The sequence below is a fragment of the Magallana gigas genome, chromosome 10, assembly GCF_963853765.1.
Source record: "Magallana gigas chromosome 10, xbMagGiga1.1, whole genome shotgun sequence".
Taxonomy (NCBI): domain Eukaryota; kingdom Metazoa; phylum Mollusca; class Bivalvia; order Ostreida; family Ostreidae; genus Magallana; species Magallana gigas.
In genome coordinates this window covers 14,188,680-14,297,290 of record NC_088862.1, presented here as the reverse complement: position 1 = coordinate 14,297,290, position 108,611 = coordinate 14,188,680, and the positions used below count along the sequence as shown (strand labels likewise).

Here is a 108,611-nt window from a genome sequence, read left to right as displayed (position 1 = left end):
CCACTTTTAAAAACGATGCTTCGTGCCTGAATTTGACCAGCCTCGGCAATATACAATACACAAGTCGAGCGACTGCGCCAAACATGGGCTGTATGTGCAACTTTACAAAAGTTAATTGCAAATTCGCAATGATTTATCTGAGTTTGATACATATATATACAGGCCTCGGCAATGTTCTATACCCGAGTGACTGTGCACACCATGGGATGTATATAAAATCATACAACTTTACAAATTTAAAGTTATTTACAAATTTGCAATCTTAAGTTTGATTGGCATTTGGAATTGCGTTCAGATTATTTTTTATTTCGAGTATGCATAGTATAGTACCGGGGAGGTGGTGTTGAACATCTGAAGCCTCGATTAGAATATCATATGCATGCATGTAAATATTAGAATCTAGTCTAGTCTCAGTAATTAAGATTAGCGAATATTTTTTCACATCATCAAATAATTCGATCAATATTGTCAAGTGATGTAAACAATTTGTTCAAAGTGACAAGTATACAGGATCTTTTACGCCCTATGTAATATAATGCTTTGAGTGAATGAACTGAATTAAAAAACTTCTGTACGTTGCTGTATATTATATTCAGACTTGAAAAACGACGGATATAGTATGCATGGTGGTCGATCTCTTACGCAAACCGTCATACTTTTTAAACAAATAATTAAAAAAAAATATATTTTCCACACTTGTTAGATAATTTGTTTTTATTGACCCGATCTCTTTTAGAATAACAGGCACGTGGGATCGTTTTTGAAAACAGTGTACCGGTGAGAAGAAGAGTGGGTCCTAATTAAAAATATTAACACCCCCCCCCCTCCCAAAAAAAGTCATAATCTAGTGAGAAGGGGGTGGTCGTATCTTAAAAGTTTAATATCTTGAGACTGGATGCTCGATAAATTAACCATTATATAGATCTTCTTTCAAATTTCTAATATGATTTTAGCGATTATTCTGTAAACTACATAATTTTATATCTATTAGCAGAGAAAGCATCTAAAATCTTAAGGTTTAAAATTTGAAAATTTCTCATTATCTTTATATACAGGCTATTCGTCTCAAGGAGGTTAATATAGCATAACATGACCATGACTATACAGCATTAAGTGGAATACGCAAAAATAAAATCATCACACAACAATGGTCAAAATAGTTTCTTTCCACCTGGATTAAATAAATTCTAACATGTCCAGAGAAAAGGACAAGTTCCAAGACGCCACATATGCATGACGTCATTGTATTTGCAATAACCATTGTGACGTCATTGCATTGTCTTCCCCTTTGCAGTGTAACAATTGTGACGTCATTGCATTGTCTCCATCTTTGTAGTATTGAGTTGTGTTTGTGTAGCTGTCTGTGATTTTTTTAAATAATCATGGCTCTCTTTGTTTTTAATTGGACAAAGAGAGGATACATCATGGCTGTGTTGTCTCTAGTCCTTCTGGTGCTTGCGGCCCAACACCGGGAATACTTCCTCTGGTGAGTTTCAGTATATTCGAATACAGCTCCTATATATAGCAGTGCATTACCGTGCCTTAGTTACGCTAGACTGACTATCTTGTATATACATGTACATGTAAGTTACCTGACTTTTACTATATATATCATATTTCTTATGAACAAACCTTGTATTCTTTCATAAAGCGAGGAAAAACAACTGAGCTCGTTTGAGAAGTTTTGCGTGTGGCTGGGTGTGATGGAAAAGCCCAAACCCTGCCCGGGAATAGAGGATATGTACTCCGTGAGTTCAGATATTAATTGCAGTATATGAACGGAACGTAATACATTTTATCTATATTTTTTTAATACATGTTCTGATGAAAAAACAGTTTTTATAAGTAAAAGTATAAATATTGTCCATTTAATTATGAATTTTATATCCCAAATAGCCTTGCCTTGATTTTAAGTCTAACAGGTATCATAATAGTATATGTACGTAAATTTTTGATCATCGATAGAAACCCGCGGCTAGTCTCGTGGCTTCCGCGAAACTGACCGTGTGCATGGGATTCCGACGATGAATATAAATATGATATGATTCCTTTATTTGACAGATGGCTATGGAAATGGGACAAGCTACTGCGGCTGTAGTAGCTAGCAGCTTCGTACCATTGGTCTTGAAGGGGACTTGCTCGCTTTTGGGATGGGGGATCAGGCTCATCAAAAGAATCCCCAAAGCCATTCAAGGAGGACTGCAGTCAGTCAAAGGAATCCCGCGGTTCTTGAAAGGAAGCTTGCCGTCTGCCAATGAAATCCCTCTAACCATCAAAGGCATCCCTAAATCTGCCAAAGAAAGCTTCCGGTTCATTAAAGGTATTTTTATTTTATTAGAGTTATATTAAAAGTTAATATATAGTAAATGCACCTTAGCAAGTCTAGCGCGCTTATACGAGAGGAGAGGAGTGCAGACGGGTCATAAAATCCTTGGCTAATGAAAATGATGCAAATGTAAATTTACATGTTGTAGACATTATACTTCTTTTGTATATTTCAAAGGTCAAATGCGGTTCGGAAGACGTTCTCTGAAAGCGTTCAAGAAAGATCCAACAAAATACAAGTATTTCTTGTGAGTACGATAATTAATTCTAAGTGTTATACAAACATCTTATTTTCATAGAACCGTGTCTGATACGTTAAATATGTACATGTACCGTTCAATTTATGTCTGTAGCTTCCGTAATGCTTACGGTCAGCGAAAACTCGTCATGATCATGAGAGAGGGGGATAAATTCAAGGAGATCTTTGTTCAGAATCCCCGAACAAAGAAAATGGAATGCGTCCTCTCCTATCCCAGGGAGTCCTGAAGTTCTGTTGGAAACAGCTAGATTTCTATCGTCACAGACCTTTGGAAGAAGCAAGATCGCGGCGAATTGAAATATTAATATTGAATTTGATACCAGTCTTTTTTTCGGAAGTTTTCAATCAAGTCTGAGGATTTTTTTTAAAGATATAATATTTTTTTTTATGAATTTATAAAATCTAATTTAAATTTGATAAAGACCGAAGTCACTTTAATACTAGTATACCGTTGAGCTTTTGGCTGTTTATTTAAACTGACTTAGACACGATTTGAGCTCAAATTTTTCAAAATTATTATTTTTTTCATATTTAATGTTTAGAATGGTCCACATGGGATGTTTTAATGCTTTGTCAAAATTTAAAAGTCAAACACCTATTACAAGCGAGTTACAGAAGTAAGCTAGAGTTCTTGAGTCCTGTTATTGTTTACGTTTATCTCGTTTGTCACAAGTTATTTTGTCAAAGAAATGGTCATTTCTTTACTGAACATATACATTACATGTAATTGTAAACAAATGTGACTCGAGCTTTGTTTACATAACAACCGAATTTCTTTCCTCTGTATCTCGCTTGTTACTTGACTTCTAGCATTCAAATCATTGTAAATCACTCAAAATACTCAAATTGTAACCATTTTATACATAAAATTAGAAATAGAATTTTCATTTCAAATCGTGTCTAGATCCCTTTACATCAAATACATGTATATTCTAAGTTTATTGTGCTAATGTTGTCTTTGATAGATTATAAATTCAATGTACGAAACGTATCTCTAAATGTTATATTATTTTATAATACAAATTGTCATTCATCATAACTATATTCATTCATATTGATACCGGTATAATAAATTTGATGATCAATATTATTTCTTTTTAATTCTCTTTTATTGTTGATCGAAGATATACTTAACCTAAAAACAAGTTCAAAACAAGCGTCAAATTGAAGATACATGTACAACGGTTTTGCACCAAGCCATAATTATATAGAATATTAATATTTCGTGCGCACATATGTAGGCATGTGCGTTAGAAAACAGTGGTGAGAGCATTTATTACAAGCCTTAATCAATATTTAAGTTTCCAAAATGATGACAACAAAATAAATAACGTTTCCCATTGTCGCAAACCACGTGACGGCCATATACACCGTCACTATGTACACATCTCTGCGGACCATGAAATGAATACGTATCGGTATTTCCTCAGTGATATCTACATTAATGTATATTTAAATTGATAGTTTTTTTAAAATCTAGATATAAATAAAAATACATCAGCCTACGGTTTTTCATTTTTTTTTTTTTTTTTTGCGAATTCATCAATATAATTAATTTAATAATCTTTTCAAATTGCAAAATTCATACAAATTATTTTTTTTATCCCGTACTGCGTTTTACAAAAGAACTTACGACAAAGTCGTAAATATTTTCAGTTTCATGGATTCGTCTTTACATGTGTGTAATAACAATCTACCAAAATTTATATAAAACCATTTATTTACAAATATTTTGATTTCCATTATTATATATTTAACATCCATTAGAATAAAGCATTGATCAGTACGTGTTTAATTATCATTCATTAATTTGGTCATAAGTCGCAAATTGTTATAGCCTTGACCTAACTGATACAATATGTCCTTGAGCTTGAAGCACGTCATATACATGATATATGACAATATATAACCATCAATATATAATCACCAAGTTACACATCATGTTGGAAAAATTATATTCCTACCCTAACGCCTTTTTTTTAAATTTACTCTGATAGCCTAGTATCGTATTTATCAACTTTTAAATTTATATATTCTTCACCTGGTACAACTAGCTAGGCTATACACACGGTACCACTACTCACCATGTTAAAAAAAATATAAATGTATCGTCGAAACACACAAATTGTTCCAGTCTTGATGAGGAACGTTTTTATTATTATTTTTTTTTTTGAAGAATAAAATATTGGGATTGTTTTGGTCACGAAGAAAAACCCCGAGCAATCAAAGGCTGATCAAGGTATTGTAACTTGGCAAAAGAACTACTTTTACAGTGCCCTTTGCATAAGAAAGTGACAGAACCAGTTTAGTTTGAAAACTGTGTCACGAGACTGTCATATGACGAGAAAAGAAGGCTACCGTCCGATAACAAGATGTTGGAAGTGGACTTCGTTATCTGTCTCACACTGATAACATTTGTAAAATCTGAAGTATGCCAGAAACTGAGTGCATGCTCGTGTAAAACGTCGGACGGGGTGGTGGATTTATCGGCTCTTCAGAGGTAAAAACCGAAAGTAAACGAAATATTTGTAAATACCAACTTTCAATACTGTTGTAAACATCGTAATCCGAGATTTCTCTGACTCTAACCCCCGCTTTTATATTGTACCCGCACGTCACAATATAAAAGCGGGGGTTAGAGTCAGAAGGAATCTAGGATCGTAGATCCAGTCAATGGTTTATACTTAGCACGTTTGGGATGCAATGAAAAATGTTTATTTCTACTTCAAAACCCCAGTTTTAATGTCATATTTTGTTATGTGTTTTTTCTTCTTTTACAGATAAATGCATATTTCAGCTGTTTGCATTGAACTAATTTTCTGACAACTAATTCTTAGATTTTGAATCTCAAACATTGAACAATTGAAATGTTTTTTTTTTGTTAGTTTTCCACTGAGTCTATCTATTCTCAGCAGTTTGCAAGGCAAACAAATATTACCAGTTCCAGGGGAATAAAATGCACACCCTTCATTTATGATACCTTAGGGGAATCCATAATCCCAGGGATCAATAGCGTATCTTACAGTTTCCATAGCTGAGCTTTAAATTTCAATTTATGGCATGCATACATGTATGTACTGTGTACAGAATTATTTTTAATATGCCCAATGTTTCTTTTTCCGCCATTCAAAACTTGCAAACTGTTTCGCCCGGCTGGCCCATCTTCTATTTAAGTCCAGACAAAGTTTTTGATAGATATACTCTTTCAAACTAACATAGCAATTTAAAATTGTTTTGAATTTGCCCGCTGACAACAAGGGCAAAAATAAGATGGGGTAAAATATTTCCCTGTATACTGTATATTTCATACCTGTCTATTTACATGTTAATTTAAGTTTTGAAGAGAAATTGTTACAGTCATAATCCGACTCATTTTAAGAATTATAATTTTTTTGACAGTTTTACAAATTACAAAGGTCCAAAGGGATTATACAATAATGATTGGAATCCATGTATTGCCAGACCATGTGGTTCCATGCCGAATACTGATGTGTCAGTAAGTTTTTGACCATGCATCATTTAAAGCAATGGATTGTATGTGATCTGCGATAAAATCTTGAGCTTAATTGAAAAAAATGTGTAAATGAATGTGATTTTTTTTTTCTTTGATCTACATGGGCAGATTGTATTTTTGGGGGTGAAATTACTCCATTTTTGATATGCAATACATGATGTACCATATACATTTAGCAGGCCTTGTTTTTTGTTTGTTTTTTTTTGGGGGGGGGGGGGGGTAAATACTGGCATGTACTAAAACATATATCCATATAAAATCTTTTTGTTGCCACTTAAGGACCCTTGATTAGCTAATAAAGAATTTTTTTGAATGTTGCATTTATGAAATGTAATAGAATATTAATTAGATGGTCATTGACAATCACACTTGTAAACTATGGTTTAGAAAAAATCTGTTTATTTTGGGTTTAACAGGTTTATTGCACAAAACTGGTTTAAATAAAAATTGAGGGATATAAATTTTTGTGTTGCAGAATACCCCGGCCCTTACACCCATTCAGAAAATTGAAATATACTGCTACCCCGAAGTGTCGATAATTTTTCAAGCAAATTAAAACAGTAGCAATTAATTTTAATGGCAGATATGTCAGACAGAAATCAAGACAGGACAGGCTTCGTCCTACATCAATGGATACCTAAAAACAGCTAGCTTTACTGGAGAAGTAGGGAAAAGTCTGGTTCTACACTACACTGGGGACAATGCCACTTTAACTTCTGGTGTTATTAAATTAAGGTAAGTCGGCTACATTAGGGGTAGAAAAGAATTTTAAGAAATATATTAAACATATTAAAAACAGAAGGAAAAAACTCAATTGTGGCCATGGATTTCTTGTTTTAAAAATTAAAGTTAATTTTCACATGATGTTAAAATACTGTGAGAGAGAGAGAGAGAGAGAGAGAGAGAGAGAGAGAGTTTTATAATTTAACAGGTCCAGAACAAAATTAAAAGTAATGCTACTTAACCTGGTATCAGTACATGTACAATGGAAATAAAAGTTTATTAAGGTAGTCCTATACTCGGCACTAAATGGGCTCAATCATTAAAAGCTTAGCTTTAAATGATAAATATACATTCTAGCAATACATATACAAAAGAAAATATGTATGTTTACATGCTAGTTTGTTTGTTATCACCTCTCAGACGGGTGTACCCCCTTGCGAAAATTGTTGACAATTATGAAATTTGCCTGACGTCCGTTTTTCCTCAAAATAACTACCAATTTTGGGAAAATTAGAACTAAACATACAAAATAGAGTATAAATATTTATTTAAGCCATATCTCATCAATAATTTTGCGCAAATTTTTGTAAGTAAGTACGCTCTATGGACCTGATGTATCAAAATAGAATACAAAAAATGCAATGCTAACATCGCTTTTGGTAATTTTTTTTACTTTTTATGGACTCAAACTTAAATTCATGGTGTTTATTCTATAGATTGACATCTTAGATAAAATATTTGGTAAAATAAATTATATGTTGACGGATTACTTTTCACGCTATAAGCTCTAAACCAAGTAGACTCTTACGAAAAAATCCGTAAAAATCACATTTTGCTACAGTTTTCTGCCTAGATCTGTCAACAATGTTAGATATCGTTTAAACATTAATTAATTCATGATTGATTAAATTCGAAATAGCTTCTGTCTCTAAATTTAAACCGGTTTTAGTAAAAGAAAACGAAAAATTCGGGGGGGGGGGGGGGTCAAAACAAAGAAGTTATAAGCATACCTGAGATCCTGGTTAATCAGAAACTTCGTTTTTCATTTTACTTTAACAGAATCGAGTTTCTCAACATTAATCATCTCTATCTCTCATAGAATACATATATTATCGTTCTAATTGCTTATTATTGCCATTGTTTACAATAGCGATGTAGAGCAAAATCAATACCGGGTATCAAAAACGCTTTGTAAAAGTCGAGCCAATATTGTAAAATCCGTATTATGACGTAGTGCGATACTCGGACTACTTTAACACTTAATATATAGCTCTCATATTAACTATTTATTTTATGAACTTCTTATTTTCCAGACAAAGTAGTATATCATTAATCTGTGTATCAGATAGTCCGTCTAATGACTTTACTGTCCAAGAGCAGAAAGGAGATGTTGATTATGTAAGTTCCATTAAGTTGTATAATGTATTACACTGCCCACATACTTTGTGTATATTGTGCAGTTATAGGAAAAAAATTCAAAACATTTTTTCCACAAAAACTTTCTTTTTATGCATATTCAAGTTTATATACTTAAACAATTATATAAAAATGCTTTCTTTGGTGATTCATGCGGGATATGAAGGTCCCATTTGACATTGAAGAAATATTACATACATTGCTCATGCAGGTTTTTTTTCTGCAGTGAATGCTACCTTCTTAACCCGCATCATTCTGCTAAGAAAGTATTTTATGGTTTATATTTACATCTTTCTTTTAATGAAGTAATAAAATACGTACAGTACGCGGTTTTTCTTAGATTGCTGAAGATTTTGAACTATCGATATACGTTGCATGTAGATTTCAGTCCTGTCATTTTCTACAGAGCTTTCTTTTAATAAATTAATAAAATACATACAGTACATGATTTTTCTTGGAATGCTGATGGTTTCGACCAATAGACACACAGCGTGTGTAGATTTTATCCTGTCATTTTCTACAGATATATCAATTACAATCAGTTTTTAGCCGGGATCTGCTGAAAGCAGAGTCCTGGCTATAGGCAGGCAAATCGCCAATGTTACTATAAATAGCACAAATAAACAAAAAACCAAATAGCGTCAAGGTAAAGTTTCCGCTATACTAAATAGTTACACAAAGAGCCACATTTTGTCAAAAGTGTTGGCATTTTGTTTCTGTTTTTTAAATTTCAAATGAATTGTCTATCTTTTTTAGTTTTCTTATTAATAACGTGTTTTTAAAACATAACTATGCATTTTGGACACATACAATGCGCATGAATTTCCATGAACTACTTTGCTGCGCGATGAAGAAACGGGGATTGAATATATAATGCTTGTTGCAAAATTCAAGGCAGCAACTGTTAAACTTTTTAACTTCTACTAGACAGACATATTTTTTGTTTATAGCCGCTTACAAAATTTGGTCGCTCTCTGATGCTTTGCCGACATTAAAAGCATGAGAGAGAGAGAGAGAGAGATTTTTAGTCTTTACTACCTTTACTACACAATATGCATAAAGACACACCAGGCACGTAGCATCGTTTTTGAAAGTGGGGGGGGCCAGACTCAGCAAAAAAAATCTTGACAAGCAAAAAAAAAAACAAAACAAAAAAAAACGACATTAGGTATTTCCCAAAATCTTCAAAATCCTAATCCGTGGTAATTCAATTGATAATTCAATTTTTTATGTGTAAATTTTAAAAAATTTGTTGCTGCGAGAAAAAGTGGGAGGGCCAGGCCCCCCCCCCCCCCCTGATGCTACGTACCTGCACACCAAAAGAGCACGGCTTTCAGTACTTCAGTACTTTGATTGTTAAAGTAGAGGGAATCATGCTTGATGGATGTAAATATATCATAATACCACTATGTTATGGAATGTCAGAAATTAATTATTTAATTAATTTTGCAACAAATTACTGGTTATTGATAAAAAATACTCAACAAATGTAAACAATTTTTATAAATTGGAGAATCTTTAAATTTCAATCATTCATATTGATTTAATTTAAAAAGTTGTTCATATTTGTATTAGGATTGATTTATTTAAATTTCTCTACTCTAAGTTGATCTTGCATTTGAACATTTGTAAACATTCTTTGATTTGTACCCCATGTACAGTGTACCAGTGATTTGGTGTGAGATAAATGAATATTCATTTCATCAAGATGAAAGAGTGTAATGATTGTTAATTCATTCAATCTAAAAAAAAACCCCACATTTTTCAATTATTTAATTAGGCGTCTGTTGAATGATTTGATTTACATTGCTTAGACTGTATTGAAAATTTCATTTTTTACATAAATACTTTCTGAATGAATTGAAATATTTATGGGGTTTGTTTTATGATTCTTTTTTTGTTTTAGATATTCACCTTACGAAGTCCGCACGCTTGTTTGGTTCCCAATCCTGGCCTCAGTGCTGGTTCCATCTTGCTCATTTTGTAAGTGGATTCTGCAGCACTTGTTATACAAATTTAAACACTTTTTTTCTCTATAGTTTTCTAATTGGTTGATTTTCTTCAATATTTTACACTCAGTAAGATTTTTCTTCACAACATTTTCTGCAATTTACCCAAGTGTCCTTTGTTTGACTTAACATACACACTAATTTATAAAATACTATTAAATTCCACAAATAAATTCCACAAATAAGTCTTTGAAATCTATTAAATACATGTACGTACTATTATGTACATACTATTATATACATGTACAAGGAAAATTCTATATGTGCATATGTATGTATGTTTTATACACAAGGACTTGTTTAGCTCGTATACACTGTATGATATAAAATTAATGTTTATTAATGTTTATTACATGAGAACTTGTGATCTTTCAGGTTTTTTGTAGCAGTTGTGGTCTATATAGTTGGAGGAATCTTGTTTCTACGATTTTATCGCGGAGCCAGTGGAGTAGAGATGATACCTAATTATGAATTCTGGAAAGGTTTTCCACTCCTTGTCAAGGTAAGAATATGGAAGATAAGAAGGAAAAATATTCTGTATATGTTTATCACATTTTTTGGCTTTAATTTTTCAGTTTAGTCTTTTTACCTAAAAGTTTATTACTGCTTTTATTAACCAATGAGATTATCTCACAATCATACTCAGGAAAGGTTTACTATTAACCTATAAAGTATTTACATATGGCTGTGAAAAAAGCAATTTCTTCTAAATAAATTCTAACTTAATGCATACATGTAGTTCTTGCATAGTATATATGAAAAACATGTTTGGTCAGAATGCCTGATGTTGAACATGATAAAAATAAAATGTTCCCAGCATTGTCAAATTTTCAAACAATGTCATAAAACATATGCAAAAACCAAATAAGAAAACCAAGCAAACTGAAATTTTTAAACCAAAAAGCTAAATGGCTTTAAAAATCATAACAGTCAATTTTGTTGTTGGTATGACTGTGTAAGTTATTATTTATAAAGACTTCTTTCATTGTTATGGTACATAATACTGTTGTTATAATACAAAATACTGTAAACATATTCAATTTTTGACAAGTGTTCTAGCTGTTAAGCATTTCTGGCCAAAATTTGCTTCTGCTGAATTGAGTACATTGCTAAATGTGCATAATATATATGTTTTAAAATAGATACATGTAGGTATATTCTGAAATGTGTAAATTCGATCATGAAATGTGTAATATGCTAACTTGTTGAAAAACAATTTCTGCCAAATCTTGTACATGCATGCTAATTATAATGCGTTCCAAGTAATTTCTCTCTAATTCTGTTTTAATTGTGTGTTTCTGTCTGTAACAGGATGGTATGGTGTTCACTTTCCGAGGATGCAAGTCCGACACGACCTACTCACAGATATGAGATACCCCTAAGGAAGATTTAACAGCTTCAGGGAGAAATCACCAACCTACCCTGAACCTTAATCACTGCCAGCAATTGTACCTTATAGTTGAACTATCTCTGTTTGTCTTCAGGAAGAGTGCATTACATTAAGGTTAAGTGACATCTTACAAAGAGAGATAACTCTCACTTGAATAGAATTACAGTACCTTTTTTTATCTTTTTCAATAAAAGATTAAGCTCTCTCCTCTTAAAATGTATTTGCCAGGCCTAAAATAATAAAAAATGAAATGGTACATCAATGCTATGCATCCATTTTATTTTAATTTTTATTTGAAAAGGGGAAGGGCTTTTTTTTTGGTTTTAGTAAGAAAATGAATACTGGTAGTCATAATTTAATGATTCCCCTTTTCCATATGCCTTTAAAATTCATCTTTGATGATGAAGTGGTGCTAAAGAAAGCAACAAATATTTTTCTGTTAAATACAAGGAGTTGATGAACCTTAAGAAAGTGTGTGAGTAGCTTATATGAGTGGCTTACGAAATTATTTATCATAAAAATGAAGAGATTGCATGTGATTAGTTAAGAGCATTAGAGGGTGATAACACACCTACATTTAATTAAAGTAAAGGTGATGTAATGTATGACGGTAAATTTTGATAAAGTAGTGATAGATTCATGTAGGCAAATGTACTTATTTGTACTACTTTAATACTACTTTTTAATACTAATAATTGATAGTGATTTGATGAATGTTATGATAATTTATACTATTATGTACATATGTATAACAGTAGAGCAATTCATTCTGAGAGACAAGAATGGGAATTAAGTTCAGATTGACTTTCAGCTCTTTATAAATGTCACAATATAGTTAATCATAAGATATAATTTTAATCACAGGTTTTTAATGAAGCTTTGCCATATTTATGTAAAATCTCATTACATTCCCAATTAATGAACAGCTGCTAGAATTTTTTATTTATTTTTGCTTGATGCCTGCATGTGTTACTTGAGCATGTATTATAACTTAAGGTACCTCACTACACCTATACTTATACTATTTAAGACACTACACCACAAGATAGCGATTTCAATGTTTTGCTAAATTGTTTGTATCAATTGATCTAGTTGTGTATTGTCATAGCTCAGTGGTTAAAGTATCAGGCTTGTGAACTGCAGATCATGAGTTTGAATCCGGCTTGGACTTTTCTTTATATTTACTGAATTAAATTTGTGAAAATGTAATATTTTATCCAAAATTGCACATTATTCGCCTATTTGTATTATTCTTATCCATCATGCTGTCTATCATAAAGTAACTGTCTGCTAATTTTAGAAACTTTTTCAAGGTGTAGTGAGCAACCTTAAGTTTCTGTTACTGTGTCATAAAAGTCATCGCATGTTTGTCAATTATTTTCAGATTTTCTTTTTAAAGATAGATTTGATAAAGATTTCTTTTTACATTCTTGTGTATAAATAAGGTTTGTTGTTGTACACATTGTGCATGAAGGATGTATTGATATCATGCAAGTGACTATGATAATTAAATGGTTTATTGTTTACCTAGGAGTATGAAAATGTTGAAACTGTATTAAAAAAAAATGCCAACCTGGCGGTTATAATCTCAATAGATAAGAATCTTCATGTTATTTTTCAAGTTGACAATCTCACAGATTTGTTTTTGTTCCTTGTATAATAAGTATTACTTTTTTTGTGTGTTAAATAGGAGTCTTCCATTGAAATTGTAAAGAAATACAATGATTTTTTTTCCAGTCTTAAAAATATATTACTCTGTCTTTCTTTGTGTTTGTCGTTCTTCTCTTAATTTAATTTTATTTGTATATGTTATGATAATAATGATTTTGCAGTTGAAGTAAAAACCTTATTATTGTTTCAGGTCTATTTTGTGTTTGTGATTCATCAGATCATCATTAACTGGTATATATTTACATTTACCGAGTATGATTCACTCTCCCTCTTACGGAAATTCATTGTAATTCATAGCTCTGTAGAAATTGACAAGGACTGAAATCTACACGCCTCGTATATCGATTGGTGGAAACCTTCATTAACTCATGCAAAATCACGAACTGTACGATTTATCATGACTTCAGACTAAAATTCCCATAGGAGAGGATTTGGCTGTTTCTTTTAGCAAACGCAATGTTGTAAACTGTAATTACTTTTTACAATCAATTTATTAATTTGTTAAACGAAAGATGTAAATATTGCAGATAAAATACATAACCCGCTAACGCGAATAATGATTTTTTTTCTCTGCAATGATCGTTACTTTCATATCCCACATGAATCACCAAGGAAAGCATTTTCTTGTTTAATAATACATGTATATACCCAGTATTTAATTCTGTTTTTTGTATGACCAATAAAAGCAGCATACATGTATGATCTCTCCCCTCCTCGTTAAGCCGTCAGGGTCCTGCTTTCAGTTGAAAAACACGAATAACACGGACACTCTGTCTGCTTCAAGCGGAAATATGCGTTATGATTATCATTGCATGTTTTATTTCAAAAGATGAGGTTTGTGGTTCGTGGCAATGTTTGCCATCAAAAATAACGGCCGAAATCAAAACAACAGTGTGATATTCTATATTTCACGTCCAAGAGTGCAGCAGCGACGCAAAGCTGTACACACGGCAGTCTTGATTCGGCCGAGAGTACTAGTTTGTAGTCGTACCCCCCCCCCCCCCCCCCCAAAAAAAAAAAAAAAAGTAAAAATGAATTGTGTGGCAAATACAAGTAATAGTTTTTCAAGGCAAATGATATTTATAAGAAAAAAATTGTTGTCATATCTATTTACTAAAATGTGTATGAATATTTCAATAAAACTTCAATAGTGAAGACAAAGCTCAATCTTTTGAACCAATTACTTTGTACCCGACACAGTATAGAAGGTTCAAACAATTGCATGATAGGTTAATTTTATAGATTGAAATGCCATTCATAGATAGGAATTTAAACAGTCTGAAATTAGAATATCATGTACAGAGAAATTTAAAAAATATGTTTGAAGGATAAATTTATCATGAAGTGAACTTATAAAAACATCATTACAAAGTTCAGATCCCATTGGCAGTTGTAAAGCGTTAAAATGTCAGCAAATGACAAATAAGCTATTTCAAAGCGGTTCTGTTCAGTATAGATTCTCTCTCTCTCTCTCTCTCTCTCTCTCTCTCTCTCTCTCTCTCTCTCTCTCTCTCTCTCTCTCCATCCATTACTCAAAGGATTTCAAAGGGCGCTTTATATTTTCTGAAGAAATGAACAATATGGTTTCCTAGCAACTTTTCATTATTGAAATAAATTATAAAAATTAGATTTGAAAGCGTTTGGGATTTGTAAAAAGTGACACACCATATAGTTTGTTCTGAATTATATCTTGCATTTGAGTGAATTATATTGTGAAATTCCCCAGCAGTGTGAGCACCCTTACAAAGGTTAATAAAAGTTTAAATGGCGAAGATATATTCCATGTATTTTTGATATGATACTTTACTGGTGATGTGAGTCAGTCAGAGAGAGAGAGAGAGAGAGAAGGCCGGTTCGATTTGCTCATTTACGTACCCAGAAGAGTCTTCCGCTTCAAGAAAACGTGTTCGTTTCATTAAAAATTACATCCGGTAGATCTTCTGCCTGTCAAAGAAAAGTTCTTTGAATAGTTTATCTCCTCTGCAATGACCGAGTGATTTTTATCCTATATTGCAATAATCATTTGAGTGTCCACATTGGGGTTTTAGAGTCGATTGCTCCAATCACACCTGCGGGTAAGTTTTTAATTTTAATTTAGCTCAGTTCCTTTTTTACAGTCTGCACATCATATTTGACCAAATCACAAGTTTTTGAAGAAAGTATAATGGAATCATCTAACACCTTTCTGTTGTGCGAATGGAACGCAAGCATCGGAACCGGGGGGGGGGGGGGGGGGGGGGTGATTGTCAAGATTTATGAAAGGTCTACCCTCCCCCCTCACTTTCCGACGCCACTGGTGGAATATCGATTCAGAAACATTACTTCAATTTAATTACATGCATATTGGTTGTTGAATAGCTTCAAATAATTTTTATAGGACATTATTGGTACTGTAACAGCAGATATGCAATTAACATTAGGTGCTCTGATGACTAGTCTTTTAAAGTTATTATATAGGATTTTAATTCAAATCAGATGAAGATAAGGCCGATTCATAATATGGCGTAAACTATTTTATTATCTTATTCCATATATTTTTCAAATAAGGAAATTCAATACAAAAAAGCAATAGCAAACACCATATTATGGTATTACTATGAATTAATAGGATGTAGTGTTAAAAAGAAAGCTCATTAAAAGTTCCTTAGTTACATAGAGTCATCGCAAGTTGCACATATATAGTGTAACAAATGAAAACTCCCCATCTGGCATGTCGAAATCTTCATCCTCAGTCATAGTAATTATTGCAGGGCAAACTATAGTTCGTTTCGACGTCCTATTGAATCGGAAACACAATGTTCGATTTAACAAGAAAAACCGTAAGTTAAAAGATGACATTTTCCTCTTTTAGAGTATTCAAATCCATCGTAAGGGTATTTTATATATACCCTAAGTTATAATGTACCTCATGTACCAATTTGATTGTATAGGAGTGAATATATTTAAAGTAAACTGGTTCATGATATATTCATTTATCATAATTTGAAACATAATTATATTAAATACCCATTGCGCGTGATATACGCATGCTTTAAGCAGTAATCCCGACATTAACCTTTGTCGACATTATAATGCCATTGATTTCGCTATAAATTCCCACACACTAGATTACTCATTTAAAACTTTGAGGATCGAAGCAACTGTATAGGAAAAAAACATGTCGGATAAAATCGTAACGTCATCGCAGGCGGACCTAGAAATGGAACAGAGGACATTGTCCCTGGTAAATGTTTTATTCATATTATTATATCTACACGTTTTAGTCTAGTAATTTTTTGTGATATTACAGTAATTTATGGGCTTTTTTGGCTTCTATTTTTTTCTCGATTTTATAATTGACCGTCGTGGTTGTTTTATACAACCCATGAAAATTCAAAAACTGTTGAAAATCAATGGTTCGGTATGGCCGAGTTTCACAGGATTTTTAAATCCATGGGAAAAGTTTATATTGATAGAAATTGTATTATTATTCTGCACAATAACTAATTCATAGTATTTATTTCATGTATTTAGAAAAAGTAGTCATGATACTGCATTTCATAGGATCTCCATTAATTTATGTAAGATTTCAAAATTGGCCTGATTCAATCGACAATGGAACCTTTTGTTGCGGATTCAGAAACTGTTATCATTCTGTTTACCTCATACCAGTCATGTGCATGATGTGTAACAAAGTACAATTTACAAACAGACTTTCCACTGTGGTTAATGTTTTAAAAGCTTATCTTCAAAGAAAAAAAAAATTGATGTCATGCTATAAGGGATATAAAGAGGAAACTGTATATGAAAACCGGACAATGAATTAACTATCATAAACTCTAAACAAAAAGCCCTTTCTAAAATTATAACATAAAAGAGCCACAGTACATGTATGTAATAATGTTAAGTGGGTTTGCACACTGCTCGCTAGAATACAATTGACTGAATAGCAACAATTATAAACTATCAAAACCCTTTATCAAACAAATCACAAATGGCGATCGTCATATATGCATTTATTTAAATAAATCATTTTAAGGAAGGATAGCCCTTTGAAAAGAGAGATAACTCTTATTGGTAAATTTCAATTATGAAAAAAGCGTCAAGTGAAAACAATCCTTTTTATTTTTTTATATACCTGTCATCTTTTTACCCCATACATTAGTGTGGCACTTGTATGTTGGAACTTATGGATTTCATTAATGATATAATATTACACTTTAGCTAAAGCATAATTTTTATGAATTTGAAAATATTAATGATAAACATGTAATTGACAAAGTGTTGTTCAACGGTATTTGATATATTTACTGTCTTAAATCTATCAATTGTCAGGTTATTATTCTCCAGATAACATCAATAGGCAGAGACTTCTTAAAGGCATCAATATTTTATTTTATTTTTGACATGGTACACATATGAATTGCTGTGTTTTTGCTTGCACATGTACGGTACGGTAATTCTCTATGGGGAAAAACTGTGATCAGTTCTAAATAAACAACGATAGCGTTTAATATTAAAAATGAAATTTAGAAATCACGATAAAACCACTTTCATGTAAAGCTTTCCACAGCATATAACCAGCGTTTGGTTTTTCAACGGATATATATGGTACACTGCATTGCACACACAAAATTAAAGCATGAAAGCAAATCACATGAAAGCAAACTATAATTATCATCCGTCGTTGTAAACCGCGCTGCACACTGAAAATGTTTGATACTCTACTCTTGCTATGACTAAACTATATGTAAAAATCGTTTGATTTATTTATATTCGTTGGTAAATGCTTATCTTTTAAAGGCATATTTAACGTTGATCACCAAAAATGACATGGTGTTATATTCAGAGAGAGAGAGAGAGAGAGAGAGAGAGAGAGAGAGAGAGAGACATAGCCATATCAAGCCTCATTTTAAGTTTTACAAAGGATACTATAGAAATTTGATATTTTATTTCATTTGCAGCTTAAATATATTGCTGCCAAGATGTGCAAGAAGGACCCTTTCCAGAGACCAACCGCCGAAAAAATTATTACCATGCTGACAGAAAAGGACGCGAAATCTGAAGACGGGAAAGGCAATGCATTGAGTAAAATATAATAAACAAAGAATTCGGACCATTGAAGAAACTGAGTTAATGAAATTAAAATTGTATATTCAGAATGACTTTTATCTCAAGTTTAAAAAAAAATTAAATTAACTCACTCAAGTGTATATATAATTACTGTTAACTCTCTCAAGTGTATAGAGAATTACTGTTAACTACATATATCTCAAGTGTATATAGAATTACTGTAAACTAAGTGTATCTCAAGTGTATATAGAATTACTGTAAACTAAGTGTATCTCAAGTGAATATAGAATTACGTACTGTAAACTAAGTGCATCTAAAGTGTATATAGAATTACTGTAAACTAAGTGTATCTCAAGTGTATATAGAATTACGTACTGTAAACTAAGTGCATCTAAAGTGTATATAGAATTACTGTAAACCAAGTGTATCTCAAGTGTATTTTAGAAATAACCACATTTTAAATGGCACATTTTCAAGTAGACGTTATTTAGTTAAACATTTGGGGGTAAGAATTTAATAATTAAGAATTCGAAATTATTTTTGCCAAAACTCTATTTTGATTTAATTCAATACACATAGCTGCTGTAAAAAAATCAAAATCAACAATAAAAATAATTCCTTTTATACTCAATAATAAATAGAAAACACGAATAATAAAGATAAAAATCCCGTAGAAATCAATGTCATTTTTTTCAGAAGTGACAGAATTCCAAATACCTAATGAACTCGCCATTCTCCGGAATATATTTAAGATTGATAAGGTTATCATGAAATGATATCAATTTTAAAAAATCTCGTTAATACACTCTATTCAATGATCAATAAAAAAGCTGATAAAACACAGAATAATGAAGAACAAGAAAAAAAAAACCCAGTAGAATTCAACATGTCCAAAGACTTAATAAGCTCGTCCTTCTCTTGCATACATATGTATAGATCAATAATAACGTTATCATAAAAGCGCTATGATATCCTCTCAATGCATGCTATGCCACTGCTCCGTGAAATTGAATGGCTTTAAAAGCAACTCAGTGAAAATGGGGGATTAAGCCAAAATCGCTACAATTTTATAGTCAAAGGAATTCAATAGCTTTCGAATTTATACGAATATATTTACATTCTACTGTGTTTTTCCATTAAATTCTGTGATCTTCAAATGCCTCTAAATGCAACAAGTAGTCAAAGGTCAAATTGACGAGTTTTATTATGACGTCACAAACGTTGAACGCTGTAAACTGCAACGTCACAAGCGAAAATCAAAGTTCACGCTTGTGGCTGTTACTGTGGCTCTTCCATTAATATTAACTTACCCTTAGGATAAGATAGGAATTTTAAGGTATGAATCACATTTGCAGACAAGGCAAGAAGTTAAAAAATGTAAATATAAGCATTAAATCATGATTTTTTGAAGTATACACTCTCATAACTGCAGCGGTGTGTGCATACAAATTTTCATAACGCGCTAACGCGCGTTACTCAATTTGTATGCACACACCGCTGCAGTTATGAGAGTGTATACTTCAAAAAATCATGATTCAATGCTATAGCATTTACTGAGTATTTTCTCTGTTTCTGAAGGAATACGATTCTAATTGTGTTGGTACTGTGACGGAAAAAACCGAATAACAATCCATTCTGTTTTAATTATTTTTTTTCGAATCTTTGAGTTTTTTTTAAAACATCTACGCATTATTTTGCAGTATAGAGTTTATCAAGCGACTACATTAGGGCACGTAGCATCTTTGAACAAAAACAATGAACGATACGGGCAGAAACGTTTCTCTTTGTTAAAAACCCTTTTTGTCAAAATCAATGCTCTAGCGAAAGTTCGTTAAAGTATAAGTAACTTCTCCTTTTTTGATAAATGACCAGCAGAGAATATATAAGTATTGTACTTTAATCTCTTGATACATATTTCCGATTATGTGCAATAATATTTCATATTAATATGACTTCTTACAGAAGCCCTTAAAAACAAAGCTAACACATTTTAGTATACACATGTTTTTTTTTTATTGGAATTGTAATGAATAATGAGAAAAAAGTGAAACATGACACAAATGGTGATTGTTTCCATAAGATTAATTCACATGTTCTTGACAAAAAAAACGGACAATATGTATCTATATATAACATGTAAGAATTGTCTATATATTATGTAGCATGATAATATGCTGCACTATGCTGCGATCTCTTATTTTATATTATTGGAGAAGACTTAGTCCAAGGGGAATGCAGTTTGAGACTTTAATCTGAAAAAAATATTAAAAGGAAATTAAATTATTTCTTTTATAAAATATAACTTTCAAAATCTTTTAAATGCCAAAAAAAAAAGATGAAATGATTATGAATTTATGAAAATAGGAAAAATATAATTCTAGAACTGAAGTTTAATATGCTGTATGCTCCTACCTTATCCATGTAACCTCTGAATGCATTATTGTCTGAACACCTTCCTAATGACGTCACAATGGGAGAAGGAATCAACCGTCCTGTACAGACACAAAATGAAGAACGACTTTAAAGAGGATGGATAGTCAACAAATTACCATTAGGATAGTCAACAAATTACCATTAGGATAGTCAACAAATTATCATTATAATAGTGAACAGATTACCATTAAGATCTACGTTTAAAGTTGAGATGTTTAAGAAATGAACTCAATGTCTACCCAAGTTATACTCGTATAACCTGGGTTGGGGCAATTTACGCTTTATAATCCGCGAAGCGGATTATAAAAAAGCGTAAATTGCTCCAACCCAGGTTATACGAGTATAACTTGGATAGATATTGAGTTCATTCCTTATAATTTAATTTTCTGGAATTTGCTGTACAAATTGAGTCCGTTTTACTTTTAAAAATGATATAAATCTGTTCAAAATTCATACGTAACGTCAAGTGAATTAGTACGTTGGTGCATTGTGACGTGTCTTGTGACGTGCAAACCAGGTTATACAAATTTAACTAAATTTTTCTATCCAATCAAATGCCGCGTTACAACCAGAATTAAATTATAATTATTTAGCCATTGAAAAAAAAATCAAGTATTTTAACTTAAGATTTGAATAGTTTTCTAAATCTTTATAAAGAACTTTATCTTTTGAAGATAATTGAAATACTCTGAAATGACCAAAACTCTTTCTTTTTAGGAAGATAAATAAAGTCTAAAAACGGTTACGATTATTTAGCACTCTTAAAAGCGTACATTTGTAAGTCATATAAAGAAGATTAATAAAGTCTGAAAATGGCCAAGACAATTCAGCACTCTTTAAAACGTACGTCATAAAAAAACAAACAGAACTTTCAACATTAGACCGTCCAATAGAGTTTCAAACGATCAACTATCAATGCTTACTTGACCTCTCTCCCAAACATAATGCCAAAAAATATTACTATCAGAACAGTAAACATAGGCAGCATTAATAAGTGACAATCAAAGATGTGATATGTCAATCTACGCGTAGTTTAAATTTCTGATGCTCTTGTTGGGTTTTTTAGCATCATTAATGCACTGTACCATGCTTTATTTCCATTTCAGACATTTTTCTGTATTCAAGAAGTTTTGTAGAAGAATTTCTTTACGAAATTCCCCCTCTTCCCTTTCAACCCCCCCCCCCCTCTCCAGCAATAGTGAACCAACTCAAGATCAATCATTTATGGAAACACGTTGTAAACCAAAATCCATGTATCCCAAAACCAGAGTACTCCCTGAACTTTAAACTTACCCATCAGAGGTTCTACGATGACCTCCCTCACGGGTGTACCGTTTATATCTGACGTCACAACGCCCTTAAGTTTATAGCCATCAAACGTTAGCTCCACCTTATTCCATTGGTTCGCCTAAACGAATTAAAGAAAAACATTTATAAGTACAATTATTTACGGAAATCGGAAGCATCTAATGTAAGGAATAGAAAATGCAATTATTATTCGATCATCTATTGGGTTTGGAACAGATTTGTATCAATGCCAATATGAAAAACAAAATATTTAAGATGGTTTATTGGACTGCTGATTGGTCGTAGCCTCCTTAAGGGAGATGTGTGACCATTTCGTACATATGATGATAAAATTGCAAACATTTCTTGAACTTGTATGTTTCTGTCCGATATATATATAAATTACAAATGGACAAGATGGCCGCACATCCCTTAAAGAAACACTAACTGAAATCCGTCAACGATCGTGAACTTACACTATACGGGACTCTAGAGATAACAGAATTAATAGCGACATCGTCTGTCTTTCCAATGAAAATGATCTCCTGTCTCCTCTTGTCCAGCAGTATCTCGACAGACGACGTCCGTTTACCCGGTACCCCAGGCACGGTGTAGGGAACGGTCAGGGCACCACAGTTCGAGAACAGCACTTGGTAGTCGCCGCCATCTTTCTCCAGGAAGTTGAAGGTGACGTAAATAGCCTCGATTTCATCGTTGATGAAACGCGGCGTAGATATTGACGACGTCTTTCCGTTGAACACTCCAACAGGTGTTTTGAGATTACCCGAGTCTGAGGTGTCGACGTCTATAATGTCGGTATATACGCCATGAGGGGAAATGTTACGGACGAATCCTCTACCGAATACCATTTGTAGCAGCATATGGCACTCTGCACACAGAATAAAGATGTATTAGAATACGAAATTAAACTCCATAAAACAATGATGTAGTTGAAAACAAATTATATCTAAAGGTAAGCTAGAAAAAAATGATATGGCTAGTTAGCTCTAAACTATCAGAGAGAGAGAGAGAGAGAGAGAGAGAGAGAGAGAGAGAGAGAGAGAGAGATGAATAAAGGAAAAACAATAGAAAGAGAGAAAGATATATATATTTCTACATTTCAATGTCCATTTTTACTTTTTTACTGTACGAGAGAAATATCAACTATACATTGCATTTCAATACCTTTGACAAGAGCAGATGTTTGTTTCTGAATGTGGGTGAGAGTAAAGGAATTCTCACAGACGCAGTCTCGCTCATTGAATACCGTTCCTGACGGACAGGAATGGGTGCTGCCGGAAGCGACGTTGTAGTATGTATTCGGTTTTCCGGACACGGCCCGAAGGAAACACTCCCCTCCTTGTGGCCTGACGGTTACTGAAGAATAGAACAAAAGTAGTTAAGTCAGATTTAATTTAAAGAAAAAAAATTCTCATATTTCTTTTTAGATGTAAATATGATCATTGATTGATGACGTAGAAAATCCTACATGTACAAATTTGTCTTTTAAAAAAAGATTAGGAAGCTAGCGCAGCTGGCTGTTAAAATCATTGAAATCGAGAAAACCATTATATACATTTAATTAAGAAGGTGAACAAAAATACTAGTTCTAAGTTAATGAATTACGCCGAAAACCCAAACCTTACTTCTGTGTACAAAACGTGTTTTAATAAAGCACAATGAAAAATTCCAATAGTAGCACAGTGAAATAGAGCTGTAACATGCGCACAGTCAAAGATGACTCACGTACAAATTAACTACAGCACGAGCGCATATTTCCCAGAATTCTTTTCATGTTTCTAAGCATGCGTAACTCCAGCAAAGAAAAACAACACAAAAAAAAAAAAAAAAAACAACAACAAAGAAACAAACAGAAACCAACGTAGATGGTAGCGCCCGAGGGCGCTAGCAATAATTTCTTATAGATTCATACCATTAGGTTTATCTAAAAAAAGAAATCATGGATTAAAGTGAATTTTTAATCAAAGTCCTGAACGGCCACATAGGCGTCGAGCTGACATTTCTTCTACACAAATTGCCATCAATCATATAAATTATATCAGAATATTAAGAGAAAATGAATTATGCTTTATGTAATTTTGTGCATTTCCCTACATGTTTGTTGCTTTAAAGAAAACCTACATGTACCATTTGAATTCCATTTCTATTTATCATAGTTTCATAATGAAGAACAATGTACAATTTTAAAATGTTTGATCCGTAATATAAATATCTTTTATAATCAAAATAGGATAAGACAATGACTCGTCACAAAAAGGGTGATTTGAATATATCTGTCATGATAATTTTCTGGCGGTTTTTTTTTCATATGCCCATAATAAATTGATGCCTTTAAGAAAATCTTGCAAACCGTAGCGTAGAATTATTAATAATTATATATTAATTACTACTCACTGAGTCTGATAGAAGGTTCACTGACAATGATTTGTCTCTCTCTACACCCTATATTACATCTACTGTCAGGCTGACACGACATGGTCCTGTGGTCATATTTGAATAAAGCATTGCAGCACATCGGCACAGAATTTCCTGTGTTGGAACATCGGTAGAAACTGCGACAGTTGTAGTCACTCGGGTAAGTGGATCGGGCAGGAAGCATGCGGCATGGATCTAAAGCATATTGAGGCGGAGCATGAAATATGAAACGATGAAGAATAAAATGAAACGAGACACACCATGCCTTGATTTAAAATTAATTGACACGAGGCATGAATTATAAACAGATGCACAGTATGAATTGTGAGTAATGTACGTGTGAATTTAAAAACGATTTTAAATTATTTACATTAAGAATGAAGAATCAAAAAAGAAACTGCAGTCATGTCATACATGTATTTTAAATAAATTGAAATGAGGCATATGTAATGAATGGATGGCTCTAGACAAAAGTGAGTCAAATCATGCATAAAGTTGAAAACCATTGACCCGGACACAGAACATGAAGCATAGATAAATGTTTTCGATGTAAAAAATTTCATATCATGCATATGGTTCAATAATACTGACACGTAGAATAAAGTATGTATTGATGTCGAAGTAGAAAAATGATCATATTATGTTTCGATTATTAAAAGTTATTTTCATGGAGCATACAACATTAAGCATAGATACATGTATATTAAGAGAATAGACTATTATCGATGTTGAATAAGAACAGGACTTATTATGCATTAATTTTAACATGTATCATAATGAAACAGACAACTCTAACCAAAATTGTAAATTTTTTGAAAGTGGTATTACAGTTTTTAATTTTTGTCTTTGAGTCATATGTCTATAATTTACATCTGTGACGCCTTACACATCTACGTAGAGCATGCAATATGAATGTTCCGATCTTATATATACATGGTCTTTAGTTTCTTTACGCATTAACAAGGGACATAGTTCCAATGAGTTTTCAAGTGATAATCTCTAGCAAGGGATTTTGTTCATTTTACCTTCTGCTTAGTTATAAATATTCATATTCTGACTTAGGGGGATGAGCGGTCATCTTGTGCATTTGAGGATAAGAATGTAAAAGTTTCTTGAACTGGCTTGTTTCTGCCCCAAAACTGACCAAAACTGTTGCCAAGAGATATAAAAGCAATAAATATAAAGTCCTAAATTCTTTTCCTCAAATGTACAAGATGGCCGCACACCCCCCTTAACCATAGTACAAACACTGGGTTTTACCACTATCACAAGGTGTTGTCCTGGCAGAAGTGCATCTTTGGGACTCCGGATTCCAGAAAGTTCCGAACGGACACATCATGGCGCGGCAGTTGCAGTCTTTACCGTCGACTTCACACATTAAGTAGTTCGTACAGTTGAGCTGGAGAGAGCACGAAGATGCCGTGGTTCCACATTGTGACACACAACCAATACTTTCTGATAAATAAAGCAAAATTTAAAAAAAAAAATAAAAATTGACCTACCTATAACTTAACGAAGAAGTCTTTCCATATTTGTTAATTATATCGAAACTTAATCAAACAATCAAAAAGACGATTCAACCAAGACATGGTATTATTAAACAAACTTGACCATCTTTTTTGTTTAGCAAAATCAGGTCAATGCCATTATCGTTTTCCTTTGACATTTAAGACATATTATATATGTGCCTAAATTCATGTAACACAAAACATCACTATAAACTACTATCATGTTACTTTTCCAAAATGCGAAAGATGATACTACTAAACTGAACTGTACAATTAAACTAGAACGAATCTTGTTGCTCCCGAATTTCCTTAAACTTTCTTCTATATATCGTCGTTTTCTGTTAAAATCACCTTATTGATAATAACTACCCATCTACCAGTAGTCGTGTTCAACGGTTTAATTTTGAAATCGGAGTTGAACTGACCTTGTTGAATCGGATTTGACATGTATAATCGTGAGAAATATCGGCGTCCGCCACTAATACAGGTATAGAAGCCAGCATCCTCTGGAAGCAAAGAGTTAAACACGATTCTGGAGTTGCCATTAGCAAATGAAACGCCCCTGGATCGTCGAGGATTAAAGACCTGGCCGTCTTTTAACCAGATAACCTCGAAGTTTGGATCTCGTGACTGAATTCCACAGCGAAGTTCGAACTTTCCGCCGAGTTGCATCAGGTAGAAATTACGAATGCTTCTAAAATCTGTGAAATATAACATGATAAGAATGAATTTGAATACTGTCAAGAAAACGAGTGCTCTCTATTTCAATACAAAAACCCTCACTATACACCTGAAACTAACTTGATGGCTTGACTGGTTAACACATAAAGCTTTACTCTGCAACTCTCACTGCCTCTCTGCAGAGTTTTGCGGCGACTAATATTCGCAATTTAAGATGTAGTTCATTTAAAGACTTACATGTACATACAAGATGCAGATTATGCCTGGTTCGCGGCAACAACATATTCGCGAAGGTTCTCGCTAACATTTCTCGTTCCCGCATAAAAGTTGGTATACAGTATATATGAGGTTCTTAAGAATAATTAATCAAAGTTTTCAACTGAGATATGGACAATGTACCTGATCCTGAGCCCCCAATAACTCTTATAGCAGTGCTATAGGACATGGATCCGTCCGCGTAACGACACGTGTAGTATCCAGCATCACTAGATCGAAGGGGGTTAAAACGAATGGTCCAGAGTCCGTTTCTAAAAGTCCTTCGATTGGTTGGATCATTTTGAAGTGGTTCTCCGTTCTTCGTCCATGTTATCGGTTTTCCTGTGTCTGGCAGTAAACATCGTAGATCGAATACCATTCCCAGTTGTGCGTTGGATATACGTAGAGCTGTTCCTATGGAGTCGGAGTCTGTGAAAAAGTAAACATATACATGAAATGTACATACATTGTATTGGTCTAAAATGAGTTATTTAAAGGGACTACATTCAAGAAATAAAATAATTCATGCAGGGTTATATTCATCCCGTGTTACTGTATGTTCGCCCTTCTACCCTTGCAAACGGTTTTGCTCCGTTTGAATTCGCCAAGGCACTTTTAGAAATAGAGACTCAAATCAACACAATGATTGAAACATTGATCTGAATTTGTCCGATTTTAAATGTGTACTCTGACAGGAATGTGCACCGGGGCGACAATAAAAGGGGTGAATATGTCCCTGTATACAGTTTGTAATTTTGAGTAACCTGTATATCCATCGAGATCCACGGCCAGCGACAAGGTGTAGGAAGCAGAATTGTCTAAAGCAACACATGTGTACCATCCTCTGTCATCGGGTGTTATTTCAGAAAATATCATTTTCCTGTTGCCATTTCTGTATGTTATTCTTCCAGAGGTATCTAATGGCATACGGCGGCCATTCTTCATCCAAACCACAGGAGTGGAAGGGTCAACGAAGTTTGGTAATGCACAGGTCAGCTCAAAGGCTCCAAGAACTCTGGGCCTGAATTGTTGTTGCCAAATATTCAACAACTGAGTGTCGCCAACTGAAATTGTGAAATATATTGAAATTGTACTGAGAGAATACCTGTGACTTTAAATTGTATTTTTCGATTTTTGTAAGAAAAACAAATGCCGCCAATCTTCCTTGGCCATCGAGGAAGTATCATGTTAGTTTTCTATTACGTTGAGAACAGAAGGAAATGAGATGAGTCTTACTAGATATATATATATATATATATATATATATATATATATATATATATATATATATATATATATATATATATATATAATAAACAATGAAAGCGCTTATGTTTTGCAGTTAGTGTTGCTTTTTTTCTTTCATTATATTTTTACCGGACACTGAGAAAATACTTTTGTGATTTGGAGATATATATATATATATATATATATATATATATATATATATATATATATATATATATATATATTGTAACAGTTACCTCTAGCTCCAGCCGCCATTACATTGAGAGCAGAAGTAAAGGAGGCGGAGTTGTCGATAGCCATACACGTGTAACGACCCGTGTCCACAGTTTGTACAGGAGAAAAGACGATACTTCTAGGGTTCACTTGAACTCTGTTTCGATCAGGCGAGACAAACGCCGCTCCGTTCTTTAGCCATATTATTGGAACTTCCTGCAGTGTTCGTGGGATTCCACACTCTAACGTAAACTGTTGGTTGATTCGGATGTTGTGTTGTTGTCTGTTAGCTAAAGCAAGAGCGTCGACTTCCTGTGCTATAAATAATTAAAACAAGTTTTTACGCGATGAAAATATTTTGAATTACTATGGAAGCATTACAATTCGTGTGGGCCAATTTTCGTGGATTGCGTGAATTTTACATGGTTGAGGGAACGTAGTTTCGTGTATTTTTTTATACTTACAAAAAGATGACTTAATAAACCTGTTTTATTAATTAACGGAAAATGTAAATTCATCGTTGAAAGGTACCCACAAATTACACCAAAATTGAGCCACCGTGAAATCTAATGATTTCACAGGAATTTAAATAGAATTTTATATTTATTTTATTACTTGTACTTATAAATGAACCCATATGATATGTTAAGTATACAACAACCTACATGTACTTAGCGTTAACACGACAGTGCCGAACATTTTTGTAAGAATACAATTAAACGATAACTTTTTCGCATCTTCTTTATCAGGTGTCGTAAACAGATTTTAATCTGGAAATATAAAAAAACCCGAAAAGTAAGCACATGTTGTCTTACCAGCACCAGCACCAGCTGCACCTGGTGCGATGATAATCTTTGATGCAAAAAGAGCCAAATTATCTCCTGCAATACAACTGTAAAGTCCAGCGTCCTCTTTCTTCAATGTTGCGAACTGCAGAACGCGGCCATTTTCCAAAAGGGACACACGACCTGTGTTTGGAATATCGTAGGCGGCACCGTTTTTGTACCACCTGATGGGAGCGTTATATTCCACAGTGGGCGGCAGATCACAGACTAGGATATAGCCAACTCCAGGTGGCCTTGTCTGGATTTTCGCATCTTCCCTGACATCCAGTGGAAGTTCTAGCATTGGCCTTTCATCCATAGCATCGGGTAACAGAAGAGTTGGCTTTTCATCTGTTGTGTCACTCAGCAGGAGATACTCTATAAAATTAAGAAAAAATAAACAAAATTGTGATGGTTGAAGAGTTTTTAAAACGTAGTAAAAGTATAAAAAGACATGATCTTTACCTTGTACACTTCTCGGCTTGACATCTACTAATGCATTGTATTCAGCATTTCCAGCTTTGCAAGAATAATGTCCTCCATCTTCCTCGGTTATCGACGGGAACACTAAAACCCGCTGGTTCCTTGCCCTTGGGAGTACATTATCGTCTTTTGTCCAGGTAATAGGTTGTCTCAAGGCGGAAGCGGATAGGTTGCAGTACAGTTCAAACATGTCCCCACTTCTTGGTCTGAAGTATCCCAGGTTGGAAGGAAGATTGAGGTTTTGGTTGTTCTGGCGGTCTGGAGGTCCCAGTGCCATGATATAATCTATGTAAGAAACGAAAACAAAATTGTCATCGATTTGCAATTATACTTTGGTAATTTTTAAATGGATAAAAGACAGACAACCTTTTTCTTTAGATTAAGTATTAAAAGGGATTTAAGACATGTCATTAAACATATGTTGGATTAGCTAATTTTTTTTTATAAATTGCTATGAGATTTGATGATAAATAAAATGCATGGTCATTTACACAAATCCTGCAAAAAATGACGTGTAAGGATTTCCATTTTCATTTATTTCTCTATGACTGATTAACTCACTGTAGACATCCTGTGGAACCACATCCACAGCCGAGAGATGAAGTATTCTTCCGTCCTGTGAAATGCAAGCATAGTTTCCACTGTCTTCCCTTAAGATGTTTCTAAAGATGACCTGTCTGTTTCCATTCGAGAATGAAAGTCGCCCCTGTCTGTCATCTAGTGGTCGACCATCCTTTATCCATAGCACAGACGACCCTGTACCTGGACACCGCAAGGTGAATGGTTTGGACTCTACGGGCCGGAAATACCCAGGCGATACCTCTACTTTGTAGTAATCTGTGAGAAATATAAAGTGATGAAGGGGTATTTTAACTCTTAGTATTTTAGTTTTATTAACTGTTCTCCTCATAATCTGCTTGTAGTTTTGATTTTCAAAGTCGTCAATGCACAGTGGAGCAAAATCATCTCCTGTTGGTCATTTTGTTTTTGTGGACTGGCCTTTTTAAAGGTTCAAGGAGATGCATTTTTGATGATTTACTCGTATACATTACACATATATACCGTGCTTCACAAAAACAATTAATTATATCAATTGATAAGAAGACATGAGAGTAGATATCGAAATAAAGTCAGACCAAACGATTTTAATGGTTCCACAGTTTTCTAATTATAAAAGGGTTGTGATAAAGTGAACTACCTGGATAGATTGGTTGGCTAACGATGACCTCTTGTGATACTTCATCTCCAGTTCTTTGTGAAATACAAGTATATACGCCGGCATCGGTTTCCCTTATTCGACCGAACGTTATACTTCGACCTTCAGCAGAGAATGTTATGTCTCTACCGACGGCAGGCAAAAACAGCTGATTGTCTTTATACCATGCCACTTCATCTAATGGATCTAACGTTGGAATGTTGCAGAAAAGTTGGAATCGACCTAAGGCAAAGGCTTGCGATGTAACTCTCTCCGCTAAATTTACCGTTACTGCAAAATGAAAAAAAAATTAGATTGAAGAAGAATCATACACTTAACCAGATATATGTACTTTAAAGGAGAATAGTAAATACTAGTATAGAAAATAGTGAATTATGAATAGTGAAGTTGAGTTACCTTTCCTATGACGAGGATTAATAGATAGTCTTGTTGAATAAGTTGATTCTCCATTGGCTGTTACGCAAGTATAAACTCCATTATCTGCGTCCGTCAATTCTCCAAACCGAATCAAACCTTGGTCATTGTTCACCATAACATTTGGACGCGGTGAAGCATATGGCACTCCATCCTTGAACCAGTAGATTCGGCTTCTTGTATCGGGAACATCGCAGACAAGTCTGTATTGTTCTCCGGGGGCGGCGTAACGAAGTTTCTCCTCTGGAGAACCAGGAAGAGACAGTCGAGGTTTATCTGGCATTCTGTTCGGTAATCGCAGACTCGGATTATTATCCGGACGATCACTTAAAAGTAAATACTCTGCAAAACAATTATAGATTTTGTGATTAGATAAAATGCAATATAGATAAGCAACGATCATTTACTTCTAATGTTACAATTACATTTGTACATGTACCTTGAACTGGTTGTGGTACAACATCGACTAGAACAGTATATGTTTGATCGTCAGATACACAGCGATACACCCCGGAATCAGCCTTGGTGATAGGATTGAACACAGGAGCTGAAATACTTCCTCTTCCAATTTGCTGTAACACCTGACCATCCTTTTCCCATACTATTGGCGCTCTCGGGTTAGAAATTCTGCAAACCAGTTCCTGCCTAGTTCCGGCTGGCACTCTTAGGTAATCTAAGTTTGCCGGTAACCTATCTCCTGGTCTCAAAGTTGACAGGTATTCTGGTGAAAAAAAAAATAACTAAAGTAATTTAACTGCAAAAGGAGATGATATCTGTCGGAATTAATTGTATAACCAATGTCTGAACATTGCGGATTCAATGTCAGTTGTTTCAGTTTATTTGAAGGGGAGGGGGTGTCTCTGGGAAATATAAGATTTTACCTGATATGTCTGCACGATGCTCATTAAAATAATTAATGTCACATACACAGAAATAATGGCTTATTTTTGTAAATGTTCTCCCTTGAGAATTAACTATTAACACTACTCAGTAAACATTGTTACTTGAACTTGTATGCAAATAGTCCGATTTATGGAAGTTTCATTACCCCTCTTATTTTAAAACGATTTAACAGTTTGTTTTAAAAAATACTGGTGAGACTTGTAATGTATATCATTATGGCTGTAAAAAATCTCAATAGCAAATTCGTGTTAAACATTAACTTTGAGTACAGGCTTTGTTTTTATAAACAACACTCTTTTCAACTTGTCAACAAAAAACCCCAACAACTAGTAAATTTTGAGGATTTCTTATTATAATGCGTGCAAAGGTCCGCACCTTTTCTGGAGCGAGTGTTTGCAAAAACCATCAAAACAGACTTGAATATATGCCTCGAAACCTTATGCTTGGATTCAAATATATTTTGTGTTTCTCCTTGTAATATTTGCTGTAAAACTATATAAGATAATTACGATATATCGGGAATGGTAAAACATCCACTGCTGCTGGATAAAATGTACTGAAGTCATCCGTTACACACATATAGAAACCACTGTCTCCAGGCATGACTGCATCAAAGTCAATTCTCCTATCGTTATCGTGCAATGAAATGGATGAAGCTGGTGGTACTCTAAGAATTCTTCCGTTCTTCAACCAGAAAACTCGTCCATTGTAGTTGGGAATATTACAATAAAGACTAAAAGGTTTTGTCTCAACTGGACGGTAGAAGTCTGGAGACACCTCCATCGTATAGTCACCTGTTATATACAAATTATATCCTTATTAAACAATTTACAATAAAGCTTAGCATATAATTAATTTATATTATATTAATTATTATGCTTGTCAATTTAGAAACATCTTTCTGTGATTCATAGTTAACCTCAAATCTAAAATTTTACCGAAGCATTTTATATTTCATTATTTAACTTCTATATGGAAAGTATTTCAATAAATTTGATTGATAATTAAGGTCTTCCGTTGGAAACGGAAGACCTTATTGTTTTTGCTTTGTTTCTTTTCCTCTATTATTATTATTATTATTATTTTTTTTTTCTGTCACGTTTTCTCAAAAACGCTTCAGCCGATTTTCGTGAAACTTTCAGATCTTACTCATGACAAAATTTGTAAGAAAATTACACGAGATTTTTTTGGTCGTCACTTCCGGTACCGAGATATTAAAGATTTTATGTTTTTGCTTGTTCACAATTTTTCTCAAAAAGTATTCAAGAGAGGACTTTCAAATTTTCAGAGAAGGTAGAGAGTGAACGGCCGCAGTGCCCTTCGCATATCCGAACGTCCGTCGTCACTTCCGGTCGTCACCGGAAGGAAATGAAAAACCTTAATTTTTTAATTTTTTGGATTTGAATTTTTTTTAGTTTTTCATTCGATAGAGACGCTCTCAAAACTTTAGAATATAAAATTCGTATTAAAATCAATCCACGCATTCTTGAGATTTTGGACTCCAAAGTTCTGAAGCGAGGGTCCGCGTAGCTCAGTCGTTAGAGTGGTGGACTTGTGCCCAGGCGACCCGGGTTCAGTCCCTGTGTGCCGAATCTTTATTCTCTCTCATTTGTGTTTTGATGAATGGGTTTATCTTTAAAATGATGGATTTGAATATTTTCAGTTTTATTTTTGTCATAAATATAAAAAGATAGCGGCTTTTTTTAGTACAAATATAGAGCTCTTTTCTGTCAGCAGCTCTCTATATTACGACGCTCGTCGCATCGCCGACATCAAAGACATGCCGCCGAAGTGCAGTTCGCCCGCATTAGAGTTCGCTTGGTCGCTTTGCCGGCATCAAAGAAATGCCGCCAACTCAATGACTGTATGCACACAACATTTAGCAATGGACCCAAGTTATTCTACTCGGCTTAAAAAGGAGGACTGCTTAGTATTTAATCCCATATATAGATACACACATGCATGTATACATGCGTTTATTGACAGAGGTTGCTTATATATTGATTTCCTGAACATTATAAAACGCTATGTAATCTCTCTCTCTCTCTCTCTCTCTCTCTCTCTCTCTCTCTCTCTCTCTCTCTCTCTCTCTCTCTCTCAAGTACAAATGTTTTAGCATTTGAATCAGAGCTAGTACAGGTAACGTGGAGTAAATTGGAAAGAAGCTAAATGTACATTGGCGTCCAAAAACTATACATATTTTATATCAAGTTACGGGATAATGTCTATGGATTCAAATAATTCGAGTTTCGATAGGCGTGCTTGACATGTACTGTAGAAAAAATTCTAACTCCCGAGCCCCTTACTCAATCCGAATGAAATTTTGTGTAAATGTACCTCGGACCCCATTCTTATTGTCTGCCAAATATGCAGCAGATTGAACAATTAAGAAGAAATTCCTGAGATCAAACGGCGAGTATAGCCTGTACGGGGACTTAAAATTTACACAGTACATGTAAGCTGCCGCGTAATATTTCTGTTGCGTGTATATTTCTTGTTTTCCGTTTAATATGTATCTACGATAGCGTGTGAACTACTTATGAATGTTAGAACTGTGGAAATTACTGTCATCAAATTTTTACCGAATAAATTTACGTGTTACTGATTTCGTTATTTCTACATTTATAAAGATGTTATCAATCCTGCTGAAATAAAACAGTCAAGCATAATAGTAGACGACACGAAAAAACGTTCTCAACACTGAAATACATGGGTAAAATGCATCAGTCATTGTTTTAGGATTTGCCCTAATTGTTGTTAACCGAATCCGAGATCCACACCTAAAAATTCTATTTTCGATTTATTTAAGACGAAAAATCAAGCTCGGGTCTTTTCACCCCCCCCCCCCTCCAGACACAAACACGCATCAATATTTCAAATGACCTCGCACTGTTACCAAACCTGAATAGTCAGACATCTTACACGTTGTTTTTCATCTCATACAAAAACTCAACTCCTCTCCCGGGCGGAAACTCCCAAAATTCAAAGACAAATTCGGGAATTATTTCGCGTCAGCAATGTTTTGAGACACCTGCAAAGGCTGTGTGTTCTAATCTCGCCAGAGCCAAGATTTGTTCTTTCTCTCTATTTCTTTCTCACCTTTTTGTCTAATTTTCTTACTAAAATGGGAATTATTTCGCGTCAGCAATGTTTTGAGACACCTGCAAAGGCTGTGTGTTCTAATCTCGCCAGAGCCAAGATTTGTTCTTTCTCTCTATTTCTTTCTCTCCTTTTTGTCTAATTTTCTAACTAAAATATTCAACATAAAAGGGTGTTTGACTGTAAAACAAGTTGAAAAACACTCTTTAATTAAGATTTAGACAAAAACAGTGTTTTATTATTAGGGTCTTCCGTCTTCAGCGGACGGAAGACCTCCTCGTTGCTCGCAACGAGATCGTGTCTAGTTTGATTTTGAATTCTTAATAGACTTTCACACATGGTTAGAATAAGAAACATATCTTGGGTTTTTTTTAACATCAAAAACAAAAAATGTGATTAAAGAGGATTTTCTCCAATAAAGCAGCAAGTATCTAATTTATCAAAAAAATTATGATGGAGTACAGTGTGTTCAATAAGCTCGACAATTCTATCTACTGTATTGTTAAAACTTTCCAATTGTAATTCTTTACAAAACTCTGCAAATTCCGACACAACAATAATTCATATATAAAAATATGCAGCTCTAAGAAAGATAACACAAACCTGGATATAAAGGTGGTCCGACCTCAACAATCTGTGATAATGTGGTACCAGACAATTCTGAGACACACGTGTAAAGGCCACTATCTTCAGGTTCAACTGGTAGGAAAGTGGCAATACGGCCAAGTGGGCCAAGCCTCACACGGTCACCCATGGGATTGAAGACTTGCTGGTCTTTCAACCACACTACCTGTTCACCAGGCTCGAGACCCGGAATGTCACACTTCATGATGAAAGTGGACTTTGCTGGTGGTTTTGACACTTCTCTTTCGGTGACTCCAACTTTCACGTGTTCTACAATTTCAAATGAAATGCAAAATAAATACCAAAACAGCGTAAAAGGCCAATAATGTTGTCTATTATACGAAAATTAAATCATTCTCTTATCATATGAATTTACATTAAGTATAAAATATATAAATATTTTTGTTCCATTAAATATAAGGAATATAAATATTTTTTTTTGGAATTGAACAATAATGCTTGAAAATCTGAATAAATTTGCAGCTGTGGATCTACAAGAGAAACTTACTATGCCCAGGACCACTTTGGACATCAAGATTAATTGTGTAGTGTTCACTGCCATCCGCGGTTACACATGTATAAGAGCCATAATCTTCGGGCATCACTGATTCAAACAAAATATCTTTATTTCCATCTTCAAATTTGATACTCTCTCTCGGTGGTGTGTAGAGTTCCTGTCCCTTCAACCAGAAAACAGTTGTGGATGGACTAATTCCTGGAATGTCACATGAAATCCTGAACGCTTGTGTGACAGTTGGTTGTAGATTACGTCGGGCAGCCGTGCGGCCATCCACAATGACATTTACCATATATTGATTTTTGTCAGGGTCAACACAAGCATAACGACCACTGTCTTCTGGCAACAGTGGATCAAAAATAACCTCTCGGACCCCATCGCCGACATTAAATGATACCCTGTCTTGCCTTGGCCGAAATACCTGTCCATCTTTAAGCCAAACTATCATTTTTCGGGAATTCATATCGTGAAGAGCACACTGTAAAACAAAAATACTCTTGCTCTGAGGGAACAACATGGTTGGGATTACTTTAATCCTCAGTGGGTATCTTTGACCATTAGCGGAAATACACTGATATTCTCCATCATTCCTTGGTGAAACTGGAGTAAACGTGATTGTTCGTCCATTATCAGAGAAAGTGGTGGTTCGAGAGTTAACACTCGGGAATGGCTGACCATTCTTGGTCCAGGTGACAGGGCCTCGTCCGGGCAACAGACACCGGACACTCAGTGGCCGACCTTCAGTTGGATTGAAGACTCTAGGAACAGGAATGAGCTCAGATGTATACTGATCACTTCCATCTTGGGAAGCACACGTGTAACGACCTTCATCAGACGGTGTAAGAGGGTCAAACACAATTGATCTATCCCTGAATGAAACATTTGGAGGGGCAGATCTTCTATCAAATGGTCTTCCATCTTTCATCCAAATTGGAGGGAACGTTTCACTCACTGACGACAGGACGCATTCCAAGGTAAATCTTTCTGCTATTGGAGCTCGGTGTTCAGTTGGAGCTAAGGGTACCGTAATTATTTCTAAAAGAATGTACTGCAGTCTTGAGAACAGTTATTTTGATAAAAGTAAAAATTAAAAGAATGTGCTTCAATTCATACTTCGATGAATGTAAATTAGAAACGATTGCTGAAATATTATCTATATATAAACACTTGCACTTAAATGGAGGCAACGCAATTAACTAATTAATAAGTAGCTTTTTTATCATTTACGAGCCCATCTTGTAGACAAAATGTTTCGGTAAAACAGCAAACAACAATGATGATTACATTGAAAATCTGCAAAGGATATGATTGTATGCTTTATATTATAAATATCATACATAAATTTAAAGGTTTGTTTACCATGGAGTTTTTCCTCAGCAGCATTCACAGTAGTTGTGTAGGAAGCTCGACTTGATCCATAGTTTGCTATACACATATATTCTCCGTTGTCTTGCTCTAATAATGATGTGAACAGAACTCCACGCTTGTTGTCTATAAATCTCACACGGTCATTGTTGGCATTGAAAGGTTGGCCATCTTTAAACCATGTGATTTGTGTGTTTGGACGTAAAGAAGTAATTCCACAGGTTAGAAGATATCGTCTTCGCAAGATTGGACGAGCTGGTGTGTTTTCTTCCGTACTCATATCTAAAAATGACAATAAGAGTATATTTTCCCCACATTCTCCTTTTGCGAGTATCTCGAAGAAGGATCATTCGTGTACAAAACTTCTTTCCCCCAATGTGTGTTTTCTAAAACATTGTAAATTTACGAATTTATCATTAATATTTCACCTCATTCTAGAGTTAAGCAAATAACATTTTTACGTTATGTTTAAATGTTAAAATTGAAGCTCTGCTCCTAAAAAATGTGGTTTTTAATCTTGTAAAATTTCGTATTGAACTTTTTGCGCAAAGCTAGGCTAACATTGTCTTTTAACCAATAATCAATCAGAATTTTTTTCACTGAAGAATTAGGACAGTCTCAATTTTTAATGCTACGTTTAAACTATGGATCTCCCTTAACTTGGTCTTGGGTGCCAAGGCATCAGAAAATGTATCTTTAGGATGCAGTGAATTTCACTTCATTTAAGATCCTAGCACAATTTTTCGATGTGTCTATCACAAATGTTCAGCTTTGATCACACTTATGTTGTTATAACTTTACAAGAAAAAAACCGTGTATATGGGATCGAAATGCCTTTGAAAGGTGGTCAACAGGGAATTATAGAAAACATAAAAACTGCTACTGTAAAAGAATATCATGAAAATAAAACAATGGTTCTTATACACCGGACTAATTACGATTTCTTTCATTTTCACGATCTTGACAATGGCAGGTGCGACCGGTTGGCAAGGGATGCTTACTCCTAGGTACCTGATTCCACCTCTTTGTTTTAGAGGTCTTTGTTGCTCTGCTTTGAATTTGTTATTCGCTATATTGATTTTTGAGATAGTTGACATTTTGTTATTGTCCTTTTTCTTTACATTCAAACAAAGATGCTTGAACGTCGAAATTTTGAGAAAATCAGACTTCGGCTTACCGTGGAAGATGACGTCGACTATGACGTTTTCTGCCTTTTGATTGTCACCCACAATGCAGGTGTAATGTCCACTGTCATCAGGCAGAATTGAAGAGAACACCAGTGAACTTGATCGTGGGAACACTCTTTGACCATCAGGTAGGAATGGCTGACCATTTCTCAACCATCTCACTGGTAACATTGGAGTATCTTCTGCCGCAGTGCAGTTGAGAATGAAGGGTTTCTTGACGATTGGGAAATACTTGTTGGAGAACCCTGAATCCAGGGAGAAAAATTTGATCGTCAATTGAATTTTAAAACGGCAAAACAAAAATACTCGAAAATGAAAGAAATAAAAAAAGTGCTTTGTTTTACTCATTAAATGATCGTTTATTTCCTCTTAGGATTGATGCATGCATATTTCAAAATTTTGCAAATGTAGTTCAGTAAAATTCTTTATTTTCATAACAGTACAATTAAAACAATTTCAACTACTAGATGTAAAACACTGTTACATCCCAAGTAAAGTACATTCATTATGAAATGAAAAAACCCCCTACGTAACTATTAATTCAAAATTATATCCTAGTACCTTGAGTGCCAGTAAACCGGAGAAGGGCGTCTCGGTCATTACTGCTCAAAGATATCCTTTTTTCCCAAGGTGTGTTTCCAATGTCTATGAAAAAGGAGACGACAATTTTTTTACCAATTTTAATCAATAGAATAAGAAAATAGGTATTTATTATGCAAGTTTTTTTTCCTGTAAATGAAACTTAATTGGTGATGACTTGTACATAATCTTCAAGAAAATATGTAAACATAAACCTGGTCTCTTGACAACGATCTCAGACGAAACCGACGCCAAGTTATCCCCAGCGATACATGTGTAGCGACCATTATCCCTTGGTGAAATGGAACTAAATCGAATGACATGGTTGTTTTCATGCAATGATACGGGTCTGTCGACGGGTACAATGAACGGTTGACCATTCTTGAGCCATCTGATTGGAACTCTGTTATCGCCAGATTTGAGGTCGCATCGAAGTTCGAATAGTTCAGACGAGGAAGGGTAATAGAAATGCTGAACAAGACCTAAAAACACCAAAACATCTATTTATATGTCTACAAGTCTACAGAATCAAAATTCGTATCAAAATAATAAAATACTGTTTACTGGGAAATATCAGCCCCCATTTTATTTTTGCTCCTCGATCTCGATCTCGATGTCAGTTGGCGAATTTAAGACTTGGCGAATTCCAATGTCTCATAGTTATTTTTCTTTAAGACAACTTTGTCTGGCGAGTTCAAGACGGAGCGGAACTGTTTGCAAATGAAGAAGGGCGAAACTTACACGAGGAGAATATAACTTTGTATACAGTATATCATCGATACATACTTCCTGTTCTTTCTGTTGGTGTTACTTGAGAAAATCTGTCATCTCGGACTCCTGGTGGCAAAGCTGAAAAAGTATAATAAGGTTTAGTAATTTTTTTTTTATTTACTAAACGGGAAAAAGACACACTTATTGTATGTTGCTTTAAGGTTCAGATCGAGGGGATAAAATCAATTTGAAAAAAAACCCCAAAAGAAATGTGCCTTTCAGAATATGTATGTGATATTAATTTGTATTGTTTGTGAATTTGAAAACTTTTTAATATACATTTCTGTTTTTTAAAAAGCTATGTACTGTAGATTCGTAATTAAAAGCCAGGAATTAATAATCCGCGTAAAACCGCGAGAAGCACCCCTCACGGATTTTAAAATCTCGCTTTTAATTTATAAGAGTTGAAAACTATATAACATATAAGAATAAAAATTCCACGTTCGCGAAGTCATATTCCCGCGATTTGATACAAAACAACGAGATCGCGAAAATAAGTACTCGCGTAAAATAAGGAATCTACAGTTATTGTATCAAGGAGACTTGATGGTCAACAGATTAATTATTAGACCTACGTTAGACTTTAAGATATAATTTGTTCAGTTATAAACTATTACTTAATAAAAAAAAATCCATAAATTTTACATTTTGAATTTGGATATTTTAATATATTTTTATATATAGAGCTCTTCTTTTAAAAGAGATCAAAACAGTTTGTCACGTCCATCGAGTCCTATTAAAGAAAACATCTTTATTGTAACTTACCATCTCCATTAACATATAACTGTGCCCTGATGGATTCTAACGTGTCAGGTCTCATACAGGAATAACTACCACTGTCCTCAGCAATAGCTGGCCGGAACACGATTGCATTGTTAACAATGCGCACGCGCCTAGAGTCCGGAATGAACCTTTGGTCACCTTTGTACCAGACAATTGGGGTGTTAGCGGTGATGCCTTTAATGTTACACGGAAGTGTGAAGTCCTGGGAAATTCGAGGATAAAAGAACTGTTCGATAATACCTGTAGAAAAACACAAACAAACATATATGAAGAGAACTTTCATTTCATAAACTTTTAAAAATTTTATGAATACATATTTCAGTTATATGCAGATCTGGCATATTGCTTTCGAGGTTAATGTGTGCCAAAAAAATATTACTACAAATGATTAACCCAATTTTTTGTTTATTGCTATTTTGCTTATAAATTAATACTATAAAAAATGTGATGCAGGCATATGATCTACCGAATTTATATATAAACATACTTTGAATGTAAAGATACATGTACATATATATTTTGCTGTAATTTCAAATGTAAGCTATACATTTGGATATATCAAAAAACCATTGGTGTGTGTTGAATTTGAATACAATAGAAATGCATAGGAAAAAGGATTTTACAATAGGAGGCAGGTTGGGAATAACTTGAAAGAAAGACAGAGTAAATATCAATTAAAGCAAATGCATTTGTTGAAAAGGACACTGCATCAATGACTGACAATAAGGAAAAAGGAAAACAGGATACAGTTATTAATGTTGGAAAAAAGTTTTAATAAAGCACAAAAGGATGGGTATCTACCACCAAGGGAGGGCACAACGAAACGCCCACCAGTGCCTGGTCCAGTGGGGAACCCAGTGGGCAAGGTACCACGGGGGTCAATCGGACCTGTAATAAAAAGAGAGAATGACAGAATGCAAATGCAATAAATATGACAAAACTCCAATAAGTTTAAACTTAAAAACAGACATAGCAATTTTTTTTAGCTTTAAATACGCTTTGCTAGATTATTTATTTTTCAATAAAATCTATTTTACTATCCATAAAGTAATTCTTTATATTCATATACAAGGAAACAACGGGATATATTATCGTGTATTATCTTGTATCATAATTAAACAATAAACCGTCACCCAAACACTGGTAAGTTTGTTAACACTACATAAAATCAATAAATTAGAAACTACAGATTATAACATATTGCAAACAGTAAGGTTAGTTTCTGCCGAAGACTTGTTGTTTTTCTAGACGTATAAAGTTAATAAAGATGGATTTCGAGAATATAACTCATACACAAATATACAACCATAAAAAATAAAAACTAGGTATTGTCACAATCTATATGAACTGGTAAAAACATGTACAAAGTTTTTGAATCGCAAGATAGGTAAACCACGATTTATTGTGGGTTATTATTAATATCTTCTGAATGTCCTTTTTTCCCATTTTAAATGAAATCATTTTCAACTCCTCTTATCCAATCAAACAATAGTATCCTTATGTACAACTGATATATCCTTATTCAAATCAAACAAAATTATACGCGCAATTGATAGACGAAGAAAACCACTCAGAACGCATCTTGCAATAACCCTAATGAAAATTTCCATCAAGGTATTATTACCCGTACGATCGGTAGGCACAGGGGGAATGTTCCTAGTATCCGGAAGTACAGGTGGTCTGCGAGACAACGGGTCAATCCTGTCCTCTGGATTCACTTGACTAAGAACTGTTCGTGCATCTAAGTACAAACCATATTAGGTACGTAATTTCAAGGTGTTCTAAAGCTACTCTCTGTTGTATATGTATTGTCAGAGTTCAATTCTGTTAATATATTATTAGATACATAAACTGACGAGAAAAGCAGAGAACAAATATGATAGGTTATATATAAATATGTGCATATATTTTTTAATGTTATTAAGAAAACGAATCTCGAGAGTTCCATCTCCCTTTCTCTTTTGCTCACTTTTTAGCAAGTTTTTTTAATGAAAATTATTATATGCCTGAAGTTTTGCTTTATTCGTCAATTATCAACTTTTGGTACAACCCTAACAGGAAATTGACCAAAAAAGTTATGAAAAATACCGTATTTTCACAACAACACCATAAAACAAATAATTCTCATAATGAAAATATATTAATTCCAATTCGAATACTGTGATATCATCTTGATTTGTTAAAAATTATGAAAAGGATAATTATAATTTGGTTTCATTTTAGATATCTAACACTGAATACTTAATAAAAATTCTAATTTTAAGAAAAATGATCGATAACAAATCAATCACGAATGGATGGTGACCCATCAGCGACCCAGTTAAAAAGTGATACCACAGTACCAAATTATTTCAATTAATAAATAGCTAGGGATCATGAGCATACTATCTTACAACATTTTTGGTATTTATATTAAGAAAATTTAAAAAAAAATAAGTGGTAGACGTAAATTAACACTTATCTTTCTAAAAAGTTTGGCTATGACTAATAACGTTATTAAATGGCCGTGGCCATTTTACACCATATCAGTCTCCTCTAAATGGAGAGCTTTGTATAAAGATTTAGAAAAATACTCAAGCTGAAATATTAAAGTTTGTCGTACTTAAATTTTTTAAGTAGATTTGATGGTAAATTGTTTTACCATTCAACCTCCTTATATGTTTTTAGGGTTTCAGTCAAAATATTGTTTATCATAAAAAGATTAAGATTTAAAAGATTTAAAAAATGATACAATTAAACATATATTAAATTTGTATTTACTTCATATATCACTTTCAGTTACCACATACATTTAACATGCATGCATTTAAGGTAGATTAAATTTAAAAATTGTTATCATCTGCGATACCTAGGCATAACAGTTATTGTAAGTGATTTGAAATAGTTCACTATTACTATTATACAGTCAAAGAGAGTAGAACATATAAATTTGAAAGAGGGAATTTTATTTTTTCTTACATAGAGTGTTAAGGAATAAAATTCATTTTCAAATATACTTTAAAGAACAATTTTTATATTTTATACAATTTATTGTCTATGTATTGTATATATGTCCTTATGATAGTCCACTGATGTTAAAATAGTAATACGATTTCAGACAAATTTTCAAAATACTCAGTAAAACAAAACTACCTATTTAGTTGAAATTCACATAAATCGTAGTTCAAAAGAAACTTGTGCTGAAATCCCTGTTAGTCATTTTAGTTTTGCCTTGCAACTTATCCTTACATAATCTGCATGATCCCTAACAAACGTTAACAAATAAAACTATTATTAATAGTATTGACATGCAAAGTGCAGTTAGTACCGAGACCTGGTTCTGAAGGCGTGTCAGGACCTTCGGTTAACAACGGGTCGTTAATTTGTCCGGGTATTTCCAAATTTGGAAGAGGATATCTACCTTCTTGAGTATCCGTAAATCCCGGTTCACTGCCTGTAAGAAACAAAATATGGTTGCATTTGAAAATTAGATGTTTATTTATTACTGGAACCATGTAATTTTCTATTCATTACGTGTGTTGTTGGCTTCTGATTGATTAGTCCTTGCTTTTCCACTTGATTGGTGAGTACTTTTTAAAATCATTACGTACTTGTATAAATTTAAAATGCTTTTGATTGATAAAAAATGTAAATCCTGATTGGAAAATTAAGTATTGATTACAAAATAAGTGACGGAATGCATACAAAGACATTTCCAATATATATTCACCTTTAGGATAGGGCGATATAGGAGTCTCTTGGTTCCGATCAAATGGATCTCTCGGTATTGGAGGAAGTGGGATAGGTGGCATAACACCAGATGGCGACACAGGTCTGTCACCCGGATTAGGAAGACGCCCTCTAGGATCAACAGGTGGCAAACGGTCGCCAGGACCAATCTGAGGAAAACCTTCCCTAGGCTCAACAGGTGGTAAATTGTCTCTAGAATCAAATGGACGTAAACTGCCCTCAGGGTCAACCTGTGGTAGGCTGATTCTTGGATCAATTTGTGGTAAACGTTCTCTAGGATCAATTGGTAAACGGTCCGTAGGATTAATCGGTTGTAGACTGTCTCTAGGATCAATTTCAGGTGCAATATCTGTTGGGCCAAATGGCTCATCAATCGGTGGCAAACGATCTCTTGGGCCAACCGGAGGCAACCTCTCTGGTGGGTCAATTTGAGGTAGTCTATCAGTTGGGTCTATTTGTGGTCTCACATCTCTTGCAGCAAATGGACCATCTCTCGGAGATGTTTGATCTCTGGGACCAGATGGTATCGGAACATCTTTAAAAAAAAAACGTATGGAAATAATCAATTTATTTAACATTTACATTAGAGTGCTTAAAGAAAAAAATTAAAAATGAGAAAAATAAATTTAATGTTAAGAAATCTTTAATTTCATTACCAGGTAAGGAGTCTGTAACATACAGACGAGTTGATGATGTGGCATCCCCATTTCCCAAAACGCAAGTGTATAAACCGGCATCAGTATTTGTAACAGACAAGTAGTTCAAATGTGGGATTTGTCTTGTCTGTGGTTCAGATATTAGCTGTCCATTATTATACCAGTAAACAGGAATATTGGGATCCGCGTTTAATGCCACGTCACATTTGATTAGAACGTCCGAGCCGGCTGGGGCAACCATGAACTTTGGACTGTCTTCCTCGGGTAATCTCAGAACTGGTGTCTGTCCACGATTTGGCAAAAGAATTGTAGGTGACTCGTCGTCAGTCTCACTTAACAGCAAGTATTCTGAAATGATAATAAATTAAAACAATGAAATGGATATTGGAATAAACATATCTAAACGCAAGCAAAATTTCGAAATGACATGAATTCAAAAATAAAACTATTAATATAAAAGTATAACAGAACTTTAAATATTTCTTTATTGTTTACGAGGTGCGAAAGGCAGTGATGTTCAATTAATTTCGTTTCACTATTACTTAATTTTGCATCCAATTTTAGAATTAAATTTGAATAAATTATCCGATTACAGTAGAAAAGTGGATATTAGTTAAAAATTGCTCACGAATAAAACTGGGTTTAAACACATTTTTTAAGGATATTTTTGCGTAATTCGCATATTTCATTATTACCTTGAACCTTTTCAGGCCGTACATCAACAATAGATACTCTTTCATTATTTCCAATTCGGCAAGAATAAACCCCTGCCTGGTTACGCAAAATCGAGGGAAACCCAAGCGTACGGCCACTGTTTCTGACAATAAGAAGGTCGGGTTTTGAAGCATCCAATGGACCACCATCTTTGGTCCATATCACTGGTTGTCTTAAATCTGCTCCTGGTATGTCGCAATTAAGATTAAACACAGAATTCGACTTGGGTCTATAATAGTCAATGTTCGCTCGTCTATCTTCTGGGTTCTTGTTTCTTTCACTCTGCACAAACTCTATATAATGAATAACACACATATTAATAGTTGTAATTTATCTTATATAACCACAACATGATATAAAATTTCTAAAAAGGAAAACCAAAACGAAATCAAAATTTGGTATCTTATTAAGAACTAGATTTTAAAGTCCTGTTTAGAGGAATATACTTTATGACTATAATGTACTTTTTTAAATACCGCCTTTACAATTTTAACAATGAAACTATTCTAAAGGATAAGCTTATTACCACTCTGCTTTTGTAACAATAAATAGTTGATACAGTAATCTAAAGCTGTTAGTTCAAACTTTAAAAATGTTTTTTTTAACATTTTATAAGTTAGTGAAGATATAAGTAACAAGGAAAATAATAAGCAAATTTGATTTATCCATTATTTCAATTGATTAAAAAATAAGGGGAGCGTAAAAAAGCGGGACATTAAATTTCCCTGTATAAAAGAATTTTGTTATATCTATATTTGCAAATATGCTTCCTTATATGAACCTATAGAAAAACAAAAATGTTCAATTCTATGTGAACTTTTTAATGACGTCACAATGATTATCGCTTGCGTTTATTGCTTGACGTTCGCATTCTTCTAAACGTAAAAACAACGTAATATCAATGATTCTGAACGATTTGTCTTTCTCAAACGTAAAATAATTAATAAACAGGAAAAAGTGTTAAAAAGTTCACCGGGAAATGAACTTGGTTGGTACGTGATCAAATCTTCTTAGAAGCCTTTTGGGCTTCAAAAGATTTGATCATGTGACCAACTAAAGACATATCCCAGGGAACTTTAATAATTGCTGTTTATTTCTTAATAGTATACAGATAGGGGCAAAAATACGCACCATATACATTAGTTGGAATCACATCAACTGCAGCTTCATAAACTGTTCTGCGATCTTCTGAAACACATGTATATACCCCGCTGTCCCGCCGTTTAACTGGGGACATTACAAGATCCATGTTTCTAGTCACTGGTGGGTTGGGGATGACCTTGCCATCCTTTAACCAGTAGACCATTCCTCCATTTCTGGGAACCTTACATTCCAGAAGAAAACTTGTTGTCTCTATGGGTCGGAAATGACCCGGGGAGATCTGTGGATCATTAGGGGAAATAGGTTCCGGGCCTGCTGGACCTTGATCAGGAAATCCCCTATCACGGTCGCCTATGGAACAGATTTCAGGCGTTTTTATTACAATTTTGTCACACATAATATCTAGAATCACATATTGGCTATGAAGGGTAAATCGTATAATATATAAATATATTGAATATTATTATAGTATTAATTATTCATTAGTAATTAACTAATATTTATATTGCGCTAACTGAAAAAATGTGATGAAAACCATTGCATGATTCTAAATGATAGAATATATATTATGCTAGATTGAATGTAAACTTATCGGTTAGTATATACTTCATTTTAAGATGCAGCAGAGAGTATTCAAAATGCTGATTATAAAATGATTTAAAGCAAAAACAAATATATGGATGATGTCATGTAGCTAAACAAATAACTTATATGTTGACTTTAAGTTTTATAATAATGAACAATAAATGGGTCTCTACAGTGTGGAGTGCAGGAAAATGGATTATTTTATTTCATTGTTATTTAAATTACATAAAAAGCCAAACGACTTAAACCATTAATATTAAAACGTAAGTTGATAGCAAAGTTGATACACATTAATTTGGTATTAGTTGATTACATTTATCTTCATGTGTAACACAAACAAAACGTTTTGAAAAACGATGCGAAGTAAAATACTACAGAAAAGAAGAGAATAAAATCGGACGTGTACCATAAATTTCGAAATATTACAAAGGATCGTGATTTGTTTTTAGATAAAAGTACCCTATTTATTTTTGAAACAGTAATACATAATTAAGTTTACTTAGCTACAGAAAATTATATCAAATTAAAAATATCTCACACGACACATTTCAATTTGCTAATTGGAGGAGATAAATAAGTAAATAAATGAAATATAAAAGAAATGAAGAAATGTTTTAATAAGCAGGGAATTTAAACCTATAAAGATCTCAAATATTATTCTATGAAATTTAAAAATGTGTATATTCCAACAGTTAGTGTAAACAAAACACAAATCCACAACCACACTTATATGAATAACAAGTAAGGGGCTGGTTGGTCAACGAAGTTCAAATAGAATCTGCCTTTAGCCATAACGTATCATATATTCGGCAATATATTATTTAGCAACGAAGAAATATCATATCTTTGGCGATATAGTACCGATTTTTAGCAACGAAGAAATCAAAATAATTCAATTTGTTTTTAAATTTGAATATTTTCCATTATCGTTACACGGAGCTCTTTATCCAAGGTACGGAGGTAAATATAGCCTAGAAATTGTCCGACCAATCAGCCCTGTTTAGACATATTTTTTACAAACCAAGGTAGGGAGGGGGTAAAGGAGGAAGCCTGCTGCCTGTGTAAAATAATTGCAATACAAAGGGATTATGCATTCAAGGTTTTTAAAAAGCAAGTATCATTGATATATGTATCTGGGAAACACAATGTGAAACACAATAAAAATTAAAACGTTTTGACTGTCATTTTCGAGTAGAAAGGGTTTTTTTTTTCTTCATAAATATGAATATTTAATGAACAAGTATATTGTAAGGAATATCATTATCTAGTGTAAATGTATAGGTAATATGAGACTGGGAATTAATGGAATAAAGCTAGGAGAAAAAGGGTACCAAGCTACACGTAATGGAGTATTTCTAAAATGCTTGCATAGAACGCCATCTTTAAAGCGTACTGTGTGATTTCAGAACCAGACTTTTCAAAAGTTTGTTTCATGATGTTTTCATGACAGACGTACATTATATACTTTTAAAAGTTAGAGTTAAAATGTTTAATCTCTCATTAATCAAAAACTTTGTTAGGTGTGAAGATATAACAAAGGAAAAAAAGCTAATAATTTTTTATAACAGGTACATGTATATAATAATTCAGGTATGCTTTATTTTATTTTCTTGTCATACATGTATATGAGCAACATATTACGCGCGCAATTATATATATAACCAAATTTTCAGCTTAATATTGAACAAGGCGGAAGAGAGTACATCTTCAATAGGAATTCAATATATATGATATACAGTAAAATCATTAGAATTCGTGGTGACTTTATTTTCGTGATATTCGTGGGTAGCCCCTTCCCACGAATTTACATTCTCAACGAAAACAAATGTTTAAAAAAAATTATCATTTTTTTAATGAAACTAAAAATTGACGCATCAACGAAATTACAATTACCCCACGAATAAGCAACAAGAGGCCCAGGGGCCACATCGCTCACCTGAGCAACAATTGCCTTATTCTGATCAAATTAGCATTACAGTATCAAAATATCTTGACAACTGAGTACAGTAGATCTTGCTAAAAAAAAATTGAAAATCTGCCAATTTTTATCCACCTCTTATTTTTTGGTAAATACCAAGCCCCTTTTGATGTTGTACCTCTAAGATTTTTCTCTATTCCTATATACCCCCCCCCCCCCCATTTCGTGGCCCCACTATTCTCTAGGTAATCATGGTTTCATCAAACTTAAATCAACCTTTAATCTCATAACCTGTGCTTTCACACTAAGTACTGAGTTTTGGACCAAAAACTTTCCCAGAATATATTTAAAGATTTTCTCTATATATTCCTATGTAAAAATTCAAACCGCCATCACGGTCCCGCCCTACCACTAGGGACTGTGATTTTGCAAACTTGAATTTACACTACCCGAGGATGCCTCTACACAAGTTTAAGCTTTTCTGGCCAAATAGTCTTTAAAAAGAAGATTTTGAAAGATTTTCTCTATATGTTCCTATGTAAAACTTGATCCCCCAATTGTGGCCCCACCCTACCCCCTGGGGACCATGATTTGAACAAACTTGAATCTACACTTCCTGAGAATGCTTCCATTTAAATTTGAGCTTTTCTGGCCAAATAGTTTTTGAGAAGAAGATTCTTAAAGATTTTCTCTATATATTCCTATGTAAAACTTGATCCCCCAATTGTGGCCCCACCCTACCCCCTGGGGACCATGATTTGAACAAACTTGAATCTACACTTCCTGAGAATGCTTCCATTTAAATTTGAGCTTTTCTGGCCTAATAGTTTTTGAGAAGAAGATTTTTCAAGATTTTCTCCATTTATTCCTATGTATAACTTGATCCCCCAATTGTGGCCCCACCCTACCCCCGGGAACCATGATTTGAACAAACTTGAATCTACACTACCTGAGGATGCTCCCATTTTAGTTTGAGCTTTTCTGGCCTGATAGTTTTTGAGAAGAAGATTTTAAAAGATTTTCTCTATATATTCCTATGTAAAACTTGATCCCCCTCTTGTGGCCCCTCCCTACCCCCGGGGACCATGATTTGAACAAACGTGAATCTGCACTACCTGAGGATGCCTCCACACAAGTTTAAGCTTTCTCGGCTGAATAGTTTTTGAGAAGAAGATTTTTGAAAAATACCAACAAATTTTTAATAATTCTCAATTATCTCCCCTTTAATAAGGGCGTGGCACTTCATTTGAACAAACTTGAATCCCCTTCACCTAGTGGTGCTTTATGCCAAATTTGGTTGAAATCTGTCCAGTGGTTCTTGAGAAGAAGATGAAAATGTGAAAAGTTAACAACGACGACGACGACAACGACAACGACGACAACGACAGACAACGGACAAATTGTGATCAGAAAAGCTCACTTGAGCCTTTGGCTCAGGTGAGCTAAAAAAGCCTTAATTCATGAAACATTGTCCGACGAATTGACATGATTTCACTGTAAAATTACACAAGTAATTCTAAATATAATCAAATTTTCGGTTTATATTGCACAGGGCGGGAATAGAGTACATTTTCTATAGGAACACGATGTATGTGATATATGAAAAAAATACCTGGAAGAGGAAGAGAACCGGGAGTTGATGGAATACGTGGATCTATGGATGGTGGTCTTCGCGGGACCTCGGGTATCATTGGTCCTGTCTGGTCTATTGTAAAGTAAAAATATCAATAAATATGGCATTAAAGATGTGAGAAATGTATCAATTACATCCAATGCAATGACATAACAGGTAAATCTATACCTCTTATTAAGATTTAAAGAAAATTCCAGACAAAACCCACAATTCTTTTTCATGTACACAACAATTGAAATAGAGAATGTAGTATCAATTGTCATACTTTTGTCAAAACGTTTGCTTTTTTTTTTGGGGGGGGGGTCTTTTTGTGGCTTCAATTATGTAACATTGTATCACTAGTTGTATTGCATTTACCATTTACCTTAAAAACATACTACATGACAAGATCACATCTATGATGTAAAGACATCTTGCTAAAAATAACATTTTTGAACGTATCATAAAGATGTTTAATGTGACAGTATTAAAGAGTTATGGGAAAATATGCTATGGACCCAAATTGCATTCTTGGCAGCGATCAGTATGTAAAAGATGTTAGAAGGGGGTTATTTCTCGTCAAAATATTTCTCAATACCTGATGGTTCTGTGACAAATAACCTAGTCGATGAAGTTGCTTCACCGTCTCCTAAAACACAGGTAAACAACGCAGCATCGGACGGCAAAACGTCCTCGATTAGCAATTCATCGTTTCTAATTTGTACTCTTGGCGACATTGCAATAAGTTCTGTGTTTTTGAACCAGAATATGGGTGCATTCGCGTTCGTATTGAACCCTGAATCACACTTTATGACAGCAATAGTTCCTCGTTCAGCCATTTTAATCTTTGGAGAATTTTCAGAGTTTGGTAGCGTCAAAGACGGTAGTTGCTCTCCTTCTGGTAGGAGGGCATTTGGAGTATTGTCGTCCTTTCCACTCAGCAGGAGATATTCTAGGAATAAAAAGGAAGCAACCGAGATCTTTTACTAATGTTACAATATGTAACATATACTGTGGAATTATCATTGTTCGTGGGGGACTAATGTTCGTGTCTTTTGTTGGTAACCTTTGCCCTCGAATTTACATCACTACGAATTTATAAAACATGAATTTGTTTAATATTTATTAAAACTATTGCGAACTTGCTACCAATGAAAGTACGAACCCACGAAACTGAAAGATTTTGCCTACCGACGAACATTGACCAGCACGAATAAAAAATAATTCCACATTATTTGTGTAGTGAATGAATCATATTGCCATCTTAATGATTTATATTATAATAGCCATCCATTTCATAAAAGCACTATATGAAATATGTTTGTCATATCCATAAACTCTTATCTAAAGAATTTTTTCAGCCAATTATAGTTTTAAAGATTTAAGATATTGAAAAATCTAATTTGTAATATGAATGTTTGAACTAAAATCCTGATTTTAATTTCAACTTTAAAGTAGAAAAAGTCCTTATTAGACAAATGTACCTTGAACGCTCTGAGGTCTCACGTCTACAATATCTGTTCTCTCTTCAGGTCCAACTCGACAAGAATACACACCAGAGTGGGGCAGAAGCATTGACCTAAATACCAGCACCCGGCCATTATCACGAGGCTGGGGAGCTCTTGGGCTCGGATTGGACAAATTGATTCGTTGACCATCCTTGAACCACTCAATTGGATATTGGTAATCTGCACCAGGAATGTCACACTCAAGCTGGAAGGGGGTTTCTGTCATTGGTCTGTGGTAGTTCAGCATTGGAACCCTCAATTCTGGTTTCTTGTTTTTTTCACTCAGAAGGAAAGCTATTTTAAATAAAAATGGAAGATGCTGTTCATTAGCTTTCATTGGCGACGACTTTGTTTCGCGATTTAACAGAAATACCTTGTTTGCGATTTCTACAATTTGCAATTAAGCCTTAGTGACACTTTAGTTGACATCCTTACAGCAAAAACTAATTTGTGACGAAAAATATTTGCAACGACGAGGCAATCGGGTATCTCGCTAATATTTCTCGCACGCAAATAAAAATGGGTGAACAGTTACATTTTGCAAAAGATAATTTAATTATATTTGCGAACAATTTTTTAAAGTTCAAATACAATTTCTTTTAAAAAGTATCAAACCGGAATGCAAATGTAAGATGAATGTAAGATGAAAAAAACAGATTCAAATTACAGTGATTTGAAAGAGGTATTTATATGAAAAAGGATTTGAACAAATCCTCCAATTTATTCATTATTTGTTCACAACTTGTAAGATACATAAATTGTTTGGATAACAAGTTTCAAAACTTTAAAATCTACACACTATAAAAATGGTCTATACTGTATATCGATCGGTTTTTCAGAAAATATTGACATTCAACTTTATAAAATATTTTTTTCTATTATCTCCTATTTTTAAAGAAAAAAAACTGTGTCACGTTTTGCACTAGGTTCAAACTACGATGTTAAAAGTTTTGATTGACTGAACATTTGTTATTGATTTAAGAGAGAAAGAAAAAAATGGAAAATAAAATGTATCAGAGAAATACAGATACACAGACTGAAGTAGAGACTGAAAAATGAACAATTTAAGCAAAAGTAGATGATAGAATTACATTATCATGGAACACAAGTAACCTTATAAATTCAAATATAATTCAATCATGCAAACGAAATCAATACCAAATGATTATAATTAAAATAAATTTCATCAGAGTTTAACAAAAGCTTAACAATATCTTAAAAAATTAACGTTCTTACTATTGATATCATCAGGCAGAACATCAACAGCAGCATTGTAGGTTTGGCTGCGATCATCCGAAATACAAGTGTATTGCCCACCGTCCGACATACGAACGGATCCAAAGATCAAGTTTCCATTCATGTCTTGAGGCAATTCATTACCAAGAGATCTACCATCTTTCATCCATATAACTTTTCCCGTTGTTCTTGAAATGGCGCACTCTAGATTGAATCTGGTTCTTTCCACGGGTCGGAAGTGTCCTGGTGAAATTTCAACACTACTGGGATCTACTGAAATTATTAGCGAAAGATGAATATTTTTATAAGCTATATTATATGAAATATAATTCAGGAAGATATCTGTATATAAAAAAAAACCCAGCCCTAACACCATTTACTAATCATTATAAAATTAAAAGAAATATCTAAAACCTATAAAATGTATGTTGTCTTTTGCAAAGTTAGACAAGTGCTTTTATAACAAAAGGGAATCAACTAACAGAATAAAAGACATATTATGATTCTATCAGTATTCCTTGAATATTAATTTTCGGGGATTTCTTTGTTGATTTGATTGACAAAACTAAATGTTCATTTTGAGTGCAATAACGAATAACATATTGTATTCAGCGTTTTGATCTAGAGCTCATTGGCAACGAGTTAACGTATCCCTAAAACTGGGATGTTCACATCTTCCACGAAAACTGATGCTAACAAAAATTACTGAAACCACAATATGACATTCTGATGGGAAAGTATACCTGGCCGGGTATCAACAATAGGTGGAATACCAGGTCCCTGGGGTATTCTAGGATCTTCTGGTACCATTGGTCCACTTGTGTCTGTTGCAGAATAAACTAACACGTGAACATGACTGTTGTATGAAGTGTATAGAGCAAAAAAATTCTAAATATACATCTCCCAAAAAAAAACCTAACAAATAATGATAAAAAAAAAATGAATTAGAAAGAACGTGTTTTTTATGGTTCAGCAAAAGAAACTAATATATGTATGGCTAATATGACAATCGCTATAAAGAATTTTTAATACACTTATTTGCTTGACTTAGCAGGTAATGGTCTTATGGTATTGTATATTGATTATAACTATGAAAATTTGCACTATCCAACTTATATCAGTTTTTCATGATTAATTAGAAAACGAATGTGTTAATAAATAATTTACATGTAATAAATAACTTTATAACTTGATAGGCCGTTTTGAAATTGAGCTTGCAAACATATTAAGAGAAAAAAGAAATGCTTGGAAATATAGCTTTGATTTCTTGCAAAATCTAAAATGAAGCATTTTCCAAACAAAAAAGTAATGCTTAAATTTCAAACCAGAAAATAAAATAATATATATATCAACATTTTTATTAGATATTAAAGTTGATAATAGTTCGAAATCTATCGAAGGTGTTTCCTGGAGTTTAGGCTTAATGAAGAAAAAAGTTTAAAATATAATGAACAGTACATTCTGAAACTAATGTTTGAGATGATCTTTCATCGGAATTAAAAAAATATTTGTGTAGGCTCATATCTCGAAAAATAGTCTTATTTCTCAATCAAAAGAGTTTGTATTTACCTGATGGTTCGGTGACAAACAATCTGGTTGATGAAGTTGCTTCACCGTCTCCTACAACACAGGTATACAACGCAGCATCGGACGGCATGACGTTGCTCAACAACAGTTCATCGTTCCTAAGTTGTATTCTTTGCGACGGCGCAATGAGGTCTTTGTTTTTGAACCAGAATATGGGTGCATTAGGATCTAGGTTATACCCTGTTTCACATTTGATAACAGCCATAGTTCCTCGTTCAGCCATTTTAATCTTTGGAGAATTTTCAGAGTTTGGTAGCGTCAAAGACGGTAGTTGCTCTCCTTCTGGGAGAAGGGCATTTGGAGTATCGTCGTCCTTTCCACTCAGCAGAAGATACTCTAAAAAAGTGATTAATGAATTTTTAAGTGCAAACTGAAAAGAGAACATAATATTTAAACAACATTAACAGTTGGATAAAATTATAATTATTTGAAAGTATCAAAATTCCGTGAGTGCCGAATTGCATACGTACAAAATAATAAGTTCACTGCAACAAATAAGTATTAGAAATATCTATACTGATATACAGTGTATAAAAAAGAAAATATTTGTGTTTTATGCGAAACTGCAAGAGATGAAGAACATAACGATTGAAATACCTTGAACGCTCTCAGGTCTCACATCTACAATATCTGTTCTCTCTTCAGGTCCAACTTGACAAGAATACACCCCTGAGTGGGACAAAAGCATGGACCTAAATACCAGCGCCCGGCCATTATCACGAGGTTGGGGAGCTCTTGGGCTCGGATTGGACAAATTGATTCGTTCACCGTCCTTGAACCACACAATTGGATATTGGTAATCTGCACCAGGAATGTCACACTCAAGCTGGAATGGAGTTTCTGTCATTGGTCTGTGGTAGTTTAGCATTGGGACTCTCAATTCTGGTTTCTTGTTTTTTTCACTCAGAAGGAAAGCTAGTTAAAATAATTAAATAAAGATTATCATCATTACCAGCAAAGCCATCTTGTTGGATCCTCCTTTCAAGACCTTCGTTGAAATTGTATTTAAATTCCCTATCATTGTTTTTGTTTTACTACACGAATTTTATTCAACGAATTGTGTCAAAATATGAATTTTAAATCACCTCGAGGGATTCAGAGGTATGGAAATGTATAAAGGCAATACAAGGACGTTAAAGAAATTGATATAAAAGAAGGAATAAGGAAGTGATATTTACATGTAACCTCGTTTAGGATTTTCTTCTAAAGACAAATAAATAAGATGTTTTTTTTCGTTTTATGGTTGCAATTGCTGTAAAAAGTTTAACCTATTCCTAAAAATAAGAATCATTTTTTCTTTGATATCTCTTATAAAAAAATAAATCACAAAATTTTTTATCATTTGTTAAAAGCAGTCTACAAACTTTTAATGCTTACAAAGCAAAATATTAAATAGAACAGCCAGACAAAAAAATGTACATCGTTACGGATCGTATCTGAAAAAAAAAATCAAACAACTACGCTGCTTTTTAAAAACATATCAAATAAGTTAGATATGTACTATACTATCTAGCATTTAGTATACTGGTGAATCATTTTTTGTGGATATATAGCCAACATTTTTCTGGTGGGGGGAGGGGGGCGGCGTAATTTTGTTGGGAGCAAGTTGCAATAATTTTAATAAATATTAAACAAATGCTTGTATATTCGTTCGTAGGGATGTAAAATCGAGGGCAAAGGTTACCAACGAAATCCATGAACATTAGTTACCCACGAACATTGATGATTCTAGATCTAAAGTATGCTAGTGTTCTTACTATTGATATCATCAGGCAGAACATCAACAGCAGCATTGTAGGTTTGGCTGCGATCATCCGAAATACAAGTGTATTGCCCACCGTCCGACATACGAACGGTTCCAAAGATCAAATTCCCATTCATATCTCGAGGCTGCTCGCTGCTGAGAGATTTGCCATCTTTCATCCATATAACTTTTCCCGTTGTTCTTGAAATGGCACACTCCAGAATGAATCTGGTTCTTTCTACAGGTCGGAAGTGCCCTGGTGAAATTTCAACATCTCGGGGATCCACTAAAGAGACAACAATAAAGGTATTTAGAGTAAAATTTCACTAATATTATTAGAAAATATTGTAATTTTTTTCTCATTCCTATCTCCCTTTACCCAAAAACTGCTTCTTCCACTACGAAATTGTGTCAAAATTAATACCAATTTTCTAAAAAGCTAATAGCTGTTTGTGACACTGCATGTACATTATTACTTTTTTTTCAACATATTAGCAAATATTACCAATGAACAATACGATTATTCATCTTTTGCACAAAGCAGTAATGAAACCATAGGAAAGTATTTTGATTATCTGAAATTCTGGCAATTATATAATAAAATTAACATTTTTGTCGAGACGAACGGTAAAAAGATAAGTCTTAAATTTTCTACTACCTTGTGTAATCGGCGACGTGGGAACTGCAGGTCTTTGAACTTGCGGTATCGGGCCAGGTCCTGGTCTGGGTTGAGGGCCCAAACCGCCAACTATGTTGTTAAAAATAGAGTTTTCTTGAGATATTTATTGTTCTATCGAATATTTATATCTTGTGTTTTACATCATTAATTCGTGTAATTTAACAGTTATGGAAGAGAAAAACACCTTATTTTATATGGATGATGTCAAACTTATATATCGTGCAACTATATATCATGTTTTCAAAGACATTTTAAAACATCAATACAGCTATAATAATTCTTAAATCTGCATAATTTGTTTTTATGAAAAGGAATTGATTCAAGACTGAACAGGTGTACCAATTTCGTAATGAGGAATGGTGCATTAAAGTAGATCGCATTTAAAATATAATTATTTTTTTAAATTTCTTATGTGACGCTTTAACCAACATGATCTAACCAGTCAGACGAGTTGTGACAATGTGAGATATGACACGATTTTATTAACTTATTTAAAAAAACATTACGTCACACAACGGATTTAGAACCGTATTCAGTAGGTATCATGTAGACTTAAAATAAAAAGTTTCACAATGCAATTATGTAAAATAGCAATATGCCAATAGGCCTAAAAGAGACGGCGCATCTTATCAAGTTATCGAGTTCGGTATTTTTGTACAACTCATGAATGTATAAACTTTCAGAAAATTACAAAGTTCTCCATGGAATAAATCTAATTCTTTCATTAAAATTAATAATTACGTATAACCTATCACATATTTATATCGGGGTTCAGCCTTATTTACTATTACGCATGCGTATGTACTGCAAACAATACACATGTAGGGCTCGCGAAGATGCTCCTGGACTTCTTTGTTGATAAAAATATGTTTTATTTCTACTTCTCTCAGGTAATAATTGTTCAAAGTTTTTAAATAACCACAGTTATTATTTTGTTAGCATGTATTTTTCGTGTTTATCATAGGAGTTGCTACAACCTAAATTCATTTGTGTAAATGAGGCGCCTAGAGGGGTTATTTGACATATTAATGTCAGTTCATTTTTAAATGAACCGAAATTGGTAAACCATTTACAAATTATCGAGTAAGTGACGATGTGTTCCGTTTAGAGAGTCCCTTTAACCTCGTATATCATGATCACCGTAGTCGAACAAAGATCTTGTAGCACGTGTCAATTATTGTCAATCAAAGCCCACGTTGTACGAAAAAACGATATAATATTATTCCGGTTTGTACGACCCTTTAATTTTCGGAAGCTTATAATTACGTTAATTAGGTGTGTGAAAGAGATTTGTGTATTTCAACTATTACAATCAACGTTATTTCTTATTTCCTAACGATACAATGGGTAAATCTGAAGTTATTCACACATGTGTTTTCAGCTGTACTGTCTCTTTTACGGTCACCTGAGTAGCATATAACCCATACACAAACTTGTCGAGGAGTCTCATATATTTATTAAATTGGGTTTCATTCTTGAGTAGAGAAATTATAAATTTGTGATGACGACCCCCTCCCTGCCTGAAATCTTTCAAAAGAACTATGAAACCTATAGTTTTGGCGAAAAAATTAAAGGGGCATGGTCACGATTTTGGTCAAATTTCATTTTTCTGTTTTACTATTTACAGTGCTTCAGGAATGCATTTCTAATGATCAAATGAAATATGAGAGTCAGTCATTGAGTAAAAAGCAAGATGCAGGGCTCACAGTTCTATGTCATGTAAACAAGGCTCGTGCCCTGTTTTTGTTTACATAGGTTCAATATACCAGTTAAAAAAATTTTCAAGCTGATTTGTCTATCTTCTTATTCATTCTAAGCATAAATAAACAGTTCCTAACGGTTAACACATTCATTTTAGGTCTAAAACTGGAAATTTCACTTCAACATTCAAAATGTAAACAAAAGCTTTGTTTGCATAGCAAAGAATTGTAAGCTCTGTAACTCGCTTATAACTCAACGGATGCAGTCAAATTTTGGTTGCCTATTAAAAATGCCTTACTGAAGCATTGTGGATATTGAAATCGAAAAAATAATTGTTGACCAAAATCATGACATTCCCCTTTAAAGATCTGCCCTGGGGGCCATAAAACTTACACGAGCTCACTTTTGATCTCAGTCTCACTTTTCCACTATATGTTCCTTTTGTAAAAGTGAGACTGAGATCAAAAGTGAGCTCGTCTAACTTTTATGGCCCCAGGGCCTGGTCTACAAAATCATGAATTCAGTTTTCCTCTCAGGTGTGTGGGAGTAAAGAAGATAATTTTTAAACATTATATGCATTCACACCAGTCCTATACATCCATTTTAGCCCTGCCCTAGAGTTAAACCCCATACTCCAGGGGACATGAAATTTAAAATTTTAATACAGGACTTCCTGGATAACATAATTATGAAGTTATTTTTCATACAGATGTGTGAGAATAGAGAAGAAGATTTTTAAACATTATATTCATTAACACTATATTTCCATATTGCCCCCCCCCCCCCCATGTCCTGAACCATTGACCCAAGGGCCATGAATTTCACAATTTAGGTAGAGGAGTAAGTGGACATCATAATCATGCATTTAGTTTTTAAGAAATATATATGGGAGTAGAGAAGAATATTTTCTAAGATTTAATACATTTTTACTTTATGGCTATATTGGCCCCACCCTAAAGCCCGAAGCCCTGACCCAGGGGCCATAAATTTCACAATTGTAATAGAGGGTTTCATGGAATTATCATAATCATGCATTTAGTTTTTAACAAATATACATGGAAGTAGAGAAGAAAATTCTCTAAGATTTAATACATTTTACTATATAACCATATTGCCCCCCCCCCCCCCCCTAGAGCCAGAACCCCTGACCCAGGGACCGTAAATTTCACAATTTTGGTAGAAAGCTTTAAGGACATCATCACCATGCAAACAGTTTTGTCCTCAGATGTGTGGGAGTAGAAAAATAGATTTTTTTTAACAATTTGGCTTTTTTTGCATATTTGGCTCCACTTGTGGTAGAGCCACGAATTTCACAATTACCATACCATTACCTTACCATAGATATGCCACACAGCAAAATTGGTAACAATTAGCCCTGTAGTTTTTAAGAAGTTAAAAATGTAAAATTGTTAACGCACGACGACAAACGAGAACAGATAGCAATAAGTCACCTTAGTTTTCTCAGATGACCGAAAAATGTCTCGAAATAACAAAACAATAGATGAAAGTAGATATAGTCAGAACATAAATTATGAAAAATTTCACAAATTAAAGAACCATACCACAACGCAAAACAATGACAATATTGACAATATTCACAAATCACAAAACTATACAACGACATCATTAGTAGTGGCATAGGCATAAGACGTGACGTTAAAAGACCAAGAAGTATATGCAAACAAGATCAAGCTCTATAATCAAACGTTTGAAACAATACGGGAAAAACCTTATTTCGTTTGTTCTCCTTATTTTGATATGAACAATGAAAGAAGCAGACAAACATTAATGCAATTTTCAACTAAAAGAGAGCAAACATCCCACAGACATCTACACTTCAACAGTCCAACAGAGAATCTTAACAAGATACATTCATGTTAGAAACAGAATACGACCAAAGACAAGAATCAGTTACATGTACTTGGCGAGAACATATCGTGATACAAACCAATAGGAGGTGGCGGAGGTGGCATTCTAAAGGAATCTATTTTTAAAATGAAACAGAAGAGTCATGCTCTGCTAATGGCATCCGAACGTGTTACTATCCAATGAAACATTATGTCAAGAAATATAGTTCAGTAAATCAAAGACGTATTAAATAAAAGTTAATGTTTATAGTAATTGTCGCAATACGTTACCAAAGTCATCTACAGGCGTTGGCACTGTAAATAAGATAATACAGAATACAACTTTACGTCAAATAGGATATAATCAATTTCAATTCGATTTTCATTATATAAATCATATTGATAAAATGAAAAAAAGCATATGAATTTCTAGAAAACATACCGACTGGAGTTCCAATTGGTTGGCCAGTACCTGTTTACATAGAATATAAAAATTAATGAGTATACTTATTTTCATTCATAAAAAGGGTTCTTGGTACATTATTAACTTTTGTCTTGCTCTGAATATTCTTTGCCAAAATGTTTCCAATTTTCGAGGACTTTGTTGTCTGGTGGAATAGATCCACGACTTCATCGTTACTTGAAGTGCAATGTCTAATAACCGATTGTACTGTTGAATCATATAGGCCATGCATTTAATTATTCGTAACACTCAGTTTCGCTATATGCATGCAATTGATACCAACGAATATCAATCAAACCAACGTATAGGAAGACTGTACCAGGAGTTAACGGAACTGATGGTCTAACGGGTGTAAACACAAATGCCTTCGGCTCTTCTTCCATCAGGTCTACACAAAAAGATTGAACAAACTGATCACAAAACAAAAACTTCGAAGTATCCACGCTATTTACAAATATGTTTTGACCATAAGCCTAATGTCTGCGAAGAAACGTATGTTTTTATTATTTTTATGTTTGATGTTGTATTCAATATATAATTTGCAATATTATAATTTAGTGTTAGTATATTATTATGCATTCATTCAAAAAAACCATTATAGTTTGATGCTTCAAAATTGAACTTGAACGACATTTCTTTACAACCTATCAATTAAGGACAAGAAAACATTATCTAATATAAATGTTTGTACCTCTTGGCAAAACGTTAAGGTCAGCAGCATACGTTGAACCTAGATCGTTATTTTTCACACAATAATAGGAGCCTCGGTCTGCCAATCGGACAGGCTTGAACTCTATAGCACCTCTAACAATCTTATTGTCTGAACTCCGTACTGGATCGCCATTTTTGTACCATGATATCGTATCCTCTGCCCTGATATTAGGGAGTTTACATGTAAGTGTATAAGCATTGCCTTCTCTGGTTTCTAGTTGTTCTGGATCCTGGTTTCCTATCACACTTGGATCCGCCGGAACTTTAAACAAATAAATTCAGGTCAGTCATCCTTTCAAGAATTACGAAAAAGGACTGAACAAGTCTATTAACAGATATTGCCTCATACATTTTGATTTGCGATATGCTTTCATCCTTCAATTACTAACCTGTGTCAAGAAGGATTGTTGTGGCCGTTTGGAGATTGTTATTCACTGTACATGTGTATTTTCCTCTATCAGTAGGCCTAATCGTTCGGAAAACTAGGTTGTTTTCCATCTGGGCTGGTGCTCCGGGTCGGTTTAACTGCAGTGGGACTTCATTTTTGTACCATGATATTTGGTCGTTTGGCCGCCAAGGAGTATCACATTCGAGTACGTATGGCTCACCCTCCTTGGCTGTTACAGTAACTGGTGAACGTTCTATAAAAACCCCATATGACATATAAGATTTAACTTTTTGGCACAAAATTACTTGAAATGCAGCCTCAGTTTTGATTTTATTTGTTTTTAACTTCAAGTAAAGTGTTACCTCTATAATGCTAGTATTTTCATGAGGAGAAAAAAGGTTTACTTTTATATACAAAAAAACCCCCTAGTTTTGATTTTGAAGCAGGTTTCAAATAATTATAGTTGGCTAAAATGAAAAATGATACCTGATTGTCCGTGCTCAAGCAATATATGTAAATCATAACGATCGATTTATAAAGTTTTTAACTACATAAAAAGTCACCTGGAGACAGCATATCTATTCTTGGAGATGGGAAAGTGTCTATCGCTTGTGGCTTCTTACCACCTGTAATAATATATTTTTTCAAAGAACTGTAAAAAGTACGGTCTTCTCTTAATTTATTTAATGTTTTTGTTCCTTTAAATTGCAAAGTTAAATGACCGCGAACTTCTACATTTGTGCAACCCCTTAAAATGATATCTGGTATAGAATTTGTAAATGAAAAGATCTTAAAGTTCGCTCAGCACCCAATGGGATTCTGCTCTTTACATCACATTAATTGCTAACTAATTCCGTTTTTCTTTTTAAATTCTAATAGATATAAAAACAAATGAAAAGGCCCCATTAAAAAAAACAAAAAAACAAAAAACAAAACATACGCTTATTATGATTGGGTAATGATTTCTGTTAGATGTATGTAGTTTTTGAATGATATTGTGCATACGTTGTCGATAAAAATACGTTACATGCATACCATAGTTTAAAACAGTAAAGATAATTCAAATATAAGTATTTAAGACTTGTGATTAACTCATACAAGAATGTATGATAGGCATATTATGAGTTTAAGCATGATAACTGCAAAACCTCCTTACCAACACGTAATAGAAAACAACACATAATCCCTACACAAGCAATGAGAGCAAATATGCAAATGTTTGATTTGAATTGAGTAAAGTAAAGACGCTGTCTAACACATTGATTAGACATAAACATGTTAGCAAGCCATAATATGATATAAGTAATGGCAAAACGATCATATGATGGTATGATGCAATCAGTATACAAACCCATGGATTGTGGAACAGGAGGAGGAAGAGGAAGAGGGAGACCAGACGGTGAGGAACGAGGAAATGTATAGGGAGGAAAGCCTACGATATGTCAAAGTAAATACAGCTAACATGATAAAAGCATAGAATGGAATAAATAAGAAAACACCAAAGTTGTCTTGTAGATCTATCGAGATGAACAGTATACCTGGCTGTCGTGGTGAACCATCGGGTAATACACCTGGTATTCTAGGTGTACCATCAGGATTTACACTAGGTAGTCGTGGTGTACCATCAGGATTTACAGTGGGAAGTCTGGGAGTACCATCAGGGTTTACAATTGGAAGTCTTTGTGTACCATCAGGATTTACACTGGGTAGTCGTGGTGTACCATCAGGGTTTACATCTGGAAGTCTGGGTGTACCATCAGGGTTAACATCTAAAAGTCTTGGTGTTCCATCAGGGTACAAGTCCGGTTGTCGTGGTGTACCATCCGGAAGTCTTGGTGTTCCATCAGGGTACAAGTCCGGTTGTCGAGGTGTACCATCTGGAAGTCTTGGTGTCCCATCAGGGTACAAGTCCGGTTGCCGTGGTGTCCCATCAGGGTACAAGTTCGGTTGTCGTGGTGTCCCATCAGGGTACAAGTCCGGTTGTCGCGGTGTACCATCAGGGTTTACATCTGGACGTCTTGGTGTACCATCAGGGTACATGTCCGGTTGTCGTGGTGTACCATCTGGAAGTCTAGGTGAACCATCAGGGAACAAGTCCGGTTGTCGCGGTGTACCATCAGGGTTAACATCTGGAAGTCTTGGTGTACCATCAGGATACAAGTCCGGTTGTAACGGTGTACCATCAGGGTTTAAATCTGGACGTCTTGGTGTACCATCAGGATACAAGTCCGGTTGCCGTGGTGTACCATCAGGGTTTACATCTGGACGTCTTGGTGTACCATCAGGATACAAGTCCGGTTGTCGTGGTGTACCATCTGGAAGTCTTGGCATACCATCAGGATAGAAGTCCGGTTGTCTTGGTGTTCCATCAGGGTTAACATCTGGAAGTCTTGGCATACCATCAGGGTACATGTCCGGTTGTCGTGGTGTTCCATCAGGGTTAACATCTGGAAGTCTTGGTGTACCATCAGGGTACAGGTCTTGTTGTCTTGGTGTACCATCAGGGTTTACATCTGGAAGTCTTGGCATACCATCAGGGTACATGTCCGGTTGTCGTGGTGTACCATCAGGGTTAACTTCTGGAAGTCTTGGTGTACCATCAGGGTACAGGTCTGGTTGTCGTGGTGTACCATCAGGGTTAACATCTGGAAGTCTTGGTATACCATCAGGGTACATGTTCGGTTGTCGTGGTGTACCATCAGGGTTAACATCTGGAAGTCTTGGTGTACCATCAGGGTACAAGTCTGGTTGTCTTGGTGTACCATCAGGGTTCACATCTGGAAGTCTTGGCATACCATCAGGGTACATGTCCGGTTGTCCTGGTGTACCATCAGGGTTAACTTCTGGAAGTCTTGGTGTACCATCAGGGTACAGGTCTGGTTGTCGTGGTGTACCATCAGGGTTAACATCTGGAAGTCTTGGTATACCATCAGGGTACATGTTCGGTTGTCGTGGTGTACCATCAGGGTTAACATCTGGAAGTCTTGGCATACCATCAGGGTACATGTCCGGTTGTCGTGGTGTACCATCAGGGTTTACTTCTGGAAGTCTTGGTGTACCATCAGGGTACAGGTCTGGTTGTCTTGGTGTACCATCAGGGTACAGGTCTGGTTGTCGTGGTGTACCATCAGGGTTAACATCTGGAAGTCTTGGTATACCATCTGGGAACGTGTCCGGTTGTCGTGGTGTACCATCAGGGTTTACATCTGGAAGTCTTGGTGTACCATCAGGGTTAACATCTGGAAGTCTTGGTGTACCATCAGGGTTCATGTCCGGTTGTCTTGGCATACCATCAGGGTTTACATCTGGAAGTCTTGGTGTACCATCAGGATAAAGGTCTGGTTGTCGTGGTGAGCCATCAGGGTATAAACCAGGCCGTCTTGGTGTACCGTCTGGATATACACTTGGTTGTTTAGGGGATCCATCTGGATTTAGTCCTGGAGAAAGATGGTATTTTTTTTAAACATTTATTATTTTTAAGAAGTTAACAAAATGCTTGATAAAAAATATAGATAATGTAATCAATCTTCGTTTTCAGTTTGCCTACACTTCTGTGTGTTGAAATAAATAACATCCCGATATACAACAGAAAAATGTTACATCAAAGCATTACTTTATAAAGTATAAGTGTTAGTTTTTTAACGGACAACGAAAAAAGCCCAAATACAGTGCACGCAAAATGATTGAAAATTTAAAAGCTAAGACACCGTATAATTGGGAAACATTTAATTTGTCAACATATTTCAATATGTTGAATAAATTAAACGAAGCAAAGAAAAAAGATTATCGAACATTAATGTAAACTTAATATTTGAAGTAAGTCTGTATGGTTTAAGAAAGTCTTAAACAAAAATTATACCATTTATACGGTGGTCATAGAGATAAAAAAAGGTTATGCTTGGATTAGAGAAAAACAAAGTCCCTGTCAATTGTTATATCAAGAAAAACCGGGTTAACCAGGCAGCGCATAAGTAATGCTCCGAACTCTTCATTCACCTAAAAGACCATTTGAGCTAGGTTAAAACACCCGACCCTGTTCAGCTTGCGTTTCACCTTGAACTTGCAGCCTTGTTGTCTGAGACGGGTCAGATAAATAATCTGCAATACATGTATAATCTCCGCTGTCACTGGGCAATATCGAACGAAATACCACAAGAGAATTGTTTTCCAAGAAATAAATCCTGGATGTTATGCCAAACGGCAAAAATTGTTGGCCATTTTTTTTCCACTCTATGTCGATTCCTGGACTCAAATTTGGTATGGCACAGCGAAGTTCGAACCTTGTATTGGGCACTGGGTATTTTGTGACGATACCTTAGCAAATGTCAAAATGAGAAAAAAAAATCAATTTTTGAAGATGCTGTAAAACAAACTTTGTACGCACGAATGAAAGGAGAATTAGCCAATTAGCAAATGCTACGAGGGTTGTTAGAAAAGTTCGCAGACAAAGTGATTTACGGCAAAATTATAGTGTACTTTTAGGGATGACGTGTATTTTACTAAATGACTACCAATTGAAAATAAGTATGCAAAAAATCATATGATTTTGAAGTTGTTTTTAAAAGATACATCGATATTTATTTTTGAATTGGATTAACGGAGCACCATTCCATATACCACGACGTCAGGTGACGTCAAACTACTGAAAGGCAATTTAAACCAGTCACTCTTTTTCAAAGTAAACACCTTTTAGTTCACACACTTTTCATGCCATTTAACCCATTTATAAAACGCATGTTCACACCATTATTTGTCATATTTTTGTATGATGTCTTTTGTGCATATCGTATATCATCTATGTCCAAAAATCTCTGCCCACAGAGTTTCGACTTTAGATAAGAAAATAAAGCGAAATCCATAGGTGCAAGATCAATGCTGCATAAGGGGTTAAGGTGCTGAAAGAGCTAAGTATATCAATATTTTCATTTTCAAACCTTCAATTCTAATTGTGTTTCCAATTGTAAACCTTTGTCCTATAAAAATAGCAGCATCTAAGAACCTTTTGGTCTCCATCGTAGATTTTTCTGCGTGCACACAAAATTTAATGTCGACCCGGTGCTCCAAGGTATCCATTTACGTTAACGTTTTGACTCATTTTTCTACCGTTGGTCGACCATATTTGGCGATAAAACGGTCAGAAATTCTTCAATTTAATTGAAACTTTGATCAAATGACCTTCATAACTTATTGTGATATCATATGAAATATCGTTTATTTTTATGAGCTCAAACTGTACATTTTCTTAATAAGGAAATATGCATACAAAATATTACACAATTAAAAACTGGCATGCTCCGTGAAGCACATCTTATCAAAATAATTAATCTGTATATTTTTTAAGATGCATTTAAAATAAACTATTCTTTACATATTTCTTAGAAAATACGTCAAGATTAAATATGAACAGCTTCGCTGGGATCATGCGAATAGTCTGCTCACAATCGAACTTGTCCGCGAACTTTTCTCAAAACCCTCGTAGTTCTTCGTAGCATTTCTATGACCATATTTCGTTTTATATTGAAACTTAAAACATTTTTCATCCATACACAGTAAGATAAATATGGGATAAATACACAGCTATAAAGAAAACAATAAATATTCTCTTATGTCATTCTACAAAATGAAAGCCGTTTTTGTCCATCTTATGCATGTACATGGACGTAACATTTCTTGAAATATTGAGGTCAACATGATGTTTACATATCGAATGTCTTCCTTTTGACAAACACACTTCTAAAGTTGTCAAAAAAAGAAATGTAAGATATATTCCCTGCATATGGATTAAAATGAAATTACAGCTCATTTTCCTCATCTTAGATAAAAAAAATTTAAAGCATATTGCTAAAATAAGAAAGGTTTTCTTATGCTAAAGTTTGAATTTGTTTTGTTTTAAATTTCAATCATATTGAGTCAAATTTTAAGATTGTATTAACATCATGTGATTATGAATGACATTTGTAGTCCCAGGAAGTATGTGAAATGACAAAATTATATATATAAATAGGAAGTGAGAGTAATTCATGGACATATCATTTACAAGATAAGAAATGTGGCTTTGAATGGTAAAATTGATTTACTTGTCAAAAATCGACCTAAACATTAACAAATAAAATTCAGGCTCCTTATACAAACCAATCCAAGCAGAATATTCCGTGAAAATATATTGAATCAAATATGTAACATTATATAAAAATTGATATAATGAAAGGAAAAATATGAAAAATGTAGAGGACGTTCAATCTAAAAACTATATAAACCAGCGGCTATTTATATAGCACTTGCATGCAAGAAATACAAAATTGAGGTTGCAAGATTGAAAATACTACAGATTTATTTATATCATGAAGCAAACTCTCTTTTAAATCAGTCAAAAACTTTCACAATTATTACTTATTTCTGATATAAGAATTTTAACCCAACAAACTATATTTCACATTTGATTTTCATTTGTTCTTAAGTTTCTCCTTATTAAAACATTATCAAGCTAAAAAACAAAACAAAAAAACAAACAGTATGTGGTTCATAAGATAAAATAGATATGGGAAAAGAACATCAGGAAAAATGAGTTTTAAATAGCTATAAATATCATATCTGACTGAAACTTGTCTTTTTCAACCGAATATATTGCCTATCGGTCAAACTGTTAATATTTTTTGAAAAAGAAAAAGCAACTTTAAGTGAGCATTGCAGTGTAGAATTTTTACGATTTTCAGTGCCATGGCTGCATGCAACAAAATATTCATTCATGGATTTGTTTAACGACTTTTTAGAAAGGATCATCTTGGATACGATGTAAAGAATTATTATTGTTCGTGTTTGCTGTTACTTGCTTTTCAAATAGAATTTTAAACTGTTATATAGTATCTTTCTTTTTTTATCATTGTACGTTAAGGTTTCCAAACTATTGCTCGAGGCATTGTTTAATGGAGGATCACCTCGGATACGATGTAAAAAATTATTATTGTTCGTGTTTGCTGTTACTTGCTTTTCAAATAGAATTTTAAACTGAGATATGGTATCTTTCTTTTTTATCATTGTACGTGTAGGTTTCCGAACTATTGCTCAAGGCATTGTTTAATGTGCTCTATATAATATAAAAAAACATAACAAACAGGGCCACATTATACCACACATACCGGTATCTGGAGCAGTGGGAGGTCTATCGGCAGGAGCTGTTGGAGTGAGGAATTCATCAGGCAGAGGTTCTGGAATTTCGTTCACCTTGTCTGGTCCATACACTGTAACTTTTCTTTCTGAATCTATAGATATTGTCCAAACGTATATTTTAATACAGCTTAATACCATATGTGGACCAATTTGTATTCATTGTCAGGTTTTTTTCTTATAAACCTAAATTTGTGGATTCCCTTACATAAATAATGATTGCGTTCTGAAAGTCATTTAGAATGTAAATCTTTTTGTAAAGGAAGCCATTTTATCAACGAAATCCACAGAAAATTGAGCCACCATGAATATGATTACAGTGTCCATTATTTAGAAAAAGAACTTTCTATAAATATCTTCCATTATGTTAATTGAAAATCAAATATTATTCTGTCGTATATTTCATAAACTTTTAAATTTCGAACATGTATAATACTTCCTATGTACGGAAGCGGCACTTTTGCAATGATGTTTTTACTTTTAAAAATCAGTTTGCTGCACATTATGCATAAGCAAAACAGTGTTTTAATTGAAGTTAATTTAAAAAATAATCAGTACCCGTCGGGAAAGGGTTAAGTTGGACGGAGTATGATTTTCCTTCATCAGATTGACACGTATACGTTCCAGCATCCTCGGGAAATACAGAACTAAATTCAATTTTCCTGTTTCTATCCACAATTTGGATTCTCTGATTTTGAACCTCGAACGGATTGCCATCTTTAAACCAGCGAACGTTATCGAATGGTTGTAGATTAGAAATGTCACAAAACAACTCTGTTTTGTCATCAGTCAATGGATTCATTTCCGGTGGCTCATAAACCGCTACTGCCGTACCTGTAATACATTTCTATGACTTAAAAATCATCAAGCAGATATCTCAAATCATAAACTAAATAGGGATTTTAGCTTTCATTATATTTTTTATTATAATTACCACGATTTTTTTTTTAATTAGTATACTACTGTAAGTAATGTTTATGGACAAGATATATGAAGCTTTTTCGCTTTACTAAAATAACTTGGTCTTGATTTCAATTAAAATCACTTTTGGAAGTTGTTTTTTAACAAAACAACATCAATAACTTGTAAAAATCATTTCTAATTGATCTGAACGAACTTAAGTGTGTGATTGCACACGGTTTGAAACTTTTAAATTCGTTCTCTGCCTAACTTAAAATTCTTACCCGGATCAACGTATTGGATATCCGTTGAGGAGGAGGACATGGATTTATCATTCGTAACACAAGTGTATTTTCCATTATCAGCTGGTGTGAAATTCGGAAGAACCAAGACACGACCGTCATCCTTGTAAAACACAGGAGTTCTTGTTATTGGTTGCCCATCTTTAAGCCAGGTGAAAATAGCATTGGGGTTGTTTGTTTGTATTCCACACAGCATCTCGGCCGTTCCAGAATCCAAAGGTAATTCCAATCGAGAACCTGGGGAATGATATCAACGGAATACATGTTTCTTGCCTTTTTTTTCATTTAAAAAAAAAATAGAATAAAACAAAATATGTTTACATTGACTTTAAGCATAGTGACCTGTACATATATAGACCTACCTATAGTTAAATCCTCTTTAGGTTTATCATTTTGAGATAAAAGGAAAGTAGGTGAACCGTAAACGTCTGATTCTCTTAATGTACCTATAAACAAAGCTTATATTGTATCAAAAGAAAAGAAAACCAGAGCCAGAATATTACCAATGCAAATTATTCCTATACTTTAATGATGTAACCAATCAGAATTTCTTACTCGGTATAAATATAAACACAGAAATTAGATTCACTTATCCTTGTAATTGTATGTGCAGAATGGATATCTACCATTTGGAGCTTAAACATAACACAAGGTATATTTGTTTCATACACCTTGCAATTAATGTATTTTATTTAGACTTCTGAAAAAATAATTGACTTGTTTGCAAATGTTATTCTGTATTATATATAGCAATAATCCTAACAAATTAGCATACCATCTGGGTACACGTTAACATCCGTCGTATACGACGTGCCCATTTCGTCATTTGCTGTACATGTGTAACTTCCAGCATCCTCTGGGTAAACAGAACTAAACTCAAGTTTCCTTGAATTAGCGACCAATTGAACCCTTTGAGACTGAGGCTCAAAGAGTTGGCCATCTTTTAACCACGTGATTTGGTAGCCAGGATCTAGGTTAGGTATGTTGCAATATATTTCTGCTTTATCTCCAGTGACAGGATTCAATTTAGGCGGATTGTATGTAGCCGTCGCAGAACCTTAAAAAGAGAAAAAAATATTTGTATGAAACACAGAGAAGCTTGGGTTTTTTTCATCAAAACTTATATGTAAAACACACATTAAGGAGGCCCGTTGGTCAACAAATTAACAATTAGATGTTTTAGACATTACTTTTATTCACAAACACAAAAAAACCCAATTTTTTAAAATAAATTCCTATATCTTTATGCAAAGAAGATTGAGACTGTATAAGACGTGTCACGACCATCCAGACCTTTTAATTACTAGATACACACAAACAATGCCAATGGAAAAGCAGATTGTTAATGATATATAATAATAGAAACTGACCAGGGTTCTCATACTGAAGGTTTGTAGAGGAAGATGACATAGTTCGATCATTGGCCACACAAGTGTATCTTCCATTATCAGAGGCAGTTACTCCCATCAGGACCAGAATTCTACCGTTGTACATATAATATGTTGGATTCATTCTACGAATGGGTTGACCATCTTTCAACCAGCGAATGAGAATGTTCGGGTCATTCGTTTGAATTCCACAGCGTAGATACATAACACCGCCGTCTATTGGATATGACAACGGCTGTCCTGCAAAGTGGTAACAAATCGTGAACAAACTCTACAGACATTTTACTATGGTTTACTTATAGTACTGAATTTGTTCAACACTATCTAATTTACTGGCTAAACAGGTACTTGAAATTTGTATCTTGAAATTTGTATTTGAGCCGTTATCGAACATTCAAAATTTGAAACATCTGCTAGGTACATGTACCTATTTGCCGGCAAACCAAAGGTCCAACGATCTCATATACCAGACTTGGTGCAATTGTTTATATAAAAAGAAAACCTCGATAAGAAAAATCATGCACACAGATGTTATTCTCTGACGCTTATACGAACCGTATATTAAAGTTTGAAACCACTTACCTTGGGGTATAGAAGCATCAGGAGAAGGTAGTGTTCTTTCCGGTAGGATGCCTGTCGGAACATTTTCTTGAGGTACATATGTTCCTATGTTAAGAATAAAACTAGCTTAAAATCATTGCTTACAAAATTAGTGTCTTAACAAGAACAATTGACAAAATTTCATAACACAAACCTGGGGGTGTGGGGAAGTCTGGGGGAATTATCGGTGCTTCTGGAAGTTGACCTGTTGGCAGATTGTCTTCGGCCACGTAAGGTCCTGTGTCAAAGATTAAGTTGATAAAAATACATGATATAGAAAGATTAATTTGTTCAATATTTGTTCGATATTCTTCCAGCATTGCAAGGTTATGTGGAAGTTGACCTCTCAATTTTTTTTCACTATTTTAGGAAGATTAATACGTAAGTATAACGAATGGTAATATTTCATCACACAAACCTGGAGGTATTGGTTGTTCAGGCACTTGTCCTGTCGGAATATTGTCTTCAGGTATGTAAGGTCCTAAATAAAAAATCACACTGATTAAAAATCTTTCTAAGGAAGCGGTTGTATGTGTTCACTAATACAACAATCCCTTTTTCATTACACAAACCTGGTGCTATTGGTTGTCCCGGCAATTGGCCTGTTGGAAAATTAAACTTAAGTGTAATTATTAAATTAAAGAATAAAATTGGTTAAAAACTTTCGAGAGGTTTGCGACGTTTCTTAAAAACAGTGAAAAGATTTTATTGCTACACAAACCTTGGGGTACCGAGCCATCCGACGGAGCTATTGGTTGTCCTGGATATGGGCCTGTTGGAAATTTGTTTGATGACATTTATTCAAAATTTTATCAAACATTTCATTTTTTTTTTGATAAATAATTATGTAGATCGTAGAGTTTGACAATCTAAATAATTCTAATAAAACTTTGTGGACTTTTTAAAACAAACCTTTCAAATAAAAATAACAATGCTTATTACATTAAAAAAAATTGAATACAATTTTATTTTCGAGAGATCATGTCCACATGTCCTATAAAATTTCAAACAATCAAAACAACTGGAACAGTTTCAATTCAAACGAGTTTTACCGAAATACAAAGGAAATTAACGTCGACATATATTTCATAATAAGCCTTATGCAACCATACACATTGGCTTATATCACTAAACACATCGTCTTATGCAACCATACACTTTCGCTTACCCGTTCCCGGCTCTGGAATTGTAACTGGTGTAATTGTCATTGCTGGTCCGTATACGGTATTAGTACGATCCTTATCTGAAATTGGTAAAACCAAATAACCAAAAAAAAGTTAAGAAAATAGATTAATAGTTGTGTAGCTTTTTTTGAAACTCTCTACATGACAAAGTACATGTACGTCTGAAAATAAAGTTTTCTCTTTACTATAAATGAGATAGAAATGATACTAGGATTAATCACTCAACAGTAAAACCACTTATTTTTTTTTGCTCTCATTTCCTGAAAATTTGTTCATTTCTTACCATTTTTATAAACATTTACTCCCGTTGAGTGTGACAATGTAGATCCATCCGTAGCCATACACGTGTAACTTCCGGCGTCTTCTGGATAAACGTAACTGAACTCGATCCGGCGGTTGTTGTCGACTAATCGAGCTCTCCCAGCAGGAGGCTGAAAGGGTTGTCCATTTTTTATCCAGCTGACGCTAACCCCCGGTGGAAGGTTCGGAATGCTACACTTCACGACCACTTTTCTTCCAGTAATAGGATTAAGCCTTGGAGGTTGGTAAGTAGCGCTGGCTAGGGCTTTTGGTAGACAAAAAAAAATTGAAAATGAAACGAAATATGTACATTGCAATTAACAATATAAATACGTGTCTCGTGGGTTTTTTTTCTTTCGTAAATCACAAAATATTTTAGGATAGATTAACAATAGCATTAAAACATACCTGGTGAAACATAATTGAGTAAGGTAGACGAAGACGATAGAATATTGTCATTCGTAATACAGGTGTATCTTCCATTGTCAGCAGGTTCGAAATCAGGAATTACCAAAACACGACCGTCATTTTTGTAGTAAACAGGATTTCTTGTAATTGGTCTTCCATCCTTCATCCACGTGAAAACAGCATTAGGATTAGGATTCTTGACTCCACAATACAATTCTACAACTCCATCTCGTGTAGGCAGATCCATAGGAGAACCTAAAACATTAAAAGAGTTCATTATAATTTCAAAAACTTCTGATTATTATTATGATACTCTTCCAGTGAACGCCCCCCCCCCCAGCATTTCTCTTTACTTTTAGTGACTTTCGTGTAAGTGTCCTTTATTGCAATCATATTGTAGACAAATGTGCAATGATATATTTACCAATTTCTAGGTTTGGAAAAGATCTGTCATCAATTTGAGAAAGCAGGAATGTTGGATCTCCGTACACATCAGTTACTCGGCCGTTATCTGTTAATATAAATGTTCATCAAAAACTTTCTGATTCACAAAAAAAAACCAACGAAAAAATAGGTCTATTTAAGAAGTCATACTGGTTGACTTTGTAAAAATTGATAGTTTACTTCCAAATATAAAAGTACACATACCATCTCTAAAGACCTTTACGCTTGTAGTATAAGCTTCCCTTTGCTCTGTGTCTGCAACACATTCGTAGCTCCCAGCATCACTGGCATAAACGGGACTGAATTCAATTTTACGATTGTTGTTGAGGAACCGAACTCTGGCACTTTGGATGTTGAATGGTATTCCATCTTTCAGCCATTGGACGGTAACATCGGCAGGAAGGTTTTGTATGTTACATACAATCTCAGCCCTTCTACCCATCAATGGATTCACATTTGGAGGTTCATAAGTCGCCATTGCAGATTCTACAGTTTACAAAAGACTTAGATTAAAACTAAATGCATCCTTTTTTATTATATGTACAATCATACATGTATATATGATCGCGAATTTTTGTCGCAGTAAAAAATATTTGCAATAGTTTACTGCAAAATGAAGATGGTTTTCAATTTTGCAAAATGTGATAAACTATCGAATAAAAGTAAAATTATTTTATGTTTATATAACTATTAGAGTTCGTAATGACATAGGTATTCACGGAGGTTAATAGATCAACAAATTACCCGCTAGATCAACATTAAAGTTAAAAAAATTCAGATATATTTTTAAGCTTTTAAAAAGTCTTTTTAAGAAGATCCATTTTATCTAAAAGAAAAGTGATGCAACCATCACTATCTTCTGAACAATGTATTGAAAACTGCATAGAAGCACATACAATTATTGAGTTTTAATTATTGTTGTTTTTCTTCCAAAAAAAATTCGTTGGGATTTAATTTCGTCATATCTTAGTCTGTAAAATCGGTCACATATCAACTCTGTATTTAAGAATACTCGGGTTAAAAAATCGTCTTGGATTTAAATTTTATCAATTTCATTGATTTATACTGCCAACGAAAATAAGGAAGTTAAATGTCATTTTTCAAAGCATTATTCTATATTTCTTTTCAGTATCCTGCCTAAATTCCATTTGTAGTGTACTTTTGTAGTTATTAACTTAACTGCTTTATAAGGACCCTATTGCAAATAAGCTTTTTAACAAAGCTTCTAGAAGCTGTCTTCAGTAATAATTATCATTTGTATGTCATTTAATCTTTAAATAACAATATTCAAAATAATTATTCTATGAAGTTGCATAGTGCTGTGATATGCTTGATTATTAATTTGAGGTATGTTATATGTGTAATTATGGCATTTTGTGATATATTAACCTAAATAAAATGAAATGTATTGAAATCCTCATCAAATATTTCTGGTTCTACAGTAAATTGCATATAATGAATGGATATCACAAATTACCTGGAGTTCTATACGATAGACTTGTTGAAGCGGACGACATGGATCCATCATTGGCAACACAAGTGTATCTACCATTATCAGCAGCAGAAAATCCAAAAAGGACTAAGCTTCGTCCGTTGTACATGTAGTATGTTGGTTTCATTCTCTGAAGCGGCCGACCATCTTTCAGCCATCGAATGATTGTGTTGGGGTTACTAATTTGAAGGCCGCACATGATCTCAACTCTTCCTCCAATTATCGGATATGGCATAGGTGTACCTTAATTAGCATATATTGTAAGGCGTTAAAAAGGATTTTTAACAAGTTTTACTTGAACAAATAAATTCTTATGACTTAAAAATTGATAATTCAAATTTTTATTAATCAAAATATTGAAAACAAAACTGTTACTCTAATACAATTATTCAACTATGAATTGTATAAATTTGAGTTTTACCAAAGCTTATTTGGCGGCGTGGACCATACATCCAGTATAAAGATTCCATGAACATAGGGTTGCCAAGTGCTGCGCTTCTTTCCAAAGCTATGTAAAATTTAAAAGAAAAACAAGTTCAAATGTTTTGACATCATTATCTTAACTAATGAAGGTTTTATGAAATATAATAATATTTCAGAATAATCATATTTGATTATTTTTTCTGGGGGTTTTTTCTTCATTTTTTTTAAATAATTGCAAATCAGGTATTGTGTGGGAAAATCACACCTGCACGATACACACGATTCCTTTAGCTTTTTAATTTGTAGATGATATTTACTGGTACATAATTAGATTTAAAAAATACAACAGAACTTACGAGTGGAGTAGCCATTTAGATACATCGACCATTGGTATCCATTGGCTTTGCAGGTATATCTTCCTACGTCGGACGGTTGGAAAGATTTAATCCACAAAGTTTGGTCGTTGTCCATTAGAACCACTTGTTCTGGTTCAGCCACCAGTGGAATACCCTCGTATTCCCAGCTGACTGCATCAGTGGGTTGAAGCCCGGGAATACGACACTTTATTTCCACAGCCGAGTTGAAAATTGGATATATCTTCATAGGCTTTGTTGTTACTCCAGCTTCATCTGTTGCAATAAAATGAGCTTAAAAGTAAGATCTTTGAAAAACGAATTTCATGATCGAGCTTTCAAAAGTGCAATTGCTGTTTTAGCCATGTTAAGGAAGCATAACAGTTACAATTTTATAGACTGGACTTAAAAAAGAAGAGAAACAAGAATAGAATTCCAGGGTCCCCCGCCGGTCAAGCAGTATACTAGTATCGAGCCTATCGACCAAGGCTGATTTAGGAACTTGACCAAGGTATTAGTGGTATAAACATTTGGTATAAATTTAATGAAAATCCGTCAAAATTTGTAGACATGAGAGCGCTTACAAGGTCAATTTTTGGATAAAACGAAGTCATGATTGTGGTCAAAGTCCCATAACGCCAACAAAAAATATTGACTAAAGCTGATTTTCGAACTTGACCAAGGTAATAGTGGTATAAACATTTGGTATAAATTTAATGAAAATCTGTCAAAATTTGTAGGCATGAGAGCGCTTACAAGGTCAATTTTTGGATAAAACGGAGTCATTATTGCAGTCAAAGTCCCATAACTCCAACAAAAAGTATCGACCAAAGCTGATTTTCGAACTTGACCAAGTTAATAGTGGTAAAAACATTTGGTATAAATTTAATGAAAATCCGTCAAAATTTGTAGGCATGAGAGCGCTTACAAGGTCAATTTTTGGATAAAACGGAGTCATTATTGCAGTCAAAGTCCCATAACTCCAACAAAAAGTATCGACTAAAGCTGATTTTCGAACTTGACCAAGGTAATAGTGGTATAAACATTTGGTATAAATTTAATGAAAATCCGTCAAAATTTGTAGGCATGAGAGCGCTTACAAAAAAGTGTGACGGACGGACGCACGGACCCACGGACACACGGACCCACGGACACACGGACCCACGGACGCCCGGCATTTCTATGTCCCCGCTCAGCGTTGCGGCGGGGGACAATAAAATGTTTGTACTGCAAGAGACATAAATTTGGCACTTTAAGGCATTTAATTAAAAAAAACTGAAACTGAATATTTTGCAGTAAATTAAAGGGCTCTTCTTTTTAGGGAGATCCATATAGTATAAAAATGGACACGGACATCCAGCCCTCTTAAATCACGATAATGGCCAGGGACATCCAGATAAATAGATCGTACCTGAATTTATATAAATAAGTTCTTGTGCTGCCGAATGCCAATTTTGCCCCCCAGTCAGACACATATAGACTCCGCGATCTGAAGGTCCAAAAGCTAGCAAGACCAAACGGCGGAAGTCGTCTTCAAACGCGACGTTTGGTAGGGTATCATCCAGAGGTCTGTTGTCTTTGAACCAAGCAATGCTGGACGTCGAATCATCCGCGACATCACACTGAATTCTTAGGTTCCCAGCTTCGATTGGGATTCTTGAGGAGGCGACTGAAACGTTTGAAAACCTTTTTATTAGTTTCGACAAAAGTACCTGTATATTAATTTTGCAATTCTACGAAAAAAAAACCAAAATGCTAACATACATACTTGAAAAAAATCATCAATTCATTATGTTGATTGCATCACTAATTTTTTAATGTAACAAATAATCAGTTAAATAATTTACTGTTACAATTTGTGAATAACGTACTTTTTCATTACTTAATTGAAATTGATTCATTTCCTCTTTGGCCAAAATTTATTTTAGAAAAATAAAAAGATCAAACCCTTTTACCGAAATACACTTTATGTTTCACTCATGCAATTTTGGCATGAGCTTAGAATTCTTTTTTTAAGTGACATCATATCTTATACTAACCTGCTGCTGCCTGTCCGAGGAACCGTCCAAAATGTCGTTGTCTTGTTGCCGCTTTAAATATAAAAAATATTGAGATAGCAAGCAAAGTTTTCTTTAAAAAATGGCATTAAATTTAAAACGAAAAAAAATATCACAAAAATATCATAAAAATCAACATAAACAAACGAACATTTTGGTGCAAGTATGTGATAAAGCGCAATTTCTTATCAATAATTTCAAGACGGGGCAACATTTCAAGGCAATGGTTTCAAATCACAAAGCAACCATCTCCATTATCTTTGAACAATGATTAAAGATCATACATGTTCAACGCCTTACAAATGCCTATACTGCATACAGAGCAATTTTTGCCGCGTGAAATTTTGGCTCTCTCTACACTTAAAACAGTTTCGCCCCATCTTGAATTCGCTCAGGCAAAGCATTGATTACAAAATGTTAATTTGAGATATGGTTATTCGCCCAGTCTTTAGATGGTATCGGACGTTTGTTGATATTGTTGATATTAATATGGATTAAAGTACATTATGATTTGAATATTTTCACTGGTTTAAAATACTCAAATCCTACAACATTTAACAAAAGAATATGGTTTAAATTTTTTTTTAAAGATAAAAAAAATTGAAATCACTAGCGGGACTTAATCCATGACTTATACATTAGATTCACAGTGAACTCTCTAACCGACTACGCTACGCTATAAGCGAACCACTTTAGGAAAGAAACTATTACAAATATTACACTCGATTTATTGTTTATTTCAATAAATAGCACGTCACAACATTAAGTTGTCACATGCCACCTTGAATTCGCACACTAAAACGAGAGAGAAAAGGACGAAAATAAATCGGGGACGAAAATTTCCCCGTTTACAATAGATGATTTACCGTTGGCGTGTGGTTGTATGTACATCACGACAGGGGTGACATTAGGATCATTCACTGCACACATGTAATTTCCTTGATCTGATGCACTGACGGAACGTAAGATCATCTTACGACCGTTCTGCTGAAAGATTATATTTGGGTTATTTTCTGCTGCGATCGGTACATTTTCCTTAAACCACGTGACTTGCATATTTGGATTGGTGGCGCTGTCGTGGTCATGAACGCTGCACGTGATCTCCAGTCTACTTCCGATGATTGGGTTTAGTCGCTGGGGAACGTAGACGACGATAGCCGTATCTAGAATCAAGCCAAACTCTGTATTTAGAATCAGTTAATACAATACTACTTGGCGAACACTGGAAGCACCTTTTACACTTCTGAGGAGAAAAGCAACTCAAATTTGAATTAAAAAAAAAACTTATTGACAATTTAAACCAGCCATTCATTTTTTCTTCTTTAGATAACGGATTTTTTATAAGTGCGTATGACATAATTGAATATGTATAAAACAGTAACACACGCTTATTGCAAAAGAGCTTATGATGAATTGACGCTAATAGTGAAGTCATTTTCATTTCCCATGAGTTTAATGCAGACTATGTAGCTAACAGATCTAGCAAATTGCGTTTATAACAAAGCAGAATTGCTATTCCCCAGAACTTCGTGATTAGGGTTTTTTACTGTATATAAATGTTTAGCTCTATGGCTTTAAAATGCATCAAGTATTAACAACTTAACCTACTATCTTATCATGGTTTTGATGGTTGACATAATTATGTAAGATTTGGTAGAAAATAAATGTCTGTCGTAGGCCATATTACTGCAATATGATGCATAAATAAATTTAAACAAATATCATCAAATTCTAATTTGACAATTCGGTTGAATTATTTCTTGATAAAAAAAAATTGACCAAAGCCATTACTTGAATTGCCTTCAATGAAGAGGTCTGTTGAAACTGAGGTTAAGTATTCGTTTTTGGCAACGCAAGTGTAGAGACCCGAATCCTCTTCTTTAACGCTCTCAAACACAATCTTCTTCTTGTTGTCTGCGAAGTAGATAGCCCTACCGGCAGGAGGGTTGAACGGCTGACCATTTTTAGCCCAAAATATTTCAGCGTTTCCACTGTCGATCAGACAATTGATTTCAAAGTAGCCCGATTTGATGTTGATTTCTTGCATTGGATTGCCTGTTTCGTAGAAAATTACGATCATATTTTAACAAGACACAAAGATTTAAGAAAATTACAATGTTTTGTTTTTTTATGTTTTATTTAAGAAAATGATCATCATAGAAGTAAAAAGTTACTGAATTACTTTAAAAACAAAGAAGATCATAAAATCATGGACATTAAGCATAGATGAGCTAAGTGAGAGTTATGGACTATACAAATGGCAAATAAATAAACATATTATCATTGAAAATTATATTCACTTCTTTCGATATAACTATGAATGTAGAATATTGCATGATAAAGCTTCATATAATAATATCAAATAGAAGTTGAAATGTTTAACATTTTAACGGAACTCTTAATCACCCAATCAGAATGTAGCTTACTTTGCTGGATGGTTGATCCCGAGGACAGTGACATCGTAGCATACATAGTTCTGCTTTCCTCTGAAATTATTGAAGAAAATTATATGATTCATTTAAAATTGTATGGCCATCTTTTTAAATTTTTTTTAATGATATTTAGCTTTTTCTGCAATGTCTAATGTCAGTTTTTTTCTTTTCTTGTTTTATTGATTTTTATGTATAATATTTATCAATTCTGGAAATGAATTTGTGAATTTAATTTTGGTCTTTAATAACTTTTATTGAAATAAATGTAAATCATTTTTTTGTCACGTAGTTCATATAATATGTTAATAAAATAAAATTTGATTAAAATAACTCACCACGTTCATGTACTTTTACAAATGTGGACACCGAGGTCCTCATTGGGTCATTAGCCTGACATGTATATTTTCCCTCATCCCCCGGTACCACCGGGTCAAATAGTAATAGCTGGTTGTAGTTTTGGAACTGAATTCTTTGGTCAGCTGTTGGCTGCACAGGGACGTCATTTTTGAGCCAGGTTAAGCGAATGTTTGGATTTGTGGTTGTGATGTCACAAGTCAACTCCAGGCGTGTTCCTCTGACGGGGTTCAAGGTTTGGGGTTCATGAACAACCACGGCGTTTTCTAATTAAAACAGATTTGTTATTTTTACTTTTTTTATAACAGTGTTTATCGCATATTGTGCAAAACAAGTTTTTAAGTTAACATGTATTTCATATTATTCTTGACAACATCGGCATGGTAAATTGAAAAATAAGGTGTCTGTTGTTTATCATTTACGAATTCATATTTGGCTATTCATCGTCTGTACTGTTGTAATCAATTGTTGTTTTTCTATCATACCGACGCATTTTTACATACCTGTGAATATTGTTCGTGACTTGCCGTGATTTATAAATATATTTTACCGTCATGTGTGAAATGCAATATTGTTAAGATTCTGTTCAAATTCTGTGTGCAACAATTTCTTTAAATGTCATTTACAAAATATCCTTACGTTATACGTGTACATTATCATCATGCAGTTATTTTGTAATGAAGTTATCATTTTAATAAAAAAACAAAACAAAAATGAAACGCTTACAGTAGCGACAGACATTAGCATGCTCTCTTAGCGCAAAAAAAAAATCAACACCAACAAATTTACATTTTGCTGATGAAACGATGCAATGATGGTTGATAGGTATATTTTTTCCTAAAGAGAAAACCACAACATAATCTATTCTTAGGAATCAAAATGGACATTGTACTTCTATCTATATCTAATTGCATAGTCTATGGAAACCTCGTGCAATGCACAACTATATCGGTGATTTCGAAGAACAGCATTAAATATGTTGACACCCATCGTTTTACCTAACCTGTCCTAGGTTATGAAGCTATTTTACTGTAGTGGTGTAATATACACTGTTTGGCATGAATAAAACTGAATAATTGTCCCCACAGAATGACTATGGCAATAGTGTGGTTAATTTATTTTTTTTTCATGCGTGCACTTTTCTTATACGTGCTAATCTTTATGAGGATAATAAAATGAATTAATAAAAGAAATGTCTATTAAATTTAGAAATGCAACATAGGCAATAATCTAACATAATATATTATCCTTTGTATGTGACCTTATCTCTTTGAATATTGGAATTGTAATTATTAGTAAAATATTTCAATTCGAAACAACATAAGTAAAAATGTATCATCTCTCCCGCAGATATAATAAAGATGATCTAAATGTTTACAATTTTGATTGACTAAAACACTTTATGGATGTAAATGTAACATTTAGTATTTGTCAATAGGTGTACCTTATGTTTAACGTATAGCTTTATTTGACAATGCACAGAACAGAAATTAGCATTTTCAATGGTGCTGAAAGTTTGTGTGGTTAAGTGTACATATAATCTGCAAATTTGTCAAAGACAAACACTGATAATTTCATTCAACAAAAACACTGAGTAATGACGTAAAGCGGTTAAAATTTAATAGTGAAACGCCTTTCGAATACTTTTTTATAGTTGAAGTACTGCATACTGCACTTTCAATCTTTTTATCTTCATCTATGCTTTAATCGACTAAAATGGTGTAGAAACCGATTTAGTAATTATCAAGTTAACAAGTTATTTTCTTATTTTATTTTCATTTCAAGTTTCATTTGAATGAAAAGAACTGTTAAAGGTTTTTGAATTGTGTTGTATAAGATTCATATTGCTTTAGAATAATTAATATAATGCGATATGAATAGTTTTTGAAAGACTTTTTGGGGAAAACGGCTACACGAGCAAAAGAATAAGAGTTTATACTGAGAGATGAAGAGCTGTTGAAATGGATTTTTGGCTATCAACATGTTGGTTTTCAAACTATATTTTATACCATTTTACTGTATAGAATAACTTCTTATCTAATGTTTTTTTATTCTTGTTTTATCATCAAATTCCTCTATAATTATTCTTGTGAGTAAACTAAAAAGCCACACAACGAAACAAAAAGTCACACAGTTTAGTGAATCTATATAAACTAATTGAACAAAATTGATAAATCTTAAGGACATATCAGGATTGTAAATCATCCCAATGCAGCAAAAGACAATCGCAGTAGCATGCTTCATAAACGCACATGAAACAAATTGCGCTACCAGCGCTCATTTATTTTACTTACGTGCCCAATCTTCATTGTAATATTCTACAAGAGCAATTCCAGATTATCAGTTCACAAAATTCAGGGAAACGCAAATCGCAGCAGGTTTGCATACACACCTGAGCAAAACATCATACAGTACCTTTGTTTTTAATGAAAAGCTCTGTTGATGCCGATGCCTGGTATTGGTTGTTTACGATGCAGGTATACAGCCCATTATCTTCAGGAGCCACAGATAGGAACACGATTGTCTTTTTGTTGTTTTTGAAGTATACCGGTCGATTAGATGGAATCAAATAAACGTTCCCATCTTTTAACCAAGTTATTTCTCCATCTATGGTACCAGGGATGTTGCAGTTTATCTCAAAGTATCCCGAGCTAATAACTTTCTCTTCAATAGGACCTATGGAAAAAGAATTCAAAAAGCTTCAGCGTAAATTCTTTTATAGTTACATGTACAACAGTATCACCTTAAACTATATGTAAGTTTATAAATACCCTGGCTGATTGTTCTCATGCCAGCTACGGAATTTCCGACCATTTGACCTCCAACCATTTGACCTCCGATCATTTGACCTCCAACCATTTGACCACCGCTCATCTGGCCTCCAACCATTTGAACACCGCTCATCTGGCCTCCAACCATTTGACCTCCTGTCATCATGGATCCGTTGACCATTTGACCTCCAATCATTTGACCTCCGATCCTTTGACCTCCAACCATTTGACCACCGCTCATCTGGCCTCCAACCATTTGAACACCGCTCATCTGGCCTCCAACCATTTGACCTCCTGTCATCATGGATCCATCGACCATTTGACCTCCAATCATTTGACCTTGAACCATTTGACCTCCTCCCAATACGGATCCTTGAACCATTTGATTTCCTGACATTCGATTGCCACCAAGGAAGAACTGACCACCTCCAGTATTACCAAATAACGAAGCAAATTTATTATTGTCTGAAAGAAAATTAAACACGATAATTAACGTTATTTGCATTAATTGTTTATCGGAAGCCAAAAGTGTCTAACGCGCATTTTTTTAAAAACGTTATTTGTTTATTTGATATTTATATAAAGCGCATATTTTTTTGCAGATCGCAATTTTTTTTTAAATTTCCATATTCAGTTGTTCTCCTTGTTAGAGATTTAAGTCAATTGCGCAATATTTTAGGCTGAGCATGCACAGCTTACACCAGTGAGCCATTACTACAATTTCTACAGATATCTTGCCTGAATATCTTCGTACAACTCCACATATTTTCAACAGCAAACAACATACTTTTGGTGTTACATAACAGCAGTTTCACAAATTTTATCTTACATTTAAAGCGCAAAATACAGACATCTTACACATTACCTAAAGAAAACATAACACAAAACTTGTTAGACTACAAAAACAGTACAACTGACGTGCTTTACAAATCTATGGTGCGCATTCTGTTAAACGCTCTTTTTTAATTTACCACTGTACTTACCCATTTCGCTAGCAACAGTTCCTGGTTCTAATACATTAATAAATGGTGTAACAACATATTACATAAATAGAAGACGTTCAAAATGCTGAAATTGATGAGGGACATGAACAGGCTTAAGGTATTTCAAAATTATTTTCTGGAATATAATTTGAAATAAGATTTTTTATTAATCCAGTTTAATATCCTATATTCTTAAAAAATTGCTTATCAATAATAATCAAAACAGAAGTAAATAAAACTACCTACCTTTAGAATGAACGTTGACAAATGTTGACACGGCCGTTGATAGGTCACCATTAGCGATACATTTATATTGCCCACTGTCCTGCGCAGTAACGTTATATACGGTAACAAGTGAGTTTTTATTCTGCATGATAACACGTCTTCCGGGAAGAAGAGGTTCGCTATTTTTAGTCCATGATAATTGAACGTTTGGATCAGAAGAGGTTACATCACAACGTAGTTCCAAGATACCGCCAACCATGGGGTGTTTGGTCTCAGGCATGAAGGAAACCATAGCGTCATCTAAAAGCATTATCAAAACATGCCTAAAGACGAGTTTGGCTAAGATTTCGGAGCCATCTTATTTTCTTCATCATGTAGATTGTTTATGCTGATACAGATAATCAGAATTTGATCATTGCAGTGCGCTGTTCAAATTCACAGTTATCACCATTTGGTATTAGGCCCTCATACTGTTTATGTTAACATTGCTTAATATTACTAATCAAAATACATGGCTATAATAAAATTATTACATTTGACTGAATTTATTCCATCATAACAGTACTGGATGGAAAGATAATGATACAGTACAACTTACTAGCGTTTTCAATGAAAAGATCAGTTGATGCCGATGAGACATCCGTATCATTTAAGTAACAGGTATAAATTCCATTGTCTGCTGGGGATAAATTCTCGAATATAATCTTCCTTCTATCCCTGGTAAAGTAAACATATGGGTTTTGGGGATTTAAGTTGAAAGGTTTTCCATTTTTAGTCCATCGGATTGCCGAAGTAAGGTCATTAGGATTGGCATTACAAACGATTTCAAAATATCCGGATCCTATAGGAAGGCTCTGTAGGGCTCCGGCTAAAAATAGCAAAATTTGTGTTGTATTCAACGTGGTATATTGATATTGTTTGTACATTCGGACAACAGCCTTCCTCATATAATTAGATTACGGCTAAACTAAGCAAACGAATCGGTAAAAACATGGAATAGGACGTTTTTCTATATACATTTTTTTACAAAAACATTTTTCCTTATGTTACACAGGATATATAACAAATATTTTTATACAATATGAAAATCAAACTAAATTTATAGTTTGTTGACTCCTTATAAAAATGAAAATTAAACCAGTAAGGAAAATGAAAACCTGTTTTGACATTGAAATTTAACATAGAAAATCTTTTATCCAAGTAGATTAGTAGAATTGATGATTTTCTCTTTGCATGCAGACTCAATCATTATTTTGTCATCTCAATAGCACAAAAAACAACACATGATAAAAACAAAGTTAATGGAAATGTAAAATTACATATGTTTCTTTTACTGAAACAATCATTTTAAATTTAAGGCTGTGCTATGTGAATTTGCAAAACGTTTCAGTGTGCAATTCGACAATGTTTAATTCTTTGTCATTTTTCGAGGTGTGTTTTGTTAGCGGACTTCCTTTTTCTGATACCTACCGTCTGTTGAGGCTATGTTTGAAGCCTGTGCGGCTAATAATAATATCAAATAATTCTCAATCAAATCATACAAAATCATGAAATATGATCGATGAAAAGGCCACAAAATGTGTTAATATTAATAGTATTGATAAATGAACATGGTGAAAAAAAAATGTTAAAAACAAACGAAATGGAGTCACAAATATTTTTGTAATTATGTTTAACAAAGTCATTTGCAAATCATTCAAATTAATTTGCAAACAAATGGATAATTATTTGGGAATGTAAAAACTGCTGTGAACGGTACCCTTTGATACTTTAATTTTTTTATTATTAGTTCTTGACTTGATTTTAGAGTAATCAATGAAAATTACCATGCATCGTATATTAAACTATGCAATAATTCACCATAAATAGAAGAAAGAAAAGTCTAGATTTTTGACATATGAATTAAATAACTAACAATCACATTTTTTCATTGTTGTTTTGCTTAAAAAGACAAAAAATATGCAAAGTTATACAAAACCCGCCTTGATAAATATTTATGACCACTTTCAAAAGAAAAAAAATTGCATCGATGTTTTTAATCAGATATTTTGACCAACCGTGATGAGAATTCATTACCTTTTTTATTTCATTTGGATTTTGAATTTTAATGTTTCATGCAACTAAAAACACAACATCCATTGTTCAAAATCTGCACTTAATTTTTACGACATCTCTGCAGACGTAGAGGTCGTGTTTTACAACGTGGATATCATATACGTCTTTAAAAGTGCCCTTACGTCAATCAATGAGTAAAATAGATCCAGCTCGAACGTCATGAAGAATGCAACTTTAATCGAGTCCTGCTTGTTGTACATAGCATTTTCTTTCTCTTTTTAAATATTCATTGTATATTAAAGGAAATGTCAAAAAATGATGAAATTACTCGTAATAAATTACTATCAACCTTTCTCTCGCAAAAATACAATTCAAACTTTGCTGAGGCAAAATTTAGACAATAGACGGTTGTTTCAACGTCTTTTTGAAAGTAAATTAAGTTACCCTTCCTTTCATTATTCTTTGCTTACCCAAGACTTATACGTACGAGACCTGTACTTCTATATATCTTTTTATAAGGGCAAGCACCTGTACTATATATCTATCTTAATTATCATTGTAGCAACTCAGAACTAATTAACTTTCGTAAAAGAATACTGGGCATCTCTTACAGATCCAAAGCATATGATTTACGTCTTCATATATTCAGAAATAAGTGCTTCATATAGGTTTTTTTTATTATGAATTTCGCAATTTAATATTCTGTAGAAACATCTCATTGCTTCAAAAAGGCGATTTGTTAATTAGATTTAATTATGACCGTTCAGACCGCACCCAATCTATAGAAAATGAGACAAGAATCTTTGTATGTTTGCATTTAGAGTAGCAATTACACTTATTTTGTAATCTATATGTACGAGTTAATATATCAAAATTGTCAGTGGAAATCTTTAAATTATGATAAACCTCAGCCATTTAAATTATTTTTACTTAATTCCTTTCATGGTCTTTTTGCAAAAATAATTTTAAAAATTGATAAGTATTTAAAAAACGTGTCATTTATTGCCGACTACTTACTGTTTATAAGCTGGCCTGCCTGTTGTGCTGCTGAATTTGATTGTGGACCAAAGATGTCGGTAAACTTATTAGATTCTGTAAAAGAAATCCTCTTTGTTAAGGAATATAGTTAAAAAGTGGCATAGAATCCACACACATACATTCACTTTGATGTAGCAATTAACAGTAAGACGAGCCCAAACCCTATATGCTTTTTTAAAATATACATGTATAATAAGTTTAAACCTCTGTCATGGCTTCCTCTTAGATACTTTCAAAAAATTAGAAAATAATATCTTTCAAAAGTAATATATGCATCTGGTTTTGTTTAAACTTGCAATTGTTTTGTTTTAATGTTCTATCAAAATTGCAACATTGCATGTAAACTAATAAAGAGCTTACATTTGAAAATGTCTTAGATTTTGGTGGGTTTTTTTACATCTTATTCTCTCAACTTTAGGAGATATCTTCCCAAAACAAATTTATTTATAAAAGTAAATTAATTTATCAATTAAAATTGCAAACTTGGATGTGCTAAATCGTCATAAATACTCCCCTTTTGACGTAACTATAAACGAAAATCAGCTTTAAGACGTCTAAGCTTCATGAATATTGGATGATAACTGACCTGGCTTTAAGACGTTTACAATTATAGATGTGGGGTTGACATATCCGTCACTGCCTCTACACGTGTATTTTCCTTTGTCCCCTTCCTCCACAGCATTAAAGACAATGATCTTATTGTCGAAATAGAAACTAATTCTTTCCCCTTCCATCGGGTTGAAGGGTTGGCCATCCTTCATCCATGATATCTTTAGATTGGGATCCGTTGAGTGGATATCACAAAGGATCTCAAGTCTCTTGCCCAATGTTGGAGATAGCCTTGTCGGTTCATGGACAATCATAGCAGATTCTTTAAAAGTAACACATAGATATGACTACAGGACAGAGTAAATAATGTACTACTCAGTAACTTAGAGATTACTAAATGTTTTGGAGAGGTTTTTGATTGGCACGGCTCTATAGAATATGTTTTCTCAAATAAAATAAATGCTACTGTTTTTTGATGGAATGGTAAACATTTAGCTTCCCCGAGTAAATAGCATTTGCCTAAAATCTGACTTTATTTATTTCCTTGAAAAGTCTTATTGTACATGTATTTTTAATGAATATTGTAGAAGTGTTCGTTAAATCCAAATTGATTATTGTTGGCATTAGAATTCAACGCGATCTGGGTTGAGAAACAGGCACAATCTATAAACACCTTCTCTCACTGGTGTATACAGACTAATGCATAGGTTGACGTTGGAGGACTATATGTTGGTATCCATGTTTAATTTCTTTAAGAAGAGGAGCTTTGCATAAAGATAGAGCAAACTATTCAGACTTCAAAGATTAAATTAAAGATTATTTCTCAAGTAATCGATATTTTACAGCTTAATAAATCATATTAGACAATTTAAGGAAAATCTAATATAACGTTAATATGTTGACCATCCCGCCTCTTTAAGGTCCCTAAATACATGTAAATTTTCGTTTAATAACATTCAACACCTACGATAAAAAATGTCATGCATATATATATAAATACCTTTATAAGGAGAAACTTAAGTACCTGGAGAATCTAGAAACAAGTCAGTAGTTGAAGATGTTTTGAAAAGATTGTTAGCAACACACATATAATTCCCATTGTCCTCTTCGGTAACAGATTCGAAAACGATTTTTCGCTTGTTGTTCGTAAAGTAAATTTTGGGATTGTTTGGAGGTGGAGTCCAAGGTACTCCATTCTTTGTCCATTTGATTTCCAAATTGGGGTCAGCTGACTTGATCCCACACTCAATCTCAAGGGACCGTCCACTGCTTAAATTAACCTCCTCAATTGGACTTTCTGAAAAGCAAGACATGTAGAATTTATTATCTCTACGGCTATTTAATGCTCGTATCAATAAGAGTACATAGACAGTCAACATTGATACTTACGTCTTAAATTAGTTGTACCAGTATGAGTATGACTGCCCATTTGATTCGGAGCAAACATGGTTTGTCCTTGCACAAACTGACCTAGAATATTAAAAAAACAGAATACTGAAGACTTTTAACAAATAGCTGTATATTAACGGTACAATTTACTGCAGACACATTTAATTGGCTATTGCTAGATAACTTAGATTTCAAAAATATTACAATAATTGTAGAATTTAAAATCTAATGCAGCAGAAGAAAAGAATTTTCGAAAAAAACAGACTCACTGTTTAATGTAAGCAAATAAAACTAAACTAATGAACTATATGTACTTTTTATGTGTCATATAGTTGAACTGTTGAGAAGAAAAAAAATAATAAGATATGGACTAAATATTAAACTCTATTATGCAATCAAGCGTAAAAGGGTTCTGCAAAAAAGCAAGGAAATTAATATATAAAACTTTTGTTTAAATGTATGACAAAAGCAAGGAAAGGGTATCATAAGCATTTGAATACAGGTATCCCCAACAACAGTATTTAAAATGGATAAAATGATAAGAAATAAGAAATAGTTTGTATTGTATAATATGGACAAGCATAGATGGGTTCTACAAAACAATGAAATAGAGGAAAGGAACTTTAAGCAAATATTACAGAAGCATAGAAAGGGTATCTAGCATTTGCATTCAGGCAAAATGAAACAAATATTCCCAATGATATGCAAAATATCAAGTGTATAAAACGGTAAAACTTATGTCATGAATTCAGACCACCACGGCACAGGCATATTCATACAGAAGTTCATTCAAGGAATCGCTTACTGACAACCACAGGCGGGAAAAGAGAATAAAAAGCATGTTGGAGGTAAGCAAGGTATCACCCTTTAACGAAGCTCCCATGACCGAGATCTAGGTCTACAATAACAGTGGATAGAGTAATCACCAGTTTGACGAGATTCCGGTGACACACTAATCTGAGTTTGTCCACCATTTACAGTCGTTAATGTATTCGAAGATGGATCCATTACGGAACCTCCTGACGGAAATGCGGAACTTTCTTGTCTGCTTGTTGCTGAAGTCATTTGGTTCGTTGAAGGCACACCGCCCATAGGAGGAGGAGGGACTATGTTAGTTTGCAAGATGTTGCTTCCTTGATTTTCATTTGAAAATAGTTGTCTTCCAGAAGATGTCATACCCGCAGGAGGAGGAGGGGCTATATTAGATGACATTGAATTGATATTTTGATTATCATTTAGAGGCATTGACATACCCATCGAAGGCTGTGGTGTTACATTTGAAAAAGACTCAGGGCGTCTTATTGAGGAAGACCCATCCCCTGTCATAGGCATCATGTTCATACTCTCATGCGATCTGCCAATATTTGAACCTAAGATATTGTTAGATGTACTCGTTTGAGGAGTTCTTTGGGCTCTTGAAAAGTCAAAATTGTCAAACGAAGGTGGTGGAGGTGGAACACCAGCTTGTCTTTTAGAGCGCCCTGCCCTAAAAAACGGAGGAGGCTGCATTACATTATGAAGTTCATGAGGTGACAAATGAGAACCCCAAGGGGGTGACCCAAACATAGGAACATTTATTACTTGATGTGTCTCGATTGGATTTCCCTGGTGTATAAACCCTTGCGGAGGTCCATCAGGATTTCCTTGATGAATAAAGCCTTGCGGAGGTCCCGCGACGATATGTTGCTGATTTGGAATAAACCATTGCTGACTTGGTGGATTTTGAATCTCAGTTATATGATCAGAATTGATAACATTTTGGCCATCAAAATTATTTGGTCTCATATCTCTGTCAGATTGGGGGTTTATTTGACCTGGGGATATGAAATCTCCTCGATTTACCCTTTGCCCTTCGTTAAAATTTCTTGAGTCCCGTCGATTTCCTGTATCTGGACCATTGAACCCTCTTGATTCTCTCCAAAAATTATTTGGTGACTGAGGACTTCTAAACTGATCACTTGGATTTGCTTCTGATTGTTGGGGTCTCCAATCTCTGTTAGGCTCATTTGGATTTGATTCTGATTGTTGTCTCCAATTTCTATTAGGCTCGTTACGATTTGATTCCGATTGTCGTGATCTAAAATTTCTATTAGGCTCGTTAAGATTCGATTCCGATTGCTGTTGTCTCCAATTCCTATCAGGTTCGTTTGAAGGTGACCTTATTTCATTGTTTCCTGAATTAGCTATCCTTTGGAAACTTTGAAATAATGAATTTTGGGGTTCATTTCGCGGGCCTGAAAACAATGTTTGTTGTCCTATAGGAGGAACCTCGGGAATAGTATTAATTCTATTAAAAGGGTTATTTGGGGGATTGATGTTTCTGTTCATATCATTTGTAATGACTCTTTCAGTGGTTGTCTCGCCATTATTTCGCATCATTGCCGCTGGATCAAAAACACGAGGAGCAAACACTGTTTTAGTGCTAAAACTTGAGCTGAAAGCTGATCTGTTGGGGCCAATTAACTCTTGGTGTTGACTCTTATGAAAATGTGATGTACCACTGACATCCACACTCATGTGGTCTTTCTCTTCCTTGATATGAGCCACATCCGGTCGATGTGTTTCCTCCCGATTTCGTTTCTTTATTTCTAACATTTTTGGTTTTAAGATCTTTTGGTTTTCTGTTTCTTTTATGCTCAGTCTATTTCTCTCTGCTATTTCTTGTCTTGTTATATCCTTGACACCAGCTGTGCCGGGTGTCAGTGTTTTTAATTTTGATGCCTTGCTAACGTGGGCACCGTCTGCACTCACTATTTTCTGCTGTTGTTGCTCTTCATATTGAGAACCATCGCTGCTAACATGTTTTTGACGACTTATCTCTATTTTTTCTCCGTTTGGTCCGAGCAAATGTTGCACGGGCCCAACAGGTTGAGATTTTCTTTCAACAGTCAGCATTGGTCGACCTAAATTATCAAATTTGACTGTATCCTTAGAACCAATTGATTGCTTTTCGGGCCAATTACTTTGTGATGGAGACTCAAATGAAACCTTAGTCTGTCCATCTGGACCTATTCTCTCTACTTTAGTGAGAAGTTGGCCATCAGGTCCGTCAATCAAATTTCTGGAGACTTGATCTTGATTTCCGTTTGACTTTACATCCGTGACGGACGATTTGATTGGTTGACCATTTACTCCAACGACTGATCCTTTTTGACTCGTTATAGTTGGTCCACTACCAAATCGTGAACCTGTCTGCTGATTATTTGAATTAAATCTGGAAATTGAACTTGACGGAGAATCAACCGCATTTGGCTTCTGTGGTTCTTGAGAACTAAACACTGCATCAGTTAAAGATGGTGTGTTTTGCCCTGTGTTTGCTATACCCTGAGAGTTCGAAGCCGAATCTGTTCCAGATTGGAGCATTCGAAGACTTGGCATGAAGTTGTCTGAAATTGGAGGCGATGTAGGTGTTGTTGGTGGCACAAAACTGCCTGGCACTGTTTCCGAAGGATTTTCAGTATTTGCAATACTTTGTCCATGACCCAAATTATTATTTGGAACCATCTGTTCTCTCTTCATTGGAATATTTTCAATAGGATTTCCTTGTTCTTCATTTTGATGTCTAATAACAGGTTCATTCGAAAACACACGCTGTTCAAGATTTGACAACGAATCGCCTGGACTGTTGTCAGCCCAGCTGTTTGGAATATCTAGTATGTTTCCTGACTGGGGAATTGGTGCTTCCGTCGATGTAACTTGTATTTTCTGAACCTGCCTTAGTCGCTCTATCTTTGGTGTCGGATGGACAAGACTTACAACGGTGGGGTCTTTATTTGAAGGGGACATAACACCGCCGCCTAGAGGTGAACTCGGAGAAGGGTCAACGGAAAAATTGTCTAATTTATACTGAATATTTCCTTGTTCGTCGATTTGCTTATTGCCCGATAACAGTCGGTGTTCTAAAAGTCCTTGTGGATCTATTATGCCGTCTATTTATGAAAAGAATGTAGAAAGGCAAATATTGATTTATAGATATCTACTAACATTTCATTCCTATTAATTTGTCTAATTAATTATAGGTCTGATTTCTAAAGAAAAAAAAAGCTTTAATAGAAGCAATATGTATTGGAGAAAAAAATAAAAATAATAATAACTTTATAGGAATTTATCCTTTTAGATTATGTAATAGAAAATATAATGAATGTTTATAAAAAGTCTTGATATGGAAAAAAATGATTTAGTTATTCTTTGAATTGTTCTGAAATGAAATTAATTAGCTGTTTATAAAAAGTGAAATATATGTAATTGAAATTGATGGACATAAATATTTGAACATTTTCCTATGATTTCAAACTATTTATTTCAAACTAATTTTTTTAGTTGTATTTAATTCTGTTAAATTTGCTTTTTGAATGTATCTATTATTTAAGGACAATATAAGAGAACCATAAAACACTAAATATTTTGCAACAAACAATTTTACGACTCACATAAACATAAACCAAAAGAAAAACCGTTTAAATTTAAAACAGAAAGAACAAAACAAAACTTTAAGCAACATATTTTAGAATTGCTGTGTTATTTTTAAGGTACAAGGAATCACACTAATAACACTGTTATAACCGGAAAGAACAAATCAAAGATATCAAACCTGAAACGGGTTGATTCACTCCTCCAATAACCATCGGTGACCCTTGCTGCATCATACCAGCATTTCCTTGAATGTCCACACCGTTGAACTCGCTCATATGAGCATTAGTTTCTAACGGTGCTGTAAATGCAAATCAATATAATAAAATCTTATTAATAAAAATTAAAATGAACACTTTTTACTCTCAAAAAATGTGCTCATCCTACCATTGATTTTTCTACTATCTCATTTTCTGATCTATACTACTGTAGACTCATCAATATTTGTTGAATGCTAGTATCCATTTCGTGGAATTTGTTGCTGAGCTTTTCCTTGAAATTTAATGTTCATTGAAGTTAAAATTATAATAACAATCTGTATTGTTATGCTCATTTGCAAGAAATGGCGTACTCTGAAAACTGCGATTTCGCTAGATATACGAAAATTGGTGCCCCCAAATGTAAAGAAAACTACGGCAATATGTTAATTTTCCGTAAAATACTATGCTCTTGTGTAAATATTTTCCTTCCTTTTTTATTGACTACTATTATATGTTATTTACCGTCATGCACTTTTGTTGTTTATATTTTTAAATGTATGCACTGTCTGGGTTGTTGTTGTTTTTTTGTTTTTTTCTTTTGTTTTTGTCTGTTTGTTTGTTTGTTTTGGGGTTTTTTTGCTTTTTTTCTTATTTATAAAACATACAATTTGTTTATAATGAATGCTCTAAATAATACAGTTGATAAGTGTTATTTGTTATTTTTTTTGGATATATTTTGTTAATTGATGCTTTAAACTAGTAAACATTCTATACAGTTCATAACTATTATTCGTAGATTGTCATACCTTACGGTTCATTTCATATTCGTTGACTGACCTTTATATTGCAGTGGCAGTTTCCAACTCCCGGAGTTAAAAATGATCTGGCTTATTCCGGGAATCGGTTCCGATGGGGAATTCAGTACGACATTCTGTCCTCTCACGGAACCTGTTCCAAGACGTACCATTCCGGTATCCCAGTCCAACCAGAATTCCCGGAAGTTCTGACAGTCCATCATAGGTCCTCGGTGTGTATCCAACTGACCAGTTTCCCTGCTAGGGACACGATCCAGTGAGGAGAATGGAATGCCAGGGCCGCCTAACTCAAATCCGTAACCCCCTGTATCTGATCGCCTAAGTTCAAAATACACATTACCGCAGGCTTTCACGGCAAAGGGGAGATAATCGATATTCTCAAGGGACACCAATGGAGTGAACGGATCCATCCGAGATTCTTCAAATGTTTCGACTGAAAATTAAAAATCTCAACATTTTACCATTCTATATATACTACTAGCATACGTTTGGTGCTTAATATGATACTTTTTTTTACTTTCTGTGATTTTGTACATTGTACATGAAATTGTTTGACATTATGTATGACTTCGTGAGATTTTATATGTATTATGAAATTATTTTTCTTTGAAGCATACTATTTTTTAACTTTGAACTTCGTCTGACTTTGTTGCACAAGCAACTTTTAAAAAAAATTGAACCATATCTTTATGTGAACTTGTAACAGGTATTAAGTTGAATTAGTCACCTTTTCTTGCTGTATTTCAGAGCCTGTAACTCATATTTTAGTATTATTTTTCTAATGTGATATGTATTTTGAAATATATTTGATCCCTTTTACCGTGGCTCTGTGTGGAATTGTCCCATTATTGCTAGAAACTTATCTTAACGTGTTGCTGTTGCTGTACTTACACTCGCATCCCTCGCCTATATAATTTGGTTGACAGCGGCACTGGTTTGGAACCACCGATCTGTCACAGGTCCCGCGACCATTACAGTTATTGGGGCAGGATAATACTAAATAAAAGATACAAAATTTTTACTGCAGCAAATGGTCTTTAAAACACATTATGTTTCAAAGAAATACACATCTAATGTCTTTGTATTAACACTTGGAAAACCTTTTTTTTAACTATTTATTTAGGTGTTTGAATAAACCCTTTGACAACTGTTTCAAAACAACTTATGGTGCTTTTTTATCAAGGATGCACTTGACCAATACTTTTTTTAACAAACCGCTTAAATGTATAGTAGTATAAATGTTTTGGATGTTCTGACATTTTCATGAAAAAAAAAAGTTTTACGTAAAACTAATATGCAAAAAACATTTGAGCATCTTACGCATAACACATACATGTATTTTGAAAGTTCATGAATAAGTAATGATTATTTTACCCTTAAATGTTTTAAGTCATAGATTATAGATGATGTATGTAAGCATTTATTAAACGTGACAATTTAGAAATTGAGCATTCAAGCACATTATTATGTTAGATTGTAAGATGGCTATTCTGGGGAAGGAAATGACATGACATTATCGATTTGCATTTTGAACAGTTCGTTAACTTTGAAAAATATATGACAGGGGTTCAAAAATGGAGACCACAAATCAGCAGTTTGACGCATGGGTCATGACTCTCTGTGCAGTAAATTGATTCTTATTCTGTTTAAGGACGCACCTGTTGAAAAGAGAATACACGCTGCTAGAAGTTCAAGCAAACAGATTCCCGCCATATCTGTAAAATGATAAAACGTTGTTGTAAATGATATTAAATAAGAACAAAATATCTTCATCATATTCATATCGAGAATCAAGGTACTGAATCACAGTTAGGATTTCACTTTTAATTTAAACAAACATAGATTTACAATATTCATTGTATCTTAGAAAAAATTGTGAAAATTGAAGTGGGTAAAAACAAACATTTAATCAGATCTTTAATATGAATTACAATGTTTAAAATCCAAACGTAGAGTCAGTTTTATGACAAATGATGCGTACATGTTTAATAGCTATATGTATGTTCTCACTATGTCTCTTTATTGCATAAAACATTCTGTAGAGGTTGTGAATGGATTGGACGGTGAAGTTGTGATTTCAATGGGCAATTGGTAGGTTTTAAGCACTTGTTGGAGAAAAGTATGCCATGATATTTCATAATCAATGTATGTTGTTTTTAGCCTTTTTTTTTTTTTACTTTTTATAGCTTCTTGTATAAGATTATATCTTTATTATCAATAGTTTTCTCCAATAACAAATCTGTATGAGAAAATTTGATAGAAAAGGTAATTTTTCAATTTTAAAAAATTTCGCCCGTTATCAGTAACCTTACCCTTTAGAAATATTATTAAACAGAAAAATGGTTTCAAAAATCTTGATGACAAATCTTCAGGGTAAATATAAGGCAAATGAACTTTTAAACTATTATTTTCCAGTTAAGTTGAATTTATTTTTAGCCACAATCTATTGTAATATTTTAGCGAGATGAACTGAAACAACTTAAATTACCGCATATAATGAATAGATGTTAAAAGATGGTTGTGCTTTTGGAGAGAGGACAAGTGGAAGCCCTGAACTAAATATAACTCTACAAAGAGAACTCTTACAAAATGACAGATTGCACGTTTATAGGTAAAACTGATGAGATTGTCTTTTACCCTGCAAATAACCTTTACAAAGCAGTTGGTTGGCCCCATTCTGCATTCCGCTTTCTTAATTTAAACAAAACAAAACACAAAAAAACAACAAAAAACCACAATAAAGGTGCATGGGTCTTAGGTGTCACACCTCTCCATATACCGTGCTGCAATCAATATTGCAAGGTCTCTGACTCTTAAGGACAAACTTGAAGAGATTTTTGATTTTGAAAGCCGCACCTTTTGTCTCTCGTAGGGCCCCCTTTAAGCCGGTTTAAACGTGATTTGGGTCAAAGACCGTCAGAGTAATCGGTTGGTTTATTTTACATAACATAAAAAACCCTTCCCTGCCCATTTCTCTCGAATACGTACATGTAAAGATAGATGAACAGTACGTTTAGAGATGTTGATAACTTGATTGATGCTATTATATTGCGCAGGCTGTACTTTATTCCAAAACATATAAATGCCAACATAGATAGAAAGTACATTGGTTATATTTTTAAATGTAGACCAATTTTTAGTGTCAAATATATATAAGATAAATTGATAGAGAACGTTCTATATTGACTAGGGTATTGATATTATGGCTAAGCCACCTATAATTGTTAGAATAATCCGCCTAAAATCATTATTATTTGGCTTTGCCATTCATTGCTAAAATATTGATATACTTGTAGCCATCATAATGGTTCTTACGTTATTGATATTATTGAATGCAAAGTTCCTAATGTAATAATAGACTAATTGCAAATGTTACTTTGAATAGTATAATTGAAAATTAAACCAAACCACCAAACAACGTCAATGTAGATGCTTCCACTATAAAATAAACTTTATCAAATATTTAAGGAATTTTTTAGAACAGCGAGGAAAAATGAATTATTGATTACCTCTTATTTGTGGTACAACAACAAGCCGTTAAGATTGCAATTTTGGGCGCATACATAGTGCATAATTTGAAAATCAGATGAAATGAAAGATTTTCTTTGATATTTGACTTTTTGCTAAACATATACAAGAGGAAAATATTTAGCTATTTTAATTGTTAAAATTGCGTAAGCAAAGAAATGGCAAAAGCTTCGATGCACAGTTCATAGAAAGACTGAGAGACGCCTAAATAGTTCAACTACAAAACATTTGGAATTCCAATTAATACAACAAAAAGATTAGTGCATCTCTACATTTCATTGTAAATTAACATGCATGAATAATGCAATATAACAGAATATACGCTGTAATCTTCCTCTTCTACGTGAATTGATCTGAACGTTAAACATTAGAATACGTTGAACTTATTTCCTGTCCTTTATGATTTAATAATTGCATCTTTTAGCTTCTTTTACCCCGCGCTACGCCTAGAATTAGAGTATGTTCAAAGAGAACGAATTATCATGCTAGTCGATTTCCACTCAAAGTGCCTGGGGTCAAACCCTGTGTCTATAAATAATGTTTCATGATTTTAACAATCCCCCCATCTTAAATCTAAAATTAGTGTTTACTAAATCCATACATATTTGTATCTAGTAATACACTTTGTTGTTGTGTTTTTCAATTGGATTTCGTCATCCATGCAGTATATCAAATTCAGTTCCACAATGTCGAAGCAAAGTCATAAAACTATTAATTATATAGGAGAAGTTTTTAAAAAAAAATTTACCTAGTATGGTAACCCTTGCATAACCTGCTTCGTCGGCTGAACGGACTTACAAGCACCCTCTCTCCCCAGCATATTTACCAAAACTTAATTAAAATCATATTCCATCAATTGAGCCTTACTTTCATTACTTTAAGGGCTTTGATTTGAAAGAGTCAATAAAAAAATCAGATTTCTTACTGATCAAATATACCCCTAACAAGTGTAATGTACATCTACACTGTATCATAAATATTTTCATACAGTACATTCTAATTTTTCTTAATAAATTTGTAGTTTCAATGTCACCACTTCTAACTTATATTCGTTAAAACGAGGTATTCTTTAAGAGCTTTGATTTCAACCTAAATTTACGCATTACTTTAGTTTAATTTTAATGTATGGCTTAAATAAGATCTTCTGTGTAATTTACATTTGACCTAGTCTAAAAAATGAATTAAACATATGACACACCTTGATATTTGATTTGAGAAACAGTCTGTGAATTCCTTTTTATTATTTAACGACATTTTCAAGGCAATGTTGTATTTAAATAAATTTAAGAATTTGTAAACAAACGTTATTTTTCACCTTTTTTAAATGTACGTCATTTGATTGAAGGTTTATGTTTTAATTAATCTAATCATTTTGATTTTTTATAACTCTTAAAAGAAATAAAAATTGCGCAATATACTTCTTAAGATTATTATTCATATTAAAATTTCTGTGTTGAAAAAATTGAAATCTAATCTAATATTGTGTTATCAAGCTCGTCCTGAACGTCAATTTCAATTGTTTAGGTCTTCCTAGGATAAGCTTAAAATATTATGAGTAATCTAGATATCACACCTTTATGTTATCATGAAGTATCTAAGTTCTTAAGTTAAATCCAATACGTGATGTTTTCTAATCTCAAAAAGATCATCAAATAATCATCAGATCACTGAAATTAAGGCGTAACAAAAACACCTAAAACAAACCGTTTTGAGCAAAACTAATCATGACCACATTTCAATTAACCGATAAATACTACACACACCCCCCTTTTTAGCAAAAAGGTTAGACCTGAATGCATATTTTCAATTGTTTGGTCTGTCAAAAGTGGTATATAAAATCTACGTTGTCCTTGACTTGTATACATTTGTTAATTTTTTCAAACATGCGTTCAAAATGAATTTTTGATTGTCTTCTAAAAGTATGAATGTCAAAAATATCTATTTTCGTTTTTACGGCTTGAAAAAACCCGTGATTAACTGTTTTTGATGTATGCACATTGAACATTAATATACGATGACGTTAATCTTATTTCATTGTGAGATTACTTTAAAAATCAAATTGAACTGAATGCACTGTCAACTTATTGAAATACAATTTGATTTAAGCAAAAAAGACCAATTTGTTTTAAAAATTCAAATAAATTTCCTCACGATGTAGTTTATTTCAACATATAATAGCACCAAACAATGCATATCTGATGATGAATGAAATTCAAGGTGTTAATATATATATATATATATATATATATATATATATATATATATATATATATATATATATATATATATATATATATAACCTCTCTATAATATTTCACTTATATCTTTATGTTTTTCCAAAGACGTGTTTCTTTTTTTCACACTTGCAATAAAGACGTGTGCACTGATCGATTTAGTAATTATTACACAAATTGCTTTGAATTCGTTTTGACCCTTGTTGATTTTTTTTCTCCTTCTTCTAAAAATTGATTTCAGATGTTTAAATTGCTTAAATTGAAAACATCAGTGTGTTCAGGATGTAAATGCATGAGTAAAAAATTTTGAAACTGAGTTGAATTTTTATGATTCAATTTAATGTTAGTAGTTCATTTGTCAAACATTGCAAAATATTGTTTCAATTTTGTTTTAATTTTTTATGTTCTGAGATTTTGGACCGTATATATTTTTTTTAAATTATGTAAGTTGTACATAATTCTGAACGTTTGTAAGTTATCAAAATAAGTGAAACGTTTTTCTTCAGCTTTGTGGTGTAACCACGTACGAGAAAAAGAAAAAAAACATCTTTGTAAGCATTATGTAATCAGGCGCATTTTTCTTTAAATTCTAAGGCCTTCACGGGGTCTGTGGGAACACTTGAATAAATTAATCACTCCTAACAAATGGAAATTAAAATAATACTTAATATAAAACAATTCCTACTTTCAACTCTACACAGATCGTGAGCATAAGGGAACACTGCTTATTAAAATTGAGAACAGCTTGGCGGGCCAACAACCGCAGAATGACACATAAATGTCAGGGAATCATTAATGAAGTTAAAAAATATATATATGTGAAGGGAGGTGTCTTAATTTCTACATAACTGATCTGAATTAATGTTTTTGAACCCTTTTCTTTCAAAAAATATTTAGAGAGAGATATACTTTTTTCTATTTTTTATGAAATCGAGTGTACTTTAATGATAAAATTGGAGAGTCATAAACTGAAAAAAGCACATCACCATAAACCACTTTTGTAAATCACCCTTTAATTTAATTCAATTTGATTAAAAATATAAAGATCAAAAATATATGTAATATATCTGCTACCCCTACATCTTGAACCAAAAAGAATTACACATTTTAAAAAAAAACAATGATTATCTATTACCTATGATTTGTAAAAGTGAAAATCATTATCCATATCTTATGAATTATACATGCATGTGTCGTATAACTAATGAAATGTGATTAACAAATTGAACCTTGTCGCTATAATTACACAGAATATTGTGTAGGTTGAATAGAGTCTCTTAATAACCTACGCCTGTTTTCCACCAAGTTTTGATTCATCTCAAAAAGGCCAATTATATCATTTTTTAATTTATACATTTCAATAATAATTTTATTTGAATTAAAAATAATTTCAAATAAATTCCGGAAGAAACAGCAGAACTTTCTTCAAAATGTTAAGGAAGCAACAAAGAAAGTCTAAAGGGCAGAATTTTGCTTCAGAAGGAAGCGTTTAGGATAATGAATCTACTTCGTGGTATTTAAGAGCAAAATGCGAAATACAAAGGTATGAAAAATTTATTCCGGCAATCAATCACCGATTTCAATCAACGTAATAAAAAATTCTCCCTGTAACAGTGGCTAAATTCTTGATCGATCATCTTTACGCTGCGAAGTCAAGAAGAGAAAGCCAATCGTTGTATATATTCTGAATACAATTATCAAATCTATTCCCCCTCATTATACAAAATTTATTACATTATCTCTCTCCCTCACACACATCTATTTTTAGACAACAGAAAATCAAAGACATATTTTGACTTTATGAATTGTGGTTTTTTTTATCAAGTTTTACGTATATCGAATAACTAACATCGGTTTATCTACTTTTTTTTATTTATGAGTTCAATTTTAATGAATAATAATTGAAACATTAAATTGTAAATGGTTAAATAAAATATAAAGTAATACATTAGGTAACATGTTAAAAACCTTGAGAAAAAGTAATTAATCACTTTTTTGTTGCAATGCAGTTGCGGTAAATGCATATTAAAATAAAATGACCATTCAGGTAAAAAAAAAAATGTGTATTTGAATATGGAATATAAATATTTATGCCACACCTATATTTTTCATTTCAAATTGTTTTAAAGTCTAAACGTTAACCTTCAATTTTTGAAAAAGAAAATTCCTAACAATTGAAATAAATTTCTACTTACCTGTCGCTTATGTATTATCCTCTCATTTCCTCTTTCTTGTTTAAACAATCGAGGGGAAGGAAGGAGAATTTAGTGTCTTTACGATGATCAATCAACACGATGAATTGACGTATGGTGTTGAAACAAAACTTGTTATCCAAAACTGTGTATTCCTGTCGTCTGTCAAACTCGAAATGCCCTAAACGTATAACAAGTGAATTAGATATATATGAATATCTACGTTTACACAACTGTTTACCTAACAGGTTATTTTTATGGAATATGAAATGCACACCTATTACCGTTGCGAGGGTTAAAGGTGATAGACGCGCATCTTTGCTCTCACGTGTTTAAAAAGTGTTCATTTGAATAACTTTCAAATGAAAAAAGAAAAGAAATTCTGTATTTCTTGATCGTTTATTGTATCTTACAGTCATGCAAGGTTAAAACAGTTTCCAAGATAAGAGATATATTTTGTTTCTATTCTTTGTTAGCCTATAATTAAATGTTACTAGTAAAGTTTTTGAAAGCTAATAGGGGGTCTACATAAAGTTTTCATCTCCTTAGCGGCATATTGATCCCAAAATGAAATTTAAAAAATCATAGAGAATAGATGAAATCACAGAATAGACAAAAGCAAAGTCGAATAAGACAAAGTGTGTGCTCATATTTATATTTGGTGGGATACTGGTATAGCGTAAATCTGTCAACCTAAAACTGTCCAAGTAGCTTACAACTTATTTACTATCCTTGAATTAGGCATCCATCACAATTTGAATGTTTATTATCGTCCAAACAGCTTCTCCTGACTGATCTAAGGTTGACCATGATTGAAACATCTATAAATTTCGATGTGTTAATGAAGACGAAAGGGGACAAATGAATTCTTCAATGGGTGCAGCTGATAGTTTGTGTATGGTTTAAAAACATGAACACAAATTCAGTTATTCTGGTATACTTGCAATTATTGGTATTATATTGCATGAATAGTTAATACCGACTTTCACACATTTTAAATCATGATCTTGTTATTCTTTGTTTAATCTTGAACACCTATCATAAATCCTTTCTAGTCTTTGCAGTCTGTACAGGGTCCATTAGATTAAAATTAAATCGAACACGCTCCCGTATTTTGATAAGTCGTTGTTAGGGTCTCAAAATAAAACCATTTATATAGAACGCATTGTTTTTGTGATTTAACGCCTTAATTACAATACAGATCAACGAATCAAGCATCCATCACAATTTGAATGTTTATTATCGTACAAACAGCTTTTCATGAGTGATCTAAGAGTGACCATGGTTGAAACATCTATTAACTCCATCGTGTTAATGAAGACGAACGGGGACCAATAAATTTTTCAATGAAATGCACGTTTGTGAAAGTACATATATTTTCAGAAAATGTGAACTCAAACTCTTATATCAAATTAATATCAAAAAGCATGAAGATTTTGAACAGATTCTCAACTCAAATCAGATAAATATTGAGTCTTTCAAAGTGTTTTTATAGTATAATCCTTTGAGTGTTGCTATGCAAACCAGGGTGTCACAAATTTTGAAGTAATTTTTAGCTCACTTTTTAGTGACAAACTTAAAACGACAATTATCATTCCTTCTTGATCTAGGCAGAAAAAAAATGAAAACAGACACAACTGCCGTTTTTATTAAAAGTAGATTGTTCGTGCTCCCCTATTTTAACATTTTGCTGCAAATTTTTTTCTAGAGTAGTATCTAGAAATAACTTGTTCATTATACATGACTTTTACTGTTTCTTTTTTGTTTTAACAAAATATAATCGACATACATCTATTACATGTATCAAAAATTAATTTGCGTGTGAAACAATTATGCACTATTCAGATTTGTAGAACCTTCATTGTAGGACAAATAAACATAAATTAATGTTTTATCTCTTTAAATCTCCGATCCTTTAATTTTCTTAGTTTTCTAAAAAATGGAAGAATTTTACGCTTTAGTGAATCGCCCTTTGACCTCCACTCTTTTAGACCTAACTGGTTAAAAAAAATGCGGCAAAAGTTAAATGTCTATAGAATAGTATTCTTACCACTCCTTTGATAGCTGTTTAATTACTTGTTTTCTGGTCTTGCCCTTTGATAGAAACAAAAATAAACGTTCTTTATGTAATAAACTCAAAATGATGTCCCGAAGTTTATCGTCTTTCTATTACTTTAACTACGCTCTGTATATTTTGTCAGCGTGGGAGGATATTAAGCTTGATTGTGAAAATAAATTTGATTTTCAGTGTAACAGTATATAAGTAGACACCTAAATCGAGTTGTCAATTAATTTGTCTTGATGTTTGAGAGACCAAGTTGAAGACGACTGATCAAACTAATGTTCATAAATCTGTATATTTCTCAAATGTTACATGGACGTCGATATTTACCTACCTAAATTGTAACCAATGCATACAAATCAATAAAATTTCCTTACAGGTATAGTTATTACTGTCATTCAATTTTTGGGGTTTTGTTTTTAATTGTCTTAATGTTTTATTTTATTATCAATAATGAAACCAATAGATACATAACATATAGGAGTATAACTGATTTGTTTGATTTATGCTAAAAAGGTGGGTAAATTGTTCAAGACCAATTTAAATAAATTTAAATTGGTAACCATGAAATTCATTTTTTAAATAATATGTCCTTATTAAAGTACAGAAATAAAAATGTTATAAAACAAAAATAGAAAAACAGTTTTTATTAAACCACAATAAGGTCAAAGAAATGATATGATTTATAAAAGTTATTTTGGGTTTTACAAAGGGTCACTTCATAATTATTTTTTTTTCGGTTTTCTTAACTTTTAAAATTTTGATTGTTTAAACACCAAGTAAACAGAATAACAAACACAAATATGTAAAATGGCAAATTTAGATGCGTTAAAGATATCTAAACTTCACCAGTCAACCATACTGAAAATATGCTTTAAAAAACATACATAACATCAAGGATTGAATTTAATTTTCATGGGTTTTTTAACATCATATACAACTGATAACAGGTAAATGAACATAAATGCAACATAATAGCTAGATTATAAAAGTCA

General features: G+C 33.6%; 3 protein-coding genes and 1 long non-coding RNA gene across 20 annotated transcripts; 3 read left to right on the top strand and 1 right to left on the bottom strand.

Annotated features, from left to right (window-relative positions):
• The first annotated feature begins 1,331 nt into the window (after positions 1-1,331).
• On the top strand, positions 1,332-2,978 carry LOC105345519 (uncharacterized). Its single transcript, XM_011453661.4, has 5 exons — positions 1,332-1,486; positions 1,652-1,748; positions 2,062-2,320; positions 2,504-2,573; positions 2,679-2,978. The coding sequence occupies exons 1-5, from the start codon at positions 1,383-1,385 to the stop codon at positions 2,809-2,811; spliced, it is 663 nt and encodes a 220-aa protein (XP_011451963.3). The 5' UTR covers positions 1,332-1,382; the 3' UTR covers positions 2,812-2,978.
• Positions 2,979-4,849: 1,871 nt separating this feature from the next.
• Positions 4,850-13,496, top strand: LOC105345520 (cation-dependent mannose-6-phosphate receptor). Its single transcript, XM_066073245.1, has 7 exons — positions 4,850-5,084; positions 5,984-6,080; positions 6,682-6,833; positions 8,135-8,219; positions 10,144-10,220; positions 10,622-10,748; positions 11,558-13,496. The coding sequence occupies exons 1-7, from the start codon at positions 4,957-4,959 to the stop codon at positions 11,615-11,617; spliced, it is 726 nt and encodes a 241-aa protein (XP_065929317.1). The 5' UTR covers positions 4,850-4,956; the 3' UTR covers positions 11,618-13,496.
• A 2,492-nt stretch (positions 13,497-15,988) lies between these two features.
• LOC136272075 (uncharacterized) lies at positions 15,989-18,499 on the top strand. 2 transcript variants are annotated; one of them, XR_010709966.1, is made up of 3 exons: positions 15,989-16,126; positions 16,415-16,530; positions 18,251-18,499. It is a non-coding gene; the product is annotated as an uncharacterized lncRNA (long non-coding RNA). The 2 variants fall into 2 exon arrangements; XR_010709965.1 differs by lacking the exon at positions 15,989-16,126 and having other exon boundaries at positions 16,310-16,530.
• Positions 18,500-20,347: 1,848 nt separating this feature from the next.
• LOC105345521 (titin-like) lies at positions 20,348-105,714 on the bottom strand. Of its 16 annotated transcripts, none has more exons than XM_066072964.1 (94): positions 105,558-105,714; positions 99,259-99,315; positions 98,492-98,596; positions 97,623-98,033; positions 96,767-96,886; positions 93,102-96,104; positions 92,176-92,256; positions 91,811-92,083; positions 90,824-91,108; positions 90,217-90,291; positions 87,743-88,012; positions 87,166-87,444; positions 86,920-86,946; positions 85,937-86,401; positions 85,581-85,841; positions 85,460-85,483; positions 83,147-83,431; positions 82,806-82,865; positions 82,171-82,434; positions 81,246-81,542; positions 80,362-80,412; positions 79,734-79,991; positions 78,326-78,598; positions 77,968-78,054; positions 77,532-77,789; positions 76,259-76,540; positions 76,035-76,121; positions 75,611-75,865; positions 75,186-75,467; positions 74,887-74,961; positions 74,440-74,490; positions 74,291-74,320; positions 74,137-74,199; positions 73,873-73,956; positions 73,701-73,784; positions 73,101-73,358; positions 72,506-72,787; positions 72,093-72,176; positions 71,713-71,967; positions 71,087-71,362; positions 70,501-70,623; positions 67,418-67,678; positions 64,903-66,801; positions 64,716-64,796; positions 63,928-63,990; positions 63,366-63,617; positions 62,957-63,238; positions 62,585-62,653; positions 62,245-62,274; positions 62,094-62,117; positions 61,904-61,939; positions 58,234-58,323; positions 57,589-57,861; positions 56,429-56,746; positions 55,814-56,167; positions 54,988-55,068; positions 54,245-54,517; positions 52,985-53,302; positions 52,099-52,452; positions 51,501-51,593; positions 48,992-49,027; positions 47,416-47,736; positions 46,266-46,577; positions 45,571-45,918; positions 44,895-45,449; positions 44,493-44,618; positions 42,810-42,926; positions 41,987-42,073; positions 41,168-41,425; positions 40,418-40,480; positions 39,847-40,113; positions 39,614-39,697; positions 39,043-39,297; positions 37,860-38,147; positions 36,492-37,535; positions 35,963-36,253; positions 32,770-33,054; positions 31,797-32,078; positions 31,340-31,699; positions 30,926-31,213; positions 30,289-30,564; positions 29,710-30,012; positions 29,236-29,622; positions 28,444-28,737; positions 27,724-28,023; positions 27,104-27,388; positions 26,449-26,724; positions 25,776-25,970; positions 24,495-24,710; positions 23,265-23,456; positions 22,556-22,968; positions 22,086-22,200; positions 20,772-20,851; positions 20,348-20,611 (listed from the first exon to the last, which is right to left on the bottom strand). In XM_066072964.1, the coding sequence occupies exons 2-94, from the start codon at positions 99,311-99,313 to the stop codon at positions 20,564-20,566; spliced, it is 24,336 nt and encodes an 8,111-aa protein (XP_065929036.1). In that variant the 5' UTR covers positions 99,314-99,315; positions 105,558-105,714; the 3' UTR covers positions 20,348-20,563. The 16 variants fall into 16 exon arrangements, with proteins under 16 accessions (XP_065929036.1, XP_065929039.1, XP_065929043.1 ...); XM_066072967.1 differs by having other exon boundaries at positions 29,242-29,622; XM_066072971.1 differs by having other exon boundaries at positions 42,017-42,073.
• Positions 105,715-108,611: the final 2,897 nt, after the last annotated feature.

Bases quoted from the DNA above. Each gene is read 5' to 3' on its own strand.
- LOC105345519 (XM_011453661.4), top strand. From the start codon at position 1,383: ATGGCTCTCTTTGTTTTTAATTGGACAAAGAGAGGATACATCATGGCT. The intron at 1,487-1,651 runs GTGAGTTTCAGT...TCTTTCATAAAG, and splicing joins CACCGGGAATACTTCCTCTG to CGAGGAAAAACAACTGAGCT. The intron at 2,321-2,503 runs GTATTTTTATTT...TATATTTCAAAG, and splicing joins AAGCTTCCGGTTCATTAAAG to GTCAAATGCGGTTCGGAAGA.
- LOC105345520 (XM_066073245.1), top strand. From the start codon at position 4,957: ATGTTGGAAGTGGACTTCGTTATCTGTCTCACACTGATAACATTTGTA. The intron at 10,221-10,621 runs GTAAGTGGATTC...GTGATCTTTCAG, and splicing joins GGTTCCATCTTGCTCATTTT to GTTTTTTGTAGCAGTTGTGG. The intron at 10,749-11,557 runs GTAAGAATATGG...TGTCTGTAACAG, and splicing joins GTTTTCCACTCCTTGTCAAG to GATGGTATGGTGTTCACTTT.
- LOC105345521 (XM_066072964.1), bottom strand. From the start codon at position 99,313: ATGGCGGGAATCTGTTTGCTTGAACTTCTAGCAGCGTGTATTCTCTTT. The intron at 91,109-91,810 runs GTACTTAAGTTT...TTACTTTTAAAG, and splicing joins CTTGTTTCTAGATTCTCCAG to AATCTGCTATGATTGTCCAT. The intron at 64,797-64,902 runs GTATACTGTTCA...GACATATCGTAG, and splicing joins TGGTTCACCACGACAGCCAG to GCTTTCCTCCCTATACATTT.